This window comes from Gadus morhua, chromosome 23 (assembly GCF_902167405.1).
Source record: "Gadus morhua chromosome 23, gadMor3.0, whole genome shotgun sequence".
In the NCBI taxonomy this organism is placed as follows: domain Eukaryota; kingdom Metazoa; phylum Chordata; class Actinopteri; order Gadiformes; family Gadidae; genus Gadus; species Gadus morhua.
Window position 1 is genome coordinate 12,235,711 of NC_044070.1, and position 143,675 is coordinate 12,379,385.

General features: G+C 46.6%; 6 protein-coding genes, 1 long non-coding RNA gene and 1 other non-coding gene across 17 annotated transcripts in view; 3 read left to right on the top strand and 5 right to left on the bottom strand.

Annotated features, from left to right (window-relative positions):
* The first annotated feature begins 65,348 nt into the window (after positions 1–65,348).
* fzd8a (frizzled class receptor 8a) lies at positions 65,349–68,218 on the top strand. Its single transcript, XM_030349467.1, has one exon. The coding sequence runs from the start codon at positions 65,795–65,797 to the stop codon at positions 67,565–67,567; it is 1,773 nt and encodes a 590-aa protein (XP_030205327.1). The 5' UTR covers positions 65,349–65,794; the 3' UTR covers positions 67,568–68,218.
* Positions 68,219–72,225: 4,007 nt separating this feature from the next.
* Positions 72,226–73,119, bottom strand: LOC115537073 (uncharacterized). The gene is made up of 3 exons (XR_003974773.1): positions 73,009–73,119; positions 72,371–72,430; positions 72,226–72,289 (listed from the first exon to the last, which is right to left on the bottom strand). It is a non-coding gene; the product is annotated as an uncharacterized LOC115537073 (long non-coding RNA).
* A 4,356-nt stretch (positions 73,120–77,475) lies between these two features.
* Positions 77,476–80,233, bottom strand: gjd4 (gap junction protein delta 4). Its single transcript, XM_030348429.1, has 2 exons — positions 79,806–80,233; positions 77,476–79,344 (listed from the first exon to the last, which is right to left on the bottom strand). Exons 1-2 carry the CDS (start codon positions 79,867–79,869, stop codon positions 78,038–78,040), a joined length of 1,371 nt encoding a protein of 456 aa, XP_030204289.1. The 5' UTR covers positions 79,870–80,233; the 3' UTR covers positions 77,476–78,037.
* Positions 80,234–82,700: 2,467 nt separating this feature from the next.
* On the bottom strand, positions 82,701–116,220 carry ccny (cyclin Y). 4 transcript variants are annotated; one of them, XM_030349159.1, is made up of 13 exons: positions 115,885–116,219; positions 115,554–115,784; positions 100,110–100,184; positions 98,028–98,048; positions 96,569–96,603; positions 96,335–96,358; positions 95,737–95,837; positions 95,548–95,583; positions 94,554–94,611; positions 93,540–93,659; positions 90,036–90,202; positions 86,721–86,883; positions 82,701–86,359 (listed from the first exon to the last, which is right to left on the bottom strand). In XM_030349159.1, exons 2-13 carry the CDS (start codon positions 115,705–115,707, stop codon positions 86,243–86,245), a joined length of 1,071 nt encoding a protein of 356 aa, XP_030205019.1. In that variant the 5' UTR covers positions 115,708–115,784; positions 115,885–116,219; the 3' UTR covers positions 82,701–86,242. The 4 variants fall into 4 exon arrangements, with proteins under 4 accessions (XP_030205019.1, XP_030205018.1, XP_030205017.1 ...); XM_030349158.1 differs by having other exon boundaries at positions 115,554–115,802; XM_030349157.1 differs by having other exon boundaries at positions 115,554–116,220.
* A 2,197-nt stretch (positions 116,221–118,417) lies between these two features.
* On the bottom strand, positions 118,418–124,704 carry LOC115537324 (cAMP-responsive element modulator). Of its 6 annotated transcripts, XM_030349161.1 has the most exons (7): positions 124,369–124,704; positions 124,243–124,271; positions 123,950–124,104; positions 123,566–123,754; positions 120,668–120,812; positions 119,800–119,835; positions 118,423–119,381 (listed from the first exon to the last, which is right to left on the bottom strand). In XM_030349161.1, exons 1-7 carry the CDS (start codon positions 124,417–124,419, stop codon positions 119,243–119,245), a joined length of 744 nt encoding a protein of 247 aa, XP_030205021.1. In that variant the 5' UTR covers positions 124,420–124,704; the 3' UTR covers positions 118,423–119,242. The 6 variants fall into 6 exon arrangements, with proteins under 6 accessions (XP_030205024.1, XP_030205026.1, XP_030205025.1 ...); XM_030349163.1 differs by lacking the exon at positions 119,800–119,835 and having other exon boundaries at positions 124,369–124,695; XM_030349162.1 differs by having other exon boundaries at positions 118,423–119,835; positions 124,369–124,680.
* A 118-nt stretch (positions 124,705–124,822) lies between these two features.
* On the top strand, positions 124,823–140,233 carry cul2 (cullin 2). Of its 2 annotated transcripts, none has more exons than XM_030349155.1 (21): positions 124,823–125,021; positions 126,542–126,682; positions 127,327–127,429; positions 127,766–127,860; positions 128,598–128,703; positions 129,345–129,427; positions 129,769–129,865; positions 130,565–130,675; positions 132,079–132,241; positions 132,597–132,721; positions 133,007–133,114; positions 133,498–133,557; positions 133,721–133,849; positions 134,136–134,222; positions 135,084–135,236; positions 135,384–135,461; positions 135,594–135,660; positions 137,116–137,318; positions 137,711–137,812; positions 137,919–138,035; positions 139,318–140,233. In XM_030349155.1, exons 2-21 carry the CDS (start codon positions 126,564–126,566, stop codon positions 139,447–139,449), a joined length of 2,238 nt encoding a protein of 745 aa, XP_030205015.1. In that variant the 5' UTR covers positions 124,823–125,021; positions 126,542–126,563; the 3' UTR covers positions 139,450–140,233. The 2 variants fall into 2 exon arrangements, with proteins under 2 accessions (XP_030205015.1, XP_030205014.1); XM_030349154.1 differs by lacking the exon at positions 124,823–125,021 and adding an exon at positions 125,427–125,541.
* A 280-nt stretch (positions 140,234–140,513) lies between these two features.
* trnaw-cca (transfer RNA tryptophan (anticodon CCA)) lies at positions 140,514–140,585 on the bottom strand. Its single transcript has one exon. It is a non-coding gene; the product is annotated as a tRNA-Trp (tRNA).
* Positions 140,586–141,006: 421 nt separating this feature from the next.
* Positions 141,007–143,675, top strand: part of pard3aa (par-3 family cell polarity regulator alpha, a) — a 349,891-nt gene continuing 347,222 nt past the window's right edge. The window contains 1 exon segment of the mRNA XM_030349167.1: positions 141,007–141,693. Within this exon segment, the coding sequence (XP_030205027.1) occupies positions 141,574–141,693 (120 nt within the window). The 5' untranslated portion in view covers positions 141,007–141,573.

Genomic DNA, 143,675 nt, shown 5'->3' on the forward strand with positions numbered 1-143,675 from the left:
TCCCCCCCGTCACTGGCGAGATTATGTGTGGTTCCTCCGTGAATTGGTGGAATTTACGGAGATGAAAGTGAGGATTTGTAATTTGGTGAATAGTTTTGCTGCTTTATAAAACAGCAAATGAGGATAAGGAAGTTGCAACTCCGAATTTCTGAATTAGTCCCATTTTCTGTGTCTTATCTCCTGCTAATTGACTTAACATAATCGCTATATTTTTAAATGCAAAACATGACATGCAATAATGGACATGGTCATCTGTTATTATATAAGTGAGTTACAAGATGTACAGACATCAGTGTGCCATAGCAAATGACTTTAATACAATTTAAAATACCAAACTTAGCGTGGATGTACTTTGAGGGCATTATATCGTTATATCGTGCAACCTCCCAAGCACGATATTATTCCGACGTATTTTTCAGATTCGCATTCACGTGACCCCCTGGCTCCAGGCGACCCAATAGGGAGTCCCTCTACTCTCCCTGGGCTGAAGGCTCAGGGCAGCTCACCTTCAGGTAGACGCCAGCTCCAGTGCTTAAGAGCATTCCTCCTCTGAGGAGTCTCCTGAAGAGAGGCCTTAAGTCTACCCATACCACCTGAGGGGAAGATGACTCAAAAAGATAGCAGAGGTAATATTTCAGCGCTCCGGACATCGGAAATGATTTTCCCCTAATTATATAATCAGGGAGGCGGTAGGGACAGCTTGAGTGATGGTGTCGCTACTGTAACCAATCCGATACAATGACTCATTTCCGTTGTCGGGGAAACGCATTCCGACGTGCCTGTATGTCCACGAGGTCTGAGCGATATTCCTGCAGGTCACGACTTGACTAGTTTTTCCCTATTAAACACAACCACCAACCTCCCCTGTTACCTGTTACCTGTTACCTGTTTGTTTCTGTGTATCTGCAAGCGTTTTTACACTGCCAAATATGGCATCTTATTTTAAACTTTTTCCCGGCATGGTCCGCGAATTTAGATTGACGGAGGATATATATATTGTCTTGATTTCGCACCCCAATGTACCCTCTCGAACCCTACACATATATAGGGTTTCATTTTCATGTAGAGGCTATTAGACTGCATTGTGGTACCGGGGCGGGATTTGGGTAGAGGTGTTGCTGCATTGTCTCTACAACCATCATGGGAGAATCATGGGAGAGAAGGTGATGCAGTAGCATTTAACGAAGATGGGGCAAGATGGTGTGATATTCGAGAAACAGCAGAGGAACTTTCCTTACAAGGCTTTAATCAGGATAACAAACATGGGGTCACCAGAATAAAGAATATGTTGGGGTTTTTGCACTTGTAAATAGTTAATCGAGTTTGTAGCCTACACTCTGTATTCTAGTCTCATTTTTGCATGAGAGTAAAAATCTAAAAAACATTTAGAGAATGCAAATTATTCTAAAGCGGTCTCTGTGCATAGTAAAGCCCAATACATCAGGTCACATGACCCGCCTGCCCGTGAACCAAGAAAGCCGGCTCATTGACGAGGATGGAATATACCCCCTCTGTTTTACACAGGCAAGACGGTGAAATTGTAACATCTGCCAAGCAGCGACCGTGCCGGCTTGGCAGTGTAGAAAATGCCTTGCGTTTCTTCACATGGTGGAAGTGGATCGTGGAGTTTTCCTCACACTTCCTAGACCCTCGCACTCTCGCGCTTCAAAGAGCAGGTATCTACTACCCTCACCCTCCTCCCCCTTCTCCCCCCAGGGGGGTTGGGTGATGGAGGGCTGAGGAGGAAGGAGACTGAGTGGCCTAGCTGGTGTTATAAAGAATGCAGCAGAGCATGCATGCATTATTCACGTGATGTTATAATGCCGCTGCTCCGTCCACACACAAAAAATATCAACTGGCAACGGAGCTCCGTTATTTATTCATTCCTCAGGAACCACGCCGATCGCTTGGAGCCGTCCGTCATGCGCTCGGCGGACGCTCGCCGCGTAGACGGGGGTCGTTTCTCTTTGAATTTATTTTTCTTATACCAAAGATGGCGTCACGCCCTTGTGGCGAGCGTAGCCGCGTAACGCCGGTCGATGGCGAGCAAGGGAGAAGGTTGTTTATTTTTTTCCTCCCTCTTAATTTAACGGTTCTCATCTGGTATGGATTGACTGTGACAACTTCAAATATCCCCTGGGCGCCTAAGTCTGCCCTCCGACTCGCTAGGCAGCTTCCGGGCATGTCAGCATACCGAGCAATTAGCATGGCACCCCTGAACATTTAGAGGAGGAGGAGGAGGAGGGAAAGAAGCAGGGATAAAAACATATTCATAACTTTCCACCAGCCCCCCGTACCCCCGCCTCTCGCTGTAACACCGCAGGCATGCGTCCGCAACCAGCGCCGCCTCCGTCCGCTACTCCACAGCACACTCACTGGGGAGGTGGTGGCGGTTGAGGAAAGGAGGGTGGGGGGGTGGGGGTGAAATCGGTTTTCCATCCCCTCTCTCTGCTCCATCTGGGCGAGTGTGTCTGCGCACAATCAGGCGATACCCGTCCGTGTCTCCGGCGAGCCAGACAACCCCAGAGGCAAGGATGTTGTCATGCCACCGTGCCACGACACAGAGAGTCCCCACCGGAGAGTGCGTTCATGTTGGGGGGGGACAAGAGTTATATTTATAGTAGGAATTAATGGTTGTGGAGGGGGTGGGGCGGAAGGGCGGGGAAAGGGCTTCAGAAGTGGTTTCCACTGACCGTTTCACCAACGCTAAGTCAGTTAAAACCTCAGATTCTCCACACACACCCCCCCTCCCCTCTCCCCCGCCTCCCGGCCATCCGCAACATCCACCAAAAAAATAAAGTCTGCATAAATATTTCCCTCCCCCTCCCGAAAAAAAATAAAATTTGGTTTGCTGAGGTATCATTTACCCTGCATCCTCCACCGACCAGGGGTGCAGCTGTGCGAAATGAATTTGTCATCAGGTTGAAAAGTCTTTTTTGGCAGCCTATCTCTCCGCCTGCCCGGGCCCCTTGAAGTAGAGGGCTGGGGGGGAGACTAGGGAGGAGGGTTGGGGGTTCCCCGCTGCTCAGCTCCGTGGCGTCGCAGCAGGTCCGAGGATTACATTTACGCTCGCTGTCAGAGCCTCAGACGGGCCCTTAAAGGGGAGAGCGATGGTTTTCTTCTTTTTTATCTCTGGGCTTCCTTTTTCGATACCTGGTTCCGGTGTGTGGGTGGGGAGTGGGAGACGGACCCCCCTTCACAAGGCCTCTGTGGGGGCAAGTGGTTCCCTGTGGTGAGCTAGCATAATGTGACGCTTAGCATATGCGGCACACACACACAGTGCTACCCACCCGCACACACTCTTCTCTTTAAGTCTGGGTTGGCCCTGACAGATCTTTCTCCAGGACGGTCGCCATCCTCAGCCTTAAGACTGTTGAATGAACTCTTTAGATTCTCGACCTGTGTCTCACTCCTAGGCTTCACTCATGCGGTTGGTCTCCCTGGCCCTTCTTGGTCACTGATGATACCAAACGCAGTGTTGTGAATAATGCATGCGTCAGGTATCACGGTTGTTCCACTATTCCACCAAACTGCCAAAGCCCATCAGTCAACCCTCTTAGCATCAGCTGGAGGAAAGCAAACAACACGGGTCAGGAGTTCAGCGTAACTTTCTGCCCCGGACTTCTCGTGCCCAACTCAAGCCTCCAAATGGAGCAAACACAGAAAAAAAAAACACTGCTCTTGCAAATGTCATGTCAGCTTAACCATAAAAGATCATATGAACAGTAGTGTTATGTAACTTGACCTTGTCATAATAAACATAAAAATCAAATTGTGGATTCATTGCCATTACAACATATTTCCCAACATCTAAAACACACAACGCCTGTGTCACAGCCAACTGAATTCCAAAAGAAACCTCGGACATGAATTGCACGTCAGCTATTTTCTTGTTTACCTTGAACTAATGACAGATACCTGGCACCTGCTTAAAGACGGACGGCTCCTGGCAGCGACTGTTAGAACTATTGATTCAGCCCCCGGTTTCAATGGCTCTCTTCGGCAGCGCCCCAATTATGAACAAGACCGCCTGTCCCACGCCGCCTTAGATCCCGCGCCTGGCCCTGGAAGGGGAACCTTGGGAAAGTGTTTGTGGGAGGGTTAATGAATTTAGATCAGTGTTTGCTGCAAACACCGCCTTCGCCGTCCATTGTGGATCCCCCCCCTTGAAGTCGGCAGGCACGGGGTCAGAGTCGGGGGCGGCTCCGGAGACAATACGCCTGATTAGGACGGCAAACACTGCGGTACCGCAGCAGAACCCGTGTGTCTGGCGGCCAGGGACCGGGACAGAGGCTTTGGGCGCAAATGTGTTAAGCCCGGCTCCGCCGAATAACAAAGTCACGAAGGCGCGGCATAGGACGCCATTGAAATGCTGATGTAAGCCAGGGGGGACATTGAAACGCCAGTCACATTCTGAGCACACAAACAGCAGGGAAAGCTGCCCCCTTTATTTTATTTATTTTTTAATGAAAGCCTTGTGAACGTGGAGCCCATACGGGCATCATCCTCATAGGCATGTTTCATCAGGGAAGGCAGGAAAGGAATGTAATGGGAGAATACACCGAAAATAGTCTGAGGGAAGAGTCCCCAAAGTGGGATTAAGACATTGATGGAGAGAAGTGATCTGCTGAAAACGGAGCACCCTAAACTATGACGTTATCGGACCAAAGAGTGTAATCCGTTTGGAGGCAGGACCGGTGCGATGGGGGGACGACAGATAGATATGAGACAGCATCCTGAGAGAGAAAAACACTATCTAGTCAAAAGAGGATAGCGTTGCTAAAAATCACAAAGTCATCTTCTGTCTGTTTGGGGAGGAGGGATGGGTGGAGCGGTTTACTTCTGACTCTTTTAGAAACATTTCCATTGCCCCGAGTTAGGTTAAAGTCAACCCAGCCAACCTCTGGGAATATTCATATACATCTTACTTTTTTCACAGCCAGGGCAGGCAAGTTCTTACCCTCCACCTCTGATATGATGATGTTATTGACGATTTGGGCCCCTTCCTTTGCAATGCAACCCAAATGCATAATTACAGTGCTGGAAGTGCAGAGTCCTTTCATAAGCATGGCTAACCTGCCTTCCAGTCTGTGCTAATGAAGCCTAAGGAGGATGGCACTAATTGCACAGAGGTGGATGAGGGTCAGTGTAATGGGCGTGTGTGTGGTTATGTGTGTAGTTATGTGTGTAGTTTATGTGTGTGTGTGTGTGTGTGTGTGTGTGTGTGTGTGTGTGTGTGTGTGTGTGTGTGTGTGTGTGTGTGTGTGTAAATACCTAATTTACCTAATCATCTGCCGCCGTCACATCAACTACGTCAATATTTACCTTCCATACACTTTTACTTGCCTGCTGTATGTGTCTGTTTGTGTACGTGTGTGTCTCTGTGTGTTTGTGTGCGTTTGCCTCAATATATCCCCCAGTTTATCGCTGCTGCCAATCTTTTATTGGTCCGTGAAGCTCTTATTTGCAAGCCGGGTTGGTGTTTATTTTTACGCAGTGTTGCTCGCGAAACACGCGCAGAAAACCAAAAAAAACCTACAACAAAAGGCGTTGGAGAAAATCCATTTGTTTGGCGGAAAAGAGAAGTCTCCAGTTTATCTCTGGATTCCGTTGAACTGAGGACGTTCCGCTGTTTTCAAGCAGTTTGGCTGTCAAACGCTGTCAAGAGCAATGACTGCATCTTTCATGCGTTGCAATGAAATTATATCTGTCAACCAAATCATTTTCTTGCAGCCAAACCGATCCGACACACTGAGGTAATAACTGAACAAGATGTAATCGTAGCGGTCATGTTTGGCCGTGTGGAGGGGACTGCCGAGTGCAGTTTTGAAGACGGAACGAGTCAGATAAAGATAGCGTAACTATCCTTAGCGCCAATCACACTTCAATACAGCTCCACACGCATGTTCCTCCCCGGCCGCGGCCCCTGGCCCCGGAGACATATGTCCCGGCCGCCGCCAAAAAGGAGCATCGTAATTGGTCGGATTAAAAAAGTGAAGGACATGCTCTTTTCTGACTTGTGTTCAAGTGGCCTCTCTTTTTGAGAGGTTCTGAGCATTTATTTTTGATGGGATTGGTGGGTGGGAGGGGTGGGACAGTTTGTGTGCGTGTGTGTGTGTGGGGGGGGGGGGGGGGGGGGGCTGACAATACACCTAGGCAGCAGCGTAGTTGTCCAAGTCTGCCCATATGAGACAATGGCCCCCTTGTGCGACCCCTTCCACCCTGCCCCGCCATCTCCATAGTGTGGCAGAGTCCTGGGAGACGGCAGGGGCAGCTGTGGTGCGATCTGGAGACAAGCTTTTAAAAGGCCCTAGGTGGAGGGCGCGTTGGTGGTGTGTGTGTGTGTGTGTGTGTGTGTGTGTGTGTGTGTGTGTGTGTGTGTGTGTGTGTGTGTGTGTGTGTGTGTGTGTGTGTGTGTGTGTGTGTGTATGTGTGTGGAGGGGGGGGGGGGTAGTAGCAGAGGGAGACAAAGGAAGAAGAGGTTAGGGGCGGGGTGAGGGCCGGTGTGTTGTGGGAACCTTGCCGAACAGAATGCCCCTCTCTCCCCCACCCGCCCCCACCCGCCCCCACCCATCCACCCGTTCTTTCTGACTCCGGCAAAAGGCCACTGCGCCACAACCCGCTATTTGCAATGCAGATCATGTCCAGGACGGGGGTAAAGGGGTGGAGATGGGTGGCGGGGTGGAGCAGGCTCCCTGGCCCTGTATGGATCCGCTGCCTACTAATGCCCTCGCGCTTCTGATTCTTGACCCCTTCCCTGTCAACCCCCACCCGACCCGACCCCACCCACAACAACACCCAGCGACGCCTCCTTCGCCCCCTCTTCTCGCAAAAACACCATTGTCCCGAGGGAGAGAAGGGGCACCCCCTATCGCCTCCCAACCCCACCCCCGGCCCCTCACTCTGTTTATCAGCCAAAAGATGCCGTACTAGGCCGGGGAAAACCAACAACCTAAAGTCTCTTTGAGGGCCGAGGCAGTAACTGTCACTTACAAATGCGTTTAGCAGGTTGGACGCCGCAGAATAATGGCGTGAATAGAGAAAGAAGAGGAGGGGGTTGGAGAGAGATGGAATGAGGGCGGGAAAGTTGGGGTGTGGGTGGGGGGGCTGGTGGTGGTGGGGTAACAGCCAGTGTTTGGACAGAGCAGAGTTGAACCCTCGTGGTCATTGTCATAATATCCTAATTTGTGTCAAAAATCTGGTTAGGCCGACACGGTAAATCAGCGAGAGAAAAGGCGGGGAGAGTGTCAGGTGACCCTAGAAGGCCGTACGGAAACAATGAGTCGGTTCCAATCTCAGGCTTCCTATGTTTCCGACCCGAGGAAACATAGTATGAAGTTACCTCATTATCCCAGCGCGAAATGATGCCACGCTCTGTGAACTTGTACACCAAATGGACCAATTAAGAGCCTCGTATGAAAACTACACTTTGCCATTGCCGCATCCGAGACGCATATAGTTCATAAGAACGTTTATGTATTTTTTCTCCATTTTCACAGCAGTGTCTCAAAAACAAAAAACGTAGCCCATGCTCATATCCTTCCTGTGATGTTTTAATCTGCGCAGAAGATTACAGATCTTTATAGCCAGCAACAGGTGAGTAATTAAAGAGGCATGTGACGGCCCGCTGCGGTTCTTCTCACCCTCTGCGTGCAACGCCGCCAGATCAGATCTCACTGGATGTAGCGTATAATTACATATTTATTACTCTGACGGATGAAAAGGCAAAGCGATAATGTCCCTGTTTTTTTAATCTTTTTATTTATTTCATCCAGGCGCCCCCGGCATCCTAGGCGATGTCACCACAGCGACAGACGTCTGGCGCGATGCTAAACGATGTGTGCTCTTCTGTGAAGCTACGACACACACCAAAAACACACCAGCTGATTCTGACCATTAGCGCTTTAGTTGGACGCAATGGGGCTCCTACCCCCGAGGGAGGGGGAGTAATTTGGCCCCGAGATAATAAAAAAATCCCCTGAAGCCAAAGGGCCGGAACTTTGCCCTGGTCGCTCCGTCTCGGGGCCCACTCATTAAGCCGCTAGATTGAGACGGAGGGTCTTCCCGTGGCTACTTGGCTCACCCCCCGCTTGAGACCAGCTGAAGGGGGTCACATCTGCTGACCCATCCCCCCCCCCATACACCCAACACCCAACACCCACACACACACACAGGGGACAGGCTGGAGCTTCAGGTCCATAACAAAGCCCCCTGCCCGGCCCCCCAGGGTAATGAGTAGCAACAAGCAACCCTGGAGATGTTGATTTGTATTGTTGTTGTTTTGTACAATGGATGCTGCTGATAATGATGATGATGATGAGGATGATGATGGTGATGTCGGTTGGGTGGGCCTGAAACCCTATCCAGGGGAGACGCTTGTACGGACAGTTTTTGCGCCGTGCCGTTTTCTGTGCAGCGAGCGAGCAGACTCATTGGTATTCTCCCTGTGTACTCACAGTTCACCGCTCAGGAAGAGGTACAGTATGGTGTGGAAGTTGGAGTTGTTGCTGTGGAGTGAGAGCGAGAGGAAGGGGAGAGGGGGGAGTTGTGGAGGGGTGCGTGCATGAATTTGTACATGTGTCATTGTTCGTGCCGTGTGAGTTTGTGCAGATCCGTGCGAGACGGAAAGGCTGTAAGGGTGTGTTGTATTAGTGTGTGTGCGCGCGCGCATGCGCGCGCGCGAGTGCGCGTGTGTGTGTGTGTGTGTGTGAGACTGGGTCTGTGTGTTTGAGCACCACCAAGGTAAACTATATGAGCTGAGCACCAATTATCCTGCCTGTGCTGTATGGGTCGTGTGTGCACATCCTGAGTTTCATATGCATGATGTCTGACCAGGACTGGCCTTTTGCATAACATAATCCATACACTGGATCGGGGGCCTATTGAGCGGGGATGATTTGGAGTCCAATCTGTCAGTTCATCCTGTCCAAAAGGAGAGAGAGAAGCCTGTTCGTTTCTGCTGCCTACTGTTTATTTATGAGCATGTCCAGGCCCAGCAGTTTTTAATCATTCATGAAACTCAACTCGAAGGCTGAGAACCAGTCAACACCTCGCAGGATCCTTCCTAACCCAATCAACAGCACCAACAGCTCAGCTGAGATAACAATAACATCTGTGCAAGAAGAGCTAGGATAATAAACAGATTAATTGCTTTATTGTTCCTGGTTTGTTGAGGGTATTTTTTGTGGTATTCTTGTATTGTCTTTTTGTCTAGCTCAATGAATGCAGACTACGCAGCTTCCATGATTGGCATACACATATCAAAGCCTGAGTCATCCTTAACTTCCTGAAACCCGACATTATGAATGCATTCTTTGAATAACATCTTCACCTCAATAACGTAGGAGCGTTCCGCTCAATCTATCCAAAATAATGGAGTAACCAAAACAACATAAGCATGTGGTTTCAAACACTGCCACCGCACTCTTCTTCCAGGAACTCCAGTGACAGGGTGATTCCCAAACCAAACTCCTTTCAGATTAATGAATGCATAAATAAGGAAATAAGCATGAATATATTGTAATGTCGCCTGAACAGCCTGACAGAGGTCAGGTTTGTACAGACTGACACAAAAGTTCCGTTCCAGCTCAGGCAATTGAGAAGCTCTAATTCATATTGTCATATTTTCCATGACGTGGCAAATTATAAACTTGATTTAGCAATCAATAATGCATAATTTATGAACCGATGCATGTCTTAGTTTGCATAAGCAATGTTTAGGAAGGTTTGTGTGCCTCTCAGGGGACAGTTTGTGCAAATGTAAATGATCATGAACCCTTAATAATGGTGTATGAAAAGTGCTATATAAATAAAGTTGCCTTGCCTTGCCTTAAAACACATACCATTTGTTCGAATACAAAACAATACTTAGTACAGTACAGAATAGTGTGTGCATGTGTGTGTGTGCGTGCGTGTGCGTGTGTGTGTGCAGTAGAATGACTACTGTGTAAACACTACACAGCAGGGGAATTTTCATTGACATCATGCAGTATTACGTCAAGTCAACAGTAGACCTTTCACTGCAATGGTGTTAGCCGTCATGCTACGGATATTTCCAAAGGATGTGTACCAAAATGTGCGCATCTAAAAGTGTGTGTGTGAGTGTCTGCACGTGTCCCTGCGCGTGTGTTAGTGTGTGTGTGTGTGTGTATGTGTGCGCATGCGCGTGTGTGCGTGTGTGGGAGGGGGGTGTGCGTAAGCGCATGCGTGTGTGTTTGTGTCTGTGTGGTGTGTGTGTGTGTGTGTGTGTGTGTGTGTGTGTGTGTGCGTGCCTGTGCATGCATGTGTGGTCGCCTTTGTGCGTGCATGCGTGCGGGGGCGGGGGGATGCATTGCGCGTGTGTGCACTCACGTGTTTGGGCAAGCATGCGCCCGTGCCTATTGCACGCGCGTGCGACCACATGCATTGGTGCGCAATCACCAGCACAATTCCCCCGCATCGTTTCCGTCACTCGATGACAAGACTTGACACATGTTGCGCCACAGCTGCGTGCAGCAGAGGGGCCCCACGACTCTGTCTGGAAATATTTCTGCCGGGCCCGTGCCAGCTTTCAGGGATTAGAGAGATGGGAACGCTGGAACCGCTCCGGAGACAAAGTTGCATCAAACATTCTCATGGCAGATAAACAAAATAGCCACTAGCATTGGAAAGACGCCAATGCTACCACGCAGACGCTGCGGTGCCATGCTACCACGCAGCGTTACGGCAATCTGAAAACATAGGGAGCCACATCACGCATCAAACAGAGGCTGGCAGGCCGCCGCTTATAAGTCGGCGGTCACCAAACAGCGTCTGTGAACGGTTGTGCAAACAAGGTACCCCTGAATGGTGAATAGGTAAGCACAAAAGACAACAAAGCACATACAAATCCCAGTGAGAAACTTTTACCTTGTCCAGTTGCGAGGAAAACAAAAGACAAAGATAAACCGTGAGGGACCGCGACTACCTTCCGTGCTAAGAAAGTACGGGAGACCCTGGGAGCAGCAGCAGAAAGAAACATCCAGAGTGCTTAAAACAGCAGAGGTATGACAGGGAGACAAAAGCTCAATGAGGTACAGCGTTTGAAAGAGATTTCCATTTCAAGCGATGCCCGGAATGGGTGCACAAAAAAAAAGAAAGAACGGCATGAGAACGTCGGTTTCACTGTAAAAAAAAAAAAACACCTTGATCTCATTGTTGACAACGAATGGCCGTGAGGAGAAAAGATGGAGATGGGGGGGTGGGACTGGAGGGTCATCGCTGTTTGTGTGTTTGCTTTTGGTGTTTGCAGAGAAGCCGCCCCACTCTCACTCCACCCCCCCCCCCAACCCAACCACCCCTTTTTCTCCTCTTTTTTTTTTACGATGCCATCTGCACCACCAGAAAGGCCTGCATTGTCCCATACGTGCAAGCCCTCTTGTGAGTAATCACCACGTTCAAGGCACTAATGACAATACCATTTGAACTTCCCACACTGCCTTCGCTTTCATGCTATAAAGTTCTTGGTAGCCCGCGCCAAGGAAAACAAGGGCAGCGTAATGGACATTTTCTGGCTGAGCAATTATGTGAGACACGGTGGACTGCGCAGGGTTTTGTTTTGGGATGGTTTCGCGGCGAGGCAACACGCGGCATGCGATGTGGCCAAAAGTGCAAAAGTTCATTGCAGTCAACAGTTTGTATTTCATTGCATCGCTGCGTCGTCTTAGCATTGCTTTTCGGAAATAAAATAGAATGTACTCAACTTTTTTCCCCTGGTTTTACGATTCAAATTACATTGTACGCTATGATTTTCATGAATTGAATGGCAGTTTTAATGTAGGGATAATAGCATTAGCCTTTTAAACACTTGGGCCTGTGCATTGTGCTTGTTACTGCACAATCTCAAAAGTGTGTCAGTAAAACACCTTGGTGGTGGAAATCAATGAGAGGACAACAACAAAACATGCCCAGGGAACAAAATAAATAACAATAAAACAAAGTAATACAATTACCTCCACTCCACAAAGGACTATAGTGTTGGCCTAGGGTCGTTTGTGTTTATTTCTACGAGAGATTTTCCCCATCCCAAATTGCGTTTCCCCTGAGCCAGATTCAATACAAACACTTCCGGTGAGATACAGCAATCAACAGAAATTGCTCAGAATGTTTTCCTTATTCTTTTTTTAACCGGAGCAATGGTGGTTCTGTCCCACAGAGATTGGCTTACAACGAGCATGCCAACCCATCTCCTCATGGAAAGAGAGAGCCAACTAGGCTTAATGTAATTTAGAGCACTTAGCTGAATCCTGCCGACTGCATTAGCGAATTAATGAATGAATTCCTGGCACAATGGCGTTGTTTTTCTTCATGGATGTACATTGAGAAGGAAATTAGGAAAAATATACAGAAGGAGGAAATACCCTTGAGGGAAGGGGATTGGGGAAACGCATCTTCTTTTAAACACTTATTTTAAACAGCTGACACGTCTAACTATGTAAACTAGTCCACATTGTTTATTGCGGCTGTAAACTCCTCTCCCTCATGCACTGAAAACCTGCTTGCTCCGCATATAACCCTCCAACAATAACTGTCATCCTCCATAGTTAATCACCTCAAGTGGTGTTTGCAGTGGCTGTACAGTTGTTGTTGTTTTTGTTTTGGTTGTTATTGTTTTTGCTGGTTTCTGAGCATGCCCATAGGAGGTGTTCTCGTGAGTGGCTGCGAAGAAGAGTGGTCCTTCTTTTTTTTTTTCTTCTTGAGGGGATGATGCAGGCAGCTCATTAGTCTCTCTCTCTCTCTCTCTCTCTCTCTCTCTCTCTCTCTCTCTCTCTCTCTCTCTCTCTCTCTCTCTCTCTCTCTCTCTCTCTCTCTCTCTCTCTCTCTCTCTCTCTCTCTCTCTTCAATAGTAAAATTTTTGCATATTGACGTGAATGGAAAGTGAAGGTGTTTCAGTAGGCAGAGGAAGCGGAGACAGGATTCAAGCTTTAGTTCCCAATTGGCATTTTCTGCCAGGGCATCCTTGGTATATAGCCTGTGAAAAATACTCACCCGCCCCTTCTCTCTCTCTCGCTCCGACTGTCTTCATTAGTTAGGCCAAGAGTTCAGCTGAGGCACACTTTGCCCTTAATGTCTCTCTGTCATAAATGCATTGGTTTGCCATATACATGATCAGTCTGCCAACACAACAAGAACCCCGTTATGAAGCTAACTGACATGTTTTGGCGAGTTCATCAAAGTGTTGATGAATACACACTAATGTAGGCCAACATTGGAGTCAATCGGCGACAAAGAGCCTAGTTTACTCATACAGTTATGAGTTAATGCGAGTCGAAGTTGTAAATTCAGAAATAATTTATTAAGATAAATACAGCTGTTTTTTAAAGGACTTATTGGCAGGTCCCCCATAGAACCGCGTAGACATGACGACATAGCACCTAGCAAGGGGACCTTCACACTGCTTCTTTTGTTTGGGTTAGCTGTTTAATTTGGCGGGAAAGGAGTCTGGAGCTGGTCAAATTCTTGCATCCAATTTGAGCAGAGCAATGCAGTGCGCAGCATTCATGGTATTAAACCTTTCTTAAATAAATCAGGCAGGTTATTTTGCTGGCTATAGCAGTGAAACCAGTATGGCCAAGGTCGGCTGGGTAGGGTAGAGAGCCGGAAGATCATACATTAACCAGAGTAACTCCCGCTAGCAGGCGTTAGCCCTGCTGGGGTTTTGAACAAAAATGCCCGTCAGCTCACAATTTTTGCTGTTATGGGTTACAGGGCTTGGGTTTACAATTCAAAAATACAAATAGCTAATATAATATGTGATACTAGGTCTTTGGTTATTCATGCCGTTGTATATTTATTTGACCTTGGTGGAGCTCAACGCCATAACAAGATGGCCTCCAGAGCCTGCTTGGGAGTTTCCTTGGGTCAAATAAATATAAAATTTGGCTATTCAAGGTTCTGAATAATAACATTCTTCCACTGTCAATTTTTGGCAGCTACAAGCCTCTACAGTAGCTGTACAGATGCAACAAAATCTGTTTTATAATTTACGGTTATGAGTTTGGTTTCAACTGTTTTTTTCAAATGCTTCTTTTAAGCATATGGTTGAATACATCGGTAGAGAATGGTGTAAGTATGTTGATTATAATAATCTTTAAACCCCAAATAATAAAAGTCCTTTTCCTTCCTGTCTGTACCTTCTCGTTCATAACATTGAGTCGAGTGGAGGAAAGAGAGTAGAGGAGGGTCCCAGATGTGGAGTAGCAATAAATTAGCTGAGCTCTCCTTCCTCACAACCCAGAGAGAGATAGAGAGGCAGACAGAGAGCTCACAGAAGGGCCGTCTCAACACATGAAGTACTGAGCTGGGAGATTCCCCCAAGGCCTTGTTTGGACGCTGCATGGAGGGGGTGGAATTCGACGTCTGGAAAAGAGAGAAGAAGAAGATGGGGAAGAGGAGAAAGAAAAAAGAGAAAGAAACAGAGTACTCTGAATGCAGGGAACCTTTGGAACTGGGGCGGTTCCAAGGTAAACAAGGTCACTATGTCTGTGTTTCAGGGCTGCTCGCAGACCAGCATCCCGTGTACAGTTGGACTTTGTGTCCAACGTTGTTTTTCTGGGGTTGGGGGAAGGGGGGGGGGGGGGGGGTTATGTCTAACTTTAACATGATATACGACGGTTTAACATGAATGACCTCCCTCAATGAGTGCAAAAGTGCAAAATGTGGTGGCAGCTCAGTTCTCTCCCTTCTCCAGTCTATCATTCATATTATTTTGAAACACTGCTTCAATAAACTACAGCAAGCAACTTCTTTCTTCTTCATTTCTTTTCCACTGCCCGAGGAGGCAAAACCGCTTACCGTAAGCAAAGGTAAGCAGCGTTTGTTCAGTTTAATGACCACAAAAGTCGCTATTGAAGTTAATCAAGCCATAAGGTTGTCGTAAACTACTCCCCGGCCCCACGCGAAACCAGCGACACTCTTTTAATCTGGGCAATCAGGGACGTGTAATCAGCCATTAGGGTTCCTACAGCTTCCTACATCCCCTCGAACAGCCTGCTAGCGACGCAATTCACAAGACTACATATGGTAGAGAGTTGACACCACTTACCCCTGCCATGGACACACACACACACACAGGCCGGCATGCCACACAAACACACATATAGACACATACACGGACACCTAGATATACAGATTTGTGAGTCCAAGCCAGAAGCGTGTGTGTGTACAGTCTATCTGCGGAAGGAGGAAGAGATCCACTCAAGCTGACTCTGGTTTTCTGGGGCAGATGTGTTATCATTGCTGGGGGGGGGGGGGGGGGGGGGGGGGGGGAGTAGAGAGAGTGTGCGTGTGTGTGTGTGTGTGTTTTGGGGGGGGGGGGGGGGGGGGGGGTTGTTTAATTAGCAGAGTTTTGAATACGGCTTGCGTCCCTACACTGGCAGGTTGGCAGTGCCTGATTAGTATGGGGGGGGATGGGGAGAGACGCTGAGACAATGTTCCACCACAAATGTACTACTCCTCATACAACCACGCACATTCGCGCACGCACAACCACGCACACGCACACACACACACACACACACACAAACACACTCACACCAACAAATACACACACACAAAGACTCACACCAACCTTGTTATTTTTTCATCATCTTTTTTTGCATCGCCAGTAGAAAGTAAAAAAGGTTTGACACCGACACGGGGAGACATGTGTCTAAACAGGTGCTGGAAACTTTTAATACTGGGGAGATGGTTCGACATATGGCAACATTGTTCTCTGACATGAAACATGTTCAGGAGAAAAAAAGATCTAGATCCACAGCATGTGAAGATGATGATGATGATGATGATGATGATGATGATGATGATGATGATGATGATGATGATGATGAGGATGTTGATGATGATGATGATATAAGCACTTCTAACAAAGAATAGACTTGCAAACTTTTTGGTCGCGACACGCTAGTTTCTACACAGACTTCTTTGTAGTAACAAAGGACACCCAAAAAAGCTAAAGATGTCCATCTCATTATTATTGGCCCCATAACCACGTCACCACCACCTTACCACGTCCAAGTTATGGACCTGTCTATACGGACTTGGTAAAAGTATGTACAGTCACAATTAAAATTATTGTTTTGTTAATGTTAATGTTTTTGCATTCATCAAAGAAAGGAACAAATTTGAATAATACTCGCGAGGTGCTTGTTTGGATCGTCAATATTAATAATATTCAGAAATCCCACTATTTTTGTGAGTTAGATAGTTTAGGGGCATTTCATGGCTATGTAAAAACTATGCATGTAATCCCTGTCATCAACTTGCAATTTGTCACAATTATAAATCATTATAGAAACGCTGTATCTTGTAATTTCAACATATTCAGAATATACTGAGCCGAACTCAAAGCAAGCAGCCAAGGATGTAATAAAATAAACTGTTGACGAGACTTAACCACAGAGCAGACAGCAAGAACTCCGTCTGCTCTGTGGCCAGACGGCCACTTAGATCTCCTCAAACTCTCACAAATCACCAGGTTTAGGGAAGAAGATGAACGTTGTTCGAGTAGTGCAGTGCACTAGTGAGAACCGACGGCCTGTCCTGTGTCTGGCAGAACCCATAAAAAGGGTCACAGGGAGGTGCTGGGGGAAAGGTTCCAGTGTAGACCCGGTTCATATGCAGGTCCCTCTGGGAGCTGATATGATTTCCTGATATGGAAGCGCGGGGGGGGGGGGTTGCCTCAGTCCAGACCACCATGGGAAGGTCGTTCCCCAAGGGGAAATCATCTGGGAGGGGGTGGCTTTTCTAGACAATATTACCAGGAACCGTTCCCTATCTTCCCATGATGCAGTGCATGCTCAAATGTTGACATCAGTTTGACTCAGTCAGAGGAGATGGGTTTTGTTGAGCGATTCGCAGGCTTGTTTGTTTGCGATCGAATTTCGGGCATAGTTTCTGACCTCAGTCTTTCCCGTGGTTGACATGCCGGGGCCAGGGATTGACATACTAGACTGTGTGAATGCAATAAATGTCTATTTTGGCCACTAATATCCACAACACCAAGTGGATTCCGAGGGTAAGCATATATACTCAACCCAGAGCATAAATAAACACACTCTCCGTTTACCTCCAAAGCATAACACAATCAGGACATGATATAAACCAGAAGAAATACAAATATGTCACAATATTCATAATAACAAATAATGGTATGAATGTGAACGGGATTAACATGGCTAGGCGCTATGGCTAGAGAGGGGGAGGTGGGGGTGGCACAAGAGCGAACAGTTCAAAGATGTTACTGCCTGTACCCACAAGCTGTCTGTGAGCCTGGCGGAAATGGCTGGTGGGGTGAATAACAGGAGAGGACGTCCCAGGGGCTGGTGAGTGGATGATTGGCTACAGCGGGCCTCTCCAGACGGCTGCTCTGGAGGATTGAAGGAGCAGCCACTGAACTCTGCTGCTTGGTCGACCTCTTGGTGGCCTTGCTAGGTCGCGCTGCTGTTAGGGAACTGACGCCGTTATGTGGACCCTCTCTTCTACGGATCTTCTTTAGCCTAAACTCAACTAAGCCTTAGAGAAAGCCCTGGTGATTCTGCTGTCCATCACTCAAATCTATCATCATCACTCAATGGTAAAAAAAAACAATTCATTTTTGAAGGGAATAACTGAAATCACCTTGATACACCGAAAAGCCAACAGTATAAGAGATAAGTCATGTGTTTAGTATGTATTTTATATGTGGACAAATATAAATAAGCCTGATCAGTGAGCAGCAGTAAGAGTCGCAGTAATAGTCAGAGTAGACGAAGAAAAAACGCAGACAGACACCTAATCCCAGTTCGCCCCCCACCCCCTCCCCCCGACCAGCTCTGCCAGATGGGCACCAGACCTGGGGTGCTACAGGTTACCTGGGCCTCATCGCCACCAGTCCTGGATCTGGCTAATGGACATCTGTCGGCGCCTCCCGCCAGCAGAGCCCCGGCCACTGTCGTCGTGCATAATAAAATATGTATGACACGAGAATGTTTAGCTCTGCGCCTGGCAGAGCTAAATCAATGATTCGATCCACTGCCGGCTGGCGCGGAGTGTATTTACTATGCGTTATCCATTCATGCACCCCATTTTATGCATTCTTTATGCATTTTACCTCCAGTGGTGCTGCATTAAAGAGATGAGGAAAATAATAAAATTTGTGTTTAAAATGTAGAACTGTCCCGTTCTCCCTCTCCCTCTCCCTCTCTCTCTCTCTCTCTCTCTCTCTCTCTCGAAAGTGAGGGTTCTCCTCCCTAATTCTCTTGGATACACACGTGGGTTTGCTAAAGACATTATTATTGAAACACCCTGGTCATTCCATTGTAGAAAAATGAACAAAATACAAATTTCAAGTAAATGTCGCCACCGGAAACATTAGCAAACCCCAAAAAAATAAAGTAACTTGCTCCTGAAGAAATACAAATAAATAAACACAAAGAATGGTCCCCAGTGCTCCGGCTCTTCAGGCCTAAGTGACCTGAACAGGAGTTAGCGGCGGCAGCCAAGGGCAAAGCTAGCTAATGTAAACCAAATCCTGTACCTGGGGAGCACGGCCTATTCAAGCTAATCCTCTAGCCTGGAGGCTGCTGCTATAATGGGGGCACTGTGGGCCCCGTCATTGTCCTCTCTGCTCCAGGAGCACCGGCGCAACATGTGAGCCCCCGGAAAGCCTCCCCCCCCACCCCCTGCTACACCCCCACCACCACCGCCACCGACCCCCACTCACCCAGCTGAATATTTATGCACACAATCAGGACAGGTACGGGCTATGGGGGGGGGGGGGGAAGGTGAGTGTGTGTGTTCTATTTGAACTGATATTTGACACCGAGCGCAGACGTGTTTTGTTTAGATACTTGCAGAAAGGGGGTTACGTTTCACACGCACGGCTCAGAAGGCAGCGCCGAACCACGCCGGTTTTGATGTTGGCGCCAGCGACAATGAATACAAATGGATCGAATGGGAAAAGAGCAATCTGGTGGATTGTACCCGTTGTATTATCAAACGCGCCCCCTCTCTCTCTCTCTCACTCTTTTTTTTTTTCCTCAACAGGCCTGTCATTTGGCGCCAGCCACCGAGGGAGCAATAGCAGCTGTCAGCAGCCCTCCTTTACATATCTATCCTCCCAATACATCTCATTGGATTCAATTCATTTCACCTGAGGCATTTTTGTCAGTCCCCTTCACAGGCTCTCTGTGAAGGGTTGTGTGTGTGTGTGTGTGTGTGTGTGTGTGTGTGTGTGTGTGTGTGTGTGTGTGTGTGTGTGTGTGTGTGTGTGTGTGTGTGTGTGTGTGTGTGTGTGTGTGTGTGTGTGTGATAGCTTGCACACCAATGCGTCTGGTCATACAAATGTGCTCTGTGTAGCTTTAGTGTGCATGAGTGTGTGTCATGAAGTGCATCTGAGTTTATGTTCACGCAACTGCGGTTGTGTGTGCACACACACCCACTGACACAGCCATGTAACATTTATTTTTTGCGCTTCGCCATCGGGTGTGTAAACAGTGTGTGTTTATATGCGTGTGAGGACCAAGAATAATTGACAGACGTTAAAGGAGGTGGGTATCGTTTTTTATGGTAATATGTCAACATTATAATCTTCATCACTGTTCATCACTGTAACTTAAATAAGATCGTCATTGACATAAAACAGCAGTAAAACCCTATCATATACCAGTTATACCAGTCTCCTCAAAAACTATTTTAGTATTCTCCATGAGTATACTTTTAGTATACCTTTAGTGTACTCCTCAACTCCCTCGTCATGGCGAAGGGACACCGGCTAGGAGGAGTGTGTAGATGTCTGGAGCTCTGTCTGAGCTGCGGTTGATTTGAATGTTCGCGTACCGAGAGAGGTTTATCCTTCCCGGACACTTATAGTATAACGCCACGGTGTTAGACGGTCACGCGGTCAGTATCGACGGTACTAAAAAAGTAACACAAAGTTGCCGTGGGTCGTAACCATGGGGATATCACAGTCCCCCACCACCCCTCCCCTTCCTAGAACTCTCAGTCCCGAAGAAAAATGTTTTGAAATCTCAATGTTTTGGAAATCTCAATCGGAGCTGAAACAGGGGTTTCACTTCCAGGTGAAGTCCCCACTTCCATGGGGACACGACGAGCGTTGAGCAAGGAGCCGTCATGGTGGCGTGCTGTGAAAGGGTGTTGTATTGAGCCCACTGATTATCTGTACCGTTCGTTCAAAGCTCTCTGACCTTCGCCGTTTATCCGCAACTCAGCCCCACCTCCTTGCATTAGCGCATGGGTTAATTTGTTTTTCTTCTTGTTGTTTAGCGTATGGTGTCATGGCAAACTCAACCGCCTAGGTTTCTTTGTGGTTTTACTTTCAGCAAACGTTATTTTGCCTGTAAGGATTATTCATCTTTTTTGTAATTAAAGGAAAATTCTCCTTGAAGTCGAGATTTTTTATTTAATACGCAATAGAGCCTGCAAAAGTTTAGCCTATTTGCCGATGCTATTACATTTCATATTCCATTCTGGAGGAAAACATTTTCTAATTGGAGTTCAAATGAAATTCTCCAGTATGCTGCATGATATGTTTTACATGAAGCTCCCTCCCTCCCTCCTCAAAATGATTCAGCAGCCCAACACAACACTTTGTACACAAGTGAAGATCGTGTGGAGCTCGTGATCCTAGCAACCACTGAGAACCGAGGCCTGAGAACCGAGGCCTGAGAACCGAGGCCTCATCATCAGCCAGACAAGAGCCATCGTATCTCTTTGTGAGTGGGTCTCGGGAAGAGCAGATGATGTAGATTAGTTTGGATCAGAGGTTAATTTCAAGTATTTGTATTATTTGAAGCATAGTAGCTACCATCCACGTTGATTGGCCCTCAAGCCGTGTGTGTGTGTGCGCATGTGTGCATGTGTGCATGTGGTTTTGTGTCTATGTCTGTGTGAGTGGGGTAAGGGCGAGTTCGGGTAGGGGGGTGGGCTGTCTCTGGGTTCCCAGCCCTCTTAATTGCAGGTAGAACTGTCATGGCGCACGCAGACAGACGTGCGTAATTATTCCACTCTTCCAGAATCCAGACTTGTGGCTGTCAACCACAGTGCACGCTGCCGCGGGGGGTGGGGAGAGTGAGGGAGGGGGGGGGGGGGGGGTTGTGGTATGGGTGAAGGGGGGAGGGGGGGGGGGGGGATGCAGAGGTATATGTGTGGTGATGGATGTGTTACGGTAAGGCAGACAGACGAAGAGAAGGGAGAAAAAGATTGCCTGAGAAGTGTGTCAGTGTGTGTGCATATGCATGTGCATGCGCACGGGTGCGTGCGGGCGTGTCTATGTGTGCGTGTGTATGAATCTGTGTGTGCGTATGTTTGTGCGTGCGAGCGACTGTGTTTCTGTGCATGCGTACTTGTGCGTGTGTGTGTGTGTCTGTGTGCGTGCACAGGGCACGTGTGCGTGCACAGGGCATGTGTGCGGCCACGACAGGCTCCATGCTCCATCTAGCTGGGAAAGGAGAGTTTGGCGGAGGGGTGAATCCAGTCAAGGAAGGAAAAAACAGTGATCTTCCAATTTGTCTGCCCTGCCTTCCCTCGATCTCTTCTGTTTCCTGCCCCTTCTCTGCTCACCCTCCAGTCAATCAATCCCTCTCTTTGAGAGAGAGATTGAGACACAGAGAAAGAGAGAGAGAGAGAGAGAGAGAGAGAGAGAGAGAGAGAGAGAGAGAGAGAGAGAGAGAGAGAGAGAGAGAGAGAGAGAGAGAGAGAGAGAGAGATGAATCCAGTCAAGGAAGGAAAAAACAGTGATCTTCCAATTTGCCTGCCCTGCCTTCCCTCGATCTCTTCTGTTTCCTGCCCCTTCTCTGCTCACCCTCCAGTCAATCAATCCCTCTCTTTGAGAGAGATTGAGAGAGAGAGAGAGAGAGAGAGAGAGAGAGAGAGAGAGAGAGAGAGAGAGAGAGAGAGAGAGAGAGAGAGAGAGAGAGAGAGAGAGAGAGGAGGGAGGGAGAGCAAGAGAAGAGAAAAGGAAAGAAAAGAGAGAGAGAAAGAAACAGCTAGGAGGAGCGTGACAGAGAGAGAGCGAGCGACAGTAAAAGTAGGCCCTGCAGAGATAGTCCAGGCCTCCAAACATAGCGTGCCGCCTGCTTCCAGCGTTGCCTTCCATTGGGCGAAGCTGGCGGCGTCTTGTTCCACCACGTGGCAATTAGGATGTCAAATCAAACTTTGGTAAGGCAAACAGCGGAGCTGCTCCTCGCTGCTATTTACAGACACAGTGTCTCGCTCCCTAGCGCATGCACACACGCACTGGTGCACATAAACACTCACACTGCCATAGGTACGCACACACTGGCAGGCATACACACACACACACACGCACACACTCACAAAAACAGTCAAATTGTTGAATTGTAGACATATGCACACAAATACACGCAGCGATTCGGAGGACATGTATATATATATATATATACACACACACACACATCCACAATCAGATGCATGCGTGTTCGCACAGAAACGAAAACACAAACTGTCATGACATGAACTGGGTTTTCTTGATGCACACATCATGCAGTGCGCATTTCCTCCCTAATCTATTCCAAGGTTCAAATCAAATGTGTATACAAACACAGGACACACACACAGGACACACACAGAATTACACGCTACATCGCTACGCACCGACCCTGGCGCCCGGCTCCCAAACAACTCATCTGGGGGTGTCACAGTAAGGGCTATGACCCCTCACCCCCACCGACACCAGGCCTGTCTGTAACTGTCAGCCGGCCCAGTCGTTAGCTCCTCTCTGACCTCTCAGGGGTTACTGGGACAACAGGAGGGCCAAACGGCCGGGGCCTTGTCCCTGATGTCATGGCAGCGTTGTTGTCCTCCGTTACCATGACGCCGCACACGTTCCCATGTTCCGCCCATTCAGACACCAGCATCACTTCTGCTCCGCTGCAGATTTGACGTGAGTGACTTCAACGTGTCGTGTGAGCGTCTCTGTGTGAGTATGTGTCGTGTGTGTCGTGTTTGTCGTGTGTGTGTGTGTGTGTGTGTGTGTGTGTGTGTGTGTGTGTGTGTGTGTGTGTGTGTGTGTGTGTGTGTGTGTGTGTGTGTGTATGTGTGTGTGTGTGTGTGTGTGTGTGTGCGGAGCTTAGCTCTGTGTTTATGAATGGGTATCGCACGGACTAGCAAAACTAATTGACTATACTCAGAAATATACAGAAAGAAAAATCGCGCCCCCAAAAGAAAAGTCTTAATTCCTCAGAATGTGTTTAAAGTTCAGTAAGTCAGAGAGTAAATTCAATAAGGTGAAGTCATTCAATACAAGAAACTGTCCATGCGTTTATGTGCATATTTGCCTTGTGTGTGCGTGTGCGTGTGCGTGTGCTTGCGCCGCATGGGATTCCAACAGTACAGGAAGAGTGCTCTGCCAAGATGATGCAGTGCTCCCAAACCGAGCGACCAGGTTCCAGTGCTTTCCTGGAAACACACCTAATGGCGGAACATGGACCCTGCTGTTTATCCTAAGTTCTTAGGACAACTGGAATTCAGTGGTGAACCGAGAGGCAGGCTGCGCAGTGGGGGAGGACTGTGTGTGTGTGTGTGTGTGTGTGTGTGTGTGTGTGTGTGTGTGTGTGTGTGTGTGTGTGTGTGTGTGTGTGTGTGTGTGTGTGTGTGTGTGTGTGTGTGTGTGTGTGTGTGTTGTGCAGGGGGGGCGGTCGGCTGTTGGGCAGGGGTCATAGGAATTACTCTGGGTCACTGACTCTGAGGTCGCTGACCCGCTCTGTGTACCCTACGCTGGCCTATCCATTCACTGTGCATGAGGTCATCAGCAAAACCCCAAACTGTTATTTATTCCCTCACAAACACGAGCGTACACACGCACACTCAAAAGCGCACAGACACACATGCGACCGCGGAGCACACGGTGCAACAATGTTTCAGCTTTGAGGCATCTATTGCTGCTTACTTTTTTCCAACGTTGTTGACCTCATTGTTACTCCGCCATTTTAATATTAATGACTTACAATATATAATTCATTTATGAGGCATTTTTCAAGGAGACCTACAGGTCAACTGTGGAGGTTTATCTGTGTCGCGTTGTTAATACATTCAAAGACAACAATTACATCTGGCGGAAACTTTCCCTGGTAGTAAAAAAAACAACAACTTTGCACTTCCTGCTCTCCTGTCAACCTTCACTCTCCTCCCTTCCCCTCCCGTCCTCCCTCCCCAACCCTTCTCTCCCAAGACACCCACTCCGTCTGGCTGCCCCCCGACACGACGGGAGCCACCGGGCGTTATTGATCGCGTGTCGCCCGAGCATGACTGACAGCCGTTCGCCAAACCAAACACTTTGCTCGTCTCGCTTCCTTTTTCCTCTCCTGAGCCCTGTCCATTCTGCAGGTCTCCGCCTCCTCTGCTTCCTTCCTCCTCGTCATGCTATCTCTCTCTCCCTCCTCTCCTCCCTCCTTCTCTACCTCCTGCCACTCCCTCCTCCCTCTCTTCTGTCCCCAGCGCGTTAGCTGCAGAGTTGTGTTTATGACGGCACTATCGATTATTAGACGCCGCAATGCTTCTTCCTCCTGACATGATGACAGACTACGGAGGTGCCCTCCTCCTCCTCCTCCCCCTCCTCCACCTCCTCCTCCACCTCCCCCTCCTCCTCCTCCCCCCCACTCCTCTTCCTCTTCCTCCTCCTCCTCCTCCTCCTCCACCTCCCCCTCCCCCTCCTCCTCCCCCTCCTCCACCTCCACCTCCTTCCCCTCCTCCTCCTCCCCCTCCTCCTGCTCCTCCTCCTCCCCCTCCTCCCACAGCTGGAAGCCTGAGGCCGGAGGAAGGAGGGTGGGGGGGGGCTGTGGGAATCAGATGCGCACAACAGGGCCCCCTGGACCCCGAAATACAAGCTGAAAAATTCACTCCCATTCCTGGGTCTCTCTCTTTCTCTCGAATTGTTTAGCTTGAAGCCTTACTTTGCTGGGAGGGGCTAAAGTCTGTGTATTGTTATAGTGGAAAAACAGCTGTTCAAATACTGCTGTGGTTTGCCTGAATGATAAATGATACACCGATAATGATAGTGTTTTTCTTTATTCAATTCAGGGATTCAGAGGTCATACATGCTGAATCTGAATATGCAACTTCCTCTGTAAATGTTCTTAACTAATGAAGTAATGCTTCTCTAATCTAAAGTTTGTCCATTCGTGTTTGACGTATGTATTCAAAACAGCACATGGCTCTTTCCCCCTTCCACAAGTCCTGCTCCATCCAATTTCTTCCCTCCTTGAATAAAAATAGTGTTGCGCCGTTGCCAAGACAAATCCTGTTAATCACAACTTCTCGGTGTATGAATCAAAAAAGAATAAATCTAACTAGGCGTCTATGTAGGAGCAGAACAAAAGTCACTTCATCTGGTGAATAACGGCCCAGCTCCGACCCAACTCTGACTCTGGGCTAGCCTGCTAGCCGCGGCGGCCCATGGGCTGCATTAAGCTAGGTCTGTAAAACCCTGTGACTGATTTACATCCCCGGTGCCCTGGGCTTCCGCAAGCACAGCAGCCCCCTCGGCCCTCGTGTCCTCGCGCTGGGGGTACCTTGGAGAGCCATGGAGGGGGACGGTACCAGAACGACACATGAGTTCAGGGGTCCGGGGTCCAGGGGACAACCAGAGAGAGAAAAAGAAGAAGGAGAGGGAGGGAGGGAGAGAGGGAGAAAGGAGGGGTGGGGGTGGGGATGGGGTGACCGACAGCGAGACACAGAAAAGGGGGGGATGGGGGGAGGGACGGAGAGAGGGAACGAATGGGGCCAGAGAGAAAGAAGGGAGCGAGGAACAGAGAGGCAGAATAAGAGAAAATATCATAGAGGACCGAGTGATGTTGGTTTAGGTCTGAAGCAAATAAAACACAGGGGAGACGCGAAGGGGGGGGGATAAGATACGCTCGACGCGGAAGCAGTCAGAGGATGGGGGGGTGGGGTGGGTGTGGGGGGGGGAGAGGCGGGGGAGGAGGTAGGAGGGGGCAAAAGGGCAGAGCGCGGTGCTCCCAATCAGGGCTGTGTAAACAAGCCTCCCCTAGAGTGGACAGGCTTGGAGGGTAGGTGGTGGTGGCGGAGGGGAGGGGATTGTGTGCATGTGTGTGTGTGTGTGTGTGGGGGGGGTTACCCTCCATGGGCCACTGGGGCTGTCAGCAGAGCAGATAACTGATGGCAGGAATGTGGCATTTTGTTCTTAAATAGAGCGAAGTGAAGGAGGAGGAGGAGGAAGAAGAAGGGAAGAAGGGGACGAGGGCAGGGGAGGGGGGAGGGGGGGAGGGAGGAGGGGGGGAGGGGGGGAGGGGGTCTAACGAGTGGACCGCCAATTAACATCTACTTGATGCATTCATACAGCCGGGGGACCCTGGCTCCTCAAGCCTTGCAGCTGCATGTCTCCTGGCAGGCACTTCCCTGCTCCGCTGGACCCTGCACATTCACACAGAGGAGGTCCCGCAGGCCCGGGACCACCACACACACACACACACACAGGAACACACACACACACACACACACACACACACACACACACACACACACAGGAACACACACACACGCACACACGCACACACACACAGGAACACACTCACGCACACACACACACACACAGGAACACACTCACGCACACACACACACACACAAACAGGAACACACACACACACAAACAGGAACACACGCACACACACACACTCGCAGAGCCATACAAAAGCAAACACACACACACAAACACACACTCAAAAGGCAAACACACACACACACACTCACACACACGCACACGCACACACGCAGGCACACGCACTAGCACGTCTCACATTGTCAGACGGTTCTGTCATTACTGCAGGCCCCGCCTGCTGAGCATGTCAACGGAGGTCTTCATATACAGGGAGGGGGGGATCCAGGGAAGCAGAGGGGCAGCCTGTGTGTCTTTAGATGGGGCGGTGCGGAAGGCAGATGCTTATTTCATGTGGTACTCTCCTTTATGCGTCGACAGTTTCGACTGCGTTGGAGGATTTTGTCACCACTCGTGCCAGCCGCGAAACGAGCAGCTAACAAGAGCTAACCGCTAACCAGAGCTAACCAGAGCTAACCAGAGCTAGCTGCTAACCGGAGCTAGCTGCCACCCAAATCCCTCTGGAAGGGCAGAGCTCTCGCTAATTGCCACCAGTCTCCCTGTTCCAAATTATATCACAGCAGCATATATTGTGATACCCTCCGCCCTCCACCCATAACCGCCACTGTCCCCCCTCCCGCCCCTGTCCCGGCCCAGGCCAGGCACTCGTCTCTGTTCCCCCTTTTTACATCCAGCGTGCGGTTGAGGAGATTGACATCAATTTAGGGAGTTAAGCCACAGCGGCGGGATAAGCCCGCCATCTACAAGACACAGCACGTCTGCCGCCACAGCAGGACTCCCTCCACGTCCCAGAGGGGGGAGAGGGAGGGAGGGACTGAGAGAGAGAGAGAGAGAGAGAGAGAGAGAGAGAGAGAGAGAGAGAGAGAGAGAACCCTTAGGGAAGAGCATTATGTTGTCCTGTATTCTCAGCGTTGGATGCCAGCAGTGAGGCAAGATTTTGGTAAGAAATTAAGATGTTCCTCGCTTATAAGCCAACCCATACACACACACACACACACAAACACACACAGGTGAAGTGTTTCCTCCGTCTCCAGCGGCAGAAAGAGAGCACCCCCTCCCCCCAAGTGATCCCTGTATTTAACCCGCCCTGAGTCGCCACCCGTCGGGACCTCCTTTGAGGCCCAGCGAGGTGTAAACAAACCCAATACACTCCGCATTGTTGCTCCCCGAGGGTCTCGCTTTACCCCGAGGTACAAATCACTGCAGGTCACGCTTTGCTTGCTTGCTCGCTCGCTACATAGACCCCTCCCCCCCCCCCCCTGCCCCCACTACCAACCACCCACATCCACACACACCCATTCCACACCCTCCCTCCCACCCATGGGCTTGGGCGGAGGTGGTGATGGGGGTTGCGGGGGTCCGTGCATTAACCCCACTAAAGCTGGGGCCACCGTTGTTGACTTCATGGCGGTTTATTTAGATTTGACGTCCCCAGGATTGATGGAATACCGGGTCCTCCCCCCCCCCCCCCTTGCAGTCTTTCACACATGCCTGCTTAGTGTTCAACCTGTGGACCACCTTAGCCGAGTGGCCAGGGTCCACGTTGTGTATCCGTTTCTTTATGTTGTAACGCCACGTCTTATTCGGCCCCTGATTTTCCTGGACTTGTGCAACACGGGCGTTCTCAGCACTGGAAACGATCACTACAATTGAACCGTTATGGTTCAATAGGTTGTACACCCCTCGTCCCTCAAGCCAGACTTCAGCCAAACAGGACAACTTTAAAAACGTTTATTAGAGATTCCTCACATACAAAGAATCCAACTGATTCCCCGATGTTGATATATGACCCCAGCATTGTATTTCACATACCACAGACACATCACTGACGTCTTAGTGACAGAACGGTGACTGTTTTCCTTCGACTGCTCGGTTGCTTTGCTTTTTTGTATAAAAAAATTTGAGGAAGTGTGTGTTGTGTAAATACTTGTATACAAACACCGTCTAGGGCCGGCCGGCCGGCCACAGGCTCGCTATCCATTTCCTGCCGAGTGTCACTCCTCCGACCTGGCTGACAGTTGGCAGGTCAGGCGGAGTTCACCCCCACTCTGGGGGGAAACCGTATGCGTGTGTGCGTGTGTGTTTGTGTTTGTGTAGGTGTGTTTGTGTGTGTTTGTGTAACATCGAGCACTCATTGAGGAATAGCAGAGAACCTAAACGTTTTTAGCTAAATAAAGGCACAACACCCTTTCTTTTCTTATAGTCAGTATAACTTTCCTTTTAGGTGTTTAACCTTTGCATGAATATTATCTTCATATGATATACCTTTGACATATTTCTCGGAGGCAATTAGCGGGTAGCCATTTGACTGCTGTGTCTCTCTCTCCGTTTATTTATCTTCTTTTAATAAACACAAACCATTGGGTGTATGGTAGGAATAAAAGAAAAGGCGGGTTTTAGTTAGTTTCGACGCAGTGCTTGCCTACAATAGTGCCATTGTGCTCTGTTGTGTCACCATTACCTGCACTTTCAAACACAGGGAAACGCAATAGAACCTTTGTATATTTTTTATTGAGGGCCGCTTAACAGACAGATCAGACGATACCACAGGTCAGTATCGTACTTATTCACTGGGCTGTGGCAAGGAGCCACAGTGTGTTTATTCATGGGGGTGTGTAGTAGAGGACAGAGAAAAAGAGAGGCCGACAATGTGGAACAGGGAGAAAGGAGTGAAAGTCATGAGGCAGAAGAATGAGGGACAATCGAGGGGAAGTGAGAGAGAGAGAGAGAGAGAGAGAGAGACACGGCAGACACACCTGCTTCCTTCGGTATTGTCCGAGTTGAGAGGTTGTGAAATGAAGCAATACGGTGGTTAAAACATGTCAGTTTTAGTACTAAAGTGTGTTACTTATTTTGTTCAGGGTGCAGCCTGTGGAGAAATGTCATGGAGCACGTACGTCTCAGCACATATGTCACGCTGCAATTTTCTGAATGTGCACGTGAATCCCCTTTGTGGGTTGAGATAAAAATGTCATTCCGTTCTTCACTAATTTCTGACTAATACATCTATCATTTTCTTTTGTGTTTGTATTTTTTTTGTGTTTATGAATTAGTATTTTTTCTGGTTTTGGGTTAACCGAGATAACATGTATCTCTTGCCTGATCCAGGTGGGTATGGGTAGGTGCACTGGGTACACGCAGAACATCCCCAGGCTAGCAAGTTAGCTCGCTGGCTGACGCAGTTTTACAGCACCGTCTTGAAGCGTTGAGGTATTTTAAACATAATGGCTGTATGGCCTGGTTTCTCTTTTGACCTAGTTAACAGCTCTTTTTCCTGTCTAATTAAATAAAGCCTGATTCGTTCAACTTTTCCTTCATCAGGGTTTCGTGAAGTCAACGTTTTAAGCTAGGTCTGCATTATTCTTTTCTCAGATTTGAGGAATGTTCCCGAGGTTAAGATATCAAGACACAAAAATGTGGGGTTTGGATCATGTTAGGATATATTTCATGGTTTTGAACAAGACAACCTTTACTAATGATCAACATACCACCATCAAAACTCTAAGGGTTTCTCAACAGAATCTCACCAATCCAGATCTTTTCCATATCAACACATGTTGCTCCGTTCGTTATCCCTGATGGAATGTCAGGGTAGCCTAGCGAATGTCACTGAACGCCAAGCATTGTCACCTGACTCCCGGCAACATCACAGCCCAATTATATTGATTTGACATGAAGTTTACAAGCAAGACTACCGATTCAAAGCTTGGCTTCTGCAACAGGATTTCGTTGCCATTGCTTCATTTATTCCTAGATTCAATAAAATACCCATACAGGGTTTTACATAGTTAACATTGTTGCTGAACATGACAGATGTGCCAATGCAATAATGTTGATATTAATCTTTACTGTCAATATTGAACCTTTGCTGATTGGTTTGTTAAACAGCTGTTGAAAGCAGAGAGCTTGCATTTCTTAGAGGGATTATTATCGACTATCTGGTAGTTTTAGAAGGCAAACATTTTTACTTCAGAGATTACTTTCCTCCACACATGCTTCATAGCACCAGGGCTTCAATCATAAATAAATCACATACTATTCCATTGTTGGGAGAAGACATGATACATAGCGTCTCGGCCCACATTGGTTATTTTCTGTACAGCAGGGTTAACGTACCGCATGCGTGGATGCCGTATTTTAAGCTTTGACGTTTAACTTGTCTTTCTTGGCCTGGGAATTCCAGGTTGAGATGTTTATGTTGTACGAGCAGCGCACCATCTGGGATGAAGGTTCCAGCGGGACGTCCCGGGAAATTGCAACGGGAATCAAACCAACCTGCTCTATAAAACATATTACCTCTATATATAAGAGCGTACAATGAAGCACATACATAAAAACAAAAGGTTAAAGCAGCCATGTTTTACTGCACCTGACTCCTTTAAATAAATGAACCGGGTAAAGGTGTTGAAATAAAACCACGTAGGAGGGTTAAACCTGTTACCCCAAACCTTATTATTTTCGGATATGAGCAGAGTTTTCCTATTCCCGTCGGACAAATCCATGCACAGTTCCCCTACAAAGCCCGGCAAACCTCTAAATCCCCAGCTTCTTCCACTGGCTTTGGCCAGATTCTTTTTCCTGCAATGGTCAGCTGCATTTTCCCACCGTAGCGCGGCGGTGGCTCATCACACCGCCCTCAGCCTCCTTCCTGCGCCCGGCGATGGCTGAGATGTGCTCCTCAATAATGCATTAGGCAGGTAGCCCAGCCCCCCTGAGGTATCCCTGCTCACTTCAACCACCACCGCTGCCACCACCACCACCAGCAGCAGCACCTCAACCCCACCACCGCGGCCACACTCCCTTGTACACACAGCATACAGTAGCTCCATTGGTGGCGATGCTTTTGCTGTGTAAACTCAAAAGTTCATGATGGGAGAAATAGCCTATTGATTTGTATGTGGGGGGGGAGGGAATGTGTGTGTGTGTGTGGTGTGTGTGTGGGGGGGGGGGGATGTGTGCACCTGCATCTTCACTAGGCTGGCCCTCTTGTGGCGTTGGATGGAGCTGAACATGAAGATGGAGGGTAGGGAGGGGAGGGGGGGGGGGAGCATTCTGGTGGTGCTGGATGGGTTTGTGTGTGTTGTGGTGGTGGTGGAGGTGGTGGAAGAGGGGTTGGTAGCGGTGATGGGGGTGGTATTGCTAGGGGCGGATTTTCAGCAATGCAAGAGAGAAGTAACGGTTAGGTCTGTTCAAACCTCGAGTTGCAAATGGTGTGGAGTCGATGTGAGTGGAGGAGTTCTGGTGTCGGGGGCCCTGCTGGAACCCTGTGTTCCCGGCCTGTTCCCAGGCATTGCTCTTTTCCGCCACGCGTCTGGAGTGTTCCTCCAGACCTCTGGACGTCCCGAAGGAACGGCATGACCAGTGGAACAACATATCGTATTATATTGTATTAGACATTATTCAAATGACGAATGTAGGTACATAGGTGTGCGTGTGTGTGTGTGTGCGAGCGCGTGTGTGTGTGCGTGCTTGCGTGTGTGCGTGTGTGCATGCTCGCGCTCGCGCGCGTGTGTGTGTGTGTCTGTGTCTGTGTGTGTTAGGTCTCCAACGTGGGGGGGAATGGGGACTAGGGGTGCTTGAAGAGGGGTATGGGGGGGAAGCGGAGGGGGTTACGAACAAAAACCCGGTCGCTACTCTTTCAGTTGCGGTGACATCACAGCGCACTCTCACAAGTGTGTGCTTGCTGGAGTGGGTGAGGGCAGCGGGGGAGGGCTGTGATGGACCGGGGGAAGGGGGGACACTCCCGGTGAGGTACAGACTCAGAGGAGGATAGTGGGGGCGGGGGGGGGGGGGCCGAGGAGGAAGAAGCAGAGAGAAAAGATAGCGAGGAAAGAAATGGGGGTGAGAGTGGGGGAAGGGGTTGAAGGAGCTGTTAAGGAGTGGGGGGGGGGGGTAGAGTAGGTCTCCATGTGCTCTAACAAGCTGCTCTTGTGGTCCCCCCCTAACCCTTTTCTGAGAGCGAGAATAAGAAAGAGTGAGAGAGAGAGAGCAAGATAGAGCAAGAGAGAGAGAGCGGGCGAAAGAGAGAGAGAGAGCAAGAGAGAGTAAGAGAAATAGAGCAAGAGATAAAGGGAGAGAGAGCGAGAGAGCGAGAGCGAGAGAGAGAGAAATAGAGTAAGAGAGCGAGATCTAGCGAGAGAGAGCGAGGGATTGTCCCTTGTCCCCTCAGTGTGCCTCTGACCACTGCTGGCTCCCTAAGTGGACTCCCTGATGGTCGCGGGACAAAGCCTCCCTCCTCCAGGCCACAAAGGCTCCTTCAACCAGATGGCAAATTAGCAGGGATTGTTCAAAAACAATGCGGACGGCCGATGACAGGCGCTCCCGGTGAGCCGCCGAGGCGGTATTAAAAGAGCGGTAGGCCGTTGTTTGGACAGGAGATTTTTCCATTTAGCGCTCCTCTGGTTCTCCTTACTCCCACTGGTCGACTGGGAGCCATTACTATGTGCACCGGGGGCCCATGGGCGGTTTAACACACATCCGTTGAGTTCAATCTGCGACTCCTATAGAAACAAACTCTCTCTCTCTCTCTCTCTCTCTCTCTCTCTCTCTCTCTCTCTCTCTCTCTCTCTCTCTCTCTCTCTCTCTCTCTCTCTCTCTCTCTCTCTCTCTCTCTCTCTCTCTCTCTCTCTCTCTCTCTCTCTCTCTCTCTCTCTCTCTCCCTACCTCGCTCTACCTCGCTCTCCCTTTCTCTCTCAAACTCTCTCCCTCTCTCAATGGCTCTCTCCCTCTCTAGCTCGCTCGCTCTCAGTTAGTGGAAAACAGATGAGGTACGTTTGTAATATGTACTTCAACCTACAGACAATAGACATGTCTCTTTGTGTGTAATCGGTCGACGCTTCAGGTCATTAGAGCAGCGCCGAGTCCAGAATGCAAAAGGAAATTAGGCTGACAGGGAATAAGTCATGGCTCCCAAAATCATTAGCGTGACGGCCATCTTTTTATTGCCAAAGCATCGTGGGTATTTAATAAAAAGCTTTACCTGAACTAGGGGCTCCTTGCTGATTTGCCTCATCCCTCATCCTAATAATGACACGGTACTTAAAACCAGTATGTTTCTGGCACATTCTGCATGGACCTCGATCATTACCGTTGCTATTTCTGCCCAGTGGTGGTCGGGGCGTGTAACCGAACCATCCGTAGTCAGGGTCCACGCGCCAGGCCCTGTGGAGACGCCTGGCAGTACTACTTCATCGTCTTTTACTCTGAACGTAACAGAGATGGGTTCTGAAAGGATTAGTTTCAACGGGAGCTACTGATGGACAAAATATCAAGAGTTGCCTCTTGATCAGGGACAGCTTCAACGCCTAAATGCGAGCGCGATAAAACCGGCCTAAAACCCGTAACTTACGCACACTGGCCTTCTGCCAGAGTTACTGGAGCGGTACGGCAGGACAAATGCTGTTTTAACATTGTTTTTTTGTACAGGGAATAAACATTTTTCGTTTAATGCTGAGTCATTGTGTGGGGTTGGGAATGGGGAACACACTTGGGAGCTCAGAGCTCTCATTCGGGGAGGGGGGTGGGGGGTACATTCATTGCTTTAAAAAATCCTGGGGTCCACAACTACAACGTTACATAAGCAACATCTCCATGGCCACAGTGAGGGTTAAAGAAAAGTCGTCCAATGTAGTGTTGACACTTTTCTTCTCCTTAATGATGTATTATAGCAATTGCTCAGCAACGTCTGGCCTCTGGGACGTGAAATAATTCTGTCCCCGTCCATGTGCCGTAAAAGTTTCCGAGTGATTGCGGGAACAGAGAGTGACTGGATTGTGGCGGTGTGCGCGTGTGTGTGTGTGCGCGCGCGTGCTTGCTTGCGTGCGTGCGTGTGTGCGTGTGTGCGTGTGTGTGGAGTTGTATTAAATTAAAATATGAATATGAACTCTTTCTCGGTTACTCACGACGGCCAGAAGAAAAAAGGGAGATGAGGTAGTGGTGTTTTGGGATTATATTTAGGAGAGAGGACGGGAGAAGAAAATATGGATTTCTTGTGGAAACCGCAGAATAAAGAGGCCACAGCCTTCTTGGTTCCAGCAACCATAACAAACCAGGACCTATTTCAGTCTGGCTGCAGAGAGAGCAAGGCCAGGGAACACACACTTCTGAACGCCGCGTTGTGCCACACAACCGCAATCCATTACTATTAGGGAATAAATCTAAGGGGGGGGGGGACCGTGCCAAGGAAAACAACCATAAAATAGAAGGGGAAAAAAATACATATATTACTCAATTACGCCACGGCTGGCTTCAGCGCCGTGCAGCTAGCCCCGCCGTTCCTCCTAGCGCCCGCCAGGTCCGCGTGAAGCAGGGCCAACGACTCGCAGAACATATGAGGAACGGGGAACGACACGGAGCGCGTGGCGGGCTGTAACGTATAGCTTCAAGGAGGGAAAGCGACTCCATCTTGGTATTGCTTGCCGTTGTCTTCCAGTGTGAATCCGGTCACATCAAAGGAAGGGGGAGAGAAGAGCCCTTTTCTTTTTTTTATCTTGGGCTATTCTGTATGTGCTCTTGAAATAAAAAAGGAACAGTGGAAGAAAATCACATGAATGAGATTTGAGGAAAAAAGTCCCTCAAGCTAATTCTTGGCTGGCACATTATTTATAAGGCTACATACTCAGCCGAGAGGCTACTTTTACAATGCTTTCACCCAGGTGCGCTCCCCGCCCCCTCCCCCTCCCACCCACATCCCCCAAATGTGTCAAAATGACAGAATCCACCGATGTGTCTACTTTCACTACCCAACAGCAACACCCTCCCAGATGAAGGAAAATGTCCATTTGGCGTTGAGCTTTTGATGTGAATTTAACAAGTTGCTCCGCCGTTCCATCAAACACAAGCACTATAAACTAAAACACCTGTTAGTGACGACACAGGGTCTCTGCTTTTCTTTTTTCACAAAGAACATCTAAGCGTCTTTGAACGCAGGCCTGCCTTCCCCTGCTGTTCATATCGTTGACTTACAGCCCTCGGCTCCCTATAAAAACTATGGGAAAAAGATGGATGGGCCGCAACATTGGAGGCCCCGTCCGCGCAGAAAGCAAGACCGCCTCTATAAAGGAAAGGAAAAAAGCAGGGGAAGTGTGTGTGTGTGTGTGTGTGTGTGTGTGTGTGTGTGTGTGTGTGTGTGTGTGTGTGTGTGTGTGTGTGTGTGTGTGTGTGTGTGTGTGTGTGTGTGAAAGAAAGAAAGAGTGTGTGGTGTGTGTGTGTGTGTGCGTGTTTCTGTCTGTGTGTGCGTGTGTTTCTGTGTGCTTGCCTGTGTGTGTGTGTGTGTGTGTGTGTGAATGAGAGAAAGAGTGTGTGTGTGTGTGTGCGCGCGTGTGTTTCTGTGTGTGTATGCGTGTTTTTTTGTGTGCTTACATGTGCGTGTGTTTCTATACGTGCATGCGCGTGTGTATTTGCATGTATCTGTGTGTGTGTGTGTGCCCGTGCATGTCTGACTTTGTGTCTACGTGTGTACGTTGGAGTACGTGCAAGTGTGTGTGTGTGTTGTGTTGAGGAGGCATGTTGGAGCGCGTCAATTTAAAAACTCCAGTTCCTGCCATTTGTTCTGCGTCTTAAGGACAGGTAGAAAAAAGAAAATAAACTCAGGAAGGGCGCAGGATGTCAGGATGTGGATGAGACGCGGCCTTCCTCCCTTTTGTATACGTTTCCCTGCAATTTGCTGCCCGGCGTTCCTCCAAATTAACCCAAACTAGTATTTTTTCTTGTTATTGCTTCTCTTTCTGCTTACCCCGTTTCTCCCTCTCCTACTCTACCAATATCTTCCTCTCCCCCCGGTCTCTCCATTTCCTCTTCTTGTTTTGGTCTGTCTCTCTCATCTTGTCCATCTCTTCTTTGATATAGGCTCGCTTGCCTTTGAGTCTCCACCATCGGCTGGATTTCCCCCCCCCCCCCCCCCCCCCCACAAAACGGAGACAGTGACATACGAGACTCCGGGCCTACCTCACTCCTAGCTAATATATCCTGCTCCTCCTGTCTCCTCTTCTGCCTGTGTCAGTGCAACTGAAATCATAATTTGGAAATCTAGCCAACAATTAAGTCATTTTCCAGGAATCCAGCCCCATTGTCCTGAGACGGCAGAAGGGGCTGCTGCTGGGGTCATACTGTTAGGGGGGCACAGGGACTGTGTGCTACTAACCCTCACCCCAAAACACACACACACACACACACACATCCACCTCTTCTGGGTCGTTTGTCAGCTTCTTGGCAGACAGCTGTGTTAGCGTGGCCCGACAGAGACGAGGTCGCCCCGGTGCCTCTGGGCCCGCACCCGGCCCGTCACCACGGGCAACAGCGGCAGTGTAAACACATAGCTGTACCCCCATCCCCTCTCCCTCCACTCCGTCCCATCTCTCACACAGACAGACACACATATGCACCCACTCTGGAGGACAGCATCTCCGACACACACAAACACACACATACACACACACACACACACACACACACACACACACACACACACACACACACACACACATTCTGGAAGAGGCAATCTCCGACACAGACACACACACACACATATGCATGAAAACACACACACACACACGCACACACACACACACACACACACACACACGTCTGAAGCCCTTCATCTTAACCGAGCGTGCCTAATACCCCGCTCAAACAAACAGCAGTGGTCGGTTCCAAACAACAGTCCTATAGCACCCCGCCCCTCCCTATCTGTCATCAGCTCGCCCAGGTCGACACCCCGTGACCAACCTGAAAAGTTAATGCTCAAACTCTTCCTCGCCTCACCCCCAGACCCCCACACCCCCCACCCCCCAAACACCTCTTCCACCGCAACCTAGAGTCATTTTTAGACGAGGCCAAACCGACACACACACACACACGCACACGCACGTACGCACACTGTCAAAACCTGCCCCTGCTTAGACAAGGGGACGGACTCGGAGCTGCCATTGGGAAACGCGTTTGTGTTGTGTTGTGTCAGCAGCATAAGTGTGTATGTGTGTGTGTGTGTGTGTGTGTGTGTGTGTGTGTATAGAGATGGGTGGGTCGGAGGGGTGGGGTGGGTCGGAGGTGTCAGCGCCCTGCCTCCACCACGCCGCCTGCCAAAACCACTTCCTTAAACATGTCAGATATAATCCTGTCGTGGCCGGAGGGGAAGCGGAGGAGGGGGGGGGGGGGGGGGGGGGGGGGGGGGGGAGAGAGAGAGAGAGAGAGAGAGAGAGAGAGAGAGAGAGAGAGAGAGAGAGAGAGAGAGAGAGAGAGAGAGAGAGAGAGAGAGAGAGAGAGAGAGAGATATGGATAGAGGCAGGGAGGAAGTTAAACAGGGAGAGAGGTAGATGACGAATGCTGTATGAATTATGGCCAGGTGTGGCTGTCTCTCCCATGCAACGGTCTTGCACATGGCAGGGAGGAGGGGGTGTGTTGGGGTGAGGTGGGCTGGACTGGTGGGGTGGGGTTAATAGCTTCCGATTCAGAAGCTGTCACCCTGCGGTGCTTGCTATTATTGTGGACGGACGGCTGTATGACTATATTTATGAGGCAGAGAGCCGCAGCAGCAGCACAGTTAGAGAGTGGATGTGGTTCGGAGGTGTTGTTCACTGTTGCCACGCGGACTCTCGCCCTCACAGATGTCAACAAAACATGCCTGGTACTGGCTCTTATTCAGCAGGGTTCTGCAAGCTATAAAGGTTTGCCGCCGGTTCCCGAAATAAGGTGCCGTTCGTTATTAGTGACTAAGTGACCAAAGCGCAGCCCAAATCATTTCCTACTCCAGGTGGTTGTGGTCGTGCTATACACATGGTGAGGCTTTGAGGAAATGAGAACGGGGGTTGTGGAGTTTTGGGAATTGCGAGAAGCCGCAGAATGTTGAGGTGAGTTTGCCAGAGGGCAGCGCAGAACGGTGTGTGTGTTTGTGTGTGCGCGGCAGATGTGTACCCACTGCACTCCTCACGTGTGTGTGTGTGCGTGCGTGCGTGCGTGCGTGCGTGCGTGCGTGCGTGCGTGCGTGCGTGCGCGTGTGTGTGTGTGTGACAATGAGCCAATAGCAGCAGCAAAGAGAAAACAACTCCAGAGAAAGCAAAGCCCGGCCTTGCCTGGAACTCTGGGGACTGCCCCAATTCCTTCGCCCAGTTCCCCGATAGAGAGGGAATGTAAAACGAGAATCAGCGATAGTTCCGTGTCTTTGGTAGGCACAACCTTTCGGGGTTGCACAACCAGGCAGTGTCGAGAAGTCTGCTGTGGAGCTGCAGCCTCGAAAGAGAGACGGTGTCGCACTAGTGCTAGCGAAACAAGAGTGGTAGGTTGAGTGCATGCTGTTTGCTCAGCGCCGGACCTTAGTGAGGCTCTGGGTGTCGGTCCACCACGTGTTCAGGGGGGTGCGGCGGGCGGATCAGTAAAAGGAGAGCGCGAACACGCCTCCACGCCCTGAGATCACCGTGCCGATATGACATGTATTTGCATCACGCGACTCACGGTTTGGCTAAGGTATCATGGTTCGTCCGTGCCAACATTCATACAGCTTAACGCAAACTTTTACATTGTTTTAGAGTTACCAAATGCACAATAAGAAACACGTTGGCAGGTGCCTTGGCCTCATGAAGGTGAAATAAAATACGTTACAGACAGTATATATATTGCCAATAGTTCTATAGGTCTGAAGTCCAGCTATGGTGCTCTCAACTGGCACGCACACACCCATCATGTTCCCCGCTCTACTATTGGTAGTTTCAAATCACACACGACTTCCTGACCAATGAAAAGCTGCAGGTTTCAGGTGTAGCAAAAGAGGATGTTGAAGGAAGTGTTGATTTCAAAGGTGAGATGTTGAGATTGTGGATTAATGTGTGAAGTATCAGAATGCGCAGCACAAAGAACTAGTTGACACTGAGATCAATCATTGAACTTGTGTGGCAATAATCAGTTATTGACCAAAAAACGTAAGGCATTGACCTTTGGAATGGTTTACCTTTGGAGCGTTTTGCAACAACATGGAGTGCCTTTTGAAAAATAAGTCAAAATGCAGTTAGACTGAAGAGGGTCCTTTAACCAATATTGCCTCGATCGGTAAACTATGTTTCCTTTTACTTTGCAGTGGAATTTCTCTTTAAATATTTAAATCTGATTTTTCATTAAATTTCTATTTTGTTACACAATACTTTCTGCCTCAGGCTCCAACGCTGTGTTTCTACTCTCCTTCTCACGCCTAGAGTTTCTGTCTCTGAACAAAATAACGGGTTGTATAACATAGCTTCTTCTTTATACCATGCCCTGGCGCAGTCCAACATTAACAAAGCATTGTGAGCCATATATCATCATGCCATGGAAGTCAATTTTTCCAAGAGGTTCGAAAAACAGCCCCCCCCCCCCCCCCCCCCCCCCCCCCAACAGCCCTAGCCCCCCCAGAAAATACTAGGGCTGGAAGTAGCATCTGTCAATAAAGAATAAATGAACAGCTTGATTATACAGCTGCTTGGACTCCAGCCATCTCTCCAAAGACAGGAGACTCCAAGAGAAAGAAGGAGGGAAAGAAAAAAAAGAACAGCAGAAGTCGGGTTTGGTTGTTTTACTTTGTGCAAGCCCTTCCTCGCTCGTGCTGCACAGAAAGTGCAAGACTGCACCAGTGAAAATAAATGTACAATGCCAAGGGGTATTGTCGCTTTCGACACATACGCCCCTCTCCACCTATACACACATACGCCAAGCACTGTATTCCGTTGTTTTCTTCAGTGTGTGTGTGTGTGTGTGTGTGTGTGTGTGTGTGTGTGTGTGTGTGTGTGTGTGTGTGTGTGTGTGTGTGTGTGTGTGTGTGTGTGTGTGTGTGTGTGTGAGTAAGTGCATGTCCCTGTATGCCTGGGAGAATGTATGTGAGTATCTACACGCGTGTGCGCGCTAACAATGCAAAACGTGCATCTCTCCCTTATAGCGTTTTCAGTACATTGTTGGAATGCGGTGAGGCACAGGGCCAAGAAACAGCAAGTCGCCCCATTAGAAGTGGCTCCTTTCAAACTGACTCCGTTCAAAGCAGCTCCTTTCAAAGTGCCTCCATTCGAACCGCCCCCATTCGAACCGGCTCTGCTCGAACCGGCTCCGTTTGAACCGGCTCTGTTCAACCCGGCTCCTTTGGAACCAGTTCCGTTCGAAGAGGCTCCGTTTGAACCAGCTCCGACCTGGCCTGTGGCTGAAGCCCCTATCCCTCGCCCCGCAAGAAATCCCTAATTTAATCCTGCCCTGCCACACTTTCTGAACCTCACTCATATGAATTCCTCGCACACATAATCAAACCCTGAGAAGCACGCGGCCAGTCAGGGTTGAGGTTATCTCCGTCCAGGGCTTGAATGATGTGTTTGGTATTCTGCTTACGGGTTGTTTACCCCTCGGAATAAAATACACCGAGAAAAAAAAAAAGGATCTACTTTCCTGCATGCATGTGGAAGAGAACTCGAGGAGTAGTCCACTTTGTGCTGAAGTTGTGAAAGAGCAAGAGAGAGAAAGCAAGAGAGAGCAAGAGAGAGAAAGAGAAAGAGAGAGCAAGAGTGAGCAAGAGAGAGCAAGAGAGAGAAAGAGAAAGAGAGCGAGAGAGAAAGAGCAATGGCGGGACAGAGAGAGAGAGAGAGAGAGAGAGAGAGAGAGAGAGAGAGAGAGAGAGAGAGAGAGAGAGAGAGAGAGAGAGAGAGAGAGAGAGAGAGAGAGAGAGAGAGAGAGAGAAAGAGAGCAAGAGCAAGAGCAAGAGAGAGAAAGAGAGAGCGAGAGAGAGGGAGAGATTACAAAGAGGCCCGGCTAACCCACAGCATCACTGATGGCCAAACCAGAGCCCGGCTGCACCATTACACACAATCACTACACACAATCACTACACACAATCACTACACACCAGCAGCCTGCAGAGAGCATACAGGTAAGGTATATGGGGCGAACGCAGACAGCGTCTCCCTGCTCTCCCCAGCTGGGTGCCCCCTCTGAAGGAAGGCCAAGTGAAGGCCCGCTGAAAGGCTGGAAACATGCACTCACACGCTTTAAGTTTGTGTGCGTGCATGTGTGTGAGCAATGTGTGTGAGCATGAGCATGCTTTTGTATTTCTTGTATGCCTGTTTTTTATATGTTGTATATCTGAGCATGGGTTTTGTGTTTGTGGACGAGCATGGCTGTGTGTGTGTGTTGTGTGTGTTTGTGTCAACACATTTTTATAGTTGTCCACTTGCCCCATCCTCACCCATCACCCATGCCCCCATATCCCATCAAGCAAAAACAAACGGGCGGTTTAAACCAACACACAGGGCGCTGGAGTTCCCCCCCAACAAGCACCTAAAGTTTTTTTTGATTTGCCCTCCACCTCTCTCCCACTTTTACTTTTTTCACCCCCACCTCACCGGCCTCTAACCTCCCCCAACAACCCCCCCACCTCAACGATGCCCCCCTCCCCCCGTCTTTCTTTCTTTCTTTTTTTCACATGCTTTTACAGTGAGGTATACGCTGAAAGCTCTCTTTGTTGCCACGGTCTGTGGCATCTGAATGGCACCAAACAAGCCCCAGAGTGGGGCTCCCCCCCCCCCCCCACCACCACCCCACCCACCCCAAGACAGCCCCTGCTGAATAGAATTCTTCCCCTGACTTCTCCCGGACCCGGCGACAATGAGTGGTACCACTCCTTTCTAGTCAAGCCCACGCTAATGGCTAAGACAATATTTGCAGGAATGAGGGGGGATTTCATTTGCATTCAGGCTGTCTCCATTTCTTTTCATAGGACTTTTTTTTTTGGGGGGGGGGGGGGGGGGGGGGTTTGGGGGCGAGTTGGGGCAGGGGGGTTGAGAGGGGTGAGGGGGGGAGGGAGGCCGGAGGCCTGCTCAGTTCTGCCGATGGGTCGGCCGCGGCCCCTGGAAGTATAATCATTCTGCCGATCTTCGCTTTGATTTCCTCCCAAAACGCCCCGCCGCCCCCCCGCCTGCAGCCCCCCCCCCCCACCCCCCGTCCTCATCTTGTTTGGTTCTTTCGAATACCATTTGCTGCCCTGCGCTTGGTTTGCCTAATTCAAAACGGAAAAAAGGAGAAAAGCGGGAGGGGTGAGTCGGGGGGGGGGGGGGGGGGGTTCGGATTGGAACAGGTGTGGGGTGGGAAGAGAGAGACAGAGAGAAGAGATGAGAGGGAAGAGAGATACAGCGATGGGATTGGATGAAAAGTAGTCAGCAAGCGGGAAAAAAGGAAAAGCCTTGATAGTTAAGCAGGACTTGTTTTTGCTGTCTATTAGAAGGACCTACTTTACACTCCACGTCTCCTATAGCTTAACCAGTTGGATTGGAGGGTCTTTTTGCTACGTTATATTGCGTTGAAACACAAATGTTCCCAGAGTTCCCTCTGAACTTAAAGGGCCCGCTGAAAGGAGGCTGCAAAGTGTTGATCACAAAAGTATGCAGGATGAAGTGATGAAAGTTCTTCAGTTGCTTCAGTTTCTTTTCTCAAAATGATATTCCAGACGCTTTTGTGTTAAACCTTCGGAATTACCTCCGGGCTACAAAAAATAATTCCTCCGCCGTTGTGTGATTAAATAAAGCAATTAGCAGAATCGTTTAAAGAGAGAACACTGCTTCAGATTACAAACGGAGTGTGTGGGGAGAAATCAGCAACAGGCTAAACAGTTCCTTAATGCTGACTGACAGCGGAGGAAACGGTAACGTGTCATAAAGAACGAGGCGCTGTGTGTTTCTCTTTCTTCACCCCCTGGGGCGGTATTGAACAGGTTTCCACAGAAGCAAATGCACCGCACACGCACGCGGCTAATTATCACAAATACATATTTTTAAAAAATCAAGATTTTTTTTTCAATAGGAATAGCCAAACTAGTGACACACATTGGAAGTTAATCGCAACAGAACGACGCACTCTTTTTCAAATTTGCCCTGGTCTGCCAGAAAGCAGGGGGAACGTATGCCGAAGATAGCAGCCGTGTGTGTGTGTGTGTGTGTGTGTGTGTGTGTGTGTGTGTGTGTGTGTGTGTGTGTGTGTGTGTGTGTGTGTGTGTGTGTGTGTGTGTGTGTGTGTGTGTGTGTGTGTTATAAAAGTGAGCGGCTTTGGAATAGCACCATGGGCAGATCATGCCATGGGCAGATCATTTGCACAATATGGTGGCAGTTAAATCTATATTGGTCCAATAGGGCAAGTGATGAAATGTTGTGAGGGCACTGAACGTCACTACAGTATCTCTACGTTTGTGTTTAGAGCTTGCTGGTTGAGCAAGAAAGAAACTTCTGTCGTCTAGGGCTCTTGTTTTTTCGCTTTTTTTTTATCTACCATCTCGCAGACAGAACAGCCTCTATTCTATCTGATCTGCTTTTTCCCTTTGAATCCTGATTATCATGGCACATTATTCGCAGCAATGTCTAGGAGTCTCCTAGTGCTTTTCAAGGTCTAGTTGTGCGTTGTTCAGCAACCAACCCACCCCTACCCCAAAAAACGACTTATTACTTGTGAATTGTTTGCTTCCCCAACATGAATGCCACGCTGGCAGGTGCTGGAGCGATCCAAAGTCTCTCAATGGAGCCGAGACTGCGCTGTTAACAGCGAAATATAATTTGTCCTCAGAGGTGGAGAGACGCGAACACAAACATAATTTATGTGTTTTAAAAAAAAAGGGGGGAAAAAGCTGTGAAACGGGTTGTTTTAAAAGACGTCTCTCCGTAGGAGCTTAAGTGCGTCTCTGCCCTAGAGTTTCCCACCAGGAAGTGTAGCGGTAAACAGACATTTGACAGCGGTTTGCCAGAGTACCGAAATGAAGCCAAGGCTGTGTTCGCGTATTCTCTTTGAGATTGTCTCGCGAACGCCCCGAACGCTAGGGAGTTTTTTTCTTTTGCATATGCAATCTTTCACTTCTTCCTGAGAGGACTTCCTTGACTCATAAATATTCATATTCAGTGAAAGGTACGAAAAAAAATAAACAATATTAGTGCTTGACGTACAAAAATGCAGGGGAGTTATCCCTTCTGACTAGTTTAGGTACTTTTTTTGTGACGATACTGCGTGGTGGCGGCATAACGCTCTCAGGTATCGACAGGTGAGGGGAGTCGAGGGGGCTTCACAACCACGACAGTTTTAAAGTTGACGGTGTGCGTTTGTCATATTTTACATTTCCCTTTCGTTTGCTCTCTCGTTATGGCCCTTGGGACTCACCTGCAAGCTAGGATTTACATGTGATGCACAGTGGGTGTCTCCTTTGTTGTGTCTCCAACACACACACACACACACACACACACACACACACACACACACACACACACACACACACACACACACACACACACACACACACACACACACACACACACACCTTCTAAGCCACCCATTTTGACCCGTTGTTTTTCATGGCCTGTTACGAGCAGAACAGGCCACAATAGACGCTGACAGTAGCAAAATTAAACTAGGAAACAATCTACAATGACCTGAAGGGGGGAGCTGCATCAGACTGATCTCTCTGTTTAACAGCAGACACCAGACGGACAGTCATACAAACAAATGGAGAGACGGACGGACGGACCGAACCACGGCCATAAATCAGTAATTAGGGATAGGGGAAACTAAAAGTTAGAGACAAGTGAGAAGCAGGAGTGCAATGAGGGGGCGGTTGGTGGGGGATAGATAGTGTATGAGGCACGAGAGGGAACCAGGGATTAGGAGTGAAAGAGAGGAAGCGGGGAGGTGGGGTTGCGCTTGGTTGTGAGTGTGTGTGCGTGTGTAGGTGTGCCGGAGTTTGTGTGTGTGCGGACGGTTGGCAAAAAAGGTCTCATATTCAATGACCGCAGCACTCTTCCAATTTCTTCCTCGCTCACTTCTTTCTTTCCTGCCTGGCCCCGGTCCATGATTGAGGGGGACAGGCTCCACACTGGTTTAGCCCGCGGTCATATTGACTGCAGCCAGGCTGCTGGGCCTGATATGGCTGGAGGCTAGGTATCTACCTGCCTGCCTGGACGGCCCGGCGGCTGGGCTGTAGCTGCTGGCTCCGGCTAGCTGGACAGCGGGGAGAAGAGCCCTGTGCGCGCGTGCGTGTGTGTTTATATGTGTGTGCTTGTGTGTGTATACGTGTGTGTGTGTGTGTGTGTGTGTGCATACCTGTGTGTGTGTGTGTGTATGTGTATACATGAGTGTGTGTGTGTGTGTGTGTGTTCATGTATATGTGTATGCGTGTGTGTGTGTGTCTAGTTTTTCTCCACAGGGCAAACAGCCGCTCTCCTGTCCACCGAATTAACGAGAGGAGGTCCAGTAGATAGTGAGCCTGACAGCTTGTCTGTCTGCTGAATACTCGCCAAGAGGCGTGAGGGGGCAGCCCCCCCGGTCGTCTCCATGCAGAGAGGACAGGAATCCCAATGAGTTTCCCCCCCAGCCACGACTGCAATTTGTATTTGTGTATATAATCGCCCGTTTTCAAATTAATCCAGATTGCGAACACACTCCTCTCGCTGTTCCAATGAGGAGCTTTGATGCCGGCGTTCTTCATCCTAACAAGATGAAGAGGTGGGAGAGTTTTAGGAGGAAAGAAATCGGTTCAGTTCAATTAATGTACGGCCTTTGGAAACCTTCACGCCCTCATACACTCTCGTCCAGCCGCTTCAAACTGTTTTCAGCCAGGGCCAAGTCCCGCTTTACCCACACCCTCTTTGGACCACTTCGACCTTCGCAAATACAATTTCATATTTACAGACATTAATTGCCAAGTTAATGCTAACGTCAAAACTAAGTGCGAGTCCGCTATCAACAGTGGTTGGCTCAATTAGCTGTCAGACGGTATATGACATGTGATTTGTTGACTGCAATTTCCTTGGACTGATTCAAGGAGTATTTGGTATATTCAAGGAGTAATATTTTGCCTATACCAACAGACAGTTATTAATCGGATACAGCTGTTCTTCAGAGTGGAACCTATGGCTTGAGAAACAGTGCTTTAGTCCTTGCGCTGGCGTGTGCTGTTCTGCTGAAGTACGGCAGGCAGTGGGTTAATCCCTGCAGTCGGCAGCCCCATACCTGCTCAGCCTATGACAGCTGTCCACCCCTCAGAATCACACCCCTGTCAGACTTAGCCCCCCCTAATAGCTACTTATCACCGGCCCTGTGATTCATGGAACATTTCAGGAGATGCTAGTTTACAGTTTCCCGCCAACTAATTATAGCGAGGTGAAATATGATGACAGGTTTCCTTTTAGACAAGGGGGGCTATAATATCTCTGTCTGTCTGTCTGTGTCCGTCTCCCTTGCTGTCTGTCTGTCTGTCTGTCTGTCTGTCCGTCTCCCTTGCTGTCCCCTCTCTCTCTCTCTCTCTCTCTCTCTCTCTCTCTCTCTCTCTCTCTCTCTCTCTCTCTCTCTCTCTCTCTCTCTCTCTCTCTCTCTCTCTCTCTCTCTCTCTCTCTCTCTCTCTCCAAGAGGAATGGCAGTACGTCCTGTGTTTGTTGGCTGTTTCGTTTTAACCACAAGCTTCTGTTTGAATCCAGACTGGGTTTGGGCTGGGGGGGTTGGGACGGGGGGGCAGAAACCACAGACACGTAAACATTAGCGGTGGGCAAAATGTAGACGGAGATGTTTAGAATTGCAAATGGGGCGCGTTATGTATTTCAAAGAGCAACCCCCCCCGGCCGTCCCCCCACTCCACTCCCTTCACCCCCTGGCCAATCCGATAAGGGGTATTAAGCCCATAAAAACACTCAAAACTTTAGCGGAGTGAATCGTGCGGCGATGCAGCCGTGTAACTCCCGGGACACGAGGGGGACGAGGAACTTTCATCTGCTCTCATTCCGGAAGGACGGTTAACCGAGCAGGTCCATCCCAGCGCGCTCCCCGCCCTGGTGATTAGGAGTCCTCCTCACAGATCAAATCATCAAAGTCTGAGCCTCGTCAACACAAGTGATAGCGATCCATCTCTCCTGCCATCTCCGGCTGTAGACATATCCGGCTGAACTTAGAGAGGCAGGGAGCCACCGTTTATACAGTACTTGGGAGTCAATAAAGAAATTGCGATGGATTGCGAAAACGAGGAGAGAGAAGAGAGTTCCCCAGCAGCGACTAGTGGGTTGTGTCAGGAGTACGTTTGTTTCGAAAGTTATGGTATCTACTTCTCATTTCATCAGGCTGTAAGGACGACGAGAGTGGCGTTAAGCTGACTCTCATGGTGTGCATTCAAAGCACCAGGATGGGCTCTGTGGGCTAAGATTGTTGTTCATTTATGTTGTTCCATTGGCACATTATGGTTCGCACTATACTAGGAATTCAATCTCTGTGTGTCTACAATGAATACAAAGGAAAGCCTTCCCATGATGGGTCTCATTAATCGGAGGTCCGTCACCCTCCGAGTTCCTCAACAGAGGATGTGTCCCAGTTATCAGCCATTGTGTTTGGTCCATCATGCGACTGAAAATAGAGATGGCTCCCTTTTGAAAAGACTCAGACTCAGACTTTTTGTTGCTCCATTTAAGTGATAGAGTGCTGCTGCCGGTGGGAACCTAAGGACAGCAAATAGCATCGCCTCGGGGAGATACAACTAAAAAAAACAGAAAACAATGGACGCATTGTCGGACCTAGGCATCACATGATGTGTGTGGTGGGTATAGCATATAGCATCATACTAAATAAGGTTCTGCATGAGAAACTGTATATGAGTTGATGGGCAATGGTTGAGGTTGTCACGTGATGTATGTTATGCCAAGTTGTATGCATAGGCTTTTAGGTCTCTCTCACTCTGCCTCTCTATTTTCTCTGCACTTATGATCTGTTTGAAATAAAAACATGTAGACTTTCATTCGTAAATATATTCAGGACTGGACTGCCAATGTCTTCCAACACACAGACCCAAGAATACTTTTTCCTCTACAATCCCAGGTCAGATAAACTAAAACACAGGTTACAGATCCCTGAATGGTATACCGTACGTAATTGAACGTTGAAAGTATACAAGCCATAGACAAGGAAAAACATGTAGGCCACTTAGATAGCAGGGGAGGGAAGACCAGAAGTGATGCAATCAAGGATGGCGGCAGTGGCACCATCAAATCGAACGTGTCTGTACCTGATCGCCGAGCAGCTGAGCGGCTGACACAGCACAGCACAGGAAATGACGGTCTAATGGTGCCTGCTCCTCATGCATGGAACTTAGCCACAACCAGTCAGTAAGGACAGGTTTAGCTGGTTAAGGCCATTACCATACACTAGGATGTTTTCTAACAACACCCAATTACTAAGCTTTCTGAATGTGCAATCGCCTGCCTGTCTTTTTGTATTTTATGTATGAGGCAAATTACAGCGTGCAGCTTTGAAGCTGAATTGAGTTTTATTATAACTGGGATCCCCATAATACAGACGGACCAGAAAACTGCATGACCACTCCAAAGCCAAGTCAATAACACAGTTGAATAACACACAAAAATATTTTATTCTGGCAAGAATGTTAATAATCAGGTTGTTTACATTTAAATTCCAGCAGAAATATCTGTTTAGATTTGTTTAGATTTAGATTTCGCCTTTCCAGTCTATATTTTCTTCTTAGCGCAGTATAACTCACAGTGAATGTTAATATATGTTTCAGGTTAATCCCTTTGCCAGGGTTAAAGTTCTACCTAACGTATCCCCTTATGACATTAACAACAGATTGACATTAAAGAGATGTGGTTTTACGTCAACAAAATGTGTTCATGTTAACATTTGTCAAGTTAGGGCATTCCAATTGTTCCCTGGAAACCGGAGCTTGAGGATGGCTTGGTCTGAATACTATAAATAACAATAAAACAATCAGACGAGTTCAGCGTTGTCCTCCATGCGCCCATCCAGATCTTTGACCAAAAGGAGGCTATAGTTGTGACCCATTGTGCGCCTGAACTGAGGAGTTTTTCATGGAGGTCTCGCACCTGAGACAAAGCCCCCGATCCTTTGGAGCCCATTGTGCAAGTTCTGTGACAAAAGATAACACGCCGCATTAGCAGTCGCGTTAAACTGTGTCAACCCCCCACCCCATTCCACGCACACAACCACCATGCCCTCGCCCCCATGAATATGTCTCCATTGTTTACCGCGTGTAATGTTACAATGTCATTATTAAATGATGGCGTGTATATAAAGTCTGACACCGGAGCCAGCGGCCCCCGGACCCAGCAAGGGGCCCAAGGACCGGTCGCAGGAGGAGAGAGACCAGAACCGGGGGTTTGAAGCGTTTAGCGGTTGCGGGTGTCAGCGCAAGTTACCTCTGATGGCTGTTGTGTCGGCCCCCAATTAGACCTAATTGGATTGCTGGTAACCCCTTAAATTAGCTTGCCTAATAGGGTTTCCCGCTGTCAGACTACCGTGTACAAAATGATGAATAAATAGTGTATTTGAGGTGTGAGGCGCAGTTGTTTAACACTATCTGAAAAGAGAAGAAGAAAAAAATAAAGGGAAATTGTTAACAAAAATGCCAATTAAGTGGAGGCTCGGGCATTAAAGTTAACAGGATAAAGAGTGAGGGGTGGGTGGGAGGTAGGGGGGGGAGTGACATAGACAGATAGAGAGAGCAGGAAAGAGTGGCAGTAAAGCACAACGGCGCAAGGGAACAACTAATGGGAAAGGAATGCAGTATATTGTCACCCTGAGATTGAATATTTAACAAAGCGTGCGGTTAAAAAGTAACACAAGGCTCAGGCATTGACATTCCTATTAATGTTTAACTAGCCAGGGCAAGACATTCAGACGTGTATTCTTTGGATTGGTTTTGCATAAAGAACGAGAATGCCACATGAAAAGCGGGAATTTAGAAAATAAATCAAAAGCCCAAATGGACAGGGCGTTGTTGTTCACAGCTCGAGCCTGTGTTGAAACGGCTAAATGTCAGGAAATAAATGCTGATAAATTCCTATGCCTGCGCCTCTAATTTCGCACATGCTTCTTCACACTTAGAGGAAAACAATTTAAAACCGACAAATCTCCAAACACAGGCACCGCCATCTCCTTAAAAGCTCAATAACAGCCCATTCAACTCGGCGGAAAGCTCCAGACTTGCATACGGATAAGCCTTAAAAGTTGGACAAGCTTTTATTTACCCTTGTAACGGAAACAGTCATGGTGCTCGCGATATCTAAATGTGATTGGATGACGGGGTTTGCTCAAGGAGTAATGGAGATGACATACTAGCTCGACAAATCGGTTTCATTCACACGCTAATTTGTGGCTCTAATGGGCCCCGGTCCTATTGCGGCCCGACACAGTGGCCCTGGGCTGCCTGCTGTGCTGCATAGTAGGTCTGAGCCTTACCAATCTAATCCAGCTCCATAGGTGGCTGCTGCTGCCCTCGTCACCATCCATTTACTGCTCATGTTTCTTAAGGTCAACGTTTGCCATCCGATTTCAATGGGACAAAATCCCAGCCAATAGATCGTCAGGGGTACGTGTCGAAGGTTAAGAGAGGTGAATGTCCTTTGGGGAAAGTTGCACTGCAACTTCTCTTTCGAGGTAGGAATCGGCGTGCATGCATGCATTGCTGCGGCGGCCATTTCTACCTTATCTCTGTAGCTCGCTATCCAATACTCATTTATAAAGGCAGACGCTAGTCATACAGCCATACCTGGGATGCATCGAAACTCCTGAAGCCCATAAGGACACGACCAGCCATCCCTGGCCTTCTCAATCCAATCAAATCCCCCCCAACGCCACAGGGGGCGGGGGGGGGGGGGGGGGTCTCATCCTGATAATTACTTTGGGGATGTTGAGATTGTAATGCCCATGGGAGAAATTAAAATCACTGCCATTGGTACAAACTCAACAGTGGTTCAATGAGCCTGACAAGATAGAACGTTTGATCCTCACAAAAAGATGGGGCGGAAAAATCTGTAAAAAGGCATTACCTCGAAGAAATCCAATCTGAGCGTTCACTCCTGAAGGACATAGCAGATATCGGGATGAATGCGTGTACATACCAGTGGATCCGTGATTTGCCCAAGGGCCAAGGCAGAACCATTTATAACTTACCAAAGGTGTAGATGTTTATTTCTTTAGGGCTGTTTAACTTGTATCAATGTTTTTATCCTTCATTGGATTTTGACATTGATGCTAGTGTTTGAATTCAAGGGTTTGACTTTGTCTGACTTGTGTAAGTCTAGTAAAGATGGACTGGAAAGACATAATATAATCATTTTAACAGAAAAATATAAAAACACCTACAAATTAACAAACCGAACGGCCTGCTTGTGGTTGGGTTTACCTTCCCATTACACCACATCGCCTAACTGAATAACAAAAGTTGCAACAGACTAATTGCAGGGTAATTGCTAAATTCTTGTTTGGCCACATTTTTGAGTGGATTCATTTGGGTCAACTTAAGCCAGAGCAGAACAATGGGGGGCTGTGGGGGCTGGTGTTAATGCAACCGGATTGCTGTTGGCCCTTGTTATCTTAAGAGATAGTAAATATGTCAGGCTGTGTCGGTCATCCCGGCCGCAGCTGCATTAGCAAGACAATGGACTAGGTCCATGGTGTAGAATGGAGCAATTCGTTAGTGAGGCCTGTTAATCATTCGTTTGCTCTGGCGGTCAAACAGTCATTAGTGGTACAGCGATAAGGTGAGGGTGTGGCGCTAAGAATACTCTGACAATTAATGACTTGCCCTGACTGGTGGGAAAACACATTGCAGGGTGTGTGTGTGTGTGTGTGAGTGTGTGTGCACGCCGTTTGACAACTTTAAGATAAATTAAACAAACACAACGTAACAAAAACATTAACAGGCAAGCTGCGGATTGGCTTCACATTGTAACGGTTTTCCAAGGAAAATGACAACCCAAAAATTCCCCAACACATGATTAGGCCTACTATGACACACAGAGATATGAAGTGTATGCAAGCGTTTCCACCGGTCCCCTGTTTACCCAGACCCATGACAGGTGTGTAGCTGGGGGCCCGGGTTCAGGAGTCTTTACTCTTTGTTCCTTTGTGATGCTCCTGCCTAATGAGGCTTGGAGGTTGCAGGCTGAGGCAACCCGGTACGCGACCGGGCTCTGGGAGCATGGACACACAGAGAAGAGAAGCCACACAACTGGTGAGACCTGATACCCAGTCTCTCTAAAGGAGCGATGGGAGTGGTTTGACCGACGCAAAGTCAAGAAAGCCCGGTGAACTCCGACCCCGGCCTCACCTTCCCCTTTCTTAGAAAGGTCAAAAGAGTCTCGCTTCCCGTGTAAACCTGAGGCGGTCCCAAACTAGCCCAGAATTCCTCTGGCCAAATGCAACGATATACAATTACTTCCTGTTATGTGTCCTCGGTGTTCCCCCTGAAAGAGAGGTATGTGATTCCCTCAGCTGGGAAAGGACTGCTTCCTCCGTGTAAACACCCAGGAAGGAAGAAAATTGCGGAAAAATATCAGGCTTTAAAATACATTATTATCTCCATTCACCTCTGCAAAACTAGAGCTTTCTGGCAGTTGGTAGGCCTACTCTCAAGTCAGCTTTTCCAGCTGTGGATTTTATGTGTCATTGTCAGATTAGGGCTGCGGTTGTTGCATGAATACAGAGCTGGTTGTCCTCGTTTCGTAATATTAGTCCCTGTTTGGCTCACAGCCAGTACAGTAGGGGTAAATTGAGTAAATACAGACGGGCCATGCAGATGCTAATGCACTTAGTGCTAGCAGTAAACAAAATGAGATTACTGGAGAAGGGAAGGCAAACTTCGAATTTGATTTACTCAGGCTTAGCGTAAACAGCTTGTCAAACTCCAGCTCGGCTGCAGTGGAAAGACGATGGAATGTGTGTTTGACTAACAAGTCTGAGTAAGTGTTCCCGGCTATTTATAAACGCACACAGCCAATTGTCATAGTAATTGGCAGTGACGGTGAAAAGTGAATGTGTAAGCACATTTCACCCCCAAATGTTTACAGAAATATTGTTTCTGTTTTGTATTATTCAGTTATGCTTTTTGAGTGATAGGGGGATTATAGGAAATGAAATGGAGCTAGAAACCAATCTGTCTGGGCTGTTATACCACTGCAATGAGAATACTGCTGGGAGAAATAAACAGAGGAAAGGGAGATACTGAATGGCAAAAGGCGCTGGCAAAAGCCCGGCTGAACGTTAGTGTCGTTAGCGTGGCCGCGTGCCTCCGTGACATTAGCATAATCCCTGACATAATCGAGGGACAACAGCACCGTAACCCAGTCAAAACGGCAAGACAAGAAAATGTGATAGCACCTAGAACTTCAGGCTTGATAGTTACACGTAGATAGCGGGATAAGCTGCAGCCCCCCAGAGAAAGTTTTCCACGTGTCCTCATGTGAAGAAAAAAAAAGGCTGAGGCTAATTGCATGTCAATAATTCCAATGCTTAATTTTAATGACCAGGAGAGTTCATTTATGTCTTGCCTGGGCTCCTGACGATGTGATTAGCAGGGATGAAAGATAAAGCTAGAGGGAGAGAGAAAGGGGGATAAAGGAGAGTGAGAGAGAAGGGAATGGGGGTGAGTTGGGGGGTGAGTTGGGAGGGGGGGGAGGGGGGGGTAGATAACGGTAGTGTTCGCTATTGTCTCCCTTCCCCGGATGGCAGCCAGGTCCTTGCAGACTCCTGAGTCGGCAGTTTGGTGAAGTGGCTGAACAAAGACAAGGAGGGTGAGGAAGAGGGGAGCGGGTGAGGAAGGGAGAGAGGCGAGTGAAAAGAAAGTGTGTATCTTGTATTCCCTCCCCCCATAGAACCACCATGTCATTTCTATGAGCAGCCAATCATAATTAACCAAGGGGGGGGGGGGGGGGGGGGAGGCAAGGCCTCTCAATCACAATCTACACAAACGCGAAACGTCTGGTAAGCCAGCGAAACGTTCCTCATAAACCTAATTTTCCGCTGTAATACAGAAATCCACTGTTGATTTTATGTAATCCCCGGACGCAGAAGGGACACAATCTTTGTGGTGAAAGGCAAAAGGTATTACGGGCACATTATCTTGCATCTAGAAACAAGTTTGGTTTGAAACAAAGGGGGCGGGATCCCCTAGCAGGACACCGTCCCCCACCGTGATTGGTGGGAGATTATAAAGCATCACGGACCGGTTCTGACAATGGCCGCACTTCCTCGGGGCCCTAATGGCCCCTAAGCCACGACTTTTGTTCCGTGATTAGCCGACCTATTCAGGGCTCAGCCACCCTAATTGCGTAGCCCATGTAGCTAGCCAGCGTTACAGTGGGAATTAATGAGACACAATTACTGCGGCCCGGCAAGCGCTGCCCACGACGACCGCGGAGCAGAGCAGCACTCCTCTATTGAAAGCAGAAGAAGAAAACACGAATCACCCTGTCCACCATCGTGAATGATGACAATAAAAAAAAGAAATAATAATAATAGCAACGTAAAAAAAAATCATGAAATAAAACACAGCCGAGTGCCACAGCAGGATCCCTCGCACTCGACAGGAAACCAAAAACAAAATACGACAAAAGAAAGAGCGGAAGACAAGTATTTATAAATGGATTTATTCAAAACTATCTCACAATTAGGCCCCAGAGTGACTGGGTTAGAGAGTGGGCGATGGAGAGAAAGAGGCGAGGGACAATGCGGGGAAAGGCAGCATTCAATAGCAATGGCAAAGAAAAAAAGAGGAAAAAAAGGCCTGTAGATACAAAGGCAGGAGAATGACAGGCACAAGAGTGAAACCTGCTCGGGAAAAAACCAGGAGAGGAGGGAAGGGAATGGAAGAAGAGGTTGGGAAGCGGTGGGGGTGGGGAGGGGAGAAAGGGGGGTTGTGGTGGCTGGAGCGATGGGGGCATTGCAGTGGAGGGGTTGGGTTTTGGGTGTGTAGAGAGCAGAGAGCGTCTCGCTGGAGTCAAAGCTACAATGTGATACGCCCACCCCCCCGGAGCCCCCCTGGCCGCCGTGGAGATTTCATCAAGGTGCTCTGGGAAAACCTGGGATGTATGGCACCTGGGTGGGGGGCGGGGAGTCAGCGAGAGGACGGGGGCAGGTTAGAATGGCCCTGAACGTCTTAATGCTAATGGTCTGCAGTGGCAGCAGCACGCACACTTTGAGAGAAAGGAAATGACGCTTTGAGAATGGAGAGCGTTCCTCCAGAGAGGATTCACACACGTTAGCCATGGTGTTATATTGGGGGGGGTTTAGCTTGGAGCGCAGTTGGCGCGTGCTGGAGATCATCTGCACACATATACATCACACACACACACATATACATCACACACGCACGCACACGCACACACACACAGGCGGCAGTGTCAATGGGCTCTTTTTTATTTCTTTATTCTGGGGCTGCTAGGCTAGATGTGGTAATGGGGAAAGCCATCTCCATTTCATTAGAATACAAAAGGCCCACAGTACTACACCTTTGGGCTATGACTGACAGTCCACAGCAAAACAGTGAACCGGGTCATTTTTAACCTTCGCAAGGCTACAGCGGTTGGATTTTGACTTTGCCTAAACAGTTCTGAATTAATTAGTCCGTATTGTTTCGCGAGGATTTCCGAGATGGTCTCGCCTGACTTTGAAACACTGTTCAGACCTTGAAAATGCCTGCATAATACATCGATATACAAGCCACTCTATTCCAATCAACAGATTGCTTTCCGTGCGCTCAAGTGGAATGTGAATTCTACCCCAAGATTATACTCTAATAAAGAGGATTAGCCCTCTTTGTGTCATGGAATAGTTTCCAACACTGCGAGTTTGTTTGCGGGTGGCTGTCAGGAATGTTGGCTTTAGGTGCTTTGTGTTCACTCACCTGTCAGGCCCTTTTCGCCTTACTTTGGCAGATTGAAACAACATCCCCCCTGCAGCCCTCCCTCGCCCCCTCCCCCTCCAGTAACCCCACCCACCCAGCCACCGCTCCCCCACGCTCCGTCCTCCCGTCCGTCCGCCCGGGCTAAGCACTCAGCGGGGTGTAGCAGGCATGGGTCGGGTGGAGGTTTACTGCCCTCGCCCCGGCGTTATCAGTGCAGTGGGAGTCCGTCTGTCTCGGGCCCCCGCTAAGAGCATTTCACCTGAAAGGCCTTTGTATTCCTCAGACCCCTGCGCTAACCCCCCCCAGCCCCCCCAACCCCCCATACCTCGTCACTCCTCTCCCAGAACAGGTCACTGCCTGGAGCCATTCCACCCGGATATGGGCCCTCCTCAAGTTTCTACCTCTTAAGAGGAGGAAAAAAGAAAAAAGCAGACCGTGGGGAGAGAGAGGGCTTTAGAAGAGAGGTCAGGCGCTCAGGTGAGCTTCCCGTGTAGCCTGTCAATCATACAGCACCCCCCCCCCCCCCCCCCCCCGCCCGTGTCCTCTACTCTCCACAACCTGTGGTCCTACGCCCACTGCACTCCCGTCACTCATTTTACAATTGTGTGTGTGGGCGTCCTTGATACACCTCACTTCTCAAAGTGTAATTCGTTTTATAAGAATAAGTGATAGCAATTAGTAGGTTACTATGGAACTATAATATTACTCATAATTATATTATTATTATTATTACAATTACAGTAACACTTAATATAATATAAGTTTTAGTAACTAGTGTATTCATATTATCCTATTATAAATAGTATGAATTGTTACACATATATATCGTATATCTATATAGTAACCCTACTGTTTGGCTCTCGTCAGGTTGCCTACCGTATCATAGAACAGTACCACTATGGCAGCCATGCTGACGGCTGGCCCACATATTGACAGTAGCATAAGCCAAATGTGATACTAGATCTTGCCCCCATTTATGTAACAAACGATGATGAATGGGCCTGTATGCCGAGTACAAGACTGCTTTCAGGAGACCCAATGTGGAAATGACCCGCAACATATTGCAGACTTTGTTCATGCCGGCAACAAATGTTGTTGCTAGCTCCGGAGATTACACAGGTTAGGGGAGATAAAAAACAGCCCTGAAATGTTTATTGAAGCTGCGGGATATATAATACCAAATAACTCAGAGTGATATGCAGATGAACATGGACTTCATTGTTACCGGGCAATACCATAACAAGTACAGTATCATCATAGCACTCAGATTGACCTTGCTAAATTGAAGCTTCAGCCTAGCAGTGTACGCTCTGCGACTTGCCTTTGTCTGGAGATGTGGATCTTAATGGTGTAATTTACTGATAAACATGCCCTATGTCTGTATATGGACGGATATCATCAGCTAATGCAGACCCCCAAAGCTTTTATCTTCCCCCTGCTTCACCTAGCTGATGCAATCAGCGAACGCAAAGGAGACAAAATCACCTCAAATAAGGCTTCGTCTCGGAGTCGTCTAGTAACCCTATTTCAACACAGAGATTTCAAACCAACCAATTATCGTTTGCCAAACACCAGGGTGTTTTAAAGGCAGGGAAGTGGATCCAAAATGTCAGGGCTGGGTTTTCATCTCGGCATGCGGTTGCACAGTGCACAGTCAGAGCAAGACTGGATGGAAGGCCACACGCTCATTAAATCAGTAATTCCTGTTTCGCGCTATCTGGAAATTACCCTGCCAGAGAAGAGACACAATGGTTTCAATCTGGTTACATTCATGCATTTCATTTGGTGGGACCCGGTGTGTTTGCTAATGCAACATTCAGTGCTCTTAATTATGTCTGTTTCGGGAAAAAAAAAAAAAAAAGGGCCGACCCCAACGGCTAATGTGATTTTGTCATGAGAATGCAGGATTGATGCTACCTTTTGTGAGGTTTCCTCATCTTAAAGCCATGCTATCTGGAGTACACTACTTCAAATGAAAAACAACAATGTAAGTAGTACCTCTAAACAAAACCAATATATTAATTTAGATAGATCATTTGTTTTCGGGGATTTAGCATTGGATTTGTTTAGAGGTACTACTTATCCTGTACAATAATAACATATATATATAAATATATATGTATTTATATAGATATATAAATGTATATATGGAGCTTTTCTGGGACCATAGTCCCTGGGTGTATTTAGCTACATCTATAAACTAGAAGACTTTGCGTAAACTGTACATACATATGATTTATGGATCGCTGTATATGGGAGAAGGCCATTGCATAAAGAAAATATTGTTCCTGTTGACCCCAGGGAGCGAAGGGACGGCATACTTTGGAAAGCAACCTCTTCTTTGGATGGGCTTCTGAAGACCCCAGGGCCTAGCCTACTCATGGCAACACAGAGAGGGTGTGTATTTACCCAACTGCTTATTTAAACCCTCTATGGACCCTGTAATCAATGTCACTTATTGGTTGGTTAAATGCTACACTGGATAAACTGTCGTTTTCGTTGGAATCCTTCGACGAAAAAAGTGCAAAAAGTGAAGCAAGTCTTTTCACTGGGACGGAAATCAAAATAGGAGGAGTGGTTTGGCCGGGTACGAACAGTGCAACGTTTGTAACGACACAGTTGTTCAAGGTCAACAATGGGCAAGGTCCAGCCATAAGCGGCCCTGGAAAAATCGGATTCATGCCTCAGCGACTGGCGTGTAATTACCCGATACGACTGCCACAATATTAACCGCAACGGACGTTCGTGTTTGATTGCTGTCTTTCGCAGTGCTCAAAAAGACGGGAGCTGTACCGAAGCAGGCCTCGTTCCTACGTTTGGCCCAAATGAGTTTATAAGCAGGCATATGCTAGCATGGCGGATTAAGAAGGACAAGGCTCGTTATATCAGTTCATATCAATTATTCACTGGGAGGAGATGCGCCTGTCACTGCTCCCACCACCGAGAGTGGGCGGGGCTGCTGGTTGGGATGGGGTTGGGGGGTGGGGGAGTAGTGCGTCAAAGTGTGAAGGTGCGCTGGAGAACGTGCCTGGGATAGAGGGGGTCACGGGGAGGCCTTTACGGAGAGCCCCCCCGGCTGTCTCAAGTCTTTACAGCCTATCACCACGGCGCTCCCTCCGTCTCGCTGTCTCTCCACGTGCCCCCCAGTTACCCCGCCCACCGGAGATGTGTGGGAGTAGAAACTCGTCAAACTCATCTCTTCACTCTAGGATGGATGCCAGCGCGTATTCCCCACATCCAGCCTGTCAGGCAGGCGTCGGCACGCAGGGAAAAAAGAAAACTCAAAATGACAGCGAAATTAATAAATAACGCGGCTGTTTGTGATCCGCAGCGCTTTATTACATAAATAAACACAATCCTAATCGGACTGCTAATGAGCAGTGTGGTTTGCCACGGCCAGCTTGCCAGGGGCCATCTTTTGGTCTTCCGTGCGCATGATAAGACTGCCGCAGACAGACAGAGAGACGGACAGAGAGACAGAGAGACAGAGAAGTTAAGTTGTGAAGTCAGACAGTGAGCGCGAGAGCGCCGTTGAGCTGTGAAGCCAGAGAGACCGAGACAGAGACAGAGACAGAGACAGAGACAGAGACAGAGAGAGATGGGTTGAGTTGTGAAAACTCCACAAGGTCATTTGTGCATTTCACACATCTGCTGCCTCCATCGTTCTCCACCTGCCACCCTGCAGATGTGTTTTTACCCACTTCTACCTGCGCTCCCTCTCCCTCTCCCTTACTCCCCCCCTCTCTCCCGTCCCTCTTAACTCTATCTCCGTCTGTCTGGCGGTCAGCCTTGTCCTCGCCATCTGTTTTCGCAGTACTGATGGAGGGAGACTGGCGGGGGTGGGGGTGGGGGGGCTAGTAAACAAGAGATGGTTGAGATGGAGAGAGCGAGAGAGAGAAAAAGAAAGAGCATTTGTTATTAAAGCTGCCCAGTAGGAAAAGACAGATGTGAGCAGATCCCGGTGCATCCATCCCCACGCTAAATGTACATTTTGGATGAGGATGAAGCCCTGCCCTAGTCTTATGTGGAGAAGCATTTATGGGTAGCCGTGGGGATGAAATCCATTTAGTATAACAGGGGACATTTTACCAAGGAAGTCACAACACTGGTAGAAGCCAGAGAGTTATTCAACAGTTATTACCATACTATTGTGGCTCGTTCTTCTTGCCATATAACATGCTATAGATGAGCTATAGGTGGAACCGCGGTCCTTCTTTATCAGGTGGAAAGTTGAGAGATGCGGTTCCTCTCTGTACGCATTGCACACTGTTTATTATGACTAACACTTCTGAATACAGTGAGGATAATCTAATGCTCCATTTTAATAGTGGAGTCGCATACTATTTGGCTGAATGCCACAGTGCTTTTTGGTGCACCTCCTGTTAAAACTGTCAGACTTATCATTTCTCAACATATAAACATCATTCTGTATCCATACATCTCCAATCATTGTAGATTTTTTTATGCCGGGTTACAAACACAACTGTTGCCTACGCCTCCATAGAAAAAGAAAAGTTTGACAAACTGTCAAACCGTCTTCTCCTCGTGGGATGGTGGCCCAGATAACACACACACACTACAGTTCAGTACGTGCATCTGAAGCCTTCACCCTGGCAGGGCTCAAAACAAGGGGGCGCCGCCTCAAAGCCCCACGGGAGACCAGGCAGCGACCGTCCGTCCCTCACTCCGCGGATCCGGAAGCGGGCAAAGGTGGTCGGGTACGGCGGCGCTTAGATCACATGAATTCAAAGGAGCCGCATAAATAGTCATTATGTGGTCTTAATTAGCACTCTTCTGCTGGCCAAACACACACACACACACACACACACACACACACACACACACATAGATACAAAGACCCTCATCGGTCTGGCTAGGGTAAGCAGCACCCGAGGGCGACGTACTCTGTCTTTCTCCCACCTCGACCCCAGAGTTAACCCAGCCGATCCATGTGTGCTCCTGCTGGAGCCAATGAGGCGGCCACCTCGGGGGAAGTGAGGGCTGGTGTTTCCTCCCCTGTGGGTCCTGGGAGCAGATGGCAACGCCAGACCCGCCACTGAGAGAAGAGACTCCTCGCAGACAGGCCCTGCCTCGTCTCAGGTTACACACAGGTGTTAGACAACTCAGCCTCCCCTTTGTGTTTGAGTTTGCATGTTGTCTGCCTATTCAAACATGCATGCATCTGTGAGCATATGTGGATGTGCATGTTGTTCACTTTAATATTGCATACATCCTTGCATGCGTCCGTCCGTCCGTCCGTCCGTCCGTGTATGTCTGTGTGTGTGTCTGTGTGTGTGTCTGTGTGTGTGTGTCTGTGTGTGTGTCTGTGTCTGTGTGTCCATGTGTGTGTGTGCTTGTGCATGCAGCACATATGTGCTGGCTGCCTGCTGGGTTAGGTGAGCCAGATCTCTGTGCAGGCTGCCTGGCTCTCCTGGCCAGAGAGAACAAGCAGCATGCTGTTTTACAAGTGGGGAGATGAAGCGGACAGGGGTGTCAAGTAGCAGGCCCTGCGCCCGCCAGACAGCCCAACGCTGCCGCCGGCTCATCTCGTTCATGTGGCTTCAATTGCACGAGAAAACCTCCATGCAATCATAGAGAAACACACACACACACACACAAACACCAACACATACAGAGTCAAGGATCAGCCAACAATAGACATTTCCTTGGCACCAGCCACATGACATGGGCTGTCATCATGGAAGCCATTCTCTGTTCTGTTGCATTCGTTTTTCTTGTCGTGAAATAATCATACTTTTTGTGCTTTTTTACTTTTGAGACTGATGGATATTCCGTCTTGAGACGGCTTTTCGTTAATCCCTTCGGCCGTTTCCATCTGGGATTGACTCTGTTTTACATATTGCACAGATTCACACAGGATAAAATGACGGCGAGCCCTTTGCCGGTCTGTAATGCATCCGTCTCTCCCCCTGCCCCCCCCCCACGCTCTTGCCCGATATACTGCCCTGCAGAAGTTCTACTATATTTCATAAGACTAAATCTCAAAACACACACACACTCCCAAACATTCACATTCCTAAACACCCTCACACCATATACAACAATGTAATCTCAGAAACACACACACACACACACACACACACACACACAGACACACACTTGAGGGAGGGACAAGCTTAAAGACACACACACACACACACACACACACACACGGGAAGGAGTGACAGCTTAAAGACACACACACGTGAAGGCAGAAAAAGCTTAAACACACACACACACACACACACACACACACCCTAGGCTACGTTGGGAGGACTTCCTGGGGCAGGCTGCTGGCCCAGCAGTAGGCTGATTGGAGGGGCCGGCTGTGTTTGTTAAGGTAATGGGGGGCCCCAGGTGAGCTCATTCACTGGGGCACACGTTCCACGCTCCCTCACCTCAGGAGGCCAGAGCCTCACCCTCCCCCAACTGACCTCCCTCCCTCCCCCTCGCACCTCCTCTCCCCGCGCCGATGGAGGAGCCGCAGGTTAAGAGGGGAGAAGACAGCGGTGGACGGAGGACGACATGCAGTGTCTAGCTATCCCCCCCCTCCTCCCACCGATCCCTCCACCAAAATCCCTTCAGCCACCTCTGGTTCCACCTGAATGTGATTACGGGGGCCGGCCATGAGCAAACAAGCCCCAAATGGAGTGTCTTTAGAGGGGCTGAGGCTTTTGGGCTGGGCTGGGCTGGGGTTGGGCGGGGGGAGCTGGGGGGAGGAGTGGGTGGGTGGGCGGGGCCTCCTCCTCTTTCCCCATCTCTCTTTGGAGAAGGAAGGCCTGAGCAAACAGGGCTAATGAAGTCTTAACAAGCCGCCCGGGGTTAGCGCGAGCCCGCTAAATGCCAGCCAGGCTCTCCGAATTGTGTCCGGCAGATTGGCTAAATCTCCTTGAGGTTTTTCCTTTACAAGATAAAGTTGTATTAGCATCTCTCTCTCTCTCTCTCTCTCTCTCTCTCTCTCTCTCTCTCTCTCTCTCTCTCTCTCTCTCTCTCTCTCTCTCTCTCTCTCTCTCTCTCTCTCTCTCTCTCTCTCTCTCTCTCTCTCTCTCTCTCTCTCTCTCTCTCTCTCTCTCTCTCTCTCTCTCTCTCTCTCTCTCTCTCTCTCTCTCTCTCTCTCTCTCTCTCTCTCTCTCAGCGAAGTCCAGAGTCAGAGAGGCACACTTGATGGGCTTCTTTTCTTCACCGGGGACCACTTGATTCTCCACTGAAGGACGGGGATTTAAACCCAATGTGTTCCATTTGAGTCTTGACCTGATCCGGAAACATATTCATTGAGCGATCGCGTTTGATTTCTTTATTCATGTTTTTTTTGTTCTAATCCAAAGTGTGTGACATTCACTCCTGACCAACACAAACCTAGTAAATGATTACATAGGAAGAAAAAAAATATTCTAGCAACCTCAATCCTCCCTGCTTTCCTATCCTTCCTTCCCTCACTCATTCACCCTCTTCCAATCTCCCTCTCCCACGGCTGGTTCCCTATTGGGAGAGCACAGTATCAACTAGTCATTTATCTGTGACTCATATACGGTACAATGCACATTGAAGGGCAAACCCTTCCCCTCTGGCACAGGTTTAACTACACAGAGCAGTCCAAGTTCTGTATGTACAATATTTTCTTTTTGTTCTGCTGTCTATTCCCATCCGTAACAAGCCCTTGTACTGGGAGTGTAAATGGGTGGTCGTCTGCTCTCTCTCTCTCTCTCTCTCTCTCTCTCTCTCTCTCTCTCTCTCTCTCTCTCTCTCTCTCTCTCTCTCTCTCTCTCTCTCTCTCTCTCTCTCTCTCTCTCTCTCTCTCTCTCTCTCTCTCTCTCTCTCTCTCTCTCTCTCTCTCTCTCTCTCTCTCTCTCTCTCATCGCTGGAGTGAATCGCCACTGCTCTCAGCCTGAGAGCCACACACACACCCACAATGCCTCATTATGCCTGGAGCATGGGAAACCTCTGGGAATACACATGTTTTTACATCATACTAAGTAACAAAAAATAATAAACATCTGCATGGATTTCCTGGCATGCAAGACATCGCTGGGTGTGTCAACACACATGTTGGCGGAATTAATATCAAGTTGTGCTTTGGTAATTGTGTGCCTCGAATATCTTGTGGGGCATGCTTAGGCTAAATGTTGCTTATCATACTCTATTTATTATAGAAGTCCGGCGGATTTCACGTTTTGTTAAGGGTTTGGTTACATTTCAGCCAGGTTGGAATGTCACCCACTCAGCCGAGGAAATGATCAGCTTTTGTAAAATTGCCCATTCAATTCTGTAAACAGAGATAGCAACAACAAACATGAGAGTAATTACATTATAATAATTGGCTTATAGGTATGCAGGGAAATATTCGATTAAAAGACCATAACACGTTGAAAAGGGGTCAACCATTCTTTGTTTTTGTTTGGTCGTTAGACAGACCAATTTATTTAATTTTGTGGTTATTTATATGCGAGCCCCACTGGGCATGCTTTCCTCCCAACAACTGATCCGCTGTTAGTTAACTGGGCCCTGCCACTGTTTGCCTTGACGGCGCTTGGGTTTTGCCACAGACGCAATTACGCCACCCGCGGCGCCCCATGCAAGCCTTAAACGAAACATTAACACCTCATTTGAAGAATAAAAACAGCGTTTCACGAGGACAGACAGCACAACGGGCAGTCTTATCATGCGCAAATTAACCAATTTGCAAAAATGCTTCACACAGAAAGAATAGTCTTCCTGCGGAATTGCGTCACGCACGATTTGAAAGTAACGATTAAATAGATAATGTGCTATAGGGAACTTAGTTTAATTGTATTAACTCCCAGGAGAACCTAGTAGGTGTATCCCCTTCATAAATACTTGGTGGGCTCCTGCGGTTATAGAATAGACACCGAAACGATATCATCCCTACATTGTAGACGTTTGCCGAACACATTATTATTTACAAGATTAACATTTAAATCCAATGATACAACTAGTTAAACAACAGGGTAAACTAGATTTTTGTTGCGAAGTCAAGCCCCTGCTGCTCAGTGATTGGAGGAGCCGGGAAGGGGGCGTGCCCGCAGAGGCTGACATATAAATAGGAAACTCCGCGTCTGACTCGCCACGATGTGTATGGGAAACAAGACAGGGTGACGCGCGTACCGAATGTAGCCGCCGTGTTTGGAAGAAAGAAGGCAAGCATTCTCCACGCACAGGCCCACGTTTGCTTTTTTTGTTTTAAATCGTGAAACAAATGCAGATTTCTAGGCGATCGGTTGCACGGGAATACAAAAGGACGAGCCGGTTGTAAGGTGGATTCGCAGTTAATTTTTCCCTCAGCCATCTTGACTGCTCGCCTGAAGGCGATTTTCTCCTGTCCGCACCTCTGCTGAAAGTAAACACGGCTTGCAAATTACTTGCAACTCCGTGCCAAAGAGTGCAGCGAGATGGGCTCGCTGCGATACATCTAGTCGGACTCTGCGAGTGACTGACCGATTTGGATCGCGGTGGGATTCAGCACGGATTCAGCCGTGAGAGTGGAGGATACGACGCGCGGGAGGATGGCGTACGACCTGTTGGGGATTTACCTGCTCCTCTCCCTGGCTCTGCTGCCTCGCTCCAGCGGCACCGCGGCCAAGGAGATCACCTGCCAGGAGATATCGGTGCCCCTGTGCAAGGGGGTCGGGTACAACTACACCTACATGCCTAACCAGTTCAACCACGACACGCAGGACGAGGCTGGACTGGAGGTGCACCAATTCTGGCCCCTGGTCGAGATCCAGTGTTCCCCTGACCTAAAGTTTTTCCTGTGCAGCATGTACACCCCTATTTGCCTGGAGGACTACAAGAAGCCCCTGCCCCCGTGCCGGAGCGTGTGCGAGCGGGCGCGGGCAGGTTGCGCGCCCCTCATGAGGCAGTACGGCTTCCCCTGGCCGGACCGGATGAAATGCGACCTGCTCCCGGTGCAAGGCAACCCCGACACCCTGTGCATGGACTACAACCGCACCGACTCCACCACGGTGTCCCCCGTGCTGTCGAAGCCGACCAACCACCCGAGTAAGTCGCTTAACCCGAACCATCACAACAACAACAGTAAGCCGGGGCGCAACCGCCCCAGCGCGCCCGGCAAACACAAGCCGGCGGCGGCGGCTCCCTGCGAGCCGGTGTGCGACTGCCTGCCGCCGATGGTGCCGGTGAACACGGACCGCCACCCGCTCTACAACCGAGTGAAGACGGGACAGATCACCAACTGCGCGATGCCCTGCCACAACCCCTACTTCACGCCGGACGAGCGGACGTTCACCGCCTTCTGGATTGGGCTGTGGTCCGTGCTGTGCTTCGTGTCAACGTTCGCCACGGTGGCTACGTTCCTCATCGACATGGAGCGCTTCAAGTACCCGGAGCGCCCCATCATCTTCCTGTCCGCCTGCTACATGTTTGTTTCCATTGGCTACATCGTGCGCCTCATCGCCGGCCACGAGAAGGTGGCGTGCAACCGGGACTACGACGCAGAGCACGTCCACTACGAGACCACCGGGCCGGCGCTGTGCACGGTGGTCTTCCTCCTCGTCTACTTCTTCGGCATGGCCAGCTCCATCTGGTGGGTCATCTTGTCCCTGACCTGGTTCCTGGCCGCGGGCATGAAGTGGGGTAACGAGGCGATCGCCGGCTACTCGCAGTACTTCCACCTCGCCGCCTGGCTCATCCCCAGCATGAAGTCCATCGCCGTGCTGGCCCTCAGCTCGGTGGACGGGGACTCGGTGGCGGGCATCTGCTACGTGGGCAACCAGAACCTTGATAACCTGCGGGGCTTCGTGCTGGCGCCGCTCGTCATCTACCTGTTCATCGGGACCATGTTCCTCCTGGCGGGCTTCGTGTCGCTGTTCCGCATACGCAGCGTCATCAAGCAGGGGGGCACCAAGACTGACAAGCTGGAGAAGCTGATGATCCGCATCGGCGTGTTCACGGTGCTGTACACCGTGCCCGCCACAGTAATCGTTGCCTGCTACTTTTATGAGCAACACAACCGCCAGAGCTGGGAGGTGAGCCACAACTGCACTTGCTCGTCGGAGCGGGCGCGCCGGCGGCCGGACTACGCCGTGTTCATGCTCAAGTACTTTATGTGCCTCCTGGTGGGCATCACGTCGGGCGTGTGGATATGGTCCGGCAAGACCCTGGAATCGTGGAGGGCCTTCTGCACGCGCTGCTGCTGGGGCAGCAAGGGCACGGGCGGCTCCATGTACAGTGACGTCAGCACGGGTCTGACTTGGAGGTCGGGCACGGCCAGCTCCGTGTCCTGTCCCAAGCAGCTGCCCCTGTCCCAGCAGGTCTAAGGGCCGGCCCGGCGGAGCGCTAATTGTTTGGGAGATAACCCATCACCACCACCACTACCCCCCGAAGCCTTAACAATTAGCATAGTAATCAACTGTTGATGGGGGCCCATGTGGAAGAAAGCTGTGTGTGTGTGTGTGGGGGGGGGGGGGGGGGGACTGGTCGAAAACAATGTACCCAGCATTAGCACAGGATAATTTCTCCCTGTTTATATGTATAAGGGTGTTACAGACTGAAGCTTATCTGCAATGTCGGCATTGCTTGTTCTGAAATGCCTTTTGAGGCAAAGAGACAAAATTTGATTTATTTTTTAGTAGCTTGCTTTGTGGCAAGAGCGTCGAGCCGTTTTTAACCATTCTTACTACACAGTGCCAGAGCTATTCCATTGTATAATTCAATCACCTTAGCTGGTTTAAATTAAGCCTTAAAGAAAAAAGTGCCCACCTTTTCTATGGGGCACCCTACTTTTTTTGTATTCGTATTTATATCAAATGGTTCTGTACAAACGTGTAAATTTTGTGTATAACAGAATACTTTATAAGCTATTGTAAATTTGTAAATACTGTAGATGTCTTTTTGTGAGGCGGGGGAAGGGGGGGAAATACAAATGACTTTTATTTTGAAAATAAAAAACACATGATGCTAAATCTCAATTCCCGTGTGAACCCTGTTCTTCTCTATGGGGTCGTAGCCCAGTCCGGAGGCCTGAGCCTCCATCGCGAGCGTGTTGCGCGGGTTCAATGTATGTCAGCGTGTCGAGGGGGGGACGGGGACGCGACACACTGTTTTCTGAGAGTCTTGTCTGTGAAATGAAAAGAAAGGGAAAAATAGTCCTTTTAACCATCAGAGACCGGTAATTAGAGGCAGGGGTTTAGCTGGAGCATCTCGGTAATTGTTAAAAGTCCTCTTCACATGCCTGCCCGGGCCCTCTTTCTTAATTTAGAAAAAAGAGAGAGGAGAGAGAGAGAGAGAGAGAGAGGGAAAGAAAAGAGGGTTCGGTGAATGGAGTATAAATGCAGGGGAACAGACCCTTTTCATCTGCGGTAACTTTGATCTTTTTTTTTTTTAAACAGCTCACAATAAAAGGTGGCGTGTATGAGGAGTGGGGCGTTCGCGGTGGGGGGGGGGGCGGCGGGGGGGTCTCGGCGTGTGATGTGCCAAGGTTTCTGTCTCTCCTAACGGTGCCTATTTTGCAATCGCCGCACACAGGCTTTGATGGACGTTGTGGAATTGAAAAGAGGGCATTTTAGGGGCCATGGTTTTACACAATCCATGCAGAGGTACCGAGGAAGGGGTGGGTGTGGGGGGGGTACTCAGGCAGTTTGACCCCCATACACATACAGCCCGCGCCCCCCTGCACCTCTGCATGGATTGTGTATTTTAACGTTTTATTGTCGTCAAGAACAGAAAGGAAACATTCCCCCGTCTCTCTCCAGGTCCTCTGGGCTGTATCAGAGTGCAGTGGGGGCCGTGACATGAATGATATTGAAATGGCAATGAAAGCCCCACAGGTGGTCTATGCACATGATCTCACATCTTAGGACCCCCTTAGTGAGCCTGTTCCTTTTTTTTCCCCTTCTTCTGCTCCTTTTTTGGGAGGGGAGGGGGGGCGCTGCAACAATGTATTTAGTTGGGTCCCAATTAACCCAATGTGCTGGCATAAGATGATAGACTGTAACTGCAGAGTAGACATTTCCCTTTGATTTCCTCCCCCCCACCCCCCCTCGACCCCGAAACTCCCCCAGTCATCGGTGACACGGCTGCTCTGTAGTGATGGCTTCATTCTCCGTTTCTTTCCCTTTTTTGCGGTCGAGACAGTAGATGACACCTTCTTACAAGGCTTCTTTCAGCGCGGCCCAGCTGTTAGGGACACTACCACTGCTGTCTGCTCGCCACCACACTGTAGCCGGCTTGAAAGGTGAGCCGTGGTGAAAGAAAGAGAATGAGAGGAGAATAAGAAAAGGAGGTACAAAAGTGTCACTGGGTCCGAATCGGGACTGCATTTCGGACCGTTTTTGTCTGAAAGTTCTAAGCCGTTGACAGGTTCGTCTTTCTGTTCGGGGCTGTAGTTGTGGTGAATTGTGAATTTCTTTTCTGCCCTTCAAACTTCATCTCCCTGCCATTACCTCTGCCTATTCCCAAGTTTTCCTAATCAAATGTTTAATAATGAATTCCCAGCTCGGTTCACAATTAGACCAGCTAATCAGATTATCAGCATACATTACCCTAAATTGTATCCTTGTTAATACAGCTTAGTTTTTAGAAAAAGTTTAGATTTGCTATTGTCAAACTGTCAACAGATCCAGCTAGGCCTGACAACCACCTGATGGAAGTAAGATACATTTGCATCGCCATCTAGTGGACAAAGTAAGACATTACACCTGTGTCCATAACTAACCCATCTAATCCTCACAAATCTTTATGATTAATTTGACAGTGATCATATACCATATCTACCCTAGCAGTAAGTCACAGAAACTGGATTTCTGAATCGTTTTGGTCACATACTTCACTACTCTAGACTAGAAGAGTGCACCTGCATTAAAACTACAATCTTACTATGACCAGCCCCTGCTCCAATGCCTCCATGGTCATGGTCAGAATGGTCTGACATAAAAGGTCACGTCCAGACTTGTTGACGACGTGTTCTTATCCTGGAACAGATTCGTTCCCATAAGAGGTCAACAACCTTGTTTTGTGTATTTTGAGTAGGAAAGTATTCAAGAGGAGGTCAAAGAGATTCTACACACAGGGAAAGTGATCAACAGTTAACATCCCCAAATGGGTCTTATTTGCACTTAAAAAGGTGCAAATATTTTGATGCATAAAGACAAGAATATCCAACTGATTGTTGTTTTGATGTTCTAAGCAACCCCATCACAAACAAAGTGCTAATAAAAAAAAGAATTGTCATTTAATATATTAATCTAAATGTGATTTGAATACATAGAATACACAACCAAACTGACCATACCTAACTGGGGTACTCCAGCGGTTGGAGAAGTTAACACCATCCATACAAACTATTCTGTGATCACTTTACACATCCACCCCCCCCCCACCCCCCCCAACACAGTCTCCCTGTGTGCCCCACCCCCTGCTCCAATATCATGAGCGACCGCTCTGATCACAGACAAACAAGCACAAGCAGACGGTCAAAGGGGACGAGACAAGACGTCTCGCCCTCCCAGACCCTGTAATCTAGTCGTCGCACGTAGGGGGGAGTGTTTTGGTGTGTAAGGGAGAGAGGCTTGATTGACTTGTCTCCCCCAATAAGCCAGAGCAGTCAGTCGTTTGCCCGAGCCTCTCCTGCTCATCCACTCCTCCACCGGGAGGGGTGATCATACACGGCTTGCTTCTATCAAATATTAACGCAGGAGGCGTTTGATTTGGTCAGGTGAGGCCTCCGTATCTGCCGGCGAGTGGCCAGAGGTCATGCTTATTGATGAGGCAATTGATCCCTACCTCAGGCCCAGATACATTTGTATGCATTTTATCTTTTAACACGGAGGGGCTGTGTCGGTTGAACTGCACAAAGTGTGTAGTGTGCGTGTAACTCTAGTCAATACATTATCTCCCCCTTTGAATTTACAAATCTCAACAATGCATTTTAGACATGGAGTCAACCTATTGCCGTTCTGGGCTGGTGACTAGTACAGCAAAATTACAAATCATAGGCCTATATGAATCAAAAGCCATCCATTTAATCAGATGGGTTTATAACCTGTAATGCAGATATTGCAAATGTATTGCTGCATTCTGAAATTAGCCTGACTTCAACGCAACAAATCTCTGAGAATCCCACGGGCTGACCTGGTGACCAGTGTCTGAAGAAGCTATTGACCCCCGCAGACCATATCGAGTGAACTCTGGGTGAATGAAATTTTAGAAAGCCGGTTCTCCTCAAACTCAAGAGCAGAACAAATTTCATCACATGCGCCATTCCAAAAAGAGTACATCACATAAACGTCTAAAAGACCTTCACATTCAATATCAAACACATTTCCTGGAGCCAAAACAATCCATTCAAATGTACACCATGTTTGTTTGTGAAGCAACAAGCGTTAACCGTCATTCAATATCTCTGAAGCATCGAAGCCCTTGAGGATTAAAACCCCAAACTACAGTGGGGAAAAACAGAAAACTTAACAGCGCTCCCAGCTAGGGTTTTTAGAATAAAAGTATAAAAGCTCAATCCAGTACTCAGAATAAAAATCAAAACAGAAAGATGGGTACACCTGCACCAAAATGTATTGATATTGTTTTTCATTTATAATGAACCTAGTTTTGGTTTAATGTTCTGTACTGTAGAGTTGTGTGGTTATGCTTGGGAGAAACGTTTTATTAGGAACCGTTCTAACCGACTGATGATCCCTGACTTGGGGTAACAGAAACATCTGTACCAGGCCGGTCTGGGGACTTTCTGATTTTGAATACACGAAGCAGAAATGTACTTTCAGGTGTGAGATAACTACATCTCATTACAGTTAAAACTTGGAACACCTCATCACTCATTCAATTATGTTGGTACAACACCAAGTCTCTTAACGGATGAACAATTAAACCCACAGGCAAGATACCTGTACATTCCCTAGATATAACAGGACACTTTCTCATTGACCAAGAAAGAAATCGAAAAGGCATGTTTTTTTAGTATCTTACCTTACAACTTCAGTATGGTAGAACCCTGGTCTTTAGTCCATCTACGGCTCCCGCGGTCAGTCCTGAAATTCACAGACAAATTCGATTTACAAACTTTGAGGTACACTCATAGTCCCAACAGCTGGGTGTTAAGTTGCCTTTACCTTCCAGGAGAGGGCGTTCAATTATGTCATCATCATCCGTCGACCCAGAAGATACTCGATCTATGATAAAACACTCAGTTACAACTCTACCTTTAATACCGTTTGGAGACTATGTAAGCTATTATGTTTGGCCGAGCCAGACTTCAGCGTTTCGTCAGACGGCAGACGTTTTAACAAACATTTCAAACATCATAGAGAAGGAAACTAGTGAAACAAATTAAAGTACTTAAACTAAACTGGGACTCTCATCACTGAATTCAATTGTCGATATTATGCCACCAGGTGTTAATGTGATTAGACATTACAAGTAGTTTGAAGATCGGCCTTTTCCTGTGTTTTAGTGGCATCACAGGTGGGAGTATCCACCTAGATGTATGCTGGATAGATCAGTCTGAGTCTACCAGCCTACCCAGTGGACTGTAGCTAATGTTACTTATCTATCCACCATACATCAGGGTGGACTGGCACCTACTTCCGATGTCACCAAAACACTGGAAAAGGCCGATATTCAAACGGCTTGTAATGGCTAATCATACTCACACCTGGTGGCATAATATCACCCCATTAAATTTCCCTTGATGAAGAAAATAAATAAATCACGATGAAATACGAAGAGGAGTTCCAACGAAAGGGCTCACCTGAATTCAAAAGCCAAACAAATCGAAACCTCTTCAAAACTAGCTAAAGATAACACAATCTGGGTTACAGACGGAGGGCTACAGCCAAACACTGTGATTGGCTGTGAGAAGCTCGAGACGAGATCGATGAAGAATGGTCAGTTTCTCCAGTTTCTACTTTTTTAGCGTCACGGACCTGGAACAAACTTCCAGAACATTCGAGTCTCCCTCAACACTTTATTCTTATGAATCAGGGCTCAAAGCATTGGCGTTTTTATGCAGATTTTAATAATAAATGTATATCTGCATCTTAGTTATTCTTCAGTTTGTAATTTATTATTTAGTTATTGTTTTACATTTGTCCTTTTTTAATTTTCTCTTTTAATGATTGTCCCTTTATTGTCCCTCTTCCTTTGTAAAGCACTATGAATGGCCGCTATATAATTAAACGTGCCTTGCCTAACCTGTTTATAAAAATATAGGCTAGTGTTATGATGTGATAACTAGGCCTATTGGAATGCCACATAGGCAGTTAATAATTATCGAGATTTCAGTGACTTTTTTCATGATGATTTGTCTGATGGAAACCCATGAGAGCAGGGCTGTGCTGTGAACCAGAGCCCATCTACGTCTTCTTATTAGACATTCTCTGTCTATTAGACATTCTCTGTCTATTCTCTGAATCACGCAGGAGTGCTCAAGATCATGCAACGGCGGTGCGCCAATGAACAACACGTTAACTCTGAATAAGATCATGACAGGCGAGTACATTAACTCATAATATCCCCAAATCGTGTCGGTGACCTCTGATCTCGGTGGGCTACTTTGTGACCCAGATAAAATGAGAGACCCTACTTCAGCTGCATTAAGGGAAATGCATGTGATTCCTTCCAAGCAAATCATTCACGCAAAGACAATAATTGTTTTATCTTTATTGTCGTACAGCCTATATTAGACAATCAAATCTTTCACCAGATAGGCTAGTTGGTACATTGAGGTTTAAATCACACACATATTGACATACATATATATATAGATATATATACATACACATATACATATACACATATATATATATATATATATATATATATATATATATATATATATATATATATATATATATATATATATATATATATATATATATATATATATATATATATATACACATATATACAGTCCTTAGTGATGCTTTAATAAAAATAGCGTCAACCCCAGATTATAAGGGGGTTCCGGTTTTGAAAGACACAACAAGGTGTGATCACAGCCCTCCACCCTTTCTAAAACGATGGTTCCAAAACATGATTCTAAGGTTAATTGGCCTCAATTGTTCCCATTGTGTATTATTGTCCTTCATTTTAATAGCATGCATCTTTTCCACCAAAATAATCAAAACTAGTGGCTACAACTGTCAATTTCAGATACAATATTAAAGCATAAATACATAAATAATAAGGCCTGCATAAAACCAAATGAACGTGTCCGATGCGTCGCTGTGGCCCTGGCCATCCATGTTGTTCTCTCCTTGTGGAAGATTCAGCGGCCAACAGAGATATCAGCATACAAGGCCGCTTCCCTGTTGGCACGGCAACAATGGCAGCGGTTCAGCAGGCCTAACAGTGCCCCCCCCGCAGACGGCTCAGTGTTCCCTTTCAATCCAGAGACCCCGCCCCCCACTCCAGCTCACAAGCACACACACACACACACTGACACACACAAACTCACACACAGATGCGCATGCACACACACACACACACACACACTACTGTCTTGCTCTCACGCACGCACGCACACACACACACACACGCACACGCACACGCACACACACACACACACACACACACACACACAGGCAATTCACTGCAGTCCCTCTCTCAATCAGACCCAACATAAATAAACAAAAGCAACCATTCCTCAGCTCAAGGGGCTGTGGTCATTCGGGTTCTCTGATATTGGTTGAAGGGGTCTTTTGTTTTCCCATCATCAACAGGGTAATTATATATTGGGATTAAAACAGCTTCCTTTTTTATCTGCCTTTGGCTGACACACTTTTGTAGAAAATATATTTTAGGATAAGACATTCACATATATAAATTGTGGAGAAACGTGGCTAAGTCACAATGTTATGTGAACGTTTAATGATCAGGTACCATAACTACAAGACATTAAATGACAAACTTCAAGTGTTGGACAGTTGTTGCTACATAAAGGCATTTCACATTGTATGCCACCAGAGGGCAGCATGTCCCTTCAAAGTATTACAGCGCTATATAGACTTGAGAATGGAATTAAGTCCAAAAAACTAAGCCTTGCAATGTTTCCTAGTGTGTCAATTATTACAAGAAATATGTGAGCCATAATTGTTTATCTCTAGAATAGGTGCAGTCAGATGTAAAGCTCATTACCTTTGGTATAACACTGATACAATATAAAGCAAGCCTCAGCAATGCTCAATAATAAATAAGATAACTTTGAGATGGAGATATAATTAATTAATTAATTAATTAATTAAACTAGGTAAAATACTAAATGCTTTTTTCATACAATGACTGCGTTAAAGGTAGGGTAGGCCATTTCATTTAGAATAATTGTCATGATTGTTTATATTGTCTTTACATCCCGACAGCAAGAAAAAAATATAATGATCGGACAAAAGAAAGAATAAAAATAAATAAATATATGGTGCTTATGTTTGTCGCAGGCCTATAATAAGCCTTATTTAATTGGGGCCGAATTAAATGATTGGGCGGCTTACTTTCAAAATCTAGCTTAATCCGGCTGATTTCCCAGAATTTCCCGCACTATATTTAAAGAGACATATAACCGGTTTATATGGAAACATATTGTTTAAGAAATTTAGAAGGCAATAAAATAAATATTATCGCGAGGAAAGTACCCCCAGTGTACCTGGAGGATGCCTCAACTTATCCATGATACAATCTGACATACGAAGAACAAGCAGGCCGACATGGGCTCTCATGTCTCTGCCCTGCACTGACCTTGGCTGGAGGGCTCACCGTAACCCAAGATCACGAGCTATAGACACTTACATGGGATCACTGCAAAGCTACAAGCCACAGCGATGAGCCATATTCCTCTTGGCTCGCAGGAACGCCCCCTCCTCAGACAATGTCAGGGACACTAAAACATAGATGATGCTCCTACATAGATGAATGATCTATGTAGGAGCGTAGATTGGTGAAACCGAAAGGAAAGGTGATTTGATGTTTGACAGAACAAATCAGGAATTTCGATTATGTGGCCATCAAATCAAATGTACAAAGTGACACTAACCGAACAACATGTCAGTGCATTACAGGCTAGCCTTGCTCCGCAGGCAGATGCAACTTAACTTGAGAGACATGAAAAACAAAAAGGGGTATCACAAAACCAAAACTCTTTCCCAAACCAAAACGGTGCGTCTCTCAGAAGGGTTTCACCGCATACCACGTCCATGTGTTATCACACTGTGCGCTTGAGGTGCAAACAGCTCAACTGGCACAGACAGACAGACCCATCGGTGAAGGTCTCCCCCCTCATACACTGGCTTATCCCCAAGACGCTGGGGATAACAACAGACCTGCACTGGGGTGAATCACGGAGCCCTTAAAGGGGAGGGGCAGACGGGCCGACGGACATCATACCGGTGTGTGTGTCATAGAACCGTGCTGTGGGTGCAGTGTTTCCACTGTAACACACACAGTGTGTGTGTGTGCACTCGCAGCCCCACCAGGACCCTGAAATAGAGTGACAAGCCGTCTCCATAAATACAGACCCCTGCCATGGGCCGTAATTGCTTTGTGAGCCCCTGTGAGTGAGTGTGTTTGTGTGTGTGTGTGTGTGTGTGTGTGTGTGTGTGTGTGTGTGTGTGTGTGTGTGTGTGTGTGTGTGTGTGTGTGTGTGTGTGTGTGTGTGTGTGTGTGTGTGTGTGGGGGGGGGAACGAGTTAGAGAGCATAAGTGGGAGGCAGAGGGGGGGTGGGGTTACGATTCATAAACGCCCGTCACTTCTGTCAGGGTTTATAATTCAGTTTTAATCCCGGTTGAAACTCAGAAGTGAAAGCACCTCAGTTCCCAAGGCTGAGCTCTACTGACCAGCAGGAGGCTGTTTGTACTCCAGAGCACAGGGGAGACCCCCAAAGGGCCCGAGGTCAGACACTTTACACATTGTAGGTGACCCCCCCCCCCCCCCCCCCATCACCTCTAGTGGTCTAAGCTCAAAGGCAATAGCGACTTGCATGTTTATGCGAATGTTTGTGGGAATGTCTGTGTGGATGTGCATGTGACACGTGTGTGTGTGTGTGTGTGTGTGCGTCTGTGTGTGTGTGTGTCTGTGCATTTGTGTGTCTGTTTGTGCGTGCATGCGTTCATGTGTGTGTGTGTCTGTGCATGTGCATGTGTGCATCCGTGTGTGTGTATGTGTCTCCATGGGTGTCTGTGTTTGTGTGTGTGTGTGCGTGTGTGTCTTGGGGGGGGGGGGGGGGGGTCTTGTGGATGCGCGTCGGGTCAGGGCTGGGGAGGTGTGGAGGGACAGAACCAACAGGACCAGAGCAGGTGGCGGCCCGTCCACTTTTAGACCCGGGTCAAGGACACACTGGCCTTACGAGTTCGTAAGGTAGAGTGTGTATGTGTGTGTGTGTGTGTGTGTGTGTGTGTGTGTGTGTGAGTGTGAGTGTGTGTGTGTGTGTGTGGCCTACAAGTCCTGACTAGTTCGGTCAAGGTGTCCGTGCCAACATTCTTCTTTCTTTTTTTACCGCCCCTCGCTCTCTCCCTGCAACTCATTTCCCTCGTTCTCATCCTGGTTGCGCTGGGATCCTCACGCCACCAACGTGTCCACTCTGAAGTTCCTCCAGCGTGGGCCGCCTGCCGCCCTCTTCAGACCGATGTCCCCATGGTAACGTTACAGCGGCCCCCACAGCCTGAAGCCCCCAAGCCCTGTACATCCTGCGCTCCCTCGCCCCTTCTTCTCTCTCTCTCTCTCTCTCTCTCTCTCTCTCTCTCTCTCTCAATCTGATCGCTCCTCAACCAGGAAGTGGCGAAGCATCAGGCTCACACCCATTCCGACCTCTCCGCCTGGCCGTCGTCCTGGCAACCGCCAAGTTCCACCTGAGTGTACTGACCGCCCCTTCTGCTGCCGCCGTCCGCTGTCGCCTTGGAGACGACCCCGAACGACCCCAGCGGCGGCGCGGCGGGGTCCCGCCGCGGCGGGGGAGGGGGCTTGAGGCGGCCCTGCTTGTTGACGCGGATGGACCGGGGCGTGGCGGGGGGCTCGGAGGGGGGTCCGGGGGCCACGTCGCTGCCGTGGGGCGCCGCCTCCTCCCGCTGGGCCTGCCCGTAGCCGTTGTTGCCGTTGTTGGTGTTCAGGCCGCGGGGGGCCCCCGGGCTGAGGGCCACCAGGGAGCCCCGTACCGAGCAGTGGTCGGGGACGGGGCCGCAGACGCTCGAGGCCTTGCTCGGCCCCCGCTTCCGGAAGCTTCCGGGGCGGGACGCTCCTCCCGTCGACGCCGCCTCGTGGTGCACCAGTGAACCGACCTCGTGGCCGCCGTCCTCCTCCTCCCCCCTACCGTCACCCCCACTGCCCCCGCCACCACCGCCACCACTGCCGCTGTGGCTTCCACCGTTGATGAGGTAATAGCGCTCTTCCTCGTACAGCTTCTCCACACGCGTCCTCCGCCGCCGCCGCCTCCTCCTCGCGCTCTGCCTCACCGAGCGCTTGACGGCGCACACCACGTCCAGCGCGTTGAGCCCCAGGGAGAGCGCGCCGGCGCCCAGCATGAGGCACAGCATCACGCTCTTCTCGGTGGGCCGCGAGATGTAGCAGTCCACCTGGGTGGTGCACGGCGCCTGCTGGCACAGGAAGCGGCTGGGGATGTGGAAGCCAAACAGGTAGTAGTGGGCGGCGCCGAAGCCCACCTCTAACAGGATGCGGAAGACCAGCTGCAGGAGGTAGGCCCCCGCGAAGCACCGCCGCCCGGGGCCGAGCTCGGCACGCAGGGCCGCCGCCGCCGCCGCCGCCGTCCCGGGCGGGTCCTTCCCAGCCCTCCCGACGTCCTGTGCCAGAGGAAGAGGAGGTGCAGAGGGAGGAGGAGGAAGGGCAGAGCCGGCAGTCAGCCCGCACAGGACCCGGTGGACCACGTAGACTACGAAGACGAGGTAGGGCAGGGAGACGGACACCAGCTGCACCAGCCAGAAGCGGAAGAGGGAGACGGGGGCGAAGAGGTCGTAGCAGACGTTGGCGCAGCCCGGCTGGATGGTGTTGCACACGAAGCGCTCCTGCTCGTCCTGGTAGAGCGGGTAGCCGGCCAGCAGCAGGACGAGGACCCGGAGGAACACCATGATGACCAGCCACACCTTCCCTGGGAACAGGCAACCAGGGTGGGTACAGGAGGGCAGTGAACGGAGAGTAAACACGCATTCAGATGAAGAAGAACGAAGCGTGGTTCAATGAATGTCATATGGAAGTGATGTCTTTGTGTTGATGACAATAATACGCCAATGTATGGTTAAAAAAAGAAAAAAGAGTTTGGTTTAGTTAAAATTACATTCAAATGATGATGTGGATTGATCTGCTACAGATAAAACCATTTTTCCAACGTCTGTTAATAATAGTTATTGATCTTTGGAAGGGAGGGGGTCAACACAAAAGCTGTTAAACGAAGCTCAGAAAAAGATAATGTGATAATATCCCAAACCCGTCCCTATCCGAAAAGACAGCAGTCACTGAGCAGAACTTTTAGCGGCAGCCTGGATGTCGTTAAGCCATCATTTCAACTCTAATCTCAACATCGGCGTACAATGCCCCTTCCGCTGCACTCACCCATCAGTGTGGTGCTATGGCTGACCGAGATGAAGATGACTTCACAGGCACTGGCTCCACTCATGTCTGCCACCACCAATCACCCAACACCAAGATCACCCCCAAACCTCCTTCTCCTCCTCCTCCTCTTTGATTTGCAGCCCTGCTCCCCGACAAGACGTCCTCCTCCTACTCCTCGTCAGCAACACTACGGTGGCCTCTACACTCTCTAGGACTCCTGGTAGTCTAAACAAAAATCCATGTAACACACACACACGCACTCATCTCCACCTCCACGACTGCAACCGACCAACTGGTGTCGAAGACCGAACTCAAGATTGATCCCAGGGGATAGAGTCCAGGCTGCATCCGAGCCTCCTTGTGTTACTGAAAGAACACCCCCTTCCTCATCGTGACGAGTCTTCGGTCTTACAGATCCAGCCACCCCGTCCCCCCCCCCCCCCCCCGCCCCGTCCCAACTTCACACAGCCCCGGCCCCCTTTCTGTCTTCCTGCGGCAGGGGTGAGGGGGGCGACGGACAACTGTTCCGTCCTTAGACAACAGAAGACGCGAGGTGGGAAAGCGAGCCCCATTGTGGGTCTATTCTTACCATGCTTCCAGAGGCATGTCGTTACCCTGGCATTGCAGAGATATTTTTGGGCCTTTGGCGGTGGTGCTGGTGGGGTGGGCCTTGGGGTAGAATAACAAGCCTCTCCTTACATGAGAAATGTGAGCCTCTTGTATTACTCATGGCAAATTATTGTAATGGCCGCCCGGGCACAATGGTTACGTGTGTTTTCCAAAAGGGCCAAATCGAGACTCTTCTTCCCACCACCTACTGGTTTAGTTTGTGTCTTGATATGAATGATCTTTTTTGTGTGCGGTAACAATGGCCTTGTGTTGATGGCGGTATAAGATTTCGGATCGCACAAGGTCAGTTGTAGCACTATGGGATTAAATCTGGATGTTTTTGTCAACTTTCTCAAATGTAAACAAATTGTGCTGAACAATTTGTTTTGTTTTGTTGATTTTTTTGTACATCTGAATAGCTAACAAAAAAACTTTGAATGACTACTATTTCTATGGCTAAACAACCATATCTTTGAATGTCACTGCCGTGGTCTACTCATACGCCTAGAGGCCAGGGGAGGCTCTGGAACCACAGCCGAAGATCAGGTGTCTCATAAAATACTGCCAAACCCATTAAACAGACACATTAAAATAGGCCAAAGACAAATACGTCACTATATTACATGCTATTACATGCATTGAACTGTAGGCCAACTAGAACATTGATTCATAACAGAACGTTGCATTTTTTGTCATGCCTAAATTTGTCAGGAGTTGTTAGTCTTTTTGATATTATTTGGAGAAGCAGGACATGTGGATGGCTAATTGAATAATCTTCCAAGATTTAACTACAAATACAATAAACGATCAGTGTCATATTAATATCATTACTGACACTGCGAAAGGTTGCTGCGTAACCCCTACTAAAGCTCAGTGTAGCGCTGTGGCTTGCGGCCCTTCCTACACATCCCCCGCTGGGCCAGGTTATCCCCCAGCAGGTCCTTAAAGAGAGTGATCCCTGGTTCCGTCCCACGATGTCCGCGAGGATTGGAGATTAGTACCGGTCGCTCTTAGCCACCACAGCTGGCAAAAAATATCTGCCCACAACAAAATATATTTTTCGAATATAGATTAGCATATACATATATGAAGCCACCACAGCTGCGTTCATTACTTTAAATGTTTAGTCGTTTCTAAACGTAACATCTTGGATACAGGTTAAACATTAGGACGAGTTGCTGAATGTAGTCGCTATGTTTAGAGTTGGATTTGGGATCTTGTTAGTAGCAGGCGCTATGTCATCCCATTAGCGGTAATTTATGACGGTAGGTTTTATGAGCTCCTTTATGGGTATAGCATCGTGATGGTCTTGACATGAAATGCAGGCCGTTTGACCGACAGCAGGAGTGCTCTTTAGTAAATAGGCCTATGTAGTTAGATCAAGATCTACACCAGAGCTGTGCATTGAATGCCTTTGAAAAGTTATCATGGTTGGCTTTAAAGATTGGATTTGTTTTATTAATGGCTAGAGGTTGATGACCATATGTTATAATTGAATTGCAAATACATAACTTACAACGATTGCTTCCATTGTACAACTATACATGCAATCATTCATCCTGGCTAAAAAAACGTTCATCTGTATAAGGGAATTCAAACAAAATCATACCAATTCAATAATTAACACTGCTGCAATAATTAATAGAAACCTAAAATGGTGATTTTGGCATGTCTTTGTTCAAACAACAAAGAAACATGCCTGGCGACTACAAAAGGATTTGCTGATAAGAGTACACCTATGTTGTCAGTGGAATATTCTCTGAGGTTGAATAAAATATACAGAATGACCAAACATTGAATTGAAGAATGGTTGGCAAATGGCCATGGTATCCATATTGTTAAACACTTGATGTGTGTATTTTAAACTAGCTGGAATAAAAAAGCTAAAAAAACAAACAAAATAAACAGACGTTTCTAGAGTAAACATAATTAGTTCTTATCCCGTAAAGGCCAGTGTCGCCAGAGACAGCTCCCTCTCCTTAAAAAGTCACACTACAAAGAGTGCCAATGTTGCTTTGAGTTTCTTCATGCATCCCATAATGAGCCCTGAATGTAGCAACGAAAGCCAGGCGGGATCCATGGTAACGCAGAGATTTGACCTTTGTAAAGCGATTTGCTGAAGATGGCAGCCACAGAGCTTGGAAGAGAGAGAATCTGAGGGCGTTGCATTAAAAGGCGTTAAATCTCACAACGTTTCCACACGAGGGAACAGATAATCATAGTCAGGTAGGGTTCAGCGGCACACTTTTTTGAGTCACACACACACACACAATTAGAAGCACATACTTGTATTGCAAGGTTTTAGGAGTTTAATTTGTGCGAAGGTGTATTCTAAACATTGCACCAGAAAAAGGAAGATACATGGGAAAATTTGTTAAAACTGTTGTTTGAATTATAAATTAGATGGGAAGAGGGAGAAAGAGGCTAAGAGATGTGGAGGACGGGGGGTGGGAGCTACATGGAGAAACAAGGCAAATTTGATTACAATGGCAACAATGATGACAGAATACAAGACAAATCCTCACTCGAAGGAAAGAATAACGGTAAAAGAGACCATGGTTACAGCAGTCGTTTTGTTAGCACAGAAAAAAATGGCGCAAATTCAACTGAACTTTCAACAATTTACAAAGGAAAAATCACTTGGGGGGGGGGGGGCGGGGGGAGGAAGTGAAACAGGAAACATTTGAACGAAACCATTAAAATTGTATGCGGAGGTAGAGTTCAGGGCACAAGGCTATGATACACACACACTCCGTGCCCACAGGACCCGAGAGTCTCTGCTGTTGGGCTAACTCTTCAGCTTCAGTTTGCCGTGGCATTGTCCGTTAGTTTGAAACAAAGAGTTCCCCATGGTCTATAACTTGGGACTCAAAGTTCTCCACTGGGTGTACAAAAGAACAAAAACCACAGAACAGACCTGTATGCACACAAACATACAATAAATAAGATACACAATCTGTCACCAGCTTTTAACACAATTTGAATCACAACTGACTGTGGCTTTTCATGAGACACATCCTTTTGCACTTTTGTTCCTTAATTTGCACTCACTCGATGCGCCATGCAGGAGACTAGCTTTCCTTCTCAAGTTGTTTACACCATTTATGTTTTTCAAATACTTCATGTGCAAGAGGGCTGGATTTAACCCAGTCCTTCGTTACGTGATACTTTGGTACACCTCTTCTTACATACCCATGTTCATCATAGACCAAATTGAATATGCTCAAGTGGGGAAGCATTGTATGTTTAAGCTGCTGAGGGTAGGATTTTATTTAAAAATAATTATTTTTTGATTCATCAACTACCAATAAACAGCTGAGCTGTCATAAATTAATAAAAAAAAGGATCTCAGGAGTAACCTCTGCAAGAATTGCGTTGCTTTGATATTATATTGCCATTACTTGGCTGAGTCAGGAACAGGAGCCCCCTGTCAGAAAACACATTCTTATCATTGGCTGCTCTAGAGTTAGCATGAAAACGAGATAAGTCACATCTCTTTTACCAGAATTTGTCCCACTGAATAACAATTTGTTTGCAAATATACATTTTTGAAGTACTATTTAGCATAAATTGAAGATCGTTGACCAACAATGATACAACATGAACATCAAATGGCCCTATAACACTATTATCAAGAAAAAAATATGGGATTGAAACATTTGGTTCACCTCAAGGAATAACTGTAGAGAAGTAGCCTTATTAACAATGAGAGACTTTAAATGTTGTACTATTAAAAGGAGATTCTATTAATTTTGTATTGTGATTACTCCAACTTATTGGTTGGCTTTGAAAACCTGTAATGCCATTACATCGTATGTGTCAAGGTATATATCGCTTTTTACCAGAAATTTGAAGACAAAATAATATATTTCACAAAACTAGCTTGTTAAGAAAAGATTTTTTCAAATGAATCACCTTAGCATACCAAGTACAAGTTTCAAACTGTTATTTTTCAAACACAAGTTTTCTTGAAACCTGTCTCACGCTCAATTGGAAGAAAACATTTATCTTAAAACAAGCTTGAAATGTCAACATACAATATATATTCATATATTACTAATAAAACCTATGTAAGTTTATATTTGCTTTCGTTTTTAAAACCTGATATTTTGCAGTGCAAAAGTTTGATGTAACAAGAGAAAAACATCAGGACAAAATAAACTCTTTTAGTGGCGTCTCCTATCTAGATCATATTTTCTTTTGAGCACTTTGCTTCTCTGGATTTGTCACATGAAGTCAAACATACCTTTCATTCACAATTACAGTACATCCATACAGGTTTTCTTTTTTCTTTTTACAGTAAAACCATAGTCTGTAGATTGCACATTGGTATTGTAACTACACTGTACAGAGACAAATGGTAAATCTATACAATCAATGCTTTTTCTGTTGTAAGCAGTGCTTCAATCAAATGTACAGTAATGCTGTCATTCACTCAGGTTTTATCCATACAAAAAAAACATTGTAATAAAAAGTTAAATTATATTTAGTGGCTATGCGTTCTTAATTTCAGGATTTATTTGTGCTTAGTCTTTAAAATAATAGATCATCCAAGAGTAAAGAATTGGGCTGAAATAAAATTTTATATATAATGGTGGTTGTTTCTAAATGGAATTGTAATAACAAAATAATAAACGTTAACAACGTGCTAAGCTAGCTAACTAATTACAGGCACCAAAGGCTGGACAATGGCAGTGGATGAAGAACAAGGCAATCTTAAAAGCTGAGCCTCAAAGTGACAGAACACAGATATTGGAAGTAATTTCCATGACATTTTTTCCATTTCATAAGCTGTGCCTCACACAGACAATTCTGTCCATGCACTAAACTCGCAAAACGGGGACACTGCTTTCTAACTGGTTCTGGCCTGACTTGGCTGTGTGCCCACAAACTGCTCTTGACCCCTCCCCATCGGGGGTCACCGACTGAACTCGCCCAAGACCCTGCCTCTACCCACCGCACTTTGCTCATGTTGCAGAAGCGTCGCTGCGTCGTAGTGCTTTGGGTGTCAATGACTGAATGAATGTGAATGTAACAGCGCTGAGCGCATGCGCCTTAATGGGATGAGGAGATTAGTCTGAACGTAACTGTGTACATCGCAGGAAGGGGTCTACTCTACGACTTGGAAATGGCACTTCTGTTTGGCGTCCGCGTCGACATCAGCTTTGACCAGCAGGTCGCAGACGGGAATGGACACTACCAGTAACAACGAAGGAAATCAAAAAGGAAAAAAAAACAAAGAAACTCATAATAGGCAACGTCCCATCCTTGAGAACTGTATGCTTCAGTCAAGTTTTCGAGGGAATGTACGAGACTCTGCAGACGGTCAAACTCTGCGTCTCGCAGATCGGGTTTCTGTAAGCCGTCGCCGTTTTCACTCAACACACAATTTTTTTTTTTTTGTTGTTACTTTTCCTGCTGTCTGGTCACCGGCTCATGTCACCACTGTCCAGTTTAGTCCAGTTCAGTTGGTTGGTCCACTGCGGACAACCCGTGGGCTCTCCTTGTATGTACAGCTACTGGTGGGACCATAGCAGCAGCACGCAAAGTGCCACGTGCGGGTCGTGTTTGAGCGTGTGCGTGTCTGTCTGTGTGTGTGTTTCTTTATCTCGGAGAGACCGACTGCAAACCTCTGATCCACAAGCAGTTCGCTGTCACCGTCCTTTCAGCCCCCCTCCCCCATCCCTCCTTCTACGCATCGTATTGCTACTTAAGAGGGTCCCGACTGGGCAGTCTGCTCCCCCCTCTGCTTCTTCCTGAACCCCCCCCCCCCTCCCCCCCCCGGGCCCTCCGATCTTCCCGCCGCCGTGACGTCCCGCCGGCCGGCGTTAGGAGAGGATGGCGGGGGCCCACCGCACCACTGTCAGGTTGTCGGCGCTCACCGAGCGCTTCTTGGCGTTCTTCCTGATGTCCTTGTACATGTCGTCGCAGAGCCTCGCGATGGCCTGGAGCGCCGGAGCGGAGAGAGGGAGACACAGCGATGGAATATCATCACAATAGAGGGACACGTCATCCGTATTAATGCAGCGCAGTGCGTAGATCAAATGGAGGCATGGTTAACGTTAAACAAACCCAGATGAAAAGAGACATACACGTTTACATTTAACAGACGCATTTATCAAAGCGACTTACAACACATGAAGCTACGGCCACGCTACATGATGGTAAAAGACTAAAACAATATGGTGTCAATCTCCGTCTGGGAAGCCCATACTCACCTATTGGATGTTGACTTATTGGCATAGTGCACGTTGGTAAAATTTAAATAACGATCGTGTTTGTATGTGTGTGGGTGCGAGCGCTCACCTCCAGCTTCTGGGCCTTGTCCCTGCTGAGCGGCTCCAGGGGGAAGCTGAGGTTGTTGGCCTCGGCCATGGAGCGCAGGTCAAAGTAGTACTTGGCGTAGACACTGGACGGCACGTTGATGTTGAACTGCAGCAGCTCCAGGAACTGCCGCTCCAGCTCGTTCCTGTGAGGCGTTGCGGAGGGAGGGAGGTTATTTATAGCTAGGCGATGAGGCGTGAAGTCGGCCGTAACGTCTTCAGAACAAAAACACGGATTCAAGATATTTTTTTATAGATATGAACCTTCTATGTTTTCCTTCCCACCTTCCAGTGAGGCAAATTACAGGATTCAAGATCCAAGATTCAAGATGCTTTATTTATCCCGAGGGAAATGACTGTGCAACAGTTACAATACAAAGGTGGGTTACAGTCAAAATAGATAAAATAGATTGAAAGATTGAATAAAATAAGTACAGGATTGATATATGGCTTTGCAAATAATAAATAGAATAGGTTTGTTTGATCCTATACAAATACTGGCAATTCTTTGATGTCTTCAGTGTTGGGAAAGTTCACTTTCTACGTGAACTAGTTCATAGTTCCTTTTTTCAATATGTTGCTGTGAGCTTTATTTTTTTCCGGTATTTCGAACATTGAGCCCCCTTTGTGGTTTGTCTAGGATGAAATAGAGTGGTTGAATGAAGTATCGTAGCGAAATACAGTTTCTATTGTGTTTTATTGGACATTTAGCGCATTTTGTAAATCCCATTGATTTCTGTTGGGAGACTCATTGCTCGTTGACCGGAAGAGTAAAGCAAATTTTTACGTTTGGTTGCAGTCTTTTTGCTCGGTTCTAGCCCTACGGTTGAGACGGAGAACCGAGCAAAAAGACTACAACCAAAAGTAAACAGGCCCCCTTTCCGTTTCCGGGCCAACAAGCAATGATTCTAGGAGGTATTCTATTCCGCTGAGCTATGAGCCAGAGAGCTAACGTTATGGATTGTACATAATTATAATTCGAAATTCGTCTCAGTTTAATTAATTTTTCACAATTTAACAGCTCTCGTTTTGAAGAATAATCACCACAGTATTTGTTTCAATGGGAATCGCGATGCTCTATACTTTCAACATAAAGTGTACATATTTATAATTTGAAATGCGTCCCAGCCTTTAAACGACAGATACTATAGGGTCTATAGCATATAACCGCGTTTTTTGATTACAGTTCAATGTAACAGTAAGCTGACAACACCGCAACTGCAAATTAACCGCTTAGAGATAACCATGGAAACCAGTCAAACAACCCGGCGTTCTGCGGGCACATCCGCCGTGTTGAAAAACAAATAACCCCCCTATTGAACGAAGGTAAACCGAGTGAGCGCGCCGTTCACAGACACCAGAATGAACGAGTTCAGTGTCACGTTCATCAGGCAGTAATACAGTACGTTCAGTTCACATTGGCCCAAAATATGAACCAGTTCATGAACGCGTTCAGGCACAACACTGGATGTCTCAACTAACAGGGTGTCTATCTGTAATACATTTGTCTCATTTCAATCTCCATCTGACTACCCACCAGATAAGAACACGAGTCTCCAGGTTCTTGGGGGGGGGGGGGGGGGGGGGGTATGGATCTCCCAGAGGATCCAGTGTCCAGACACACCAGAACCAGAGAGTGTTTAGTCCAGCAACTAGGTAGACCAACAGAGAATAAGGCCAAGGAAGGACTCTGGGGAGAACCTTGGGGCCCGAAGAAGAGGTTAAGAGCCAAAACGTGGGTGTTAGAACCCTGCTCTTTCACGGGCGAGTAAAAATAAACCAGGTAAGAGGGGACTGAGGGAGGGGCAGATTGAGATGGAGATAGAGATATACACCCATACTTATAGGCACAATCCAGCACCTCTTAAGTGATATTTAAAGACAGCTTTGAAACAATACTTGGTTACATAGGCGGTCGGCCTCAGGGTTCGGGGGGGAGGGGTGTTTGGACAGCTGGGATCCCGTAATTAAGTTGAGTCGCCATGTCCTTAAGGGGGTTTGCGTCTAAAGGGGTTAGTGCAGGATCAGGTCAGGTGCGATAAGACAGATGTAATCGGGATCCGACCTCCTGGTCGATTGCCACGGGCCCCTCGGCACATTTTTGGTAAAATCTCCCTTTTAGTAAAAAGGTTGAAACCCTATCTCTACAGAGATGTCACCTGAAGTTACACGTTACGTGGCTGGGAGGGGGCAGAGAGGGAGCGAGGACTAGGCTGAGTGGCGGGAAAGGGGAGAGCCGCAAGGGTGACGGACTGGGAATGACGGGCGGGCGGGCTGGTTGTTCTCGGAGCCCAGGGGTCAGAGGTGACAGGCGCGTGGCAGCACGCCCGTGGAGTCGCCTTCCACCTTAGAATACCCCCCGCGGGATTCCAGTGGCGACGTGCTCCGGTAGCTGCACACGTGTGGGCAGCAAGTATAGCGGGGGTGACCGATCGCCCGGACTCAGGCTGCTTGTGTCTAGGGCTGAACGGTTTGGGGAAATAATAGAATTGCTATTATTTCAACCAATAATGCGATTGCGATTTAGTATGCGATTTTTAACCACCAGGCTTATAATATATATTTTTTAAGTTGGTTAATTCTAATTCCTCCACCAATAAACTGCTCTTTCCTTTAGGCAAGGCCTATGTGTTGAGATGAATTCATGCCTTACTTGTTATACAACATATACACATATATTATAACATCTTTATTTAACAATTGAGTTGTAAAAGAAGAATAAATACAGTCTTACTGATCTCCATCATCCGGTTTGAGTTTGATTAATCGTTCAGCCCTACTTGTGTCCCAGGATCAAACAAACCCTGTCGAGGAGGCTGAGCTTTAGCAGCTTTTTGATTTCCCTATTTTAGGAGTCAGCTCCCAACTAGGGGCTCTTTGAAAACCCAAGACGCGGTTGCAAAAAGAACACGCATACAGAGGAGCGGCAAGACTAAGTAACTCACTCAAACTAAGGTGAACTCACTGCTCAGCTAGGGGATAATTCAGCTTTAAGTTATTTATGGCTATGTTAACATGCCGTGAAGAAGTGATGATGAGGAGATTGGCAACCATGTCAGCTGTGAAATTTTGCCGCCACCTAGCTACGTGTGTATGTGTGCGCATGTGTTTGGCGTGCGTGGTGCGAGCTTGCATGTGAAGCATCTGTACAGCATAAAGGTGTGTCTGTCTGGGTGTGTGATGCACATGATGCATGAGTGGTGTGTGCGCGACTGCGCGTGTATCTGTATGTGAATGCCGATGCGTGTGTGTGTATGCACACAGCCCATGTGTGTGTGCAGGGGGCGTCTGGCCTCACATGTCCTCCACGGTGATGTCCTTGAGGATCTGGCAGTAGTCCACGTTCCAGACCGCCTGGTCGTCCCAGACCTTGGACGCCAGCAGGATGGCTCCCAGGACGATACGCTTCCAGTTGGCGGGGCAGATGTCGATCTCCGCGTATGTCAGCAGCCTCTCCAGATATACCTATAGGGGGGGGTCCAAACTGTCACTTCCTCATCCATCTCAATTTGAACCATTTCACTATGGAGGTCATTTTACATTTAAAATGCATTTTCTTAAGTTCTCGTTTTCAAATGACCACCTTTTCATCTCACATTGAATTGCAATTTCCTCTTTTCAATTTTAGTCATTCTGGTTTTAATTTTCCACTTTTCACGTTTAATGTCATCGTTGGATCCTAGTAATACAGTAAAAGCATCCTAATTCAAAATTAAAATGTCAGCCATGTGTCCACAGCAATCGTTTGCATACATGCAATTGCATTCCCTTAAGAATGTCCGGGGTTGAACCCTGATTGGAGTAAAAATGGACAGGTGGGATTAAAGGACACACATTCTAAACCTGCTTTGGGATTTCAGGCAGCTTGTACCCAACCCCCCCCCCTACCACCCCTTTTGTCTTCTCCATTTAGCAATGGCTGTGGCCAATCTAACTCAATACACATGCTGTTTAATGGAATACTGCATAAATGAAAGAAGCTGGCGAACAACAAAGACTCAAAATGATGTGCAGCAGTGTCAAAAGGCATTGATGGCACATTCCCAGTGTGAATCGATGTCGTTGAACGAGGGGGTGAGCTGGCAGCTCCCGTCCCTCTGCCTTGTTTGGTAATTAGGGTTCTGGGCTCTCTGACTGTTGGGCACAGTGCAGTCTCCCACCCACTCGCTGGATAAAATATACAGCATAAATCCAAGCCTCCAACCCCTCGGCTCCAACTGCAGATGCTGATGAAACGCAGCTACCCCCACCAGCCCCCACTAGCTCCCTCATAAAAACCCAAGACTGAACAAGAAATGAAAGAAGTCAGACTTTTTCATTTATTTTTCAGTCTTTTGTTTTTTAACCACAGTCTCCCGCTCCTGCCGTCTCTCCCCATCTCCACCCTCAGATCACAGAATGAGGCCCCCTGGAGGTCCAAGCCGAACAGGCCAGCCTTGTGTTGGGCTCCAAATTATTTTGGTTTCTTACCATCACTGTTATCATCTTTGGGCAAGTGTTTGGTTGTTGTTGCTGGAGAACAATTCCCTTTTTCAAACATTTTACAGAGCAACAGCCTGTCACATTTCCACAGTGGCTCATAGCGCTGCCAAGACCATAAATGTGTTGCTAACGAAAGTAACTTCACAACTTTCACAGGAAAGCGAATAAATAAATCAATAGAAACATGTCTCGACAGCACGTCTTCAGCATCGCAATATTTAAAACTGTACCGAGATTTTCCGGTTCAGTTGGCTAATGGTTCTGTCTTGATTCTTGTATTACAGACTTTATGTTCAATAAAACAAGCCAGAAATGTGTATCAAAGTGGTTTCACGGAGAGCAAAAGGTGTGTGTGGTTCAAGCAGACTCAAACAGACATTGTTGTAAAAAGCTGTTTAAAAACCCCCAGAAAAAGCTGGGCACAGAGAGCAGAAAAGGCAGCTTCTTGATTCGTGATGTACGTGTGTTGTAGTCATGTGAAGACAGAGCTGCAGGCTCACACAGTAGCAGCAGCAGGGTTCACTTGGCTAACGGGCTTCAGTGTTGCTTGGCTGGGACGTGTTCCAAACAGCAACACACTGCCAACCTGCCACCGTTGGGGCCCAATGGTTTATCCAACGCACCACACACATATACATGGGACTGGGCAGAAGAAAAGGGATTCAAAATAGCCTTTGGCAAAGGGGGCCGCAGAGCACGCTTGGTAATATGAATGCAATAGCAGTTGTGTCAGTTGGGGGAGGGGGGGCACAATGACACAAACTGGCACAGTCAGGGGTTGCGGCGGTGAATGGGTACGTTGACGTCATGCTCAAGACGGATCAGAAATCCTTTGCAGTGGTTGCCAGCATCACGGCCGGGGGCTTAAGACAATAACTTGCTTCACCGTGAACCTCAACATGTCGCCGCACCTTTCGGGCTTGACTAAAAGGCATCCGTGTTTACTTTGAATTGATCAAAGCCATGTGTACATGTGAATGAAATGCATCCTGGCCCCTATTAGGCACACAGTCGGGTGGCGCTCTGAAGGGAGGCCACTATGGTGGCAGCATCGATACATTCACAATGTACGGACGTGGGAGACCAATACGGTCTCCAGACGATGACCGAGATTGGGGGACTACACAACGTCTTGCTCTGTTTGATTTTACTTGTGAGGCAGCCAGTGCGTGTACGATTACACGGCGAGCACTACGGGGAAATACACAGCTAGTGAAGACATGGAAAAACAAAATTAGCAGCCAAAAGAGGAATAACAAAACCAAAAAGAGGAACTGGATACACCCTCAGCAGTGTGGCAATGAGAAAGAAGAAGGGGAATAAAACCCTTCCTTACAGTCTTCTTGTCTAGAGCTAGCGTTGGAAGCTAAGCTAAGCCTTGAAGCAGCCGCCTATAGCACTATTCAATTACAGAGAGCATGCCACTGCTTTACTGGAGGGACCGGGGAAGCAATGCATGCCGCCCGGTATGTGTGTCTGTGTATGCACGTGTGCAAAGACGTCATATTAAAAGCACGCACACGCGCGCACACACACACACACACACACACACACACACACACACACACACACACACACACACACACACACACACACACACACACACACACACACACACACACAGGGTGACCTCTTCGGCCAGGTGTCTGCGTCAAAGACAAGCACTCGGGGGAAGGGGGTCATAAAGAAATGTTTCTAGGCAGATGAACGAAAGGTGGAGACAGGGCAGACAAATAGCAAAGGGTGGGGTTATGTAAAGAAGTGTGGGGTCGGGGGTGTGGTCAAGAGAATAAACATATCAGTGACATGAGATATGTGAGGGAGGAAGGGAGAAGGAGCGACGGGGTTTATGTTGGGGTACGGGCTTGGAGTGGCCCGTCAGAACGAGGAGAGGGCCTTCTGAAGACCTTGCTGTGGAATGGATCTGATTCTACAATATTGATAGCAAAGGTGGGGTGCTAGTCCATCCGTAGCAGAACGACGGAAACGGCCCTGGTGCACGGTTCCCACGGCGACGGCTCTTCTGCCGCACACATCCGAATGTCGAAGCCCCGCACAGACAGCAACTATAAAAGATGTGCCCCTCACTAAACGCCAACTATAACTTCCACTATAAAAGCGGTGCCCCTCACAGACGGCGACTATTAATGCCGCTTTAATTAAGGCCGGAGCAACTAAACAACTTAAAGAAGAGTTGAATGACTCGTATAAAATGAGTTACCTCGCCGATTCAACTCTTCTTTAAGTTGTTTAGTTGCTCCGGCCTTAATTCACGGATTCCAACACCAGGGATTACACACACACAGACACACACACTCACCAGTGTAACGATGGCGCACTCTGCGGTGAGCTGCGCGGCGCTGAACAGCGTCCTGACGAAGCGGTAGATCTGCTTCTGCTCGGGGTTGTGCTTCTCATAGTCCTGCGGCACCTCAGTCTTCTAGAATAATCCGAGGCGTGGGCAGATCGAGAGCGGTGTTAACCAGGTCAGAAAACGTCCTTCTATTCAATGTAGCCCTTTGCTCCTGTTAGGTCAGCCTTATTTATGTCTCTCCTAGTACCAGCAGGGTCAATATCTATTTGCTTGACGACTGGGTTCTATACTGGTGCACTACCATTCCCCCATCAAACTGACCCATAATTAATGTTATGAGAGATGCCTTTGTTTTTATACGGGTCTAATAAACTACTTGAAGCCTGGTTTTACCTAACTAGCAAATCAGGAATAGACCCTTTTTGGCAGAGGTGTCATCATAGGATCACAGCTGTCTCTCATAACACAAATTATGGCTCTGCTAGGTTTATGTAGCAAGTTAGCTGGTCCATGGTGAATGTGAGTCCATGGCAAGTTGAGGATAGACACAGGTGTGGTTTATCAAACTAATCATGAGTGGAATTGATAGGTCAGTTAGGCCTAGCAACAATTTAGAAAACGGTTGGGTTACTTGACAGCATCCATGCTGGGGCTCTGACAACTAATGAGATGCACCCATTATGAATTACTTTATAAAATAAAAACGATAACTATGTTTACCCTGCTAAGACTATAGTATGGCAAGTATGTGTATGAATGTAAAGTGGGTATATTTCATTACACATACATTATTATATTCAGCAATGGTGGCATACAGTCAGATTTAACGACAGAAATGTTCATGAGAATTCAAGAGGACCTTTTCGGGATGAAGAAATAAAACACTGTTCGTCACACACAAGGGTTTACTGTTGCCCCATTTCCGCGACCCGTGTGAGTCAGTCCTGACCCTTGGCCTTGATGTTCTACAAGCCGTCCCAGGCTTCATCTTCGAGGGGAGAAAACAACAGAAGATCTTACCGACAGCGGATGGAGCTTCTCGTCGAAGATATCCTGCACCATTCTGGATTCCAGTTCTCTGTACACGACCGAAGCAAAAGGGAGAGAGAACGGAGGGAGGGAGGGCGAGAGAGGAGGAGGGTTAAGTCAAGAGGGGATCAGCATGAAGCGCGACCGCCTCTCATCCCAGCGGAGAGGACAACCTGTGGGCCGGCAGATTGAGACGTTTAAAATGCCATTTACCTATGTCTCGAACGCCCATGTCCCTTGAGAGAGGGCCAATGAGACGAGACAGAAACACACACACAGGGGGGAGAGAGAGAGAGAGAGAGAGAGAGAGAGAGAGACACAGAGAAGAGAGAAGAGAGAAGAGAGAATGAGAGAATGAGAGAATGAGAGCGAGAGAGAGAGAGAGAGAGATAGAGCCTGAGAAACCGAGAGAGAGGAGAGAGAGAGAGAGACAAATAAGAGAAAGAGAGACAGAGAGGAAAGAGACAGAGAGAGAGAGAGCAAGAAAGATAGAGCAAGGGGACAGCGGAAGAACTCGACACAGTGGTGACAGAGAAAGAGAGACATACACAGAGACAGACAGACAGACACAGACAGCCTTCAGATTAGGGATCGCTGGAGAAGGTGAAGGCCTGACTCAGAGTTCATGGCCTCCCGCTTTCCATCTCTGTGTTTCTGCTAGAATGCCAGCGCAGTTCAAGGGGTTGACATTTAAGCCCGTCGCTCGGACACAAGTCTCTAGGTGAGACTATTCTGGTCCACCAAAGGTCTGTTACCATGGGTGGTTGTAATTGGTGGCCACCACTGACGATAGTGCGTGTTGTCTGCCGTCTGATTCAGGACTGTCCGGTCAGGCCGGTGGGTGATATTCCTTCAGTGTATGCGCAGAACCTTTCAACTTCTACTTTCTGCTTGCCTTTTTACTTTCTGCAAAAGGAAGTTTTCTGCTTCCTTTGCCAACAGAATGGAAAGATGAGAATAGTGATTGCGACAGATTTCTGCTTACCTGTTTTTTATGTGGTAGAATATTGCGAGGGATACACTGTGAAAGGAAAAAGGACAAAACTTTAGACACTTTACTTTTCTGCCATCGGGATAGTGACACAGCGAAACTCAACCTGGATCCATAGTCTTTGCGGAGCGGTGTGTGTGTGCACAAGGCGAGGGGGCTGGGGACAGCAGCGGGGCTGTTTACCATTTGATGGTGTACTTGAGGTTGGGCTGGCTGACGGTGCTGTCATCGAGGAATATGGTGGAACAGGAGCTGTACTTCCGTCTCATGGGGCCCGGATTTTGCTGCAAACACACACAAAAATTGTCAAGTGGGAAAAACACCCACGTGCGGAAAAACACAAACACGTACAGTAAGCCAATAAAGATAAGGGCACGCACACGCGCACACACACACACACTCACACACACACACGATGTTGTGTAAGTAAGATGACACTATGGACTAAATGCTGATTAACACATAAATAGAGAGACAGATGTTTTCCACCATAAAAAGCCTATAAAAATATATTCTATTACAATTTAAACCTGAAAGTTCCAACTCTCGAATGTCAAGCGACATTCGCACATTCAAATCAATCGTCTTCATCAAATGCTGAAGGTGAAGGGAGTTGGACGCTGAGGAGACGGCAATGACATCATGCATGTGTTGCTAGGGACACAGTGAGGAGAGATTTAAGAGGTGTGGACGTTAGGAGCTTAACCCTAAAGAAAAGGGGGGAAACATGGGAGGGATGGGGAGGACGGGGGCTTGAGGGGTAACTCCGGTCATACTTTACCTTATTTTCCGAAATGTGCGTGAACTAAAAAAATAAAACAAGGAAAGTACAATTAATACCCTCACCGACAAAACTAGTGGGAATAATTACAATTAAAACAAGTGTTTTAAAAAGATGAACACAAAACAACCAACTATATTGTGGTGCCATCTTTACGAAAGTGTGCCATCTTTACAAAATCCTTTACTTTGGTGAAAACACAAGGCTTGGAAGGCCCTCTTGTATTATACTCACGTGATTGATGTAAAGGCTCTTCCGTTTTTCTCGTACTGGAAAAAAGGAGAATGGAAAAAGTCAACAGTGCCACTCGGTGTTGACATGCCATGCAAATACTTGACAGATGCAGTACCCCACCCTCGCAAACAGGGCGCAGCAGAGGGCAAGGGCATCCTCACGCAGAGACAAGAAGCCTTGGCTGATCTCTGGGTGAAGAGATGCTAACCGTCTGAAGGTATTAATGCAGAGACAGCCACTAGATTCCGCCAACATTATGCAACAGATGCTGTGGGCGTCCTGAATGTGAAATTAATGAAAACATAAAGAGTCCACCAATTCCACAAGCGGAATATAACGGTCAGAGCGTTGGGAGTAAAGCAACAATTGAGATGATTCATTGTTATGGTTTTAATGATTCTGCGTCAACTCTGTTGCAACGACACAGTTTCCATGTTAAAGGGTCGAGGGAGAATACTGTATTCTTAAGAGGGAGATTCATGCTCCAAGAAAATGGTTTGCCTCACTGGGAAAGATGTAATTTGTGAGGTTAATTGTGCTCAGTGGACCTGATGATTTGTGTGCCTCGGAGAAAGACTGAGCTCATTTTCACCGTGTGCCATGCGGTTTCGCAGGAAATGTGGCAACAGCCGTTGGATGACTTAAAGGTTGTGAAGGTGTGTGTGTATACGTGTGTGTATTTATTTAACAAGTGTCTATCCGTCCGTGTTTGCTGTGGTGAACACACAAGGGCATGACTAAGATTGCTGGCAAAGCACAAAATCTCTCATACACACACACTCAACTCAATATCCTTTCGTCTCTCACCTTTTCTCTCACACTCGCTCTGATAAAGATGTGAAAAAACGTGTCTTGTGTTTTGAAGGCACTGCACAACTTTCGAGAGCCATCTCACTAACCCCGGTGTGAAGTTGCCCTCACTCAAGCAATTCGCTTCTTTTCTGTTATCTTCCTATTAATAAAGTGTGCATCATAAATTATTGTGTGATGGAACATTATGCAACCCAGATCATAATGCGCGCACACACACACACACACACACACACACCATTATAAAAAGCAGCGAGAGAGCCTATAGGTTATATAGAACCAAAATAGAACAACACATAATGATGATGTGTTGTTCTGCCCATCACTGTGACACAGGCGGTGGGCGTGTGTCCGTGTGTGTGTCCGTGTCTTTAAAAGTCAAACAATGAGGTGACTCGGGCTCGCTGTTCATAATATCTCCACCACGCATAGCGCACACTCACACTCTCACTGACACATGCACACAACAGTGCTCGGCCACTGGAGCAGGCGAATGCACGCAGGCTGCTGACAGGAGACGGGCTGGGTGTAGCGCACGGGCTGACATAGCCTGGCTCAACCGAGGGTTCAAGCTGAAACACCCAAACACAGAGTGGGCCTAGTTGCCCCACCGAAAACTTGCCCCACAAAGCGGTGCACACGTACTCACCTCTCCTGCTGGGCACCGCCCCTGAAAAAACAACATTCCAAATTGTTGCCTCAAAAGTGTGGATGGATGGCTGGAATATCAAAATCTCTCTCCCCTTGGCTGCAACATTGGTATTCAAATCCACAGGACACGCTATGGATAGGCTGTTTGTTGCCACACAATTATTGACTGGTACAGTTTCCTCAACAAACGGCATATTTTTCCCCTTTTGGGTTTTTAAATCCGCCGGGGCTTATAGAGTAGGGGGAATTTTTGAGAGACCTGTTTGGGATTTCAGCATCGGTAAACAAACAAAGTGCCGAAAACGACACAGAGTGGATTACCTCCCTCGCCTTTCCTGGTTGTGCATAATGATACTGCCTTACACCTTTCAGGGGAGCTGTGCAGCATACATCATTCCTGCACATTCAAAGTACAAAGACGGCAGCTTCAAAGGACCCCACACACACCACACACACACACACACACACACACACACACACACACACACACACACACACACACACACACACACACACACACACACACACACACACACACACCTTGTCTGCCCCAGAGAAAATTGGCATGCATTTTTATGGTGGTCGTAATATGCACGCCATTAGAGATCAGTGAGTGAATTGTTGATTTATAACGTATTATTTTTTCTTTCATCCTGATTGTAATTCTATATAGCAGGGACGCACTAAAATGCATTTTCTTTTCAGCCTTTACGACAACCCATAACAACCTGCTTCTTATGGCGCGTTTCCACTACAGGGTATGGTTCACAAAGGTGCGACACGGATTGCGTTTCCACCGCCAAAAGTGGGCGTGACCCAGACTGAGCCATACTCGTTTTGCCCTCATCTTCAGTACTCCTCCGTTGGGGTACTGAGACGCCTGAAAGGGTGCCGGAAAATTCGAGCTACACACCCCCTCCGTTGATTGGTCGACAGAATCGTCACTTCCGGGCAACGTGGGGATAAAAACAAACAAACAGTAGCCTCGAGGTATTATTCTCTACAATGAACATGTCGCGTAAAACGCTTGCTTGGGCGAAGAAGGGGTTGGAGACGTTCCTCTGCATTCTTTGGGAGGAAGACGTGCAGAGGGAGCTTGATGGAGCAGTGAGGAACGGTTTAATGTGTCGCGTTCAACTTTTCCATTGTTTTTATTGAGCAGGCTACACTCTGTCGCGCCAACCAACCAATTGTTGTTAACCAAGCAGAATAAATTCCTGAATTGTTATCATTAATTGCTTTAGCCTTTGTGCCCTTTCTAGACAACCACCGGCATGATCCAAATGCCTGTTGAATAGAGACCATCCCCCTAGCTGCTTTGTATTGTTCCAACACAATACTGATGTTATTGACGTTTCTGGTTGAATTATATTTGTTGTTATTTCTCGTGTTAAAACCAGTCGATATTTTACCTCCTCCCGAAACCCTAGCTGAACATGCATTTCAAATTACCATAATACTGTTATCCACTGACACTGAAAATGTACCAAACCATCGACGACATGTTTGCGGTTTGGCCCCCTAATCTACAAGGCCAGGTTGCACTCAGGGGCCCAAATTCTACTTTGTGAGCATGACAACGTCGGCAGTGCTGGTTAGGCCCTATTGTTAAGCCAAGGGATGCAAGGTTTCAATTATAGGCTCTACTAATCGGATATAATTAACTTATCAGAATAAAACAGTGTATTATCTATCTGTGATATAACAGAATAACAGAATCAAAATGGATCAAGCATCCCTATGATATTGATTATTATTGCGTTAAACGTGTAAATAGCATGAACTGATACTTAAATGTTACTTTTCTGTGCTTTGTTTTGAATCCTCTGGTCTATAGAGTATGATGAAAAGGCCCAACTGTGTCATGAATGTCTAAATACAGTGATAGGTGTGGATTAGTGCCGGCCAGTGTATCATTTCCACAAGGAAATCCATAAAAACTCATCTCCAACTGTGGATCTGCGAACACCAGCTCGGTAACGGAGAGAGAGCGCTGGGCGTTGAATGAGGACGAGAAGGGACGTTGGCAGACGAAAAGGTGAACATTGAGGTTCTGCAGAGCGGTGCCGAGGTTACTTACCATCCGTCTGCGACTTGCTCAGGAAGATGGTGCTGGCACGTGGGTGGTCCGAGGGGTTGTACTCCATAGGAAGGTCTGGAGGGGGGAGAGGGAAAAGAGACGTTTTAGACGCAGGAAGACAAAGCCGAGCGAAAAAATATGATTTAAAAAAGGGACATTCCAGAGTTGACACACATTGATCAAATCTGCATTTGACCAATCAAAGACACTGTGGGGCTGAGTGCATGGCCTCGGGAACCGTCAGTCCCCGGCATGTGTGGTTAAACCAGAGCCCAACCTGGTAAATTCCAGTTTCCGTGTATCTATTCTGTGCACACTGACGGTCAAGGTAGATCGATCGTTGAGGAAGTAGTTTTTCACTTAACTCAAACCAACTGAGGTAAAACAAAAACCGTAGTAACTGCTCAAATGGCATCAGTGTGCCATTGAATTACGCATTCATATTGTGTCACAATTTATTTTGAATTAACTGAAGAACAAAGGGAACAGAACACTCTCCATGAGTAGGCAGGCGATGAACAAACCATGATCATGGATTGGAAAATGAGCCAATGGATTCAGCGCCCTGTATTTAAACAGCCACGATTAAAATGTGGAGAGCCGTTTACTCGCCAGCGATGTGTCACTAAAGAGTTCTCTACAAACAGCCGTTTGTGCAATCGATGCTCTGAGCAAACACGGGTTGTGTTAAATCAGGGCCCGTGCACACGGCACCCAGGGAGCACCCAGGGAACGCCAAAGGGCACCCGGTTGGAGCTCCACACCTCAACACATGACCGGCCAGCGGGGAGGAGACGTGTGCTTTTCTGTAAAAAGACACCGCAGACATATCGCCTAAACTCAATGCTCTTTGACTTGCATATGGCCATGTGCAGTGTCAGTTATCCACCAGCAGGAGTCTGTCTTAAGAAGCCGACGACGTAGAATACCATCATTTATTCATCATCATAATAATAAATCAGGATGTTGCCAAAAATAATTTTGCCTAATAGCAATAATTGTGTCTAAAGGTCATTAACACATTCCTAATTCAATCAGTTAATCTAAAAAAGGAAAGTGATATCTATGTATATCTATCTCTCTATCTATCTCATCGACTGCCATCAGGTGGGCTAAGCAGAGACCAAATCATAACAGGGCAGTCCAGGAGCTGATCTTAACCTTATGAGGTAGGATGGTAGAAGCAGCCAACACAAACACGTTGACGACTCTCTCTCTCTCTCTCTCTCTCTCTCTCTCTCTCTCTCTCTCTCTCTCTCTCTCTCTCTCTCTCTCTCTCTCTCTCTCTCTCTCTCTCTCTCTCTCTCTCTCTCTCTCTCTCTCTCTCTCTCTCTCTCTCTCTCTCTCTCTCTCTCTCTCTCTCTCTCTCTCTCTCTCTCTCTCTCTCTCTCTCTCTCTCTCTGTGTGTGTGTGTGTGTGTGTGTGTGTGTGTGTGTGTGTGTGTGTGTGTGTGTGTGTGTGTGTGTGTGTGTGTGTGTGTGTGTGTGTGTGTGTGTGTGTGTCACATCTCCCCCCCTCGCTGCACCCCCTTGGTGGTTCCATGGATGACATCAGTGAAACAGGAAGAGGTTGAACAAGACCAACACCCACAGTGTGAAGAAGAGAATTGGATAAACTGCATGGACAGGAAAGATAAAGAGAGTAAGAGGAAGGAGTAGAGTACTGTGAGAAAGAAAGAGGCAGTGTCAGAGGGAAAGAGCCTGGGCGACACCGACTAAATAAATGAACAATCATCTCAAAATAAATGTCCATATTAAGGTTTGTGTCGTCCATCTATGATGGCCTAGTGCCCACCTCACATTTCAGTTACAATCCTGCACCTCCTGAAATTGTATCTCGAACAAAACGGGCCGTTCATGTCCTTAAAAGGTAAGGGAGAGCAGAAAAGGAGAGATCCACGTTGTGTCCGGGCTCCTTTGAAACGGGACACATTGTCTTCAGAGTCTTTTGAACTGCCCGTCCTATTGTGCATGAGCGGTACTTCAAGGACCACAGGAGGACATGCGAACACACACACACACACGCCTCCATGATGTGGGCGGAGAAGATGTCTTTGACTGAGTTTAGGAAGAAATGTGACCCTTTGTGAAGGATGCATGTGCACGTCCAATTAGAGGTGTGCATGTGTTTGTGTCCGTCCAGTTATCAGAATCTGCATTTTCAGAGCACATTTATCACTAGCATCACCCGAGCAGCAGCCATCGCTCATGGAATTGGAGCACTTTATTATGAATAGAAGTGTAAAGATGAGCCATTAATTATTCAATATGCAGGGAAAGTGGGAACCTTTAGGAATGGCTCTCCTTGTGTAAGGTGACCTTTGTTACCGCAGAGCGAGGTCCCCCTCTCCACACACACACACACACACACACACTCTCTGTCCCCTGGGGAGAACGCACACAATTTCCTGCATTTCAGGAAGTGCAAAGGAAATGAGGCAGAGCAGGGACAAGGAGCAAACCATTGTTCGATGGATGCGGGATGGGAGTGAACATAAGGTTAGGCTTGTTCTCTCGCTCTCCCTCTCTCTCCGTGTCTGTTTGTGTGTGTGTGTAAAGCGTAATGACATGCAACATCCAGGCACCGGCCAAGTCTATGGACCACTTTGGCCCCAACCCATTTCTGCTAGTCTCCATGACAGCAAACAAAGTTACCATGGAAACGCAGACAGCATCATTAATTTGGTCCCTCACCTATCGTAACCTGAGCCATAAATTAGGAACCGATGTGTATAGGGAATTATCTGTGCTCACTCCGCAGTGAAATATTGTTTAATCTACAGTGTATATAGCAATAACTGATAGTACACTTAACCCAGAAGCACAAGGCACATGAGCAGACGTCAAGGCCTGAACGCTCACTGCAACCAGAGTGTTCAGTCCTGAGTCCGATCAGATGTGGGTGATTTGTGGAGGACAGCTTGAAAATAGAAAGGATGAATGATAGCAAAGACCCTATTGACAATGAAGGCCAAGGTTAGAATGAAATAGTAAAAGACGATAGGACTCATAGTTAAGTTACTTGGAATTCATTGCTTAAGGACCAAGGCCAACACAATAGATTCCGTCCACATTGAAGAATGTAAATTAACACATTTAGTGTTGAAGTGTTCAACCTCAAGGGGACATGTTTTTCAATGTGGGCCAGTCCTTCAAAACTTTCATGATCGCTTACTTGCAGCTTTTAACTTTTCTACTTTAACTTGAACAATACATGCTGGGAAAAAAAAGAAGTGATCTAATCACAAGCTCCAACAGGCTCCAGTGAAGCCCTCCAGCGCACACTGGCTACCACTGAAAACAGGCATAAACCACTGTTAATGCTGGGGGACCGGCAAGCAGTTGTTTCTCCAATCACCCTGAAGCTGTTCTTGGCCGCCTGGCACACCGTCTGACCCCGGGTGAGAACACCAGTCCGAGTAAGAGGACCAGGAGAAGGTCCAGCCCCCCTGGCTGATGGGCATCATCATCCTCATCATCATCATCTTCCTCATCCTAACCATTTTTAAACCCTTCCCTCTTACCACCAGGTGGTCACATGACAGCCGCCCCGGCGGTGCTCAGGAGACAGTTAGCCTTCTTTGTGATGTTGGTGGTATCATCACAAGATGTGTGCTTGAAAGGAGATTGGAGTGGAAGCCAGTGAAGCGATAAGCAGCCGCTGAGCCATCTGGAGGAGCGCTGCCGTCCGTAGCCTGCGAGGGGGATTGATCAGAGCTATTTCTGTGTTGTAAGGTGACAGAAACTCCCAGAGGGATCGGTGTAGTAGGCAGAAGGGTTTTTTGCTTTTATAAATCGGGATGAGTCGGTTACCATGATTGAATAGTAAACCGAAGCGTTTACTCTCCCTCGGTCATTCATGATGCGTGGTTCTCATGCACATCTTGGGAGATAAGTGCTTTGCGAATATGGTCAATAGGATGTTGTGGTGTCATAGGAACCAGCCTCAGTGGTGGGAAGGAACATCGCTGAAAGACACTTGTGTTTACACACGCGCACACGGTCAACAACGCCAAACCGAAACACTTCTTGGGTTCTGTCCTTATTGCAGTGAAACGCAACATCAAGCCAAAATAATGAAAAACATCACTCAACTGTCAACAGCCATTCACACACAAAAACACAACAAATGCACACACAAGATCAATCCAGAACTGGCCATTGCCTTTAACTCATAGGAGGATACAGCTTTAATATCTCCATTCAGTATTAGGTGTCGCTATTTACTTTGTAACTTCCAACAGACAGATGGAGATTTAAAAAAATGACAAAAAGAAAAAGATGAAATCACATGGTGTGCGACAGCTGGTACCTGAATAACAAGTGCTCTTTGTTTTCTAAAGCACATCCCATCCTAAAATGATCACACGGAGCGTTGGGTTTAAAAATAGAAACGTTAAGGAACAGAACAATTTCACACAATCAAAGGGAAAAAAAAGAAACAACAAAAAAAGGTACAATATGGTTTGCACTACATTTGTACTCCATATGGTCCACTGCACACACTTCATCCACTGGATTCGCCATCCATGGGTCAGTCATGTTTAGTTTTTCTATTTGCTAAGGGGGCGTAGTGGCTTCAAGCAAGGTGGGTACGCAGTGCTCTAAATTTGAAGGATGCAAACTGTATTTTGTGACTGTGGCTCCAGATATGGATGGAGACTTCATATCAGACACCTTAACTCAAGAAGTTACAATCATGATATCTGCCATTTTAACACACACCAAATTGCATTTTTTTCTGCATTCTTATTGTTTCTGTATGTTTTTCATGTGCAGACATTTGATGGATCCCAAACTTATTAATCAAAAAATGTTAAATGCGACGACGACAAACTCGTTGACGTCGACAAAAATCAATCACTCCCAGGGTCCGGGAGGTCCGTCCTCCCTGAGCAGCCCTTCCTGTGCCGTGAAGGGGAAAATAGGGGGGGCCTCCTCATCTGTCATCAGAGCTCAGACCCCCAGCGCAGGGCAGTGATGAGAGAACCAATCTAACCTCGACTGTGACAGGATCCTTAACTCCCACGTCCCATCCCATTTGGTGGAATGGCAAAACAAAAAGAAGGTTGGCAGATGAAGTGACATTTGTGGACAACAGTAATAAAACAAGATTACTTTTGGGCTCCATCCAACTCGGAGGGCTAGGGGCACGTGTGCGCGCGTGCGTGTTACCTTTATAAAATGACCAGACCTACCGACCAGCTCAGGTTTCTGATTCTTATTTTCAGATGTCTCTTATTGAACTACACTGACCCTGGAGAGAGAGAGTGTGAGTGTGAGTAAAGGAGAGTGTAAGTCAAGACATGTGTACAAGTGAGTGAGTGAGTGAGTGAGTGAGTGAGTGAGATTAATGAACTCGACAGTAGGGCGTTGAGGACCACATAATCTCAGAAAGGGTTCTCTTCTCTCGGAAAATAAACCAAAACAGAGCGAAGGGGTTGAGGAGGGCGGCGGGTGTCAGGCTTGGGTTGAACACTAACCAACCGCAACCCCCTCCTCTTTGGATCACGGTAACCAGGCAACGCATGCTTGAAAAGGATTCAGCTGGCAACGGCAGGCCCATCAAAGGAGTAAAAGACGAGGAGCGCCGTAGCTTATTCCTGTACAATCTTTTTCCTCCCCCTTCTCTCCCCCACACCCTCTCTCTCGCGCACCAAACCCTTTTCTCCCTGATCCTCTTTCACGTAACACAAACTGCACCTGAATCACACCTTGAGCATTAAGGACCTTGGTCTAGCCAAATGCATAACACTGCTAAAGAATCAAGCAGGATCAGGATTCAAACTTCCAGCCGGACAGAGGGCATAGTGTCAGATGGGGACAAAGTGTCAGATGAGTGACATCGGGAGAGAGAGTTCAAAAGCAACAGAAAACGGTTGCACACAGAAAGATATATAACTATCATGCGTGTCAAAAATACAGCCCCTTGGGTTTTAGTCCAAACCATAGCTTTGTAGTTTTTTGTTCAAATCCACCCAATTGATTATAATCCAATAACCGTTACAGCCTTTCAACGAGATCCAACATGCCAAAAATCACAGATTAAACCTGTCACAGCCACAACTGCATTATTGTTTAATACAGAGACGGATGGGAATTTCTGATCCTAGCATTCCCATGGACTTTTGGGTTGAAACAAATATGATTACTCTGGCTGATTAAAAGGGCAGTGTCTGTGCCGGTGTTTGTCTGTCTCAAAGTGTACGTGTGTTTGCGTGCCAAATGTCACCAGGAGGCTGACAACCAATTATATCAGAGCAGGAGGGGCCTTTGGTCTGACAAGGTGGGCATCTCGGTGATCCCTGGTTGGGACCTCAACCAGACGTACCCCCCCCCCCCCTCCCCGAGGGGCAGCAATTAGGAGCCAGCCAGGGCTGCTGCTGCACCTGCCCAGCAGGGTGGGGCCCCTGACGGAGGGGCCGGCTGGTGGGCTGCCTCAGCATTGGCCAAACAATCCCTCATTTGAATAGACATTTGTCAACACACACACACACACACACACACACACACACACACACACACACACACACACACACACACACACACACACACACACACATTGGTAAATCAAACATGTTGCAAAAACGTTTCAACAGGGACAATTAGTAACGCTAGTTAAAAAACAACCTGAATTGACAGATTCTTGCAGTTTGGTTTTTACAGAATGCCAAAAAACTGCAGATTGATATTCCTCAACAACATCTGTCGTCCATTCTGGGGAAAAGAAGCTGGTAATCACAAGCTGGTGAACAACAGCTCTGCACCGCATGACTGCTCAAGGGCTGCTGCCTCTCTCTGCCCCCCACACACTGTACCACACACACACACGTGGCTGAAAGGGGATAAAGCTAAAGCCTGATCCGTCTGAAAGTGCGTTCCTGCCCACCAATTTGATTTAGGATTGATCAACACCTGCAAGTGATGCCTCCTTTTCCATCTGTCACAAGAAATGCCATTTCCTATTTTTTTGATTTACTGCAACAGTGCAATTATTTCAATTGATGATTGATGCTCCTCTGCAGTTCTGCTGTAAAGAAGCTGCCTCTGTCCGTCTCTTCTCCCATTCTCTAATCCTCCACAAATGTAGAAAGTAAACTCTACAGAAAAAAAAAAAGACGGATCACATCTGTCTCTGGGTCTCACTAGCGTTTCTAGAGTTTCTAGAGCAATTAAAATATCCAGCTTTCTAAACTCCAGCAAGCAGGGACAACAACAAGAGACTTTGCCTTAAGTGTTGATTGCAATAAGGGTGAGGAGGTCTCGATAAGAATCGGGTTGAACCAAAACACATCAACAGTGGGGCAGACGCTGCAAGACTTGCCACTCGCCCAGCTGGCACCAAAATAAATAAAGAATAGCGACCAGAATGTAAGTTACGTGAACGGTGCAGGAAGTGAACACTGTTTCAATGAACGCTGTTGCACCGTTGAATCTGCCATGTGATGTCCTAAAGCGCAACGCACACGTCTCACACACACACACACACACACACACACACACACACACACACACACACACACACACACACACACACACACACACACACACACACACACACACACACACACACACACTTGTCCCTTCACACTAGTGCTTCCTCTCTTCCCCTCTTGCAGTCTCTCCCTGCGTCTCTCTCTCCCTGTGGTCGGTCCTGTATCACGCTGTGGAAGGAGCCGTCGACAAACAGGGAGCCCATCTGTGCCAAGCTCGGTGCCACACTCGGAACGTGTTGACACTTCCACAAAACGCAACACATACACACGCTTAAAACAGAGGAATCAACAGTGTGTCGACACGAAGATAGTCGGATAAAAAACACAGCAAATTGAAATCCGAATGATACTCTGCGGATGCAGATCTCTTGAGCAGCGCCATGCCTTATCATGGATCACCTGAATGGTTGGTTCTGTGCTACTGGCCATGGTGGCGCCAGAGACAGCCCCCCCCCCCCCCCCCCCCCTCCCCCCCACACCTGCTGGAACGGCTCACTTTGCCCCTTTGCCAGTACGGGCAGACCCATCTGACGGGAGCACGCTCAATTAGCCTCGGAGATTAGCCTTGACCGCTGGTCTGGAAGGCCATGACATAACCACCGCTATCTCCTGCTGAACTAGAACTACAAAACATGGTGGTGTTTCTCAATGGCTGTATGCCTCTTGGTTGTTGTGGATGACTTGAGGTGTGTGCTTCTCACTTCATAGCGCTTGCGCTAATTTCACCAGTGGCAGAGGAAGTGGTAACGTCATGCCTGAGGAATGACCCCCCCCCCCCCCCCCCCCCACACACACACACACACACACCCTCCCATCCCCGGTTCGCTCTCTGCTCACCCAAGGTGGATGTGTGAATGCATTTCCTCTTCCTGTTAACAAATCGCCATTGTGTCGCAGTAAACAGTTTATTGTTGCAGGATCGAGTACATTTAAATTTTAAAACACAATCCCTCCGCTTTGGGATCCACCTGTGACACCAATTCTGCATTGGCCATTTAAGTCTCAATGCATTGGTTGACCATACAACACTATGCTACTTTGTATTTTGTTCCATTTATTATTACAGTTTTGCACAAGAAATGCCTCTTTACATATCAGTATTCATCCTCCTTCAGAAGCATCGATATTTCAATTTCGAGAAAACAAATATGCCCGATATATACCATTACCGTCCGTGCTTCCAATTATACCGTGATATACATCTGAGGCCATTCCGCCTAGCCGTATTTACTTCCTTAAACCAAAGTCAGCGCCACACTCTCCAACAAGATAAGTGAGCTAAAGGGGGATCCTTTTTCTTTACCTTCAGCATAATAGGAGCCATTGATTGGCCGCGATGGAGAAGTCACACTATCGGCAGCTGACGGCATTATGGGAAGGGAGCAGGGAGCATAACAAGGGCAGAACACAGCACTGTTCCTTTCAAAGAGAAGTAGGACTGCTTTTTATAAACTCTTATTTTGAAACACATTTAGGTTACGGGGGGGGGGGGGGGGGGGCAGATGTCATCCAAAGTTACTTTGCCTTTATCTGTTAAAAGACAAACTTCTTTAGAAACGATAACATTGTAAATTGCAAACTTTGCACAAAAGGAAATAAATTATTTAGGTCATTCAGCCTGTTAATACCTCAAATGCTTGACAAAAGTAGCAGGGTTGTTTTGCAGGTTGGTCACATTGTCACAAACGCGAATGCACACGCACAGCATGCATGCATGCATGCATGGCCTGGCCAGGTGTACCGCGTGTGTATGTGTGTTTCACGATGGAGAAATTAGGATGTCATATTAAGCAGCGTGCCGCAAGCTGTGCCATTCTCTCCAGCTGCCGTGTGTCACATCCATTTGGTGGTGAGTTTCGTTTCTGTTCCCTCACCGTCAAATGCCCCCCCCCCTTCACCCAGCCAAACAGACGCCTCACAAGAAAGCCCTCCAAAAGCATTGATAGGATGAGACACACAGACACCAAGAGAATAGTGCATCCCTTGGTGCACATTGCTGTTTGCTGCAGACACGTTTAAAGTGTCAATGAGTCATTTACTCTTCACAGAGACAAGACAGAACAAAACACCAAGACAAAACCTCGGTTTCCAAATGTAAGCTCATCCGACAATACGTTTGGATAGCCGTGGACCATTTGGATAATAATTTAGATCCAATTCCTATGCGAGAGCGCGTTTGGACTGTGTAATTAACATTCGTAATTCGCTAAAGCACACTGCTGGTCGTCCTGACGTAACATTTTTACATTGGGGGGGGATTAAGGATATGTGGGGCTCTACCGGAAGCTGATTAACAGCATGGCTTATGTCCCTTGTTCCCTGCGCAACTTATTATACTTTTTCTCCCTACTCGCAAACAACCCAGCAACGCAACACCAACACAATTACTACTGAATTAAAGAGCATGGACTCAAATGTTCCCTAATGGCTTTTGTCCATAACCCGTTCCACTTCTGACACCTTTACTCACAACAGATTCAGTGTCACTGTCAATGGCATCGCAGCATGTCTGGAATGGCTATGAGTAACAACTCTGCCCCAAAGAGCTGGTGCGTGATTAGCTTTTTCCTCAAAAGACAGCCCTTTGTCTTCAACCTATCACTGCTAATCACAGCAACCCATTGTTTTTTTTCTTTACCTCTTGATGCGTTGTGGGAAGAGCAACCTTATCTTCATCTTGTTATTACATAATTACTTTCGAAATGTCAGCAAGATGAGAAAAAAGAGCACTTTGGAGACAGAAAGCGAAAATGAGTTTTCGATGTGGTGGCGGGAGATAGATTCAGCCTCACTGTGCAGTCAGATTGAACAAGTCACCACAATGAGATTGTCACAGGCAATTGCACTTTCATTAATGTTTCGAAGCAGTCAATTTGTTTTGTCAAATGGAAACCCCCTGGAGAAACTGAAGTATAGTTGATGAGAAGAGACACAGGTCTGTTGTAGTGACCAAAAAAACTATTGGTGTCAGATGATTGTGAAATGGGCAAATATGAGGTATTATAATTTACTTTAATGATTGCCTTCTAGGCAAATAAAATACAAGGTCTGTTCATGTTTCCAGTACGACAAAGGCATAGTTCAGTATCATCATGAGGAATCCTCTATAACATTCCCGCTCAAATACAACAAGGACTGGTTTGGTTGAATTACAGTAACACCGTAACATGGCACATCCCGACTGGTAACATCAAAGTACCATACTGTCAATAGTTCCGCCAGGGGCGAGACAGATGATTTGTGATCCCCCCGAAAAGAAAAAAAGCTGAATGACTTGCATACGTTGTAGATCTGGGTCAAATAGTCTGAATCGCAGCTACAAGACTCCCTCGGCTCTTAAACTGTATGCATAAATAATGGCACCACCAGATTCTAATTAGCCCACTTCATGCATCGTAGATTTAAATACCTTTGAACAACGACGAGACCCACCGATCAGCTCAGTTGAGTTACAGAGTTGTCTCTCTCTCTCTCTGTGTGTGTGTGTGTGTGTGTGTGTGTGTGTGTGTGTGTGTGTGTGTGTGTGTGTGTGTGTGTGTGTGTGTGTGTGTGTGTGTGTGTGTGTGTGTGTGTGTGTGTGTGTGTCTGTGTGTCTGTGTGTCTGTGTGTGTCTGTGTGTGTCTGTGTGTGTGTGTGTCATCACTCTGATGCCTGCCGGTAACCAATGTATGACAATAGAACAACTTTTAACGTGAATACACCAGGATTACTCTGAATAATGCATCCCTGAAAAAAACATTATTCCGGCCTTCCTTCTTCCAAGGGGGTCTGGCTTCAGCCAGAAGTTTGAGGCAGCGGTGTGTGGTGGAGACGGATGGGCATTGTAACCGGAAGGTCCCACCAGTGCCGTAGACCAACGTCTATCGTGACCCAATAGGCCAGCCCCAAAATCGCAGTATTTTATGGCCTGCTTGCACCACTGTGCAAGTCCAATCGAATGAATGGGCTGCCATTATTGTCTGACTTCTTCTTTAAGGTCACATGTATGACTGATTGATTATCTCTCCATCGTCTTTGGTCAGTTCAGAGAGGAGTCTTTTTTTTTTTTTGTTCCTGTAAAAAGATTTGCTTACTTGTTGTTAAAAGAAACAACGATGACGCCAGGGGAAACAGTGATTTGTTCAGCTGGTTCTTTTTTTGTTTGCAAATTCGTGGAAAAAGTAGACAAAGCACGCAATGCATCAGCTAATAAGAACACACACACACACACACATTAAGTGTGGCTGTCCAGTAGTTTAACCATTATCCATGAAGCTTGGCTTTGGTATGGATGGTTAACAACAGCAAACCTAATCCCAAGGGTTCATCCTATTTACTTGGTGTGGATAATCCATCAAGTTAGAAAGAACCCAAACTACAAGAGATAGAAGCAGAAGATAAAGCTGGATACATAGTATACAAAAAGAGCTGGGACTGGACGTTACTTCTCCGAGCCTAATTCTTCGCTATGAAAGAAGGCTGTTTCACTCCGCTACAACGGTCGAGCTTAATCACATTGTGCTGCTGTTAAGACAAGCCTGACACATAACGTTTAGCTTATCCCAATATTAGTCAAATCAAAACCTCTAGGCTATAATTAGCCCCGAGTGTAAATACACACAGAGGTGTGAGTGCAGATAATGATCCCATGCCAGGCAAATGCAATGGCTCTGAACTCACCGCGCTGGCCAGAGCGCCAGTGTAAATTCCATTGTGTGCATTACTGTGCGCCTTTGTTCAAAGAGAATTTGTCACCGTTCTTATGCGCGGCGGACAAAAGAAGATGGTGGTGCAGCATTTTGGCCACAGTGCACTTTAATGGGGTACAGGCGAGAGACACAAATGTGCAACTAGTTTCTTTGTACAAATGTGGAGGGACGAAGGTTGCTTATTTGGGTATCCTGTATGTGTGAACGAAAACAAAGAAACAAACCAAAGCACTTGAGGATGTTTTGAAGGATCTCAAATTGTTAAAACTTTAGTTTGCATCTTTTCCTGGTATACCTACCTACCCGCATTTGGTTTTCCGGGATGCATCTGATCTATGTCTACCAAAATATTCCGCTCCTTTCACCAGCATATCTGTTTCCAAAAACAACAATGCAGGTTCAAATGTCATAATTAATCAAACCAAATGATCTAGTCTCTTGTCTTCACGAAGGTACTAGTAAGTAAAGATGCAATTCTAACCCCAAACTCAATTTCGGTCCATTTGGTTTATCCCTGAATGAAGCGAGGAATTTTTAGAATGCAAACTCTTATATTTGTCCTTATTGTTTGGTATGAGAGATCTTAGATTCTTTACTCTTCCACCACTTTCCGCATTCACTGTTCACACAAGGCCGGTTGTAGATAACAAGCCGGAGAACAATGAGCCATTTGAAACACTGTGTGGAAGGCAGTTTCTTTACACTGAGCCCTGCCTTTTCCTCCATGTGAAATTGGGAATGCCATTAGAGGCTCAATGACAGGGTCCACTGGGTCAACGGTAATGACTTGAGTAAACAACACACACACACACACACACACACACACACACACACACACACACACACACACACACACACACACACACACACACACACACACACACACAACTAACAAACAAAGTCTTTCATCCATCTCAAATGTGAAGCACATGCCATTCCTCATTCTCTGCTGTGATTGGTCAGTAAAGATCCCCACCATGGTGTTAGCATGGTACAGAACTGCAATAGCACAATTATTAAATAGCACGCCACTAACCCTAATTATAACTATAACAAAATAAATGGAGAATTAATAAAGATTTCCACTTTGTTCAATCACTAGCAACCCTGAAGACAGCACCATAAACCCCACATTAAAACTCTGCCAGAAGGAGAAAACTACAATTCGACATGCACACTCCCATGTTGTCTGCAACCATCCTGTGACTGTCACTAGTCTCTGAGATGTTGTAGACAGAACCCTCTTGAGGATGAGGCGGGGCAGGGGGGAGGCTGTAGGGCCGGGGCCGGAGCCTGGGGCTTTCCTGATTACTCACAACAGGGAACCCTCCTCCTCCGCTGGGAGGACTTGGCAGCTCGTGACCGAGACACCAACCGTTTGGCAAGCGGCTAAGAGTCGTCGGGTCAGGAGCCGCAACCAAACACCATGAATCAAGTCATTATGTTGCGTGTCCGTGGCATACGCTATGGCATGTGATAATAGTTTCCCTCAAGAGTTTCACTTTTTTGGACGGATTTACGGACTTTTAGAAAACAGACCATTATATCAGTTGGCTGACGTTTGCCTCTCCCTTTCTCTCTCTCTCTCGTTGAATGTAAAGATAGTTTAGCAATTATAATAAACATTAACACAGTACAGGTCTACAACCCTTTGGAACATCTCTAGAGAACGCCAGCATGTCCGTCTCCCGCTCGGTCACTTATGGGAGCATATTGCTATCAACAAATTATCTTACATATAGCTGGTAGGTTTGATAGTGAATTCAGTACTTTGTGGCAAGCTTTTTTCAACTGGACATAGAGTGCAAAAGTCGAAGCTGATCAGGAAAACATGTTTAACCAGAGTCAACTACCTGGTCAAACACAACATGTTTCTCAAAGCCCTGGAATGTAGTGTGTTTGATAGCCCTGCAGCCTGCAGCCAGCGCTGAAGAAGTTGGACCCTCCCTGAACTTCATTGATGTCTTCAGGTCATTAATGAGCTAGTTTGATATATTCTTGGTGGGTCCATCCATATTTTTCGAAACTGTGGTATGACAAATAGTAGCTGAATTGCATACTATTTCTTGGGACATATTACAATATGGGACAATGTTACACTTTACTAAACGTAATGTATATTTTTGATAAAAAAAAATAATATTTTTTATGTTGGTATTAACGACAGCTTTCAGCTTGTTGGTCATGTTGTCAAGCTCTTCCTTTCATTGACTGGTCAGCCAGTCCCACCCTCTACCCACCCTGTTGTGACAGTCGCACCCCCAGAGGTGACCCCCTTCACCCTGGCCCAGAAGACGTTACCGAGCCGGAGTCACTCGCTGCCAAGACTACTCGACTTTGGAAAGGATATCACTTGTGCTTCCTCTGAGACACACGGCAGCCTTCTCAGGCTATGGTACTGGACAGGGGGTTGTAGTGGGATTAGGGGGAGAGAGGGAGGTAGAGGGGGTTTGGTTTTGTGTGCAGTGTAAAATGTTCTTCATAAATAACTATGTTGAAAATCCACAAGTTTGACTTATTTTTTTCACTGAAAATATTGTTTTTGTTATAAAAGCAAGTTAATTATTGGTTCAAATGTGAACGTACCAATACACGCAAGTGAAGATGGCATCTGTTGTGACTCCTTGTCAACAAGACTTACTATGGCAACTCTGACTCAAACTTTACACAAAGTGCATCGAGACAGCCTCTCGCTGTTCTGAGCCTCCAGGGCTCCGCACAAGCACGCGCACTGAGGAACGATGACGTAAGTCCAAGTGACTGAATAATGTCATACTCTCCAGCAGACTTCTAGACTTGGCAGGAGAACAACAACATCCCAGGCTAGCGCGCAAACACAACACAAGCGGTCAGGATCACATTGGGCAATACAGACACCAGCAGTGTGCGCATACCCACTGAGTATTGGAATAATTGTTAATTGCTCAAGGACTGTAGTGACATGTCAACACAGTGCAGAACGTATGGTCGGTATACTATCAAGGCACCACAATGCAATAGGAAGTATTGACAAATTGCGTCAAGAATTATGTTATCTATAAAGAACTGACTGACCGCATTTTTATTTTTGAATTGCACCTACTATAATTGATATAAGCTTTATTCCAATGTATTACATTTAAATGACACATGGAAATCAAAATAATATGTTCTTTGCAGTTACCTATACCCACGTTGGAGTTTGCATGGATATCTATTGCTGTCATTCTCCTTATTGCAAGCCATGTGGGATGCGAGCGATGGAAGGGTGCTTCGTCTTACCGTCGATATAATCTCTATCACTGATGTGCTGCAGGTTGCAGGCGGTATCCTCCCGGCTGAGCTCCGCCTCTGGCCGGTAGGGTTCCAGCCGCGAGTGGTTATTTCTCCGGTGTTTGGGGCTCGATGAAACACAACAGGAGGTAGTATTCCCCATGGTGTAGCGTTCAGCTGTGGGTCTTCCAAGTCAATATGCACCACACGGACACTTTATTCAGGTCCGCCTCCTGCCAACTACAACCACGACAGAAACTGAAAAGACCAACCGGGGCGTTAACGCGATTGCCCAAAGGAAGCAAGTCAGAATCAAACTAATTATATGCAAGAAACTGACCGTTACACGTCATTCCACGGGGTCAAACGATAGACATTATACATGGGAGCCATTTAGGAAAGTAAAGAGGTGGGCAGGCAAGTAGTGGTACGGCAGAATCAGCAGCGCACCCCTCCCTTTGCCAAATCTCCTTGTTGACCGCAGTCCACACCATATAAACCAGGCGACAGCTTCAGGACTGTCGTTTTCCTCCAGAGGGGCATCCAGATGTACTCATAATCCCCGCACTTCGGCTCTTCGAACGAGGCGTTTCTCCGGACCAGGACTAGGAGCGCAGCGTTTGTTGTCTCTACAGTGGGCTACATCCGCTGCAACAAACAAGCAGCGCTGTCGCCGTGAGCTGGGAAAGGTTCCGGTTCAAGGGGGCGGGAACAAGTGACAAACGTGTTGGAGATAAAATATAAATCTGTTGATACCGGTGGATGAGAGACTTTAATCGAACCAGTTGTACTGTACAGTTATATACATTTCTTTGTGATGGTACCCCGGTTTTTCCCTTAGTGCTAGCCACAATATTTTATCATCTGATATATTATTGACCTGTCAATAATACCCTTACGCGTTATCAGCAGCATATTTCATTATTCACAAAATAAAATCACTCGGATATGATTATTATTATTATTATTATTATGATTATTATGATTATTATTATGTCAATTGATGATGCGATATCCAATGATGTTGTTAATACTTCTTTGGGGACAGTAGGCTACATGTAATACTAATATAAGTCATATGATTAAGTATGATATAAAATCATATCGTATTCCTTAGTTTATTGCTAGTTTATAGCATACAGCATAGTGTAGTCCACTATCTACTTATTTTTGAGACGGTGCCCTGTCATAGTGAAAATAACATATTATTTGTTTCATGCATTTGTAAGTAGACCTAGCTTTAATATTTTTTCTCCATAATAATGTACAAACTTTTGCAAACGTTGTTGGTTGTATGCATGAAACACTGTTTGGCAAGACGGTCAGACGAAGTTGCAGGAGTTGTGGAACAGTGTAGCCTGCTGGCAGGGTTAACGTCCTGCAATTAGGAATGCACAATATAATTAAGGATCTCATTCGACAAAAACTAGCCTACTTATTGATATTTAAATTTAACATAAACTGGAATTTCGTAGGCTATGTATAGCGCCTTCCTTTATATCGCCATGCATTTGAATAAACGACACGAAAACGATGCACTGTAATTCAATTAGTGTCCACTAGGTAGAGTCATCCAACTCAGTATTATACTGAGAAAACCCACCAATGCGGCTTTTACATTTGATTAAATCGTCTAATTAAGTGTTCATATGTTAGCAGCACACATTAAGATATTCAATATTTTTTGTTGAGGTTCTATAATTTTGGGAACGATAATGATTTGTGTTAGGATTGCATGCATGTCAAAACGTTGTAAAATATCTCTTTCTCGTTTTTCTGCATACAGCCCTATTTGTGACGACACACTATCTTTTATTCATTCATACCGGAACAGCAACTCACACAGTTTGTACAGAGTCTCAATATCAAACAGACAATGTTTGTTATAATCCATGATTCTAATTCATAATTCATTTTTTAACTTCACTTCTAAAGAAACAACTATGGGCTACATATCCCTATTTTGCCAAGCAGCATAGCTGAATAGCCTATGATGTGGTTTGTCTTCAAATCCTCTGCAAAATTCCCTGCAGTGTACATTGCACTCTTGATAAAGATGCAGTCAATTGAATGTGCCCTATTGTTTAAAAGGATTCCCTTTCATATCCCAATGTGGACTTGAATTTCAATCAAATACTTTAGTGGACTACAATAAAACCGCATTTTCCATTATAAGGGATTTGGGGGTAAGAACAAACCAATACCAATTATTTATGGCTTTATGTCTAAAATCAGCCATATCTGTTTGAGAGGAACATGTCACCGGCAAACAAAAATCTTTCAGACTGAATAGGTCAAATTAGAAAACATTTGCTTTATTGTTATCAGCCTTGACTGTCCACAGTGAGGGCATAATCAAAGTGGAAGCACGTCATAATCTGGGAGCCATTTGAACAAGCTCCATAACTTAGTATAACACCTTTTGATCATTTCTTTGCTGATTAATTCCAGATACAATTATCTGTGTTCTTCTTCTTCTCACCACACCGCTTTCCTTCTCGATCCAAACTTTACTAACAAGCATGTAGCTAGTGACCAAAAATGGTTGAGATAATATCACAGACTGGGGGATTTGTTTCAGAACCATTTGCTTGTGTGTGTGTGTGTGTGTGTGTGTGTGTGTGTGTGTGTGTGTGTGTGTGTGTGTGTGTGTGTGTGTGTGTGTGTGTGTGTGTGTGTGTGTGTGTGTCTCAGAGTGTACAGTCCAACCACAAGGCCACACAAGGCTGTTATCATGGGTCTTAGACACAGTAACACTATGATTTGGTGTCACAACATCATCAGGCCTTGCTGTTCCCTCGCTCATCTTAAAACTACTATTTTCATGTTTTGGGTTGTTCTTAAGGCATAAATAATTGTTGTGATGTCACAAAAAAAGTGGACACTTGAAAACATTTATTACAAATATATGAAAGCCTTTCACTAAAAACAAGCACTGTACAGAACCAAAAATACTATGCATTTTTTTTAAACAATAAAATGAACAATGTAGCATAGTTTTTACAAATCGATAGAAAAGTTAGGTTATTAAGAATATTAATAATAACTGATCTAAATCGGAACAATATGGCTGAACAATACATTCCTATTAGTTTAACTTAAGTCAAATCAAATTAATAAAGTCACAAACACAACTTTACAGTAAGTGCATAAAAAATTGCAGAAGCATTTAGTAATAGCATAACAAACATGAATCATCAATGTTAATAATCTGTGCTTTTTGAAACCATATACATTCAATAACGATGGCACTTTTCATGTAAACAATGTGTGCTACTAGCCAATTTGTTCAACAGATATCTATAGCAAAGGACCAATAGCAAATATTCTCATCAATAATAATTCAAAACGTGAAGTGTAGCGGTGGCTTGAATGCCAGGCTGTTTGGTAATGCGTGGTGCATCTAGCTTAGTGGGGGGGCCTAAAGGCTCTGATTCCATTATGATATTTGCTTCTGATTGCCTAATGTTCCCTGATCAAATTGAAATCATGCATTGCATTGGCCAAGAACAAACTGCACAATAAAACAGAAATCCCATTGAAGTAATGGCTTTCTTTTTCCCTTGAAGCCTATCTATGAAGGGATCACAGAGGAATGAATGTGGCCAAACTGTGGCTTGATCATGAGAGCAATTGGAAAAAAATATCTGTGAAATCTTTTTTAGGGGGCTGTGGGGATGTCCGCCATCAGACCTTTCTCACTGTAGGCTGTAGGTGTTCTGGAAACATTGCAGCCTGGCCCTCAGCTTCTTGTTCTCTTCCTCCAGCCTGGCAACTGAAGCCTCCAGGCAGCTCATGTAGCTCTTCTTCCTCTGCCTGCAGGCTTTGGCTGCCTCCCTAAGCAACGGGGGACACAAGCGCCTGTTGACACTCACTGGCCATAATAAGCGCCTACCTGAAGAGAAAACAAATCCACCTGCTTCGCTGCTGGACACGAACGACCCATGGGACGTGATTGGGTAATCTATGAACTAAACGTAATAAATGTGTTTTTGTGTGTGTCCATTTTTATGTGTGCACCTGTAAGAGCGTGTGTGTGTGTGCTTTTGTGTCGGTGTCCAAAACAAAGGTAGATTCCCAAAGACGCAACCCACACTGCCGGTAATCCGTACGCATTCCCCGGTCCCCTCTTAGTCATCCCACGCATCACTCGGCTTTGTGTCGGTAGATGTCTTTGAGGGCCCTTAGCTCCTCGATCAGAGTCTTGTTTTGGTTCTCAAGCACGGCCACACGGTTCTCGAGGCATTTCACATACTCTTTCTTCTTACGGCGACATTCCCGAGCAGCTTCCCTGGGAGCAACGACAACAACAGCAAGTCAGTCTGGATGTGAAACGACCAAACAGCAAGAAGCCTCCGCTCGAGCGCACCGTTTTCTTTACAGCAGAGCTCGAAGATAAAAGCAAAGTGGTGCTTTGGCTCCCGGCCTTGGCGTAGGAGCCTTCGACGAAGCAGATGATTATGAAGCCTGACTTCAGGGAGGATGACGGCGCTGACGGGACATAGTAAAACCTCTAGCACGCGTGGCATCATTCACGGTGTCTACAATGAAATGGAAGGCTGTTTCCAAGCAGAAACAGGAACAAGTCCAGCTAGAATCGATCAAAGTAGAAACATCTCACGCGACTGAGATGTTTCTACTACGCATTGTTAGCATTGTGATTCATATGGATTAGTGTCAAAGTGAAATATTAAGCTGCTATGGTTCATCCATGGAAACTATCAAATGTGAGTTTGAGTTGCACAGAAAAAGATACCGAAAAAGCAGGAATACAATAGCCAAACCCAGCACAACTCTTTACGACTGCACAATTACAGCATGACACAACCTCCCAGGCAATAACAGATGTTTGACGGGGAAGCTTCTAACGGAGAACAATTACACGGTTGAAAATAAAAATGATTTTGCCAGAGTTGCAAGTTGCACGTCATCTATCTCGCTTTTGTCGTTAAAGTGCTGTTAGTTACACAGTGAGCAGAGCCAAGCAATAAAAGACAGGTGAGTGATTGAGCGGGAATGGAAGAGTGAAGTGGAAAGTAGCATTCCATGGGTGGAGGGGTAGGGGGGAAGGGGGAGGGGTAGGGTGGAGCTACATGGTGGTGGTCTTGCTCAGTGGTCCTCACCTGTTCTTCATGAGGCGGAGCTCCCTCTTTTGGGTGATCACCTCAGGGGGTTTCTGGGGTCCGTGGAGGTGGGCCATCCCCACCCCCTGGGGCAGGCTGGAGGCCGGGGTGTGCAGCTGGTAGGCTGACATGTCCCCTGTGGCAGCTGGGGGAACACAGTCAAGCAGACGAGCAGTCAGAGCTTAAGAGAAACCCTGCCATGGTTGTTTCTCTCAACCTGTCCATACATATAGGCCAAACATTGTTTTTTAATGCTTTACCTTGCGAACACTGTATTTTACTTTGTTATAATATATTATTATATGTAATACATATATAAATTCAGGGTCGGCTTGATTCTGTTTGTTGTGTTTATCTTACAGTTAAGACTAGTTAGGACCGAAGGACGGATAGTTCACCGTCAAACCATTTTCACTTTCAACTTTATTTTTCCTGTATTTTCTAATCATCTATTAACCTCAGACAAATCTAAAATAAAGAGAGAGAGAGAGAGAGAGAGAGAGAGAGAGACAGACAGACAGACAGACAGACAGACAGACAGACACAGAGAGAGACAGAGAGAGAGAGAGAGAGAGAGAGAGAGAGAGAGAGAGAGAGAGAGAGAGAGAGAGAGAGAAGTTGTTAAGCAAATCGTATAACGCATAAAGACCACATAACACACACACAAACACACACACGTACACAGATACACAGATATCGGGTGCTGCTGTTATCTACGTCTCCTTCTTATCAACGCACTTTCGCCGTGATAACGGAAACTAGTCGCTCTGCCTGTGGCGTAACAAGAGGATGATTAATCCTGCAACACACTGTCGTCACAAGAGGAACTGCCTATAATCACAGCATGACCGGCCACTGACGTCAATGTGCATCACAGCCACTAGATAGCATTTACATTCTCACTGCTGGGGGTCTGGTTCCAGGAAAAGGCAGTGACGTCAGCCACTGCTGCTATGTGCTTTGAGTGGGCGAGAGTGGGTGGAAGAGAGACAGTCAGAGAAGGAGAGAGGCGAGGGAGACGGAGGGAGCACAGAAGGGAGAGAGCAGGAGGGAGGAAGGAAGAGAGAGAGAGGGATAGCACAGAAGGGAGGGAGCAGGAGGGAGGGAGGCAGAGGGAGAGCCCAGAAGGGAGAGAGCAGGAGGGAGGGAAGCAGAGAGAGCGGGAGAGCCCAGAAGGGAGAGAGCAGGAGGGAAGGAGAAAGACAGCACACAGAGAGTGGGGAGAGGGAGGGAGGGAGGGAGGGGGAAGAGCAAGAGGTAGCGAGTCAGAGAGAGAGAGGGAGTGAGAGAGAGAAACTGCAAGTGAAGAGAGATAGAAACTGCAAGTGAAGAGAGAGAGAGTGAGGTGGAAATGTTTTCAAGCATGTCCAGCTTGTTGCACACAGCAACAAGCGTTAGAATTCATCAAGTAGTATTGTAATTTTGAACTGCGATTTCCGACCAGCCAGATCTAAAACCCATGTTACCCAGAGATATAACGTTATTAATAGACCTCCCTACATAGCTCTGGTTCTAAGAAACATCCTCAGCAAAATATAGATAGAAACTAAATATTAACTTAAATACTAAAAAGCTAAACTCAAATTCACAAAATCAAGGTTTGTTCCTCTGCATTCTGGGTTGAGCATCAAAGCTACATTTGTCAAAGACCTCCTGTCAACAATCATGGTATGCAAAGTTCTAACTTCTCAATGACAAATCCATCCAAGTCAGCCATATAGTCCTTCAGAATTCGCTAACAGCAAGGAGAAAGAAAACATACCTGTTTCTGTGTCGTCCCCTGTCACAGCCATATTCTACTCCTTTTAGTGTTCAGAGCACAGCCTAACTCTCCCCTTCAGGGTCTCTCTATGACTGAAATGTTACCACACTCAGCAACTAGGCTCTGTGCGCAATTTACAATTAGAGGCATTGACATCACCATGACATCACTGGCCTCCTGATGTCAACAGCACGGTTTCCTCAGTGCAGCCCCCCCCCCCCCCCCCCCCCCCCCCCCCCCCCCCCCCCCCCCCCCTCCCTCCCTCCCTCTCCCATCGCAGTAAGACAGGAGCTCTGCTGTTTTATTGTCTTTCTTCTGGGGAAAGGATTCTTCCATTCTTTTTTTCTTCCCTCGCTAGAGTTTAGTACATAGCAAACGCCTGTTGCTGTGTTGAATATCGCTGGCCTTCTTAAGCACATTCAAAAGAGAAGGCTTCCACTGAGGGAAGTTTTGAGGAAATTGCGTCACAGAAAATAATTTAATTCGTGTTTTCATAGTAAATGAACTAGTAAAAATGTCGGTAAAATGTTTTTCAAATCTTATAATCTCAAAACTTTGTGTTTTGTTTCACTCTTCATACAGTCAAGTGAAAAAAGTAATATCTGTTCCCAGATAGTTAAATCTCTTTTTGCCGTAATAAATATAGAAAGCCAGTTTTTTGGACACAAGGGAAAAGATTCAAAAGATGAACGCAATCCAGTTATTCAAAAATGTGCCAGAAAGCGATACAGAAAGATAGTGGCTATCATTGTCAATTAATTTATTCCGACAACAAGGATAAGTAGATACCAAAGAGATTGTAGGGTAGATATACCAGGGTTCATATCGAGTCCTACAGCTCCCCCTATTGGATCATTAGCAGACGAGCAACATGAGCTCGTTTGAGAACATCATGACATCATCCACAGCTTTTTTTAGATCTCTAAGGTATCTTCTCCTTTTACCATTTATGGACAAGTGAAGCTAAAAGTGACTCCTCTAAACAAATTAGTCATTGCTACCCTGTAGAATGGACAATTTGATATCATGGAAACCACATTTGCACTTAAAAAAGTATGGTCAAATTGTCAAAAACGACATCCATATCAAAGAATAGGTGTGAACTTTAAAATGCAAGTTAGCGGTTCTTGTTTTACCTGGATATATTGTACTGTTTGTCTGCAGATAGAATTGCTGATAACCATCTCCAGTCTTCCCACTGTGAAGAATAACAGGCCTATTGGGTGGAGGCTTTAGTCCTGCAGGGCTGGGTTTGCTCAGAGGGGGATAACTGGTCATGTTCACGGCCAATGGATGGCCCTTGATGGAAGCTCCTGAAGTCGATGCTAAGTGAAAGATTAAAGAAGATACATTGTGCATTTATTATTATTATTGGTGTGCTTTAGAGTCTAATTATTGTGCTGGGAAATGTGCAATGGCTTACATCTACGGGATGATACAGAAAACCTTCTTAGCCAATTAATAAATATGATCAGTAATAACATTGTTTTAAGTATGTTTCCTTGGTCTATGATACTTACTGTATTGAGTATGTTTAGTAGGCAGCACTACTGGGGCATCGTTTGGCTTTCCAGGGTGAGCGGCCACTTCTGTTTTTACTTTCAACAATTCAGGAAAAAGTGTTTGGGGTGGAGGTGGTAGAGTTGACGATGGTGTACACTGGGTTTGATTCCTCCTGAGCAGATAAAGTATTTTTATAAGCCAACGTTACATTCCCAGAAATTAATGTTGGTGATGAGTAATATTATTAAATTGTAGCATACTGCACAGTTGGCCTTTATACTGTACTGCAACTATACTATACTGCCATTACCTGTAGGGTCGCTTTGGAAGATGCTCTCTCTTTTAGGAAAGATATATCAGGTTCAGTTAATCAAGGTATATTGTAACAGAATATAAATGCCACATCTTAACTAACGTTAGTGGTATTCATGTATACCTGTAGGCATTCATGGGAAGTGCGGATCTGCTTCACTTCAGCCTTCTCCATGTCCTGAAGAACAACTTTCGTCTCTTGGCGAATAACAGCCTACTGTCGTTATTCACCTGACGTTAACTAGGGTTCACTGGGTAGTAGTACTAGATTGGCAAAATTATACGTTTTTAACTTCTAACCTCTGCTTACAAAATAGATCATGAAAACTGTAGTTGCGGCTCCCTCTCCTGGCCATGTATATTTCAGTCTAATGCCAAATACCGTGTCATTTATTAATCTGTCAATAACTAGTTTGCTACCGTAAAGTTTGAAAAGCAGTTCGTTAGAGTGAGTTTAAGCTTTGACCTAACGTAAAACTTTACCTACTATGTATTTGAAGCATAACAGCAAATATTCGAAGCACATCAGCAACAACAACAAATGCGTTAGCAACTGCTGTTGGGTTGTAGTCACTTACGTCAAATGGTGACGCGTTGTGAGCAAGATAACCGTAATCAAATGTGACGAATTAAAGTATGAAACTGAACCGTGAATAATTTAAGACGAGGGTTCGAAGGGAAGTGCAACGGTTTTATTGGAGGGGCACGCACGTGAAGGGTTGTATTAGTCCAAAAATGATCGAGCCTGTCAAAGAATTCTGATTGCAGTTCCGCACCGTATGTATACTAACGTTACTGTGATTTATGACGAAGTGTTACCAACAAGCTGTTGAAGTACAGTAAAAATGAACTCTCGGATAAAATGGATAAAAAGGGTGCATACCCTTTTGATTTTAGAATATGTTTTCTAAATTGTATGTATACAACATTATGTTGATAACCGGTACGCGAAATAAAAAGTAATGTCCTAAGAGGATGCCGTAGGTGAGACGATACCATTGAAAGAGAGGGTTGTAGTCAAATGTCTGCTGTTCTAAAGGATGAATACGTCTAGATTGGATTATTTTTGTTTATAACAACGAATTATTAGATTTATTTTTCATAATTTTGTTTATATGTATGAAACAAAATCCTATATTTAATACAAGTATACAGGCAACGATTGCCAAAACACCCCTCCAGCTGATCTGATGGTTAATTCCTAGAGGTAGCGTAATGGAAGACCTGTAAGTGGGAGATATCAATTCTGTGACAGCGGTGAAACTTGAGTTTTGTAACAAGTAATAAGTGTTTTGAGGTATGTGACATTCAACACTCAACATTTGACCTCGTTAACTTTGATTTGTTGACAATGATACCACGGGTTACTGTGTTGTCAGAGCATTATAGTTAAAATGCCAAAGAAGAAGCCCATTTGCTAATGTTAGCTAGGCGAGTTCTTGCTAGCAACTAGCCACTGGCTGCAAAACTGCAAGGGAAACTCTATGGCGTTTAGCAAGAAGTAGTAGCGTGTTAGCTTAATGCTAGATAGCCTTGTTAGCGATCCTTCCTATTTTTGGAATGGTATTTCGCTAGCTTGTAACTCAACATTTTCATAACTGGCTGTTATAGCTTTTTAAATAGATCGTTCATTGACATACTTGTACATTTCACTATTTAAGATTGATGTCTGGTTACCATAATGCCATACATGAATGCAATGCGGTATTGCAATGTTTTCAAACGTCAAGTCAACTGGGTTTAATACCAAGATGGAACAGCGGGCCTAGTTCACATTCATATATAACATCATTGTGTGTGTGTGTGTGTGTGTGTGTGTGTGTGTGTGTGTGTGTGTGTGTGTGTGTGTGTGTGTGTGTGTGTGTGTGTGTGTGTGTGTGTTAAAAAATCGTTCTCGTTTTATGTTTTGTTATAGGTTTATTGACGTGTTATGGTTACGAAATTTACTTAGGTGTTGTACTATGTTGGTGATAATGGATGAACTTGACCACACGGTGTCTTTGGCTTCCTAGTTAATTTGACCACTACATATGCGGTAGTGTCTGTGCGTTCGAAACCTACTTCATACTTTGATATTTTGAATGTTGTCATGTGAACCCAGCCATAGACATTTTCTCACCACAACATGGGCCTATATAAAGGACAAATGATGTTATTCAAATGGCTTGCCATCATGGCTACATTAGAGTTGCACAGTTACATTGAATCATAAACACAAATGAACTGATAGGAAGTGACTTTCTCTTTCAATGTCCTGTTTTTCTGCCTGCTGATTCAGTGTATTCTTTTCCTGGCAGGCCTACAAGGAGAAACCATACAATGTCCTTGAAGCCGAGGGTGGTGGATTTTGATGAGACATGGAACAAACTACTGACGACAATCAAGGCAGTCGTGATGCTTGATTATGTGGAGAGGGCCACATGGAATGACAGGTTCTCGTATCCTTTGCAAAGCCCTAGATTTAAAAACACAAGGCTGAAAGCTATTTAGATGTTGTTGCAGCCGCATTATGACTTGCTAAATTGGGTTATATAGTTCAAAAGGTGGAGTGGTTGTCATTATCAAAAGGTCACTGGGTCATTTGATTCCCTACCGAATCTGTTGGGATGTTTCTTAGGCTATTCTTTTTCTTTTTTTTTTTACTTACCCCCTTGGAATAAAAACATCAATACTGAACTAGTGAATGATTTACACTGTCTACATCATCGATACCTATGAACTTGAAGGCGGACTTTTGCATCGACAACATGCATATTTGATAAATGTATTGATAAAGGTACCGGGTCCAAAATTACTTTCAGAATTGTCTATCCAGAAAAGTAATTTTACATGCCAAACACAATTTTTATATTCCCAAGCATTTATATAATATCTAACACAGAATTTTCAAAACAGATTGTCAAGTGTATCCGCCATTGGCTGGTGGTAGATTTTCATTTGGCACCCTGTTTGGGTATATCGTGCCTATGTACATTTTAGAGTCTAACATTTCCATATTCAAAGCTATTCTATTGTGTCAATTAACTCTAACACACACATTTGAGTTTTTTTTGTCACCGTTTATTCTTAACACCCACACCAGTGATATATATGCCCTCTGTGTGGCATATCCAGAGCCACTTGGGGAAAGATTGTACACAGAGACCAAGGTGTTTCTTGAGAACCATGTCAGACAACTCTACAAGGTAAAGCATTGAGCCTGCTAACCAGTCATGTACACACAGCAATGCTCTACATGCATCAATCAATTTCCTGTTGCTAATACAATCATATTACGTGATAGTTACAACACTGTAATGAGTCAACAAACAGTGGGTTCCTCTTTAAACCTTCCTGATAATCAATTTCATGATCAATATAGTTGCTCTGCAAATCAATCCAGCATTGGTAAACCGAATGGCACTTCCTAATTGTATTGATGATTTTTTTCTCCCTTAAAAAAAATCCCTACTTTGCAGCATATTTGAAATGGCATCTCGTTCAAATGATGAAGTATCACTGTGTGTGTCTGTGTGTTACAGAAAGTCCTGGATTCGGAGGAGAAGGTTTTGATCATGTACCACAGATACTGGGAGGAGTACAGCAAGGGGGCTGACTACATGGACTGCTTGTACAGGTGATATTACTGATCCCTACATTCAGATGTTGCTTCTTTTCAAAGTCACCAAAAAATGGAGCATGGATATCTTTCCTAAATCTGTGGATGACCACAAAAACCTAGCCACCTCCAATTAAAAGAGCACAATGTTATATTCGATCAGTAATGCTATATGTTGATATCACAAGCCAGGATTGCACAAACTGCTATTTTCCTGATTCATTATTAGTATCTTTACATCAATACCGCCTATGAGTGATGTCTGATCTATAATCCGCCTTGGACATGTCTGCACACATGCCTTTGTGATTGACAAAAAATTCTGACGAGACCACTAACTCGTATCTCCTTGCCATCAACGCCATGCTGCCTTAGCCGCTCGACACCGTAGCAGTGTGTCTGTGGGGTGGGGGGGGGGGGGGCGCGCGCAACAACAATGACTAGAAGTAGAAGATACAGGCTAGGAAGATTTTAACCGTGTCCAGATGAGACATACTCCACAGCACACAGGGAGCTCATTGACTGCAGCCTAAAAAGGTGAGAAGGCTTTTCATCGATGTCTTTCGGTGCATTGTTTGACAAGAGGGCGTACTCGTAGCGCAATGACCTTCTGGTGTGAAATGCTGGACCAAATGCCGAAGTGGTGCCCAAAGGCTTTGGGCTTTGTCACTCTGATGTCATCGAAGCGCTATTACAACAGCTGGGTTAATCTCCGCCCTTCCAAAACACCACCCCTCTATTCTTTTCTTGTTCAGGTATCTCAACACTCAGTTCATCAAGAAGAACAAACTGACGGAGGCAGACTTGCAGTATGGCTACGGAGGAGCAGACATGAATGAGCCCCTCATGGAGATCGGAGAGGTACGGACTCTCGATATACATGAACATTTGCTGATTACTGGAGCCAATCAAGTGACCCAAACTATCTTGCGCAAGACAAATTGGGGCAAAGATGCCATCGTTAGGTTCAGTCACTTAGTCCATTAATGCTTCCATTAAAGCCCACTCTCTATAAAGATAGGCTACACTTAACCATAGACTTATAGCCCAATTCATTGATCTCAGTTATAGTATGCAATGCTTCATTTGGTCAATATTTCTTAACAGTAGGCGAATTACAAGATACCCTGGCCTAAACAATATCCCAACTAAAACACACGTCAACTGGATGGATCTTACTTGTTAAACAGTCCCCAATGGATACAACAATAACATCTCTGTTTAGATGTGTGTCCCACTAGCTCTAACACATTTAGGTAATTCAGGTGAACTATGAAGCCAGTTTTGCTCCGGTGTGGGTGTGACGCACATAGCCTGAATGAATCAGAGATGAAATACGGGTAAATAAGTGCAGACCTAGTGGAGCTTTTTTGCCCATAATTAAAAAAGTGCCTACAAAGTCGTACATGAGCACTCGCAGAGATTTGATCTGTGTTTGAATAAAATTGTGGTTGATTTCTTGCATCCCTGGTGACGATACCTCTCTTTGCTTGTGTTCACAGCTGGCGCTGGACATGTGGCGGAAACTGATGATCGAGCCACTGCAGGCGGTCCTTATCCGGATGCTTTTAAATGAAATCAAAAAGTCAGTTCCTTCAGTACCATGCTTTTACTGACAACTTTTATTTCCCCCCAAGAACCATTGTATGTCATGATGAATTAGAGTGATTAGTTATCAATTATCGGAGGGAGTTCAAAGACATACTCCATCATGCTTCTGTTCTGCTGCCCATGATGAGTTGGCCGGCGCACTGGTGCATAAATTAGAGCTTTTGCTTGAAACGTGGCCAGGCATTTTTAATTCTACGTGAACCATTCAACGACCTGCTCCAATGCGGCCTGTGTCCCTGTCTTGTAGTCTACAACTCCAAGTGGCCCAGTCCTATGGTAGGACCCAGCCTTATATTTGTCTTAATGTTGTTGCAGTGACCGATGTGGTGAGGACCCCAACCAGAAGGTGATCCACGGGGTTATCAACTCCTTTGTTCATGTTGAACAATACAAGAAGAAGTTTCCACTTAAGGTGAGCTGTCCACCCCCTCTGACATTGGCTGCTGTTACAATATACATGGACAGGTGTTTATTCAGCCATAATTTACATTGATCTGACACTTTGTGAAATTTCAGACCTTGTTGTTAATTCGTTTTTGTTGGAATGAAACAGACTTTTTCTCTTTTTTTTTTTTAAACTGGGTGAATCAAACTAAGGGAGAAACTGAAGATGAGGTCTAGCTAGAGAACATTGTAGCGAGGAGAAAAGCACAGGCTTTAATGTCTTCTGGACGGCTGCTCTCAGATGTCCCTTCCTTTGTTCACTGCCCTCCTAATGGAGCGTAGCTTCCTGATGCACTACATCCTGTACTCCTGAGATTTTCGGCCACTTGCACTCTACTAAATGACCACGTGAGGAGAAACTGTTGATGGATAGTAGCGCAGGTGTATAGTGTCGTAGGTTTTGATGCTTTACATTTATGATGGGATGAATGTTTCACCATCAAATCTTTAGATTTACTGTTTATGAAATGTATTTAACGTACTTTTGGTATTTGTGCTTTACATTTTTACAAGTCAATGCTGTATGATACACAATTATATTTACTGCAGTGCTGTTTCTGTACGACAGTGTGCGTGTTTGTGACTCAAATTCTGGCTTTGTTTGTACATTGTGCCTCCACTTGCCTTTCAAGCCGTGTGGGATTAACCTCCTTCTCGCATTCTCCAGTTTTATCAGGAGATCTTTGAGGGGCCGTTCCTGACGAAAACGGGCGAGTATTACAAACAGGAGGCATCCAATCTACTGCAGGAGTCCAACTGCTCACAGTATATGGAAAAGGTGTGTGTGTGTGTGTGTGTGTGTGTGCTATGATTGTGCGTGTGCTATGATTGTGTTTGTGTATCCACGCTCTTATCAGGCAGGGGATTACACAGCCAGGGATTGCTTATGTCGCTCCTGTCAATCGGCCAACATTATAGGTTAATCTTGTGTATTAGCCATACCGCTAAACTGCTAAGAGCGAGATCAGAACCTCTGCTAAACCCACCCACACCCTCCACCCCCGTGTGTGCTGCAGATCTGTTCCAACAATCAGATTACGATGATGAATTGATGTACAACAGCAGCATCAGATAAGAGCCAGCAGGCCCCAGTGCAGGGCTTTGCCCTTACGCTCCACTCAGGCCCGGTTGAGGAACAGTGCTTTATTCCAAACTGTTTTGATTAGAATCAGAATTCATTTCATCAACACCCACAACCTTAACATATGGTTACATGTCTAGTAGATGCTCATGCATTTAATATTACAAAAAAAGTACATTGTCTTTCTTTTTTTAATGATATTCTCCTCAAAATACTAGCACAGGTTTCATTCACATTCAAATGCAAAATACACAACGGACTAAGAATAGGCATTCTTTTAATTATTCATTGAATTAGGTATGTGTGATTACTAAAATATAGGCTTCAGTACAGTGGAAACAAAAGCCTAATGAATATACATAAGGCTGATTCAATTAAACCACAATGAAACGTGTCTACACACAATATTCGGCTCCTGCATTCATTTACTGACTATGAATAGCCCGCACCTACATGGTTGGTTCTATGAGCTTGAAATAAGCCACTTTAAAGTGCAGTAATCTGAACAAAGTATTTAAATCTGCCATGTTCCAACTGCGGAATATGGCTGCAAATCTTTGGCTAAAAATACACCAAGCCTTCAGTGATTTCCTGTCACCCATCTAAGTGAGATGAAAAATGTAAAAAAATATGCTCAATACATGCATCTCATTTTCTGCTGCCCTACCATATCTCAGTTCATCCTGAATAGCTTGGGTGTTACCCACCAAACCACGTTAACCAGTGCGGCATGGTAGTTTTGGAATGTGGACTGTTACACCCCTAATATTCTCACACACGTCATTTCTTTGGTAATACTTTGTTTACAGTTCAATCACTTGGGCTTTGGTGTTGCCGAGCCAAATTAAACTGACTATGGTGATTTGACTAAGCAGAATCTTGTTAAGAATTGGAGAATAGTTAATTCTAGTATAGAGTTCATTTTGCTTCTAGAACAAGTTTGACTGCTGCAACTGTCAACACAATCAGTGTATTTTCCCCCAAATAACCCCATTCCCATGAACCTCACTGACCTCCACTTCCCTGTCCTCCTTTGACTCCCCACACCACTCCCCTGCTCCCCCCCCTCTGTCCCTCACTCCCCTCATGGCGCCCTGCAGGTCTTGGGACGGTTGAAAGACGAGGAGGTGCGGTGTCGGAAGTACCTCCACCCCAGCTCCTATGCCAAAGTCCTCCACGAGTGCCAGCAGAGGATGGTGGCCGACCACCTGCAGTTCCTGCACGGCGAGTGTCAGAACATCATCCGGCAGGAGAGGAGAGAAGGTACGCGCCGCGGCCACGGACCCCCGCTGCGGCTAATTTGGGGGTTGTTTATTCCAGATCCGGTGCCGCTTACATTTTTGCCTACCGACTTATGACATGCTCAAGGCTGTGATGCATCGCTTGTAGTGAAACCGTCAGCCTGGGTCTCCACCAGTGGTTTGCTGATGGAGGTTTTATTGTAGTTACCATTGACTTGATAAACAAAGCGAGAGCTTGGTTACAGTTTTTTTTCAGTTCAGTATTGGGTATGTAAAGGAGAAGTGAACCCCAGCAATAATTTTTTATTGTTGTTGATATGTTTATATGATCTTCAACATATGTGCGTGTGTCTTCTTTTCTTCTCCTGACCCTCCAGACATGGCCAACAAGTACACCCTGTTGCGGGCCGTCGCCAACGGTTTACCTCACATGATCCAGGAACTACAGGTCCACATCCACAACGAGGGCCTCCGGGCAACCAGTAACCTCTCTCAGGAAAATGTAATGCTGTGTGTGTGTGTGTGTGTGTGTGTGTGTGTGTGTGTGTGTGTGTGTGTGTGTGTGTGTGTGTGTGTGTGTGTGTGTGTGTGTGTGTGTGTGTGTGTGTGTGTGTGTGTGTGTCGTCTTGAGAGCGCATGCATGTGAAACATTTTTCTGTATTTGTACAGTAAAATGCCTCCTGCTGTCTGTTGGAGTGACTTATCTGCCCTATTTTTGTGCAAAGTCAATGTGTCTAACGACCAGTCTGTATTCTCCATTGTCTGACCCTTGCCTCTGCTTCAACAGATGCCCACCCAGTTTGTGGAGTCCGTTCTGGAGGTTCACAGTAAATTTGTCCAGCTCATTAACACAGTTCTGAATGGAGACCAGCATTTCATGAGCGCTCTCGATAAGGTACTTATCATATACAGGAGGGACTGCTAGCTAGTCGCGATTGGACTCTTATTCCTCATCCATCTATCTGTTCTGTATAGTTAGATTTGCTGGTCATAATTCTGAACCTGAACTCTTGTCACTTTATGTACATTTCTTTTTTTTTTCGTTTTTGTTCAGAATTTATTTATATGTTTTAGACCAACTCCACCCAGGCCACATTCAACAACATTTATTTTTATCTTTAAACAATTATAGTAGTTAATAAGAATATATTTTAACAAAAGTCTTACCTGAAGCTGTAACATGATGCATGTTTAATATAGTTATAAAATCCTTTGAGTGATAATATTTGTTTGTTTGGATTGAAGAGTATATTGTAAAAACCTCTGTCCTTTGCTCAGGCTCTGACGTCCGTAGTCAACTACAGAGAGCCCAAGTCCATCTGCAAAGCTCCTGAACTGGTGAGTGGGACACACACACACACACACACACACACACACACACACACACACACACACACACACACACACACACACACACACACACACACACACACACACACACACACACACACACACACTCTCACTCACAGTGACCCCCGTTCCATCTCCATTCCCCATGCAGCTGGCCAAATACTGTGACAATCTGCTGAAGAAATCTGCAAAGGGTATGACCGAGAACGAGGTGGAAGACAAGCTGACCAGCTTCATCACGGTCTTCAAGTACATAGATGACAAGGATGTCTTTCAGAAGGTGACACCCGACTAGACACTAACCCTCTCTGCCAATCTCGTTATTTGAAAATAAACTATGCTTACTGCGATGATGGTATACAAAAGGGTGAACTCCTGACAGAATAGGAGCCAATACCAAACAAGTCTTGAGTGTGTCTCTCAACATTGCCAAATGCCATGTAGTAATACTATGCTACTTTGTTATAATTAGATTGATTAAAGGTTGCCCTGTTCCCTGGATCACTGCCAGCTACACATTTCAGTTGTTCTGTCATTTTCTAAAAGCAATCATACATTATTTCCAGTTTTACGCCAGAATGCTAGCGAAACGGTTAATTCACGGCCTGTCGTTGTCGATGGATTCGGAAGAGGCCATGATCAACAAACTAAAGGTAAGCATGCCTCAAAATGACAAAAAAAAAACGAATACTATATATCATTGTTATAACACGAGGTCTCAAATCATGTCATTTGTCCTCTGTCCTTTGTACCTTGATGACCCCATCGATCCGGGAGCTTGACTGAGCACGAAAGCGCCACGAGACGTACAGAGTGTAGCCTTGCGCTGCATAGTTCTTTGGCCTGCTCTACCATTCGCGTCTTCGGCACCGCAGTGCGGTGCCGGAGCGTGTCGGGGGGGCAACACGTTGGTTCACTGCGATTATCAAATGTTTTAGCTATTGATGTCTTTTGGATCATGCTAATGTTTTAACACAAGTCAATTATTATTTCCACTATAGCTGGCCCGAATACATAGTTTCAAGCTTTGGATAATTGTGAGGATTTCCGATAGAATATCCAAATGTTCGGAGATAATAAAAGCATCTTTCCCCGCCTGAATCTGAGCCGGCGTAGACCCGTACTGCAGAATCACGTTTATATCATATTATAGTTTTTTTCCTTTTCATGTCCAATCTGATTTTACTGGAACTGGAGCCAGCAGCCAACAACAGAGCCGACGGTTATACCCGGTGACTAAGTACGAAGTACTTACTACGAAAAACCCACGCACAAATGCGTGTTCATTCAAAGTTTCTTGTGTGGAGGACCGCGTTGACGTGCATCAAAATTGACCTCCGGCCTAATTTAGCATTTCGCTGTGCATAGTGCGCCAGTCCGCTGCGCGTCAGACTGGCTCTGTGTAGCAGCTCTCTAATTAGAGTGGGAGTGTATCCTTACAGCTCGAAGCTATACGAGGTGATGCTTTTGTGCTTAGTGTAGCAGCGGGTTAAGTAAAACTCTTAACGTTACAGCAAGCATGTGGCTACGAGTTCACCAGCAAACTGCACCGAATGTACACGGACATGAGCGTCAGCGCCGACCTCAACAACAAGTTCAACAACTTCATCAAGACCCAGGAGACGGTGGTGGACCTCGGCATCAGCTTCCAGATCTACGTATTACAGGTGAGGAGGGACAGCACACACACATTGGGCCTGCGGTGTTTTTCAGCCAATATTAAATGAGATGGATGGATACTAGAGTGGTGAATTGTACAGGGATTGTTTCATTGTTTTTCATGACGTTTGTATGTGTTTGTTTGTGTTTTACAGGCGGGTGCCTGGCCCCTAACACATATCCCCTCCTCCACCTTCGCCATCCCCCAAGAGCTAGAGAAGAGTGTACAGATGGTGAGTTGTCACTTACTAGAGAAAAACCCAGTCAGGCATGGTGACCGCGGCAGGGAGCTGAGGCCCTGCTGGGAGTCTATGAAAAAGGGCTCTGTTGCACTATGTCATGTCTGCCTCTGTCTTCCTTTACAGTTTGAGTTGTTCTATAATCAGCACTTCAGCGGGAGGAAGTTGACCTGGTTGCACTATCTTTGCACAGGTAACACTCACACACACTCACGCGCACACGTACAGATGCACCACTATGTACACACACGTACGTAAACACACACGCATACATGGACACACAACATGTACAGATACACTTACTATCACGTACACACATACACACGTATGTGCACACATACACCCACACCCAAATGCACACGTACACACACAGATACACACTGGTGATAAATCACAATAGTCATGACGGAAGAATAACATCTTAAGAAGCTTATTTAAAAATTTGGACTAAACACGCAAGGGCATTAATGGTGCAACAAGCGACGTTCACAACCCATCACAAAATACCCCCCTCCAACATCCTGCACACACACACACACACGTGGCAATTAAAGGCTCAGGCCGTAATCCTACCGAAATTAGAGGCCTGGAGTGAAAGGAATACCCGGTCCTGTGTCTCAGTGGTTTAGCCTGCCGACCAGTCTTCTCTCTTTGGCACGCAAGCCGTTAGGTTTAGCACGGCCAAGCAGTGGCAACGTGTCGTGAGTTGGTTCACGACCTCACCGTGGGATTTGAGGCTAACATAGGGTGATGGAGAAAACATACGTTTTCCAGACACTGACACCCAAACAGGTTCTTGGGTTGCCTTGGTAGCGTCTTTTTTTATGTTTCCATCTGTTCACCGCACATAAAACAAACGGCTGTCGAGGGAGTTTATTTTCACACAGGGATACCGTGCGTCAGCAGTATTGTGTTGATCAACATTTATATACAGTGGAATATATCCAGTGCTCCTTCTTGCTATTGTTCCTGATTACTTTCATTGGTTAGGGTCAATTCAAACGTTTTTAAAGTGAGGTGCCGCAACTGATGCCAAGAACACAGAATATGCATATATTTTTATAATTCCCTAAATGAGGGATGACGTCAGATCAAGAAACTAATAACAATATAAATTGCATTGCAAAATGTGTCAAAATTAGAACTGTCAAGCGATTAAAATATTTAATCGTGATTAATCGCATTAATGTCATAGTTAACTCACGATTAATCGCAAATTATTTTTCTATGCTAAATATCCCTTGATTTTTTTGGCCCATAATTCTTCTCATTTTTATTCTCTTATCAACATGGTGAAGTGCATCGGCTTGCCTTGTGCAAATGATTTTTTATTGATAACAACATTGGCATATACTGATCAAAACAGGACGATACAAAAAAAGAGCCTATAGTGCAATTAAACGACTGCTTTGAACAAATGTCATTTGAACATTGACATTTTTTTTTCTTATAATTGCGTTAATCGCGCGTTAATTTTTTTAACGCCGTTAAAATTGGTTTGCGTTAACGCCGTTAATAACGCGTTTAACTGACAGCTCTAGTCAAAATACAAGAACACCTTTTGTTACAAAATCGAATCAAAATTTAAATGTGAAAATAAAGGAAAAATGTGAAAATGATTGATCATCTTTCCCTATGTGGCCTACAGGCGAGGTGAAGATGAACTACCTGTCCAAGCCCTACGTGGCCATGGTGACGACCTACCAGATGGCCGTGCTGCTGGCCTTCAACAGCAGCCTGACGGTGGGCTACAAGGAGCTGCAGGACGGCACCAAGATGAACGAGAAGGAGCTCCAGAAGACCATCAAGTCCCTGCTGGATGTCAAGATGCTCACCCACGACTCTGAGAAGGTGTGTGTGTGTGTGTGTGTGTGTGTGTGTGTGTGTGTGTGTGTGTGTGTGTGTGTGTGTGTGTGTGTGTGTGTGTGTGTGTGTGTGTGTGTGTGTGTGTGTGTGTGTGTGTGTGTGTGTGTGTGTGTGTGTGTGTCAACTCAAAGGGACACCTCCTTTGTTATTGCATATTAGGTGTTGCATATAGTGATGTTGACTACTGCTGCTATAATTGTATTCTGTTGCCACAACCCTATGTTTTTGAAGCAATACCTGTCACATTGTTTGACATCTAAAGAGGTATTTGGCACGATGTAGGGTAAAGTCAACCAGGCTGCCACTGCATGCACTGTGAGACAATAACAAAAGCCTTCTGGTGATGAATATTAATTCACTTAAACTCTTTCCTGCAGGAGGACATCGAACCCGAGTCCACGTTTTCACTAAATATGAGCTTCACGAGTAAAAGGACAAAATTCAAGATCACGACGTCGATGCAGAAGGACACACCGCAGGTGAGATGAAACGCACTGACACACAGTTCTTGGTGATGATGGGAGATCGTCTTGGTGTGATGCCTGGTGCTGAGGCTCAAGCCCTTCTATTCTCTGCCCCTCGCAGGAGATGGAGCAGACGCGGAGTGCTGTGGACGAGGACCGCAAGATGTACCTCCAAGCCGCCATTGTGAGAATCATGAAGGCCCGCAAAGTGCTCCGGCACAACGCCCTCATCCAGGAGGTGGGTGGGAGCTACAATTGTGTAGCCTTGTGTGACACGCGCACAATAAAACAGACCGTTGCCCACTAGAGTGGATGCTAAACCTGGGCAAAACGGCAAAAGTGCAATAATGATAATCCATTTTTTAGTTCAACCGTTATGGTGTTCTGTGTTTGACATGATGAAAATGTGTTGAACAAAAAATAGACTTGGGAAATCATTTACTGAATCTTATGGTTGGGAATGTGGATCTTGACAACCAATGAGGTAAAATCCTTAATTGTTCATATTATATTGGTGTCCTGATAGTCAAGCTCTACTACAACGTTCCTATAACCAAAATCCAACATGATTTACCACTGTCATTTTAACGAGGAAGAGACGTGTGGGAAGTTAGAAAGTTGGGAGTGTTATTCCCAACAAAAAAAATTCATGTTGTTGGGAATAACAAGTATGTCCCCAGCATACCAAACAGGGCCCCATCAGAGGGAGTAGACACTGTGTACAGGTGGGGAAACCCAGATGGAATGTGGACATAAATACACATGGTACACTTAATTGTGATTGCTTGAGGGTAGACTTGCCCTGGCAATCACGCAGAGGTTGGCTACAACAAAGGATTTTTTGCGGAAAGGACCTTAACATAAAAAAAACAAACGCAGAGACTTTCAAGACACACTCACGCTCTCTCAGGGACAGATCATTGTGAGACTCAGGTCGGAGCATGCCTACACTTCAAGAGGTGTTTAGCTGGAAGCTGTTGGCCCCGGTTCACAAACACTAACTCACACACCTCCATACATGCACCGCTCTGGTATGCCACAACCGTTTTATATAAGTTTAGTCAACGTGCAAACGGTGATCGTGTTTCGTCTCCCTCACCACCATACTTATGTAACTGTCAGTCTTTGTTGCACCTTGTTTTGCTCTTTGGTTGGTTCCACTTGTGTTCCACTTATTGTTATCTACCCTCTCCCGCCTGCTCCACCAGCATATGTGCATGTATATTTGTGAAATGCCCATTAGATCTGGTGCCATGGCTGGCCTCACCTGGCATGTTGTGCAACAAGCCTGAGTCAGGCACATTGTCAAGATCATTCCACTTTATAACGGCTTTTGTTGTGCAATGTTTTTCATCTTTTATTCTCAATTTAAAAGTAAGGGCAAATATAAAATAGATCTGAATCGAAAAAACTGCGACTAAAAAAACGGTGAAACTAACTGAACCTTTGACTCCTCTTTTAAACCGATTCACCCCAAGTGGGACCACATACGAAAACTAACACGGGTCGTGTCTCGGCAGGTCATCAACCAGTCCAAAGCCCGGTTCAACCCCAGCATCAGCATGATCAAGAAGTGCATCGAGGTGCTCATCGACAAGCAGTACATCGAGAGGAGTCAGACGTCGGCGGATGAGTACAGCTACGTGGCGTAGACTGAAACAGACAGAAAACGACACCGCGCAGAACAGATGCCTGGTCGGGGAAGCACCCCCCCTACCAGACCGTCCATCCAAGCTGACGGCGGACGCAAGGTTCAAATAATCCTCTAGGAACACAGAAAACACAAAAAGACATCCTCATCATCATCTGCATCATCGCCATCATCCTCATCCAATGGATTTTGACTCTGGCTGTCCACGGAGGGGACCAAAGCAGGACTGGAGCCTCCGTCACTGGCTTGGCCGGTTGTGGGGGAAAGAGCAAGAGAGAGAGAGAGGGTGGGTCTCAGTGATTCACGTTAGGCAGCAAACAGACACAAGCCCAACCGCCTCCATCGATAATTTAGCGCCATGGCCCCTCCACCCACAGTCTGTTTTTATGCTGTTTACAACATCACCAGTGCCACGCAAACCGTGCGTCAGTGACGAAAAAAAGTAATGCCTAACAGCTTCTTGTGCAAAGGAGCTGATTAAACACATTAGATTGACCTAACCAGGATACGAATAACTAAATGAAAGAAACCGATCTGGAGAGGAATGGGAAAAGAGTGAGCTGTGTGGTGACTAGACACATAAAACGTCTTTTTTTTCTCCTCCGTTTTGCAGTTGTTGTGTGTTTCCTTTTTTTAATGTACCAGACATAGAAAAAATATTGTAATAAAACTGGTATACTGACTATTGTATCTTCTTTAAAATGTAAAGGAAAAAATGAGGTGACAAACGAGATTATGCTGCTTGTCAAATAAATAAATAAACAACACAGGGTTTTTTATGTAAACATTTGTTTATTTGTTCCATTTTCAAACCTTGAATGCCTCCATTTCTTTCTTATGTGTTGATTGTTATTTAATTTATTAATGTGTTCATACCACCTAAGGTCTGACGGGCCACTGAAATTGTAAATGTATTGGCTTTAAACTCGAAAGATGAGCATTTAGTATAGGGTTAATTAGTTTAAATTAGAGTTTGTGGTCTCTTTCACTGACAACCGCTTGTCGACGCTGTGTAAAATCAAACGAGATAGACTTGGTAGATTCTATAGAAAGTCAAGATAAATATGACCCCGACGTGATTTGAACACGCAACCTTCTGATCTGGAGTCAGACGCGCTACCGTTGCGCCACGAGGCCCTTGCTAAGAGCACGGCTTTTAATTCAAAGAAAATGTAATAAATGACAAAAATCGGCATGGGTTCACAAAGTAAATAATTGAATCGTGCCATGAATCAGCGAGTCGTATCGCTACGGCAAATTGTATTGTTTAATAAGCCAAAATTAAGAATGAAAAATATCTTCATTCATATTTAAGAAAAAAAAAATATTGACATGCAGTATTTATAGCAAATTTGGATAATATCTCACCATCTAATCATGCTTTTATTACCTGGGGTCATAGCTACCTCGATACCCTAGTCTCGCAAAGTTCTTTTTTTTTTGCTGCAATAAAGTCAGTTAAAATGTGTCCACCGCGACTTCGGGTCTATCAAAGGCCAATCACAAAGGGCGGTAATTAGCGAAAGATTATTCTAACCATGGCTGTTTCTACCTATACTGTGTACGGCATTAAACCCACCCAGACAAACACACGCCTACTGGGGGAACACAACAGGCACGGTTATAAACGTGTCTTGGAAAAGTGTCCCAATGTTTAATCCGTAGCCTATTGTGTTTATATGTAACAGCATTTTATTTATTTTAGTTACCATGTTGTGCTCGTTATCGGTTCAAACACGCGTTAAAACCATACACAGGCGCGCCGCTCCCGACTCTCCACTGGCGATGATAAGTTGGAGTGACTCGACTACAGCGCTGCTGCTGCTCGCGGTCACCAGAGAGCAGAGAGAGACGCCACCCCGCTCCGCGCTCGAGCCGCCAGTGCTGCTGCTCGCTACCCAAAAACAACTCACGAGGATCTAGGCGACGAATCGGCACTTTTTCCTCGCTGTGAACGAACAGGTGGCATTGGGAAAACACTTCAACTTCCTACAAGGTTTTCCTGGGAATTATATTTCAGCCTTCACCTTTTTGGGAATGTTTTTTCTTGTGTCTTTGGATGCCTCGCGCTTTCTAGTCGGAATTACAAAGTAACAGGAGAAACACACACTCACCGGAGGAAAGAATGAAAGTGACGGTGTGTTTCGGGAGGACTCGTGTGGTCGTCCCCTGCGGAAATGGGACTATAAAAGTGCATAGTCTTATCGAACAAGCGGCTATGAGATATAAAAAGGTTATCGCCAAGGTAAGAACCACTGCTTTCTGTCACAGTCCCCGAGGCGATCCTCAGCACGAGAGCTGCATCTGCACTGTATCGTCAATATGGCGCATTTCTTAGGAGCAGGTTTGGAAGAGTGAACAGAGTACATTATTCTGGATTGGAGTGGCAGTTTACTGTCTGATATGTACCCAACAATTCCGAGACAATTGCTCCATAGTTTGTTAGTTTGGCCGAGAACGGCCAAAGGACTTTCCATTCTCCTGAAAATACAGGTCGACAAGTCGAATGCAAATATGTTACACAATTATTTAGTTTTTAAACACACCGCGCCAATTTGTGCGTGTGCGTGCGTGCGTGCGTGTGTGTGTGCGTGTGTGTGTGTGTGTGTGTGTGTGTGTGTGTGTGAGAGCGAAATAGAGAGCGTGTGTGTGTGTGTGTGTGTGTGTGTGTGTGTGTGTGTGTGTGTGTGTGCGCGTGTGTGCGCGCGCGCGCGTGTGCGCGCGCGCGTTTTTGTCTATGTGTATCAGAGAGAGAGCGAGAGAGAGAGAGGGAGATATTTAAATTTGTGTTACGTTTTCAGTGTGTCAAATACTCAATGATACCCGAATATGTCCAACGACAAACAATGTATCAGTGTAGTAGAATTTGTCTGAATTCAACTGTTGCCTTGCCTTTCAGCTTTTTTTGGAGTTATGATTCAATGGGTTGACGAGTCATTGGAGTGCTAATTGAAATGGAAATATACTAGTATAGTCTCAATATTTAAACTTTCACTTTCAATAGTGTAGAGTTCAGTACTCAGAATACTTTTTCATGCTGGCACGGATGTAGCACTAGCAGTAGTTGATAGTATCACTTTGTAGACAAACAATGATACAATAGGTCAACACAGACACTACAGGGCCTTCAAGTGCACTTCCTCCTTTGAACACACAGACACACATGCACATGCACACACGTATACACTCATACACACACAAACAACCAATCAATTCACAGTTTCCTTTTGTCTTCTTTGAGACATGGTCCAAACTGACATTTTCCAAAGAATGTAAAACGTGGGGTAAATACCTCCATAGGTCCGTTCTATTCACCATTCCCAAATTCAGGGAATTCAGGCTTTGAAACATGTCACAACACTCGCAAGGGTGAAGTTATATGAATGCAATAATCACCTGAGGGGAGAAACCAGGGAAGCAGAACAAGGTTCTACATTCAAACTATTTCCCTTCCTCCTCGTGTGTGTGTGTGTGTGTGTGTGTGTGTGTGTGTGTGTGTGTGTGTGTGTGTGTGTGTGTGTGTGTGTGTGTGTGTGTGTGTGTGTGTGTGTGTGTGTGTGTGTGTGTGTGTGTGTGAACTTCATAAGCTAGGGTACCTCAGGAGTCTTAGAAGAGATGCCAGTTTTATAATACTTTTTTAAATACACTAATAATTAAAAGCTTTGACAGAGTACTTTTTTCTTGCGATAGAGGGTATAAGTACATAATAACACCTGCATGGTACTCTTGTTTTTTCCCAAGAATCCAAACAAATAATAATAGCATTTGATTGTACCTGTAATTGTTTTGCATTTTGCTGTTCTCTTCTAGTAGTGAACATGAATGCAGATATTAATGGGATCTAGTCAGAACATGAAGGGTTCCAACAACATAGGAGACTATCAGTGAAATGATTTAACTTAAATTCAGTTATATATGGTGTAAGTTCAACTACTATCCCGTCAGCTATTTACGGTTAACAATTATAGATCAAATGTATTTTGAATAGAATAATATTATTTTATGAAGATTAGGCACAAGTTGATTCCTAATTTTTTCCCCTGATCAGCAGTGTTAATAACAACATATCTCTCACCAGGCTTTGATCCTTATTGGTTTTCATTATGCATGATAGTGGTGGTGTTAAGATGTGCAGCGTGCTGCATTCAGAATCTCCACATCAATGAGTAAGTCCAAAGCTTCGCATTACGTGGCGTTCTGAGAAGTGCTGTTCGAAGTTTATAAGGT

Coding starts and splice junctions, on each gene's coding strand:
- fzd8a (XM_030349467.1), top strand. CDS start 65,795: ATGGCGTACGACCTGTTGGGGATTTACCTGCTCCTCTCCCTGGCTCTG.
- ccny (XM_030349157.1), bottom strand. CDS start 115,707: ATGGGGAATACTACCTCCTGTTGTGTTTCATCGAGCCCCAAACACCGG. Junction 100,185..115,553: donor TGATAGAGATTATATCGACG/GTAAGACGAAGC, acceptor TCCCCCCTCCAG/ACCTTCCTATGGAGTACAAC. Junction 86,884..90,035: donor GACATCACCGTGGAGGACAT/GTGAGGCCAGAC, acceptor AACGCCTCACAG/GAACGAGCTGGAGCGGCAGT.
- LOC115537324 (XM_030349161.1), bottom strand. CDS start 124,419: ATGGAGAAGGCTGAAGTGAAGCAGATCCGCACTTCCCATGAATGCCTA. Junction 119,836..120,667: donor CTCCGCCTCATGAAGAACAG/GTGAGGACCACT, acceptor CGTTGCTCCCAG/GGAAGCTGCTCGGGAATGTC. Junction 119,382..119,799: donor TGTCGCCGTAAGAAGAAAGA/GTATGTGAAATG, acceptor CCCGTTGCTTAG/GGAGGCAGCCAAAGCCTGCA.
- gjd4 (XM_030348429.1), bottom strand. CDS start 79,869: ATGAGTGGAGCCAGTGCCTGTGAAGTCATCTTCATCTCGGTCAGCCAT. Junction 79,345..79,805: donor CCATAGCACCACACTGATGG/GTGAGTGCAGCG, acceptor GCCTGTTCCCAG/GGAAGGTGTGGCTGGTCATC.
- cul2 (XM_030349155.1), top strand. CDS start 126,564: ATGTCCTTGAAGCCGAGGGTGGTGGATTTTGATGAGACATGGAACAAA. Junction 127,861..128,597: donor TACATGGACTGCTTGTACAG/GTGATATTACTG, acceptor TTTCTTGTTCAG/GTATCTCAACACTCAGTTCA. Junction 129,428..129,768: donor CTTTTAAATGAAATCAAAAA/GTCAGTTCCTTC, acceptor ATGTTGTTGCAG/TGACCGATGTGGTGAGGACC.